The 139,687-nt window shown below is 36.9% G+C and overlaps 4 protein-coding genes across 5 annotated transcripts; 1 reads left to right on the forward strand and 3 right to left on the reverse strand.

The window, feature by feature from the left end:
* Positions 1-30,066: 30,066 nt before the first annotated feature.
* On the reverse strand, positions 30,067-37,838 carry LOC100891744. Of its 2 annotated transcripts, XM_003726594.3 has the most exons (7): positions 37,389-37,832; positions 36,133-36,216; positions 35,614-35,784; positions 34,925-35,086; positions 32,916-32,994; positions 31,536-31,606; positions 30,067-30,603 (listed from the first exon to the last, which is right to left on the reverse strand). In XM_003726594.3, the coding sequence occupies exons 1-7, from the start codon at positions 37,459-37,461 to the stop codon at positions 30,335-30,337; spliced, it is 909 nt and encodes a 302-aa protein (XP_003726642.3). In that variant the 5' UTR covers positions 37,462-37,832; the 3' UTR covers positions 30,067-30,334. The 2 variants fall into 2 exon arrangements, with proteins under 2 accessions (XP_003726642.3, XP_011676458.2); XM_011678156.2 differs by lacking the exon at positions 36,133-36,216 and having other exon boundaries at positions 37,389-37,838.
* An 8,567-nt stretch (positions 37,839-46,405) lies between these two features.
* On the reverse strand, positions 46,406-61,320 carry LOC105444207. Its single transcript, XM_030977618.1, has 6 exons — positions 61,289-61,320; positions 60,857-60,940; positions 58,468-58,625; positions 53,708-53,786; positions 52,513-52,583; positions 46,406-48,397 (listed from the first exon to the last, which is right to left on the reverse strand). Exons 1-6 carry the CDS (start codon positions 61,318-61,320, stop codon positions 48,138-48,140), a joined length of 684 nt encoding a protein of 227 aa, XP_030833478.1. The 3' UTR covers positions 46,406-48,137.
* A 1,926-nt stretch (positions 61,321-63,246) lies between these two features.
* LOC105445786 lies at positions 63,247-81,421 on the reverse strand. The gene is made up of 7 exons (XM_030977482.1): positions 80,542-81,421; positions 71,282-71,365; positions 70,208-70,378; positions 69,511-69,672; positions 66,878-66,956; positions 65,268-65,338; positions 63,247-64,843 (listed from the first exon to the last, which is right to left on the reverse strand). The coding sequence occupies exons 1-7, from the start codon at positions 80,612-80,614 to the stop codon at positions 64,575-64,577; spliced, it is 909 nt and encodes a 302-aa protein (XP_030833342.1). The 5' UTR covers positions 80,615-81,421; the 3' UTR covers positions 63,247-64,574.
* Positions 81,422-110,543: 29,122 nt separating this feature from the next.
* LOC105444212 lies at positions 110,544-121,357 on the forward strand. Its single transcript, XM_030977483.1, has 5 exons — positions 110,544-110,794; positions 115,510-115,671; positions 116,502-116,580; positions 117,847-117,917; positions 118,565-121,357. The coding sequence occupies exons 2-5, from the start codon at positions 115,581-115,583 to the stop codon at positions 118,837-118,839; spliced, it is 516 nt and encodes a 171-aa protein (XP_030833343.1). The 5' UTR covers positions 110,544-110,794; positions 115,510-115,580; the 3' UTR covers positions 118,840-121,357.
* The last annotated feature ends 18,330 nt before the right edge of the window (positions 121,358-139,687 follow it).

A 139,687-nucleotide genomic window follows, 5' to 3' on the forward strand; every position in this document is an offset into this window, starting at 1 on the left:
TGATTTTAGTTCCACAGTTTTTCATACTTTAAAAAAAAAATCATAACTTACTAGAAATCTATTCCTTATCGGTTTTTTAGTTTAATATCCGATTTTACTCAATTTTTTTAAAAACTTTACTTTACTTTACTTTAATACACGGTGGTGAACAGGTATTAGGTCTAAGCCTGTTCATCGATCCACGATTCTTCCATGGTTACTGCTATTTGTGGAGGGAGGAGGCTGTGTAATAACATTATACAGTTATTGACTGGCAGGGGGTGTAATATAACATTATTTGGACCGCTAAAGAGAGTTATATTTCCCAAGTGGTTATATTTTCCCGAAGCGCGCAGCGCTGAGGGAAAATATGGTCACGAGGGGAAATATAACTCCCTTCAGGTCCAAATAATGTTATATACCCCCTGCCAGTCAATTACTGTTATATAAGATAGCCCTTTTTTGTGGGGGGGGGGGGGGGTCCAAAAATTGTTTGCCCGAGAAAAAAATACCCCTTTTTTTCTCGGAAATTACGGAAAAATAATCTGTCGAGATAGTTCAAGAAAGAAAAAAAAAAAAAATTTGGGGGGGGAAAAAAAAACAAAAAAAAATAGAAAAAAAAACAAATTCTTACCCAAAAAGCATTTTTTGGGGAAAAAAAAGAAGAAAATGTGGAAAAAATAATTTCAAGGAAAAAAAAAATTCATGAAAAAAAAATATTGACAAAATTAAAATGACCTTCGGTAATGGTGTAATGTGTGTAATTGGTGACATACAGTCCTCAAGAGGGCGACATGCATTGATTAAAAATATATTCATTTCACCAGCTGGTTAATATAACACCGAAAAGTGACCGGCCAGGAAAATATAACAATTTGGATCCTCACAATTGATATCACGTGACGAGCTCTGGACCAATCACATCTCGGTATCTGTCTAAGCTATCTAATATAAGACAACAGACAACACCTAGACTAGAGTCTAGACCGGCTCATACAGAAGGCTTGCATTCTTTGACCAGTGACTATCAAGTCTATTCTTAAATGAGTTGACCGACCCAGCTGCCACGTTTTCTGGGAGACCGATCCACAGCTCCTTGCTAAAAAAGTATTTTCTTATCGACTATTGATCTAGCCTTGCATATTTCTTTTCCAGTTTTCTAGAGTGACCTCGTTTTGCTCGGTTTCTCTTGTTTTTCTGCATCTAGACTCAAGGCCTATTAAACGTAAAAATTATTTTTGGAGTAGACTCAGTGTCTTAGACTTAGTCTTTAACTTAGTTCTATCTATACGAGTGTAGGCCTATATTAGTATAGATACATCACAGAGCACCCTCTCAAAACCATGCATGATGCAGTCCTGGGGCAGTATTCTGAACATTGTTGTAAGTTTTGTGTTATCTTTTGTTGTATCTTCAAGAGATAACACAGCGCTAATATAGTTGTAAGTTGGTATTCTGAACATTGTTTTATCCCTATGTTATCTCTTGAAGGACCGCCTCTATCTTATCTTTGACCATTGATGACACGCCCATTTTTATGGACCCTACCAATCAAAATCTATTTTAAATAAGCATGATAAGTAGGTCAACCAATAGGAATACTTTATGCCATATCTGAAGATGCGCCTAGCGCATACTAATCTTGGGCGTAATTAGTTATTTGAGCACTTATTACGCGCGTCATCATTATGCGCTGTTGAATGTGGATCATGAAGACAAATCACGCTTTTACTATATTGGTTAAGATGAGAGCATTAAAGTCGTCATATCCTAGCATGTAATATCTTAGAAAGTTCTCATCTGTGATGTTTACGGTCAACACACAATCTTCTTCTAACTCGTCTATTGGCACGAAAGATACAACAACCCCCTACCTGTTGTAAATATTGTTGTAAATACCATGCAAGATAAGATGATTAAGATAAAAGATACAACAACTTTCAGAATACCAATTATCTCGACATATTATCTCCCGTGCGCATATGCAAATGAGGATTTAAATGCCACTTTATTAATAACATGCACATTACAAGCGCACCAAAGTATGAGCGCAGGCGCGGCCAATAAGATGAGAGAAAAGATACAACAAAAGATAACACAAAAGTTACAACAATGTTCAGAATACCAACTTTATCTTATCTTAAAAGATACAACAATATTAGAAATAATACCGCCCCTGGGCCACTTTTCATTTATAATTAAGCCTGCCCTTACTGTAGTGTTAGTGTTAGGCCTTAGCCTAGTCTAGATATTAGTTACCAGATCTAGATAGAGTCTAGTAGTATAGACCTAGGGAATTATACTCTAGCATACTATATGCCTGTAGAGGTCTACTTAACATGCTCTAGGCTAGTAGTAGTCCTACTCCTATCTTAGTTAGGAGGCTAGGCATAGAGTTCTTAGAAAATACAGATTTTCTACGTACCTGGCCTACATCTGCACCACTCTCTGTAGACTGTACTTGACTAAAGTTGGTTGGAACTGAGTTGCCTGCAACTAGTACTAGCTGATTATGATAAGCTGAGTGCAGTGGAAGCCTGTAGATTTCAGCTCTAGATTGCTAGAAGAAGGCCTTGAATAAGTTAGAGTTGCAGTAGTAGCTAATACCAATCGATGAATCTCACAAAAGAACTAGAGCCAGAAACAATGGAAAAGGGTCAGCTGCTTTTGTTTTCAAAACATGAGCCTCTTCAGCGCGTGATGCTTGAGTGATTACGAACGAACCAACTTCAAGATTACTACAGTACACACACGAACACGTACGTACATACACACATACATTAGGTGGCGCGATCGTTGGCTATTCATTCCATGTTTGCATTGTTCTCACCAGCTAGCCAGGGCGGATCGTGAGAAAGTATAGTTGTTAACTGTTGTTGTTGTTTTAAAGAATGTGTGAGTGTCCGAAAAAGGATTAGTGGTATTAAATTAGCCTATGAATGATTAAATAAAACACTTTCGGTACAGTGCTACCAATTGAATTTAAACTAATTAAATGATAATTGATAGGTAAAACATCAATATTAATTTAATATAGGACGATCGATCTACTGCAAAGACTATTAAATATCTCGATCTATAATATAAATATATTATGCATGCATGGGCGGCAGGGCAGGGGGTACAGCTTTGACAAAATATCAACAACATCAAAATATTAAAAATTGTCGTGGTGCATATAACAATAAATCTCAGTTTTCCTCCATCAAAGTATTTATTTTTCTTTTCCTTTTGTCTAATTCTTATAATTCTTCTCTCTCTAATTCATCGTTCTTAAATTTGTCTTCTTTAATTTACAGACACAGTTCTCCTGTCTCCATTCGCATGTACAGTATCTTAATTAGCTAATAGGTCTACATCTTCTTCTTCTTCTTCTGCTGCTGCTTCTTCCTTTTGGCAGTGATACATAATTTGGGAAATACTTCTATACATTGTTAGCCATATAGCTGGACGGCGGCGTGGTTCTTTCTCAATTAATTAAGATCTACTTTTTTTTTTTTTGGTTAAAATATTAACTGTGGTCGACTCGTACTCGTTCACATCCAGAGCTGTTTACTGTAAGAAATTCACAATAAATTAAAGCACGGAGTAGCTATATTAGTAGATCCCTAATTATGGTAGCATAATCTGTCATTGTTTTTATAACTAAATGGGTTCGGGACTTGAGAGCTCGGGCACAAAACAAAATTTGGACACTTGCTGACTGGAACCAATTTAATGGTCCATTCCGAAATTAAATGGGGGACGGAGTCTACTGGCTTATTTTTTTTCTTCCACTGCTGATGGGGTTCTCTAATTCTAAAATTCCATATTATACGCTATGCATGTGATTACAATAGGATATAGGCAGTGGTGGATCCAGGTTGGGGGCATATGGGGGCACGAGCCCCCACCCTGGCAAAAAAAAAAGTATAAAAAAGATGGTACCGGGTAACCACACTTTTACATTTAAAAAATGGGCCCCAACCCCTGGCAAAAAAAAAAAAGAGGAAAATTAAGATGTATACCACAATTTAGAATTCAACCCATTTTTTTTTGCTAAAGGGGGGGGGGGGGGGCGGGTGGATGTTGAATAAATAAAATAGTGCTCAATACCCCCCCCCCCCTCCACAAAATGCATTTAGATTCAGACAGGGGTGGATCCAACTGGCGGCGAGGATGGGGGCCCAATTCGTGAGAAAATGTTTAGCGGCGAAAAAGCAGGAGGGGGGGGGGGGGTGGGGGTAGTGCGCACTACCGGTAAACTGTTTTTGTTTATCAACAGCTAGGTGGGGGACAGTAAGCAATTTTTTAAAAATCAACACCCCCCCCCCTTGAGCGACCCTCTTAATTCTTGTTTTGTGAATAACGACCCTCTTCTACGATTATGAATAGCGGTCCTTACGAATAATGACCCTTTTCTCATTTTATAATTAAAGACACCCTTATGAGTAACAACCCCAATTTCGTATTATTGAATGGCGACCCTCTTCTCATATTATGAATAGCAACACCCTCTTCTTTGGTTATGTTTAGCGGTCCTTTATTATGAACAATTAATAATAAATTCTGACCCTTTTCGCAAATTATGAATAGCAGTCCTTCCAAACAGCGGTCCGGTTCTTATGAATAGTGGCCCTTATGAATAGCGGTCGTTATTGCAAGCAGACCCGTTTTATTTTCCATACTGTCAACAGCACAAATGTCATTGTGCCTCAAAAGAATTAGAAAGGTCCTTAATTTTATTTTGTTACGTGCCCCTCATCACCAATGAATATAAGAGGGGGTCTCAAGGGTGGATCATAAATTTCCAAAGGTGAGGGGAGGGGTCGAGGCATGAAATGAACGTAATTGCGAGCGCAAAGAGCAAAGTTTTTTTGGGGGTGTTGGGTCAGGGGCCTACTTAAGGGCCCAAGAAAATGTTGGACCTTAAGATGCTCTATGGTACATTCTGAGGCATTTCTGAATGCGTAAACTGAACGTTTATATTATTTTTCTTTTTTAGGAAATTTTAGGGGGCACGTGCCCCCCCCCCCCCCCCCCCCCGTGGTTACGCGCCTGGTAATTGTCGACCTTAACTAATGCAAATTATGAAAGAAGGCCTTAAAAAAGGAATACATCTTTTAATGAATGAATATTATTATTCATGTAAACAAAAATGAGGATGAAATAATGATCTGAAAACTTTTACCGGTAGGAATTAAATTACTATAGTGCTAGCTTAAACAGTTTTGATAACCATATGATGACCCAATAATTGATTAACCCCTCATACAACGTTTTTTTGTAATGTTACATTATCTCTACCCCGCAATAATTAATCTCACATCATACTCTGGGTCTACTTATAATAATGAAATTTATTTTCCTTATTCTTTAAAAGGGGTAATTTTCATATTTAGTGTGTTTCAGTTTTAGTCTAGGTAATTAATTTTGAAAGGGCAGCAATCTCTAATATTGTTAAATTTATCATTGCTTCGTCTCAATTAGGTCAAATCTCTCCATCATGAGATTCTTGAAACTTCTTGACCCTTCCTATACCAGTTTCAAAGGTCAAAGTAAAATTTCATGATGTTAGATGAGATCGTATATTTCATGTGCATTATGGTCTCCATCAAAATATAGCACAAAATTTTACACACGTACACACACGTCAAGTACACATATAATACATACGTACGGTGTGTATAAATGCGGTGCATGCACGCACATGTGAATATTGTTTGACAACAAAACGCTTGAATGAACAGTAGGCTAAGTGGTTGTATGCGCATTAGGGGTCTGGTCTATTGTTACTTGTTGTACAGCGCCTTTGTTTATGGGAGGATTAAAGTTCTATTCAGATCAGATCTTTACAAACTTACTGACTTAATCCCTATCATTCAAGTATCATCGTTGTGGACAGAATTGGAATTTAGTCTTCATTTTGTATTACATTAGTTTGGCCGGTAGGGGCGTTTATTATATCACTTCGGACAGCGGCAAATTCAAATTCTTCTGTGAGTACTGAGCTGCATGATGAGCTGAGCTGAGCTGGGAAGATTTACCCAGTGATTCAAGTCATTCCTGTCGAAGTTCAATACTGTAAGTATTAATTTAGACTATGTCAAATCCTGTAGTTAATTTGAGATCATTTAAGGTATAGATCTAGACCTATATATCGTGTAGAGTAGTACTGTATTTTGATGAAAAGGGTTACGAAATTTCAAAATGGCTGCCCGCAGCTCAGGCCGCATGAAGTTATGTATGATGTAATCAAGTGGATATGAATCAGGGCTAACTCGGCCCAGCTGCAAAATCTAACCATAACCCTAACCCTAAACCTGTAAAAAAATGAACATTTTTGCAACTGGGCCGATCTTCTTTGGCCCGAAATAGCCGGACTCCAAGTGATATCATTATAGGGGCGCGGGATTGATTGTAGCCATGCCTAGACTATAGACCCTGTATGAATTGATGTAGGTGGCTATGATCATGATGTATTTGTATTCTAGAGCTGAGTTGATAAATTAGGCACATTTTGAAACATAAATGACATGTAAGGTCAAGGATACATGTTATGAGGTTATCAGGCAAGAAAGCCGTATATAAATTACTTTGTAATGCGAAGGATGATTTGGGTATGATTCAACCACAAAAACTGGCAATAGTGGCATGGTTAATTGAGTTGTATAGAATTCGACTCTGCATGACATTAAAGAGAAGGTTGAGTTCTGGGAAGAGGTGAAAAATAATTTGTGAGCGTTATCATTCTTAATTATGCAACTATAGAAGAACGTCAGATAAGACATGTTCCCTGAAAAGCATGGCTCTTCAAATGCCTTCATATTCTAAATACAGTATGTCATGTAACATCGTAAAAATCTGGGGTAGGATTTTTACGCCACGTGTTTGTGTAGTCCCATATGCATCTTTCTGTGTACAGTGTTTTAACTTTACCAAGACTTGGCCAAATTTCTTATCAATTTGATGATTCCAGAACCTTGCAATATATATACACACAAATTTGTATATGCTACTGTAGATAATCAACCTTTTCTGGTCGATTCCACTTTCACAATGCAATCGCATGACGGCCAGAACTCAACTTCAACTTTAACACTAGTGACAGTCAGTAGGAGGTGTAAATCATGTATGTTCAAGAATATTGATGAAGTCAAGATAAAGCAGATGCACTTGAGATTGTTGATTTATAAGCAATTAAGGTATTTATTATTGTTTGTTTTATTTGTTCATTTACAGATTGAACAACACTTCCTGAAACTTCACATCATTAAACGTCATGGTATCCTAACACAGCATTTAGCAGGAGACGGTTGGTGGGTGAGGGTGTTTGTGCTGCATTAACGTCAACAATCATCATGCAGTCAACTATCTTCTTCCGTTCATACTTTGGTTTGCTTTTGTTTAGTGCTCTGTAGATTGGTATAATGCTTATACAGTCAAACCTGCTTTAGTGACCACCTGTCTGGAAAGACCACATTTTTGTTTCCCTTGAAAATGGTTTCTCATTGAAACATGTATTAAAGGAACCTGTCTACAAAGACCACTTTTTGTGTTTACCTCGGGCAGTCGCTATAGACAGGTTAGACTGTATTATTTAGTGCTCTGTAGATTGGTATAATGTTTATACAGTCAAACCTGCTTTAGTGACCACCTGTCTGGAAAGACCAAATTTTTTATTTCCCTTGGAAATGGTTTCTCATCGAAACATGTATTAAAGGAACCTGTCTACAAAGACCACTTTTTGTGTTTACCTTGGGCGGTTGCTATAGACAGGTTTGGCTGTACCATTTAGTGCTCTGTAGGTTGGTATAACGCTTATACTTTTTAGGGCTCTGTAGGTTGGTATATCGCTTATACCATTTAGTGCTCTCTAGATTGGTATAACACTTATACCATTTAGTGGTCTGTAGATTGGTATAACGCTTATACCATTTAGTGCTCTCTAGATTGGTATAACGCTTATACCATTTAGTGCTCTGTAGTATACAAATATACACTGTCTTGAGAGGTTCTGGTTAAAAATATGCGCAAGAGGTGACTCCAATAGTACTATTTGCTAAGGGGTGCATCAATTTTTTTTTTTTTTTTTTTTTTTATTTAAAAAAAATGTCAATTTTTATCAAAAAATTAAATTAAGATTTGAAAAAAAAATAAAAAATTTAACTCCCAAATAGTACTCTTTCAAAGCAACCTAAAAAAAGATGAAATATTCCTGGTCATGTGACGAGTTCTTAACCAATCAAAAGCCAATACATTTTTGATGCATGACATAAATTGGTATAACGCTTATACTTTTTAGTGCTCTGTAGATTGGTATAACGCTTATACCATTTAGTGCTCTTTATATTGGTATAACGCTTATACCATTTAGTGCTCTCTAGATTGGTATAACGCTTATACCATTTAGTGGTCTGTAGATTGGTATAACGCTTATACCATTTAGTGCTCTGTAGTATACAAATATACACTGTCTAGAGAGGTTCTGGTTAAAATTATGCGCAAGAGGTGACTCCAATAGTACTATTCACTGAGGGGCGCATCAAAAATTTATTTAATTTTTTTTTTTTTTTTTTGAAATCCTTTTTTAATTTCTTCAGAAAGAATTTTAAAGAAATTACAATTTTTATCCAAAAAAATTAAAAATATAAGATTTGAAGAAAAAAAAAAAATCACAAGATTTTTCAACTCCCAAATAATACTTTTTCAAAGCAACCTAAAAATAGATGAAATATTCCTGGTCATGTGACGAGCTCTCAACCAATCAAAAGCCAATAAATTGTGTATGCATGAGATAAATTGGTATAACGCTTATACTCTTTAGTGCTATGTAGATTGGTATAACGCTTATACTTTGTAGTGCTGTGTAGATTGGTATAACGCTTATACCATTTAGTGCTCTGTAGATTGGTATAACGCTTATACCATTTAGTTACCGTTTAGTTCTCTGTAGATTGGTATAACCCTTATACTTTTTAGTGCTCTGTAGATTGGTATAACGCTTATACCATTTAGTGCCCTGTAGGTTGGTATAACGCTTATACCATTTAGTGCCCTGTAGGTTGGTATAACGCTTATACCATTTAGTGCCCTGTAGGTTGGTATAACGCTTATACCATTTAGTGCTCTGTAGATTGGTATAACGCTTATACCATTTAGTGCCCTGTAGATTGGTATAACGCTTATACCATTTGGTTCTAATGTGTATACTATGTATGGTTTAGGTATTTTATCGATTATTGAATATTGTCCAAAGGATTAAATATGACATTTGTAATTATGTTAACTGTCAATTGGTGATTTAAACAATAAAATAAAAATCTAATGTATGTATGGTTTAAGTATTTTATCTATCTTTTTTATTTCTTATTATTTGATAACTATTGAATATTGTCCAAAGGATTAAATATGACATTTGTAATTATGTTAACTGTCAATTGGTGATTTAAACAATAAAATAAAAATAAAATGTACCACATGTGCATAATGAATACAATTTTCTGGTCTGTATTAATTGCTTTGTGTTTTAAGACGAGTAACATGGAAAGGGAGTGAATGCATGGTCATGGAAAGAGAGTGAATGCATGGTCATGGAAAGAGAGTGAATGCATGATCATGAAGAGAGGTTGAGAGAAATATCATTTTGTTCTTGCACAAGATGGGAAATAAAAAGGAACAAAATACAAATACCATAGTGCCTACCAATTTATGACAGAGATTTCTGACTTTATGGTTTATAAAGGGCTCAATAAAACAAGGATTAAGTAGCATTTTCTGTATTTTTTACAGTCCATAAACGAAGAAATAGTCCAGAATGGAATAATATCTTGTTTTGACCACATTGCGAGACGAACGAATATCACTAGCGATATTATTTTCGACAATAATAATATTGTTGTCAGAAGGTACACCAGTTTCGCATATTGGGTACAGTGTCCGGGTACCAGCGAAAGTGTTGTTGATTTTCGATAATCAAGCAATATTTTCTCGGCAGTTGAAGTTCACGGATGACAGAGCATTACGTAAACAATATTGATCAGTCATCCGGGTACTGCGCTGAAGATATTAACTTCACTGATTTTGTTGTACCACTTGGAAGCCTTATATAGATAATAATATTGTGTATTGAAATTTAAGTAAATGAATAGATCTTATCAATCTAAATTAGTCGGTCGAGAGTAGAGAGAGATAACTGTTTCCATATTGCTTGAAAAAGTTTATATCACAATGTAATCTCTTGACCAAAGCTCAACTTTAAAATGTTGAATATTGAAAGCGGTTTGTAATATCGTTACCTGTATCTCAGGATGATAATGGGACAGTCAATCTTATCGTCGTAAGCGTAATAACGGGGGTTGATTCCTCGTTTACCAGCTATAAATACGGGTCATTTTGAGAGGGAAAAAAAGAGAAAAAAAAGTTTAGGAAAGAAGGAAAAATAGAGATTGACAAAAAGCCGCTTTTGCCTTGTTTACACTACACGATACACCACATGAAAGCAAAGTTAAACACTCACACCCTTACAAAATAATGCATGTAAACGAAACGAATTTCATTTGGACCAATAAATTTCAATTGAATTGAATTACATAAGGAGGCATGGGTGTATGTTGGAAAATTAGGGTAACAATTATGCATGGAAATAATTGCACTTTAAATGCCCTAGTAACAATCTAACAATTGCGATGCACCATGTGAGCATTCGCATGTGCGTGTGTGTGTGAGTGTGTGTATATTCACCTTATCCCTGTCATCTGTGTGCAGTAATATTCACTGTAAATGAGCATTTTCTTATCATTTTATGGTTCTGAAACCTCACAACAAATAAGTACGGTTACGTACTACATCGCAAACCTCTTCGAATAACACATATAGATACATAAAGGTTAAAACAAATACGAACAATTTTTGCGGTGGTTTACAGCGGCATTTGTAATCGAGCCTTCATAGAAAATAAGTTCAATACTCACTGATCTCAGCTATCACCTCTGGAACTCTAAAAACGGACAAATCAACTAGTCCACGTGTATCGAATGAAGTCACGTAGTCACTTATTTTGGCAGGGTCTCGGAATGTAGTCTCGCCTCCGAACGACGCCTCACCTTTCTCAACAAAGACTTCTTCCCAGCTACCTAAACAATAAAATGACAGATGTATGCTTGAAATTAGGTCCAAAATGTTAACTAATTATTGTCATCTTTTTAGTAAGAGAGCATTTGAAGAAGTATCCTAGTTGCATGTTTCTGGGGACCTCTCTTCTATGATATTCTTCCAAACTAACATAAAAACCAAAGTATGCAGTTAGGAAGGTCTTTTATTCACCTGTACCTAGAACTAAATCTTAACTTTAACTTTTTACATTCCATATAAATGATTTCTCAGTCCCACGTGGCATTTATCACGCGGTAATTAAACTAAGGGATTCAAGAACATTCACATTTTGTCATTATAAAATATATATATATGTTAAAAGCGTTGTCATGTATCTAATCAAGACTGGAAATGGGGAATTTGGAATAGCTTCTCTGTTCCACAAAGCAATTTGTTATAATTATAATACGCAACATTTATTAGGCGCTTAATACAGGTGCTTCTAAGCGCACATGTTTGATATATTTCTCTTTTTTGCCGATTTGTACGGACAGACACTGTGCCAACCGTCACTTAGGCAAAATAAAGCTTTAATCAATCAACACCTCAGTTCCCTGTACCTTTGGCTGCAAAGTGAAGAGAGTTGAGAAAGCTACTCTTGCCGGAATCCTGGACACCAAAGACACCTAATCGAACCTTAGAAGGTCTTTGGAATCTTTCACCTGCATCTCTGGCAGTCCATTGACTAGGTATGCAGTTTCGAATCTTGCTTTGGAGCCTTTGAATTTCAGCTGGTGTTTTGATGATTTAAAGTTGACATGGAGGTGAAAATTGGAGAAGAAATTGAGCGCCATCAAATAAAAGCAATCAATATAAATTATTCGGGTCAATGCCGCTATTCATAAGGTAGGCTATTCACAAGGACCGCTTTTTACAAGAACCGTTATTTATAATTTGAGAAAAGGGTCACTACTCATAAGAATCATTATTCATAATGATCGCTATTCATTATCAAAGCAGAGGGTCGCTATTCATAATTTACATTGGGGGTCACTACTCATAAGGGTCTTTATTCATAATACTAGAAAAGGGTCGCTATTCATAATTGGAGAAGAGGGTCGCTATTCATGATACAACGAGTCCTAATACAAAATGAGGGTCGCTATTCATAATAGGAACAGAGGGTCGCTAATCATAATACAAGGAGGGGAGCGCTGTTCATAACAGGAGTGGGTGTCGCTATTCATAAAACAGGTAGACGGTCGCTATTCATAATATGAGCAAAGAGATACCAGCTAAATATCCTCCTTGATAGGAGTAGGGGTCGCTATTCATAATACGAAATGAGGGTCACTATTCATAATATGAGGGGAGGGTCTCTTTTCATAATAAGAAATGAGAGTCACTATTCATAATACGAAGTGAGGTTCGCTATTCAAAATACGAAATGAGGGCTGCTATTCATTAAACGAGAAGAGGATCGCTATTCATAATAGGAGTACAGGGTCGCCATTCATTATACGAAATGAGGGTCGCTAATCATAATAGAATTAGAGGGTCGCTATTCATAATACGGTGGGGGTGGGCCTGTCAAGAATACCCCCACGTATCCTCTGCGTGTCGTAAAGGCGACTAAAAGAGGACCATTCAGCATCAGGGGGCTGGTGGTGGTACTGGGTGGCACCAGTAGGACCAATAACAACTTACATATCCCCTAAGACGTTGAATTGGGAAGGCGAGTTTAGGCCGCCTTTAAATAAGCCTAGCTTGCTCTGCATTGGGCAGCAGCGATGCAGTAGGAGTGTTTCGGCGGAAGATCCTTTTTAGGACAACGGTGAACCTCTGATATGGTCTGGCGTGCTGGATAATCCCAGCTACGGCTACATACTGCGGTGAAGAAGGCAACGGAAAACCACTTCACTATTATTCCAAGAACAATCATGATGAACCACAACTCTAAAGCAAAAGACAAAGGCGTGAAGGGGGCTCGTCTACATCAAGGGACAAGCACCTCGCCCGGTAAGGTGTCCCATGGGCGACAGGAGGGCCCCGACCGTCAGCCAGTTACTGTTCGCAATAGAAATACCATCAGAGTTGGAACATGGAATGTGAGAACACTGTATCAGAGCGGAAAGCTGGAAAATGTTAAACAAGAGATGATGAGGCTAAATGTCAACATATTGGGACTAGTGAAACAAGATGGCTGTATAACGGCGAGTTTGTGATAGATGAGTACAGATTGATTTATGCAGGAGGTGAAAAGCATGAAAGAGTTGTGGGGTTACTGCTGGGTCCAGATATCTCAAAGAGTGTGTCGGGACACTGGTGTGTAAGTGATAGGGTGCTCCTAGTGAAATGACAGGGACACTCTTTTAACATCTCAATCCTAGTGGTTTATGCACCAACGGCAGATAGTGCTAACGAAGTTATTGACACCTCTACGATTCCTTAGATAAAGCTAAATCTCAGTGCAAATCGAATGACATTGTCATTGTCCTGGGAGACCTGAACGCTAAAGTCGGTCATGGTACAGAGGGCAAAGCAGTAGGTCCGCATGAAATTGGTGAAAGGAATGAACCGGGGGACAGATGGGTTCAGTGGTGTGAGGGGGAGAACATGGTCATCACTAATACTTGGTTCAAAGAACACCCTAGATGAGTATACACTTGGAAGAGTCTTGGCGACATCGTCAAAAACCAGATAAACTATATTGCCATAAATAGTAGATTTAAAAGAGCAGTGAAACAATAAAAAAACATATCCAGGGGGCTGACTGCGGGAGTGATCATGTGCCGGTAATATGTACACTTCAGTGCAAATTAAAGAAACTCAAGAGACCAAAAGTTGTGAAAATATTGGATTTTAAACAGTTGAGTAAACCGGACATACGTCAAGAATTTACTGTACAAGTAAGTAATAGGTCTGAGTTGCTCATAGATGAAGGAAAGAAAACACGTGGGAGACGATGAGAAATATTCTGGTAGAAACAGCGGAAGAGTATGTGCCGATAAAAGAGAGAAAAAGAATGAACAAATGGATGACAGAGGAGATTCTTTTAATGATGAAAAATAGACAGAAAATCGGAAATAGACAATGCAAGAAATATAGGGACATAGACAAACAAATTTAATAGTCAAAAGTGCAATGAGGCAAAAGAGAGCTGGCTAAACCAATAATGTGCAGAAATTGAAATTAAATTCGATAAGAATATGTTTCATCTTTATTCAGCGTAATAAACAAAGAAATATAAACGTTTGAACCCAGGTCCATGACACAATGTAGTATACAATACACAACTGTGTCACTGGCAGGGTATACAAGACAAGTACAACATAGGAAACATATAAAGCATATATAGAGAATGGTTAACAAAATAATGGAAAGAGAAGTACGAAGTTGAGATTCCTCAACGGTAATAGGCAATCCGATTCTATCTTTGGCGACCTTAAATACCAGTATAAATGGTAAAAATGTAGCCCTGAATGAGTGCATTATGCTTGATTTTGCGACAATTTAATAGTTTCTCTGGCATGTATTTTATTACCATGGAGTATTTAAATACTAAATGGTTTCTTAAATATAAACATTTTTTTATTTGTTCATAGTAAAATTGCATGATATATAGGTTCATAACAGGTATTGCATCGTTGTAAACATCATTCGAGCATTGTCGTATTATAGTTATACATATTTTGAAGAAAAATAAATAAATGAAAGTACATCTTCTTCGTACATGCACTGTTATTCCTCCTTGTAAGATTAACTGTATACAAAATGCAATGACCCTCTTAAATAGGATGTGTTCTTCAACATGTTCAGGGGAGGGGGTGACTATTTAAGCACCTGGGAGTCAGGGACGGACATGTACCCCGTATCAGTCCACTGTGGTTCATTTCTGAGGTTGTAGATTCCATAAGATGTAACTAAGGCTAGTCTGCTCAGCGTCTGACAGACATGCTTAATTTGTTTTGATACCATTATCAGTTTTAACTGAGTATATAAATATAAGAATAGTAATGTTTACCAAAGAATAAATGAAATTTCAGGTAAAAAGTCTGGTTGTTCAAACCCTGGCTGTATCAAAGGAAAAGATGAGTCAATCCTGTTTGAAATGAAGGACAAAATGATTAGATGGATGCAATACATTGGCGAACTTTTTGAAGATAGTAGGGAAGCAATGACGAGTTTTGCAGATGAAGTCAAAAGGGAGAAAATTCTTAAATCTGAAGTCCGTTGGGCAATGTCAAAGATGAAGAAGAACAAAGCAGCTGGACCAGATGGTGTGGTCACTGAAATATTTGAAGCATTGGAGGAATATGGTGTTGATAGATTAACAGAAATTATCAACAAAATATATGATGACGGAACATTTCCAGATGAATTGGGCAGATCCATTTTCATTACTCACCCAAAGAAACCGGGAGCCGTGGATTGTGAACCACATAGGACAATCAGCCTTATTTGCCATATCACTAAGATTATTTTGAGAATTTTGCTTTTGAGAGCAAGAAGTAGAATCACTCCCATCCCATGGTCGGAAGGGAACAATTTGGTTTTGTAAAGGATGCGGGCACATGAAATGCAATATTTGTGGTTAGAACTATAACGGAAAGAGCAGTCGAAATGCAAAAGGATGTGTACATGTGTTTTATTGATTATTCAAAGGCTTTTGATAAAGTAAAACATTCAGAACTTTTTGAAGAGATGAAAAGCTTGATATACATAGGAAAGATCTAAGACTGCTACAAAGTCTATATTGGAATCAGTTTGCATGCATCAGGGTAGAAGGAGAGTGTAGTGAATATATTAACATCAGACGGGGAGTCAGACAGTCTTGTGTTATGTCGCCGGACCTGTTCAATATGTATAATGAAATCATTCTAAGAAAATTGGAAGATGAAAATGGGATACAAGTGGATGGCCATTCAATCACAACTATTATATATGCTGATGACACTGTTTTATTTTCGGAATCAGAGAAAGATATCCAGAGACTCCTGATTGTAGTTGTAAAAGAAAGTGAGAGAATGGGACTAGAGATCAACTATACCAAGACAAAGTGCCTGGTGGTATCCAAGAAGAGCAGTCCAAAATGTAACTTGAAACTGAAAGAACAGACTATTAAACAAGTCTCCTCATTTAACTACCTCGGCAGCATGATTACCGAGGATGCCAGATGTGAGACAGAGATCAAGAGAAGGATAGCTCTCGATAAATCTGCATTTTCAAAGTTAGGCAAAATTCTGACAAATCAAACAATGAGTATGAGGACTAGAATAAGAGTATTGAATTGTTACATCTACCCAGTACTTATGTATGGTAGTGAAACATGGACTTTAGCCTCTGATAAAGTTCCCACACGAGCTGGAGTGCAAAGGAAAATGATACGTGAGATGTTGATTAGGCAGTTGAAGTTCATGGGTCACATTACACGTAAAGAAGGCCTAGAGAATTTTGCTTTGACAGGAAAAATTGTGGGAAGAAGGAGTAGGGGAAGAAGGGGGATACTTTGGATGGACAGTCTGCAGAAATTGTTGGAAGAGAGAGGAGTGAAAGAACTGGGAGTGGTACTAATACAGAAAGCTAGGAGCCGAGGGTGGTGGAACAGCATGATCGCTAAAGTCAAACGATATGGCACTTAGAGAGAGAGAGAGAGAGAGATTCGTAATAAGAAATGAGGCTCGCTATTCATAACATAGAGTTAGGGTCGCTATTCATAATAATAACAATGGGAAATATTGGATGGAGGACATGGCCCTGGATATTTGTCTCTTTTTAAAGTAGTTATATTTTACCTGTAATATTTAATAATATGAAGACATGGTGACGACTAAAAGAATTAAAACATAACACACATATACTCCTATCGTAATTTGTCCTACTATCATATCTATTATCATAGGTATTTAAGGACTGAATTTGCTATTTCAGAAACTATTAATTGTTTATACTTTTATTTTGTTGCACTATATATACTTTAATGCTAAATTTATTACTCATTGCGGATATAGTATCGAAAATAATATCGCTAGTGATATTCGTTTGTCTCGCAATGTGGTCAATAAGGAATCTAAAAGTTCACGACGTTTCGTATGCTACTGCGATACTTCCGTCAGGTGATAAAAACTATTGTAAGCAAGGGTCTTTCATACTTTACGGGAGGACCGGCGGAGCGGTCTATAATTCGATCGATAATTGGAACAATAACGCCCAATGCCTATTGGTCGACGCACACGGTGATCGACCAATCACCAAGGCTGCTGGTTCGGCTGATGCACCAGGCCTATTGGCCGACGCATACGGTACTCAACCAATCAACGGGCCGCTGGCTCGGGCAGTCTGCTGAATGGAATCGACCGTTGTTGGCTGGCAGGACGGCGAGTGTCATGGCGGCGTATCGTCCGCATCCAAAATTCGGGGATATCGATCCCGTTGTCTCTGTTGAAATTATTAGGATTGAGACGGATATTGATAGCTTCTTTTACCCTCCGTGTATACCAATGCCGTTCCTGGGAAAGGCACTGAACCCCGTCCCAGTCTGGTTGATGCTGGTTATCCCAAGCATGTTCGGCTACGGCTGAGTTGTCAGTTCGACGGAGTCTGACGTCCCTCTTATGCTCAGTGATTCTTTCTTTTATCGGACGGGCAGTAGGCCTGGTGCATCAGCCGAACCAGCGCCCGAGCCAGCGGCCCGTTGATTGGTTGAGTACCGTATGCGTCGGCCAATAGGCCTGGTGCATCAGCCGAACCAGCAGCCTTGGTGATTGGTCGATCACCGTGTGCGTCGACCAATAGGCATTGGGCGTTATTGTTCCAATTATCGATCGAATTATAGACCGCTCCGCCGGTCCTCCCGTAAAGTATAAAAGACCCTTGCTTACAATAGTTTTTATCACCTGACGAAGTATCGCAGTAGCATACGAAACGTCGTGAACTTTTAGATTCCTTATTGACCACATTGCGAGACAAACGAATATCACTAGCGATATTATTTTCGATATATATACTTTATCAGACCTCCTTGCCCACCACCACTACCACGACCCTCACTCCCCCAACATAAAAAGACAATAAATGTTTGGTTCATATTCAGATTGCATAACCTCTTTGTACGGTACATGACGCAAAAACTTTCAAGGTCCGAAAGTGTTCAAGCCTCCTATCCCCCAAACAAAACACAATTTTAAAGTGCCCCCCCCCCCTCTCATCTGTCTCTGGGCAGTAACTAGGCTCATGGTCCGGTCCAACCCCGCTATATAATCTGTAGGTCCATAAGTCTTACTAAAAGCTACTTTCTACAAAAATATATTATTGTCGTATAAACAATTATTAGTTTCTGAAATAGCAAACTCAGTCCTTAAATAACTATTTCTACATTGTTATTTCCCGATATGTATGTATATATATATATATATATATATATATATATATATATATGTGTGTTGTTTTTGGTTTGTAACTCTGGAAAAAGACCATGACGAAAAATGAATTCATCAAATTAATAGATTTAAAAAAATAGATAAATAAAATTAAAATGCAGCACTAATGCCCAGATGCATGTGCCCTCTTAATTATTATCATAACCATTTCTTCATAAGCAACTGAAACAATACTTTCATAAAGAACATTTGTCATCTCAACCAGTTGCCGAGATTTTTTCAGCGATTCCACTTCACAGGTTGTATTTATCAATTCTATTTTCATCCTGTGTTCTTTTTCATCCTGTTTTTCTTTTTTAAGGAAACAATCTTGTTCGCCTTTTACGTCTCTGAGCATTCGGGCCGTATGATTGCATTGTTTTGTACACGCTTTCTGTTGTTCTATTCGATATATTAAGTATATAATGGGCAATTTATGGGCATAAACTATGTAATACTAACCTGTGCGGTATAAGTAACCTGCGAATGTATAGAGAAACAGTCCAGAAAGCATGATTATTCCGCAAAGAACAGTCCGATACTCTGAAAACACATACAAATAACAGAATGGGTTTTGTTCATTTATTAGTATATGCTTAATTTAACAAACAGACCATAAGTGGTCATACGAGAAAGGGGTTGGTGGAAAATTGGCTGATCCAAGAAAGACAAAACTTAAACAAATATGTCTTACAGTAGCTTAGCAGAAACTGTTCAAGCAGGAAATATTTATTTGTCTCTTTAATTTAGACCAAATGGTTGATCCAGGGGAGGGCATATGCCCCTTTAAAGCGAAGTAATATTAAATAAAGAGAAGCAAAGTGCCTTCCAAATGTGCAACCACTCCGACCCCCCCCCCCCCCCCATTTTCAGTTGATTTGGCCACAGTTGCTAGAACCTAATTGTTTACTTGTTTGTTCTTTTGCTTGTCGCAGGATTTTGAAGGAAACAGCAAGCACATTAATGTTATAATGTATATATCTTTAGAATATGATTTCTTTATTACACAATTCATTTTTAGTGTTATAGCTTGGCAACGGGAACATAAAGTAAATATGAGCTTAGTTTCTTTTACATTACGGCCAATTAGTGTGAATGTTTTGCTATCAAATGTCTCTTGAGGCCATGAGTCAAAGGGAATCAAAACTTACGAATGTCGATTTAACGTACATGTGTATAACAAAACCTAAAAACACGCACACACACCCTTTAAGAAATATACACAAACATATTATGACGACGATTTTGATGATAATAAATGGGAAACCGAAATTCCCCTTCGCATTTCAAGTATGTAAGGGATAATTTATATTTTCTTTCTATTGCTCGCCTCTTTTCATTGCCTTGCACTGACATAATCCTTTTAGTATTAAACATTAACTCAAATGAAACTCTTGTAATAGTCATTATGTATGCTTCGTATTTATTAAGTTGATATATCAAATGGAATTTCAATATTCAGCTCCTCTTATTCATCTCTAGCTAGGAATATCCATAACTCCTTAGTCTTCACTATGTTGAAAAAATAGTTTTTTGTTTTGTAGATCTTATATAACATTATACACTGTATGTACTTTTAATGCCCTGCATTTTCCAGTAAAATGGCTATTGTATCTTCTCCTTTGTTGTGCAAGTTTGAACAATAAAGTGATGTTTAAAAAAATGATACTACTACTAATACCACTGCAACATCTAGTTATAACAAATAATGATAACAAGAAGAAAAGGAAAAAAAAAAAAAAAAATGAAGAAGAAGAAAAGAAGAAGAAAGTGAAAAAAGAGGAAGAGAAGAAGATGGAGAAGCAGAATGAGCAGAAGAAGAAAATAAAAAAAAGAATGAAAAGAAGAAGGTGTATGAGTAGGAAGTAGTAGATAACTCACCCGTGCCATGATAAATGAAGGTTAGCACGATCGCCCCAATCAACAACTTCAGGATATAAAGTTCTTCCATCTCCCCCTTTATATCTGATGATACTCATATATGGTCAAGAAGACGAGATCATGTAACGTTTCCGTTCCACGTGAGAAGGGCAGAATAGACCGATATACAAGCTCTGTGCAGGTGGATAACCCCCGTCAACAAATGTATAGCGGATTTAACTGGTTCTATCTATCCGAGTAGGGATTCCCCATAGCCCATTGCCGCAACAGTTGTTGCTCTTTGACCTGCAAATAGACCGATTTCTGGTACTTTGCCGTGAGACTACAGTCTAATTGACAACACGTAGCCACGGGTGAGGGGGGGGGGGGCACGGGGGGAGAGGGGTGGCACGTGCCCCCCCCCCCCAAAAAAAAATAAAAATCCAAATCCAAGATCGGTTGAACTTTTTAGACCCCTCCCCAGGACGTCGATCGATTACATGTATGTGCCCCCCCCCAAACATCAAACTCTGGCTACGTGCCTGCTAATTGTTGCGGTCTCATATGTTTTTAACAAATTAAGTTAAAAACAGTTATGATCTTCTTCAAAACATAAAATAACTGGCCTTTGTCAACTACTTTACGCTCTCTCAATAGGCATACATGTCGAATAATCATCCCATACCCACAATACAGTAGCTGTAGACAGTACTATTTGTACAACACAAGTCGACTTCGAGCATGTCAACAACGCTTGGAGATTTCCTGCTGTGTGACATTGACGTCAACCTCAGCAATATTCATTATGATACGAAATGTTCGTAACGAGACTTTTTCGTTCGTGTTAATTTCGGCTATGCCAGCTCATGTACAATTTGTCATGCAGAGCATTCTGGATCAACAGTTTGAATTAAAACGTCTCTAAAGGGTAACTCGAAAGGGCCGTGGGTCTAGCTCTATGCAAGAAATTATAAAACATTTTATACTGCTTTAAAGATACTATGTCCTTTTTGCAGCCAACATCAACTTCTTTAGAAATTTGCAGGAATTATGAATATTTCATGTATGTCCTATCTGTAAAACGTAAACGTTAGCAGTGTCCTAATATTCAAATTATGCAAGGAAACCCGTTTACTTGCTAGACTTCATTGTCAGACACTATTGAGTGACTGACTGGCTTTCGTTTTCTTCTTTGGTAATAACATACATAAAATAAGCTGTAAAGGGTAGTTGAGCATTCGTCTACATCAATAACCCACTTCTAATTGCAATGGCCAAAATTATACTGATTGAATCTTTGCGCAGCACAAAACGTATGACCATTCGGTACAAGGGTCTGAAAATCAGACTATTACTTATTGTATTGCTATCACTTAATTCGATTCGACAACAAATAGTCCTTATTTTCCCACTTAAAGACATTTTCAAGCTCCCTTTTTCTTAGGGAAGTTCCAAATTAGTATTATCTTTCAAATGCCGTTGGAATTTAACCTTTTCATTTTTGTTGGCCTGCAAAGGGAACATATACCTTTAAGGTATGCCGGGGTAAATTTGTTATACAACTGTAGATTGTGAATATACAATTTAACTTTTTTTTTAACGCAATAGAAATGGCCACACCGTAGTACAAATGGTAGACTAGGTGGAGACATCGTGAAATTCGGTATTAAAGCCAAAGTACAATCCGTTACAATAACCTAAATGAAAAGTCACACAAGCATGGATCAACGACTCTACGAATGGGGATTGACGTATACTAGTTTGTAAACTATTCCATAATTTAGGGGGTGCAGCAGCAAAAGCACGCTCCCTGCTACGAGTAGGCCTATAGATTTGGGGACCAGGGGCGTATTGAAAATTTGCACGTGTTATTGACCGTTATGGACGTGATGGAAAAATAGGTTTAAGAAGGTCGTTTAAATATGAGGGAGCATACCCAGGTTTAATTTTGAATACCATCACAAGAATCTTAAACTGAATCCGAGTTAAAAATAGGTAGGCAATGAAGAGATCTGAGAATAGGAGTGATGTGTTCATATTTTCTTGTTTGGGTGATGAGACGGGCTGCCATGTTCTGAATACGTTTAGGTGGAGACATGGTGGAATTCGGTATTAAAGCCAAAGTACAATCCGTTACAATAATCTAAATCAGAAGTCACACAAGCATGGATCAATCGTTATGTAGACTGTCTGTCCAAATATTTTCGAAGTTTACTTATCCTGGAGATGCCGAAGCAGCCGCCCCACAGGTATTCCTGATATCATATTCAGTACATTATCAACAGTGACAACGGGGGTACGTACAACTTTCGAAGATATGATGTCAACGTTAGCAGTATTTAAGCACGGCAGACAACACAACCTCCTTAACTGAGAGGTGTTGTGTAATACCACAGTCTTACATTGAATTAACTTGAATATATTAGAAGAAGACCAGGAAATGGCATCGGAGATGCATTCGTTAAGTTTCTGGATAGAGCCTTCGTGAGGTTTGGATGTCATAATCACATACAGCTGGGTGTCATCGGCGTACATGACATGATGAATGTCTCGATGGGAATAGATGACTGCGCTCAACGGACCAGTATACATGATGAAATCCAATGGTCCTACGACAGACCCTTGAGGAAAACTTCAGGGCAGAGGAAATGGTCTGGAAATAGATTCATTCACAACGATGTGCTGTTTGCGATAATCCAGGTACAAATCAAGCCACTTCAGTGCACCCCCCCCCCCTTTAAAGGTAATATGTCCCATTTGCAGGCCAAAAAAAGGGGGAAAAGGATGAATTCCAACAGCATTTGAAAGATAATACTAATTTAGAACTTCCCTAAAAAGGGTGGGGCTTAAAAATGTCTTCAAGTGGGAAAGTAACGACTATTAGTTGTCAAATCGACTTAGGAGCTATAGAGCCAATAAGTAATATTCTTGATTTTCAGACCATTGTACCGAATGGTCATACGTTTTATGCTGCGCAAAGATTCAATCAGTTTAATTTTGGCCATCACAAGAAGTGGGTTATTGATGTAGACAAATGCTCATGTACCCTTTACAGCTCATGTTATGTATGTTATTACCAAAGAAGAAAAAGAGCCAGTCACTCGCTCAATAGTGTCTGACATTGAAGTCTAGCAAGTAAACGGGTTTCCTTGCATTATTTGAATATTAGGACACTGCTAATGTTAAATTTCACAGATAGGACATACATGACATATTCATAATTCCTGCAAAGTTCTACAGAATTTGAGGTTGGCTGCAAAAGGGATATAGTACCTTTAATAAGGCCATAGCCTCGCGGGAAAAACCAATCGTAGTTGTATGATCAATAGAGTCAAACGCAGCAGCATAATCGAGGAGCACCAGCACAGCCTAATGACCCTTGTCAACTGCTAGAAGAACGTCATTGTAGACTACGGTCAATGCCGTTTCGGTTGAATGGAACTGCTGCTATGTGAATGTACGCATGTTAAACAAATTTGGGATAGATTGGAACACTGAATATATACTGGAACCCGAAAAAGAATAAGTTTTTCACTACAAGATAAATTATTTGGTTTAAGAGGTGCAAATAATTGCAATGACGAACCTTCGTCATTGCCTTGTTTTCGTTCACATTCTGCCCCATTAATATTCTTATCCTGGTTTTCCTTATCGTCCGGAAATCGCTTTCGTTTTGCACATAGTGTTTGTTATTCCTAGTTAGGTGCTTTCCTCATGTCCATTTCTTTTCAAATTTCATAGGCATAGTCTCTAGCATCTCATCAAGGTCACCTACTTTTTCGATTTTCGAAATCACTCATGCATAACCGTCCAGGTGCCATTTTGTCCGTTTCTGGTCCATTTTAAGGCCTTTCTTTCGTCCTTCCTATCTCCACTATCCTTGATCCTACAAACTTCTAACAAACTCCTCTAGATAGTCTAAGAGATGTTCTTTAATCTGCGATGTATAACTTGCCCTTCAAAATGCCATCTTCATACTCAAAATTCAAATCTGAAACCGTCTCCGTCAACAGTCTCTCAAATTCTTGAAAAATTGACCCCTAAAAAATCTAAAACTGCCATAACTTTCTCATATAAATTCCGTTTTGTATTAAAATCTCACAGTATGTTTGGCTTATAATTGCACATAGCCATGCCAAATTTCACGCTCCAATGGCTTTGCACAACATAAATAGCGCCCTCTAAAGTTCTGGGAATTGGCTTTCTCTCTGTGGCCGTATCTCCATAATGGCTTGGCAAACCCGTACCCTTTTTTGGATTTAGATACTTGAAGATATGCCCTTTCCAGCCATATACAAAATTATATACCCTATCACTGACCAAATTTGAGAAAATTGCCCTCCAAATTCGCCACTTTCAAGAAAATTGAGAAATAACTTCAACTTGCTCTAAAATGGCGATCGCTATACCTACATCAATAAAACTTTGCAGACATATGTATCCATATACGTGACAACTGTTTACCAAGTTTGGTAAAATTCAAATATGTCAGCGCAAAGTTATCGCCAAAAATGATGAATTTACTATGGATTACGTAATAGCGCGTTCAATGCGCGCAATACATTGCGCGCAGTTAACAATGGTGTCAAACTGACCGCAATGAAGTGCCCTTTCGGATGATACCAAGTATTATATATGTTTACACAGAAAATTGTGAGTAAATCGCATTTGAAGAAAGATCACTACACGAATTCCGCCGAGTTTCCGCCCGAACCTAACACGTTTCGGCTATGACGTCATTTTTTCAGACTGCTTTTCGCCCCTTAAACGTCCTTTTTTTTCCTTGAAAATTTGCAGTGACATGCCGAGTTCCAATACGCAGGGCACCTCTTGGCCGGATTTTTTGAAATTGGTCAAGGGGGCCATTTAAGACGCCATTTTGTCCTATACATCTATTTTACATCATGTGTTTCGATAGGATTATCATAGAAAAAAAGAGAGTGGTTTACAATAACAACCGTAAAGAGAGAGAGAAAAAACAATTTAACTCCGGCCATAATACAGATCCTGCACGTTTTCCGCCCATTCATTACACGCATTGTCTATGGGGCATATCGGGTTCACGCTTTTGGCCCCCAGAACGAACTTGATTGCAATGTCAAACATGCACCAAATCCCATTGGTTTGTGCACGCAGTGCTTGCGAGCCCTTTCTAGGTTCTTTCCCCTATCCCAATTTCTTTCAAACTTCGTAGGCATAGTACCATCCCATCAAGGTCACTGTTGATGCCTTTCTTTCGCCCTACCTATCTCCAATATCACAGAAGCTACAGACTTCGTGCAAATTGCTCTGGATAGTCCGAGAGAAGCTCTTTAGTTTGACACGTAGAAACACGGCGTCATTGCACGCACATCGTTCTGACACGATTGCATTTCTAGTTATGCATTGAGTTGTTTACTGATTGTGGCGCGACAAAACATTGCCCGACTTTGATAATGTTAGAGTTTCGATTATAAATTATTTCAGAAATGAAAAGTATATTGCAGATTCGAATTGTAGAAATAATAAATTCACAAGAAAATGGTTTCAATTCAGGAATTTGTTTATATAAAAAATAAATAAAGAATTAAAATAAAAAATAAATCGGCCTAAATAATAAAATTAAACAAAATCGGAATTTTTCATTTTCTATTTTTCATTTTTTTTTAAATCATCAGCAGTGGTAACAACAAAATAATTGTATATAGCTCAATAATCAAACGATAATATGTCTCTTTCACATTGTTTTTCTAATTTGTGTTGTTCATGAATATCAGAAATATGTTATTAAAAATATGTATGTTTTCTGTTAACTCGACAGTTCAACAAATATTTGTATCTTGAGTAGTCAATTATATTAATGTTATAAATATAAATTACCTTGAATATATGTTTGTTAATTTGTTGCAAATGAAAATCAATAAAATGTGGAGGGAAAAAGTATGGAAAAACAAAATTATTTTCCTCTATTTCAAAGTTGGGAAAAATGTAGAACATTAACAAAAGATAGTTTGAATGAACATAAAATAAAAACTAATCAATAGGTCATTGCCAATTTGTATACGGAATTATGATTATACATTTTACTCGGCGTTGAAAATGTAGAGACCTAAATGAAGATTCTTGACCAATTGGCTCTCTTTCATGAACGACACAATGTACTACAACAGAAATTGAATCACATTTTCCAGTGATTTGTTCAACATTTGCTCCTGTACAATTTGTAATGCAGAGCATTCTGGATCAAAAGAAAACAATAAAACGTCTCTAAAAGGTGAAACTAAACTGATGTGTGTTAAGTTCAATGCAACAAGTTAACAGTTTCACACCGCTTTGAGGTTATGTTACACCGGTTTATCATAAAATTGTTAATTCTAAAATTAAATTAATAAAACATAATAATAAATGATCAGCATTAGAAAGGCCACACCGAGTTTCGTTTTTCTTTCTTCCACTAATGTACAGAAACATTTAAAAATGCCTCTACGTCTGCCGTTGTAACTTTTCTACACCGGCGGACGTGTTACATGAATATGTAATTATATAATCAAAATAATAATAATAATATTAGCAATAATAATTATAATGATAATAATACAAGTAATACAGATAGTGCTAATGATAAGAATAACAGCAAAAATAATAACAATAATAATAATAATAATAGTAATAATGATAGTAGGTTCTGGTAAAGCGCTCATGTCTCTCAGACTTGACGCTCCTGGCTCTCCACAGCTGTCAACCCGGCTACAGCAGGGCTACTATTATGGCGCCTTAGCATTTCATTTTGGTTAAGATTTGGAGACATAATTCGAAAACTTTACAATGTTTATTTTCGTTTTAATAAAGGGTTATAACCTGAAAAACACAATGTTAAAAAGTTTACATTTTCTTATCACGTATGAAAAATACGCAGTATATCTTACATTTATGCAAGCAGAAAATCCCAAACTTATGTTTCATGAAGTCTCTATTCTTTATATTTTCAAAAGATTAATCAATAACCGATTAAAGATCGAAGTATTGTAAAACCAAAGAGCTATGCATTTTTTTAAACACCGTTATTCAAGAAAATTAAACATGTTATATTTGAATTATATAAGGATACTCTGATGTTATTTCAATTGATTGTGTGTCATTGTTTGATTTATTTAAAAGCATATATTTATCAATAAATTCATTTTACAAAAAGAATAAACAAAATGCCCGAACACTGCCTTTACATACTTTAATCAGATCCATGGGGTAAAGGTGACTAATAAAAATAACGATTGCTGAGAAGTGGATCTCCCAACGAAATGGTAAAACTGCAGTGCTAGAGACCCATAGATTTAGCCGATGTCTATTTTCTTATAACAAAATATCCTTAAAATCAATTAAACATGGTTAAAATCAGCAGAACATTAAGAATAATGCATTATGTTAGTGTTTAGGCAATTTTCTGAAACAAAATATCATCATAATCAAGTATATACTGTTAAAAATCAGCACAACGTGTGATATAATCCATGTTTTTATTACATATGCATCTTAAACAATTTGATGGTTAACGTTTTTAAATGCTTAATCTCCACCAGTGCACAATGTAATGAATATATTATTTATCTATCATCAAGTATCCAATAAAAAGCCGAAATACCTAATTAAAATTACACTGAAAACAGTAAATAACATAACATAACATAATATTTCACACACAAGTAAGGAATTTTCAAATGTATAGATTCACGCATAGGCCTACCAATCCTTACAGACGAATGCATCGAAAAAGATGATACATTGAGCATTCAATAATTAACTTCTTCTTTTTTTCAATTTCAATTTTGCTCCAAACAATTCAATGAAGCAGAAAATACACAAAACAACATCTAAAACAAAAAAGGAAAAACAACTTCAATGGATCTCAAAAAAAAAAGGTTCTAGAGATGTCTTCTCTAATTCAAAACTTTTCCGCTAATGATTGTTTTGTCATTCATTGTTATCTACCTGTTAATAGTCTTATGTGATGTTGCGATCGGACCTTTTTGGATATCCTATGATGAAACAACAAAAGATAACAATGATACAGAAAATCACGTGTCCCCACACTTGTCAAACTGGTCAATGCTCAGTTGTAGATCATCTATAGTAATGTATCCTATTTGTTTTTCTTCTTCTTTTTAATAATATTAGAGTTATTGTTTTGGTACTTTGTTTAATTGAACTCAAGATCGATCCCAAAATCAAAATTTCTTGCACAGATTATTGAGCGCTCTTCATTTTTCTTATAAAGTGGTTCTTAAACCACCGTGTATAATTCTGCTGCAATAACATAATTTAGCTCAACTTCAATTTAGAATTTAATGTGGAAACTAAACAATTAGAAGAATTGGTGTATGCTCATAGGCATTATACATCACTTTATATGAAATGCTTTAATGATATATTTTTAATTTAATAATTCCATTCAACATAATTTGACCTTACCTGTCACACAACAGACACACTGTATACTTTTCAGTCTATGGATCTCATTTCAACAATTGCAATACTATAATTTCCTCTCTCTCTCTCTCTCTCTCTCTCTATATATATATATATATATAAACATTTTTAAACAAAAATGGTTTGTTTATTTAATGATTATTTTTACTTCCAATAATTGGTTCAATATTTATAGTTACTGTTATAGGTTGTTCATCCATCTATTATCATTTACTTATACATGTATATAACTTTAGGTATGAACAATAATGTTAAATTTATCTTTTATCATTTTTATTGTACATTTATATGATCATTCCTGTTTTTATGCACATTTATGTAAACATTGCAGTATTGGTCCCTGGACTACTGCATTGTACATTGTATATGTTGATATTAATAAGCCGAAATTGAATTGAATTGAATTGAATTAAACTTTATCTTCTGAAAATTAGTCGCAATTTACCCTAAATGTGTACGCGATACTGAACTTATGAACTTTCTGCCTTAATATACGGTTTATTGCTCAACGCCATCTCACGGTGAACTTACCAACATAGCTTAACCAAATACCCAATTCCCCCTTCGCAGACAAGGAATTCGATGCAAAAAGCCTTTTCGTAAATACTATCTGCGAATGGGTAGTTAAAGGTCATTTCTGATAAAAGTGTTAAACCCACCGACAGGAATACGTGCTCATGTTATTAAGTAACATTATTCATGTGTGCATGTACATTCTTATGCTTATGATACAAGAGGGCAAACAAAAGCTTTTCATGAAGCACATACATGACTTTGGCATTAATTATTCTTAAATACAAAAAGTGGGACTCCTCCATGAGTAAAAGATCTGTGGATATTTGGGGTCATTTGACCCATGTGCTAACTACGAAATGGTCTAAACGGGGTCATACTGCTACAGCTGACCTGAGTTGGTGCTAGAGGGTATTGTGCGGTATAAACACAAGCCTTGCTTCTTTCTAAGCTTTCGAATCCGTTTGTTTTCTTAATTATTTACTGTACTGATCTTTCTGTTTTATCATACCGTTAATGGGAATAAAATACATGAGAATATCGACTAATCTAGTAAGCACATATTAATCGACTACGAGGTTAAAATTTGTTTTATATCCCACATCGGCAATAAGTTATATTTAAAGTGAATTTTATAAATTAAAAGAAATGATTCTGCAGACAGTTTAGCTTCAGCTAGATTTTACAAAGCACAACATGCATACATGTAATAAAGTCGATGCGCGCTCTTTTGATATTGACATTGACATTTCGCGTAACCTACTTTGCTATGCTTATTCAATGGGCAAGTGGGGCAGCAGCAAAAAATTACTGTACCAAAGTCCTATCGCAGGAAGATAGTACATATCTATCATTAATCACGTGACCTCGTTTAGACCAATCAGATTGCAAGATTATTAGTATGCGGGATATAATAATCAATATATCTGCGTTAATAGACACCGAAATTTGAGTTGCACTACATTTAGGCCACTTTATTTTTCCCCATTGTCCCCCCCCCCCCCCCCTTAGTTGGGTTAATCACTTCTTTACATTATCTCGCATTTGCTTTTCTGAGGTGTTTCATTTTCTTTTCGCCACTGGAAGGTGATGCTGTCATCAGCTCGTTTGATGCATGCCTCTAGTATATTCAGCAGAGCAATGTGTTTCTTAGAATCCATCTCGTGGTTTACATCTGTGTAATTTTCAATTAAGAACACACTGCCCTTTTCCATACCGGCCCTGGTGATGTCTCCAATGATCTCCTCTTGGTTAGATATACATTTGGCAAAAGTCACCACCATAATAGGATATCCACCTGTATAATGATGAATATGATTATGATGTTTACGACGAGTACGATGATGATAATAATACAAATAATAATAATGAGAATAGAAATAGTAACATAAACAACAGCAATGATACTAATATTAATACAAAATAATAGTAATATATATAATGATAATAATGACAATAAGGTATTATCAACTGTATTGCTATCATTCCAATTATTATTCCAATTATTATTTCAATTTTATTTCTATTTTCATTATTATTATTATCATTAATAGCATTAGTATTATCACCAACTTCATCATCATCGTCATCTTTGTTTATACATAGAGGGATAAAAAGGTTTTTCGTTCAATTATGCAAACAGTACATAGTGCACATCAATCTCGAATAACGTCCTTTGGCAAGAAATCAATCTATATTTGCAACACATTTACCAGTTGTAGTAACAGGGTACATGGTAGCTGTCGGTTGTTTGAGTTTAAGCCGGGTTGTAAGCGATTAGAGACGTTATATTGGAATATATAAAATTACATTTCCTGGCGAGCATCCTATTAACTGAAAAAGTGTCACGTAATACTCGACAATTTGTTATAGGTGCACGAACATGCAATATCCCAAATACCCTCAATTATATATTACAAATATTGCGTGCATCGTTGTTCAATAGAACATACATTCACCTCCTACTTGAGAATTCCCCCCGAGCCATTATATTTTTTTTCAACCTCGGCCTGCAGCCTCGGTAAAATACATAATATCTCGGGAATTCCTGAATTTGTCGGTTCATATACTAGTATTTTATTGATTTGAATTGGAACACCGGAGCATGCAATATTTGTATAACGTGAAATGCGCTATATACATGAATTGATTGTTTAATTATTACTATCATTGATATTTTCATTATACGGTTTCGATGATATCAATATTCTTATAATTGATTTCACTTACCAAGCTGATTCCTGACTTGAGGAACCAGTGTCTCTAGAAATTTAGTGCAGTGCCGTGTTCCCGTTGCTGAGCTAATTAAAAGATACAAATAAACAATCAGTCTTTCAAACAAACAAAATTCAGAGTGATAAAACGAGGTACTTATTCGAAATGGGTCCATCTATTGCTCCTCCGCATCATTATTCTACTACAAATACTACTAGATTACGGTGGTCACTACAATTATAGTCAATCACCTTTAACCCTTGAATTCATTATCATAGTTACCATTGTCATTTTTATTACTGTTATTTTCAATATCATATTATTCTGCTATCTGTCTCTTCATCAAATATGAAGAATTATATACAGCTCTGTTATCTATGTTGATAATGATCTAACAACGGAAAAGGAAATGCAAGAAAGGCTGTTCTTGTGGTTTCCCTTCTCTTTCTTAATATATTAAACATATTTTGTTCATTTAAAGCTATAACGCTATTTTCCCCGGTGTATTTCGAGTTAAGAGTTTCTGATGAAAGGTAATACAAAGTTTTGGTATGGGGTCATGAATTTGGTTCAAATGAACATAATGGAAGCAAATGCGATTCAGCAATATTGAGTAATCGTTGTCGCGGTTGAAAACGAGTCTAAAGTTTTGAAATTGTAAATAATAAACTCTTTATGTTGTATAGCTCCCTCTCAAGGTCAAGATATTAATAAAGCTATAAAACAATGTTTCTTGACTAAAATCGACCGATGAGCTCTTCCCGTTTGGAAATTATACATCACAACTACATATTCTGAGATTGTTATGGTCGCAGTTAACATTGTACGGCCGTATAGGCGCTATTTGCAATTTATCAAAATTTACCGGGAGCACCGGTACATTTTTATATTCAATTTTTCTCTAAAGCAGAAGTGTTTTAGTGGCTTATTTTTTTAGTGCTCATAAAACATCCACAGGGGCATCCAAATATATCAAAATGGTAAAGAATCACTATCAACCCAATTTCAAAATTTCCCAAAACTTTGTATTACCTTTAAGAGTCTATAACGAGGTAAGGGCTGCTGATTATATTAAGGGTCGCTGATTGTGAGTGTACATTGCGTTAAGGGCTGCTAATTTTTAATTTTGTCTTTCGACTGAGGAGAGGGGAGTATTTGAGTCTCTAGGGGCTAGTATTCAAAATATTTAATATAGTATTTATTGATCAGTAATAAATGTATTCAAATTTTGTAAAAAGTATAGATTTAATCTATCTAACTCAGTTGGAAGTCCAGAGTAGAAACTAGTAATTTTTCCCCGATTGTTTCCAAACATTTTCTTTAAACAATGTAATCCCTTGACCAAAGCTCAACTTTATAGGATTATATATTCAGAATTGTTTTTACTATCGTTACCTGTATCTCAGGATGAAAATGGGACAGTCAATCTTCTCGCCTTTAGTCCAAGAACGAGTGTTGATTCCTCGTTTACCAGCTACAGATATGGGTCATTTTGCGAGAAAGAAAAAATAGAAACAAGAGTCAACGAAAAAAATGACTGCCTTGTTACTCGTGCATGATAAACTACATTAAAGCAACAAAACAAAACAAACAGAAATAATAGAATACAAGTATTGAAATTCAAATTCAAAAGAATGAAAACAAGATAGAAACATTCACACCAAAACAGCATAAGATGGCTTCAGCATAAGATGGCTTCAGTTTGAATTTGTTAATTTAATACTGTACAATATACACTTCAAATCGAATTAATGTTAATCAATACAAAACTTACTATCGACGATAGTGAGAAAAATTATGATATTAATAATGATAATGATGAAAATAATAATGATAATATTAATAATTATAATATAAATACAAATACTGATAATAATAATAATAATGGATATTAATGAAAAAATTAAAGGAAGCAATTGAAAAAGAAGGATACTGGCACCAGTAAAATGTCATTTGAAGTAATGAATTACTGAAAATATTCTTGATATCAATTTACAAATTTGATATAACACAAAAAAGATACAAACAATATTGAACTCATAACATAGTATATGCACATACTTAAATGAATGTAAGACTAAGCATTATCATTTGACAGAATTTTACTAAGGTTAAACGTGTTTGCGCATTATTGGAGTAAAAAAAAGCTGATACATTTTCAGTGTATTCAGTCTTTCAATAAAATATTTATCAAGTAACAATAACACAATGCGAATTATAGTACATACAAACAGACATAATAATAACGTTTTATTTACCCAGGGTAGCCACTTCAGTTATATAACTGCTCTCCCAGCGGGCCCTGCATAACATTACATGTTACTATTACCCTTCTCCAATCAAATATGCTGAGCGCCTAGCTATAGAAGGCAGAAGGTCCCATTGTTATAAGTCTTTGGTATGACTCGGCCGGGGATCGAACCCACGACCTCCCGTTCATGAGGCGGACGCTCTAACCATTGAGCCATAATGCCCGGTACTGATACTGGGCATGATAATCTTTCAATCGACGTTCCACAGTTTGTTTGACCCAACCACAACTAGTCACAAATTTCCCATAAATTAGACTTCCCCATATTGTCCGGAGTCAGCTCGATTGTTGTCAACCAAGGTGCCTGATAGATATTCTGCTCAAAGAGTAAGTTTAACATAATGTACACCTTACCAGAAAATCATCTTGTCCACTGTGTACAGTCCTACAACTGAAGTTTATCATTCTGTTTTCGATAAATTTCTCAAGTTTCAGCCTCCCCAATTCACCAAGTGAATACGCGCAAGGCTTTTATTGCACGCACCTGCCATTCATTTACATGTTAACACAAATACCGCGAATGTTTTCCGGCGGTTTACAGCGGCCCATCTGAGCGAGCCTTTAAGGTAATACAAAGTTTTGGGAAATTAAAAAAAAAAACGGGAAACGATTCTTTAAAATGTTGATATATTTGGATGCCACTGAGGATGTTTTATAAGCACTAGAAAAGTTAGCTCCTAAAACACTTCTGCTTTTGAGAAAAATTGAATATCAAAATTTACCGTTGCTCCTTATATTGATAAATTTCAAACAGCGCCTATACGGCCATCCAATGGTAGCTGCGACCACGAAAGTATCAGAATAATTATGCAGTTGTGTCGAATAATTTCCAAACGGGAATAGCCAACCGGTCGATTTTAGTCAGCAACATTGTTTTAAAGCTAAATTAATATCTTGACCTTGAAAGGGAACTATGCAACATTAATAGTTTATTATTTACAATTTCATCACTTTAGACTCGATTTCAACCGCGACAACGATCAATTAATATTGTAGGATTGCATATGCTTCCAATATGTTCATTTGAACCAAATTCATGACCTCATACCAAAACTTTGTATTACCTTTAAAAGAAAAAAAGTTTAATACTCACTGATCTCAGCTATCACCTCTGGAACTCTATAAATGGACAAATCAACTAGTCCACGTGTATCGAATGTAGTTACGTAATCAGTTAGTCTGGCAGGGTCTCGGAATATAGTCTCGCCTCCATTCGACGCCTCACCTTTCTCAACGTAGACTTGTTCCCAGCCACCTAAACATTAACATGACAAATGTGTGCATGAAATTTCTTCCCAACATTTTGGGGTAATTCTTGTCATATTTAAATAATAGAGCACTTGAAAAAGAATCCTAACCACATGTTAGTGGGGACCTCTCTTGTACGATATTCTTCCAAACTAACATGAACACCACCACCCACCCCTAAGATAAAGGTATCAAAGTTTTTAATTTACCTTTACCCTTAAATTAATCTTCACTTTAATTCTTTACATGCCATGCAAGTGATCTTTCTGTCCCACGTGCCATTTATCACGCGGTAGTTAAACTAAGAGATCGAGATTGTTTCCATTCGAAATAAAGTTATACATTTGTTAAATGCTTAGGCATGTACCTAGTCAAGAGCGAAAATTAGGAATTTTGCATGGCTTTTCTGTTCCACAAAGCTATCAACTTTTTTATGTTTGATATATTTCTCAGTTTTGCCGATCTCCACCGACCATGCCAATCGGCTCTTAGGCAACGAAAGGGTTGATCAATTAACACTTCAGTTCCATGTACCTTTGAATGCAAAGTGAAGAGAGTTGAGAAAGCTACTCTTGCCGGAATCCTGGACACCAAAGACACCTAGTCGAACCTTTGAAGGTCTTTCGAATCCTTCACCTGTATCTTTGATAGTCCATTGACCAGGTCTGTAGTCTTGAATCTTCTCACGGAGCCGTCGAATTTCAGCTGATGTTTTGATGATTGGAAGTTGACATGGATGTCAAGGTTTGGATAAGAAAATGAGCGCCATGTAATAAGAGAAATAAATATAAATGATTCAACGATATCACTTTGAACTCTCTCTTTCTTTCCCTTTTCCCACTCTCTCTCTCTCTCTCTCTCTCTCCCTCTTTCTTTCTTTAGCTCTATTTGTTCTACATTTGTATTTTTGTATATGTATACATATTTTAATATACGAGCTTCAAAGTTTTACTTAAAATCCGTTTGAATATTTGTGTGCATGCTTTCTGTTGTTCTATTCAATATATAAAGTAGTTATGGCAAAAAATGGGCTTAAAAAGATGTGATACTAACATGTGTGATGTATGTACCACGCGACTCCGAAGGGAGACAGTAGCACGACGAGCAAGATAGTTCCGCTAAGAACAGTTTCATTCTCTGAAAATACATACAAATAACATGAGGGGTTTCATTCATTCATTTGTATACGCTAAACTTTTCAAGGAGGATGAGTATGAGAAGAACAAGAAGAGAAAGAGAAGGAGGAGGAGGAGAAAAGAAGACGAACAAAACAGACCAAAAAATAAACAAAATTGGATATACTAAAAGGGGGTTGGTGGAAAACTGACTGATCCAAGATATCCTTCAACAAATAAACCCTACATTAACTTAGCAGAAAATGTCTCTTTCATTTTTCACCAAATGGTTTATCCAGGGGAGGGCATATGCCCAGGGGCGGATCTAATTGGGCCCGGGATTCGGTGTTTTAACCCCCCCCCCCCCTCCCATTGGGCGGCCAAGTGAAGAAAAAAGGGGGGGGGGAAGAAAAAATAGAAAAAAAGAAGAAGAAAAAAGTAAAACAGTAAAACGGCGCAATTTTTGGAAAATCCTGGTTCCGCCGCTGGGTCAAACCCCCCTCTTGGCAAAAAGCTAGATCCGCTCCTGATGTCCCTTAAAGCTAAATTATATTTAAAAAGAGGGGCAATGTACCTTCGAATTGCGCAACCGCTCCCTAATCCCATTCTGAGGCAAAATGGGCAAAGAGGCTAGAACACTTAAATGTTTTTTCGTTTGTTCTTTCGCTTGTCACAGGATTTTGAAGGAAATAGCAAGCACATTGATAATATTATGGTGTATTTATCTATATAATATGGTGACTCATTATACACTTAATTTTGAGTGGAGTAGCTTGGCGACGGGAATAAAAAAAAAATCCGAGCCTATGTTATCTTACATTTATCAGCATGAATTGTTTTGATATCAAATGTCCCTGGATAGACGTACGTGTATATGAAAACGTAAACACAAACATACACTGTTACACACACACACACCCAACAAACATATAAAAATCATGCTATGACGACGATGATGATACTACTACTACTTCTAATAATACTACTTATTCTAAAAGTAACTATAATAACAACAACAACAACAATAAAAAGAAAAACAAGAAGACAAATAAAAGAGGAAGAAGAAGAAGGAGGAGGAGAAGAAGAAGGAGGAGAAGGAGGAGGAGGGGAAGAAAAAGGAGGAGAAAAAAGAGAAGGAGAAGAAGAAAGAGAAGAAGAAGAAGGTGTATGGGAAAGAAGATGTGGGTTACTCACGCGTTACAATGGAGCCCAGTAAAGAAAGCAAGATCGCCCCAATCAACAACCGTTTCAGGATCATTTCCTCCATCTCTTCCTTTATAGCTGATGATACTCATTGGAAGTCGAGAATTAAAGTTCCAGTAACGTTTTCGTTCCACTTGAGAAGAGCGGGATAGTCCGATAACAAGCTCTGTGTAGGCGAATAACCTCCGTCGACAGATGTTTAGCGTATTACTGGTGCCTATCTGAGTGGGGATTCCCCACAGCTTGTTGACGTAATGGCTGCTGCTCTTTGACCTGCCAATAGACTGGTTTCCGGTACTTTGCCGTGAGACTGGTGTCTAATTGTTGCGGTCTCACATGTTCTAACAAATTTAGCTATGATCAGTTATGATCTTCTTCGTAACAATACATGGCCCTTTTCAACTATTTTGCAACTACATGTGTAATTTTCACCTCTTACCCACAATGCAGTAGATGTAGGCATTTTTTTTTGTACACACGCACGTACACCACTGAGATCTACAGTCAGTGACGCGCGCACACACACACGTGAAGCTCGAGCACGTCTACAAAGCTCGGAGATTCCCCGCTTTGTGACATGTAGTGCGTCAATAATGTTCATTAAGATACTAAATGTTTGTATCGAGACTTTGCGTTAAATAAAAAGAAGCAAGTTGTATCTTGACTACAAGTAAGGAGGGTTAAAGATGCTTATTTTTCAACTTTTGTGTGAATGTACAAAAGGTGATGTGGATTAAAAGACTTGTAACTGGAGATCAGATAATAAAATGGATAAAATACTTCAAATATTTAATGAGACTATTCGGAGAAAATCTTTTTTTTTATTGTAACTATTAACCTGACATGATTGACATACAAATACCAGAATAGTATCATGAATTGCTAAACTTTTTGCTCGATATGAATCAGTTAATTTAAAACGTCACAACTAATAAAGAAAACGATTTTTCAAAATAAATAATATGTTTATTCATAATAATAGAAGAAAAGCATACTTTAATGAAAACCTTTTCCTAAAAAATACTTGCAGGTTGTGTCATATTATAGATTTTTTTCTTCTTTTTACCTCTTCAGAGGGACTTTATTGTTCCATTTCAAAATACATATAGACTATTTACAAAACAAGTAAAATGAAACATATGAATTATATACAAGATCAACATAATTTCTTAAAATGATAATTATAACATTTCTAATACTTTCTTAACTTCTTCATTATCGAGGTATCTTAAATTTTCTTTGTATTTTGAATAACATTTCAATGATTAAATAAAATTATTTATTAACCTCTTTGGATTGGTTGGTACTTCCCCAAAGTTCTGCTTTACGTAGTCTTATTGTTCCATTTCAAAATACATATAGACTATTTACAAAACAAGTAAAATGAAACATATGAATTATATACAAGATCAACATAATTTCTTAAAATGATAATTATAACATTTCTATTACTTTCTTAACTTCTTCATTATCGAGGTATCTTAAATTTTCTTTGTATTTTAAATAACATTTCAATGATTAAATAAAACTATTTATTAACCTCTTTGGATTCACTGTTTCAAATTCGTTATTCGTGAATCAAAACAAAGATTTCTCAATTGATCGGACAAAGCTATAAAAATGCTGGTAATAATGATAATAATAGTGATAACAATAACAAAATGTCCATCTATACATGAACATGAGAGAACGCGATTTTCAAAGTACCCCAACCAAGTGGAAATAGAAGGACCTTTGCATGTTAGCAAAGACCTTGCTATTGCAAAGGAAAATCATCATATGGGAAACAGAAGGAGGAAGGAGAAGGGAAAGGGACAGTATGGAGGATATGAACAAAGAAAGAGAAAGCGTGGAAGGGAAAGTTAAAAGATGAATCGGCAGAGGAGAAGAGAAAAGGGAAATAGAAACATATTGTATGGTATGGAAGACATGATTATATAGTTACAAAAACCAGTACAGACTATAACAAAGGGAGAATTAATGATAGGTTAACTCGCTAAAAAGTCTAATCAGACATGACATTAAACAGATTTTACTTCATGAACAAGCTAAATGACCCAGCGTTATATATACAGTCAAAATTGGTAGGGAGAAAATATTTTAAACGAAGATTATGCTTCATGTCAACCTGTAAAAGGTGTATGAAAAACATAATATAGTTGCAATTTTTGTTATATATCAACATACAGAACGGTCGACACACTAATGCCGTCTTCTGCTTCTGCTTCTTCTTCTTCTTCTTCTTCTTCTTCTTCTCCTCCTTCTTTATCTCCTTCTTCCTCTTTTTCTGTCTTTTGCTTCTTATTGTTATCATAAGTTTCATCATCATTATCATCCGACACCATTAGACTCATTATTTGAATACTTTCTCTCTCTATTTCCTGTTCATTCCCTGGCCCGCCCCTTTTGCCTATCCCCCTCTTCCACCCTCTCCTTTTGTTCTTCCCCTCTACCATCCATTTTCCCTTATTTTATATTGTTCTCGCTCTCTCTTTCTTTCGCTCTCCTTTGTTCATTCTTTCGTTCACCCCGTTTCCCTTTTTTCTACTTTGTTTCTCTTTCTTTCCGTTTTTCTTTCTCTTTCTGTCAGTTCTTCTTTCTCTCTCTCTCTTGTTCTGTCGCTCTCACCATTTTCCCCTTATCTCTTCCTTCCTCACTCTCACTCTCTCTCTCTCTCTCTCTTCCCCTCTCAGAATGATTCTGGGCAGCAAGATTCCAGAATGTCCTCATATTCGTGTATCGAGGTAACCTAATATAATTTTGTTTGTATTCATATTTTCGGCAGCGAGGTGCAAGTATACATATGTTTAATTTGAAAGAAATGTTAGCTAGTATATATTTATTATAGTTATTCTTTTTTACCATCCCACAAATTTCATTCCTTTTGCCTCGCTCGCTTCGCTCTGCCACGTTTTTTCAATATTTTGTTTATAAACAATTGTGTCCGTATGAGTGCACATGGTACTTGACGGGTACTGAGATGGTGCAAATGAATTTTCAGTAATGAATTCAGGGTTAGGATGACGCGAAACTTTGTATTTCTTTAAAGGATGAGAAACGCCGAGCTAAATAATATTTATTCTACCCAATAGAAAGCAACGACACCAACAGCCAAATTACGACGTTACAGAATACAGATATAATATGAACTAAAAAATAAAGTATAGATATAACAATGTTACTTGTTTACAAAACATAAAAGTACTTGATATAGACTTGACTTGTTACACATTAAGTATATATTTGAGTAAAGCACAAATGTAATTTTAAAAACACTGATTAAAACAATACATAACTACCATCATACTTTGACTGATATATCAGGTATTGCATAGCATGTACAGGTGCCGTGGTCGAGTGGTTAAGTCGCCGGACTGTTGATCACAAGGTCAGTGGTTCGAGACCCCCCGGCACTAATGTCCTTTGGCAAGACATTGATCTACATTTGCCACACTCAACCCAGGTGATGTAAATGGGTACCTGGCAGGAATTACTTTTTTTGAAATGCTAGAGCGCCGTAATGGCAGCACAACTAAAGCCGGGGTAATAATCTCCAAGTTTGGAAGCGCTTAGTGATCGTAACTAGCGCTATATAAGAACTGAGTATTATTATTATTATTTATAACAGCAATATATTATTTTTATATTTTATTCAAATCAAATAGAAAATTGAGACCAGGTACAGGTGACGAATAATCTTGAGATTAGTAATTCTATTTTCACCAATATGGATGGTTATCACGCATACCATATTAAACAGATTCTTTAAAAAAGGGCCGCTCTGCGCATAATGATATTGAAATATTGCAAGAAAGAAATTCGAAATTAAGACCAAGCAGTCGTGACAGATGGATGCAGTCCTATAAAAAACGATGTTGTTCTGTGAGAAACACATTTTTGGCCAAGCGATCCTAGTTCGAAACGAAGTCTTAAATCATAGATCACCCTAGCTTTGTACTTACAACAAAACACTTACAGTAAAATACAACGGGCATCATCATCACCATAATCATCCCCATCATCATCACCATCATCATCATCATCACCATCATCATCACCATAATCACCATCATCATCACCATCATCATCACCATCATCATCACCATCACCATCATCATCATCATCACCATCGCCACCACCATCATCACCATCATCATCACCATCACCATCATCACCATCATCATCACCATCACCATCATCATCATCATCGTCATCGTCACCACCTTCTTTGTTGTTATTAGTATTATTAAGGTAGGTCTACATTGCCTGTACTTGAAGACAAATATGGGGCAGTCTATCTCCTCATCCCATGCCGCTTATGAGGATCAATTCCCCTATTGCCAACTGACAACAAATAAAGTTACCCGTATGAAGAGAGTTTATCTCATAAAATTGTTCAGCTATAAAAACTTTAAAATTGCCTTTAAAGAGCCCGTTTCTTACCTTTTACAATGATGTAAAACTTTAATGGCTGAGCTAGCAATAAATTGCAATATTTCCTAAAGTGTCAGTGATGCATTTACATACATGCACACATTTTGTGAAAAACATTACACAGTATAGGATAAACAATATATTTTAGGTACATTTTGAAATATATATATATTTTGGGTAGAATTTATTCTCTAAACATGCATTTTGGTTTTAACTCGAAGGTGTGTGAAATTTGACCAAAATGTTTGAGAGCGTATGTAAAATAGGGATGGGATTTGGGGTTGATAATCGATTGAGCCTAACTTAAGTTCATTCTTGGGGTTTCAGTATTCGAAATTACGCTTCGTAGGAAATTGATAAAAAATGATCTCCATGCTTCAATACAATATTGTTCTCACTTTTGAGAAAGAATCGTTCGTTCGTGTCTCCTTAGATCAAGATTACTGTAATCTTGATCTTCGGAGTAGTTGCTACATACGGCCGTGTCAGACACGTTGCCCCGGGGTGCGAGATAGGACTCTTGTAGCGTGCCCCCATTTAAAACAATTATACAGTTACAGTTAACAATACATTTAATTAATAGTATGAAACTATTAAAATTACTCTCATGTTACGGGAAAAAATATTGCATATACATATATAATGAATCAATTGATTTGGTCGATCCAGTTCGATGGCACGAACACGGCACTACTGGACAGAGATCCTAATAATTACAGTGCTTGGTCTTTTATTGCTCTGTTCGCCAGCAGTTTAAGGATATGGAATCCCGCAGCACATTACTCACAAGAGTTCTAACAAGCCAAGCTTATACAAAGCCTATAATAAGTAATGTCGTACATGTACCACCCACCCGATCGATCAAAAACTCATAAATCATAACTGAGAAAGAATAACATGGACATAAGATGATGGAATTTCTTCCATTATCAAAATAATTTTAAAAATGAAAACTTGTCTAAGACTAAAAATGTTTTCTCTTTCGACAAACTGTATGTAATGAGATTTTATCCACAAAAAGCAATAATAAAAAGTAAGGATTTTGTCTCGATTGTTATTCGAAAATGTAGCCCGTATTACAGTTAAAGAGGAAAATGTTAACATTGGATATATGCAAAGTGTTTATAATAAAATGGCGATTCATTTTAGTATTTTTTTTTATGAATTGGGATTCCTATTCGATATCAACTAATTTTTGAATGCAAAGTTATACAAATGGATGTTTTTTTTTTTGGAGGAGCTCTTACAGCCAACGAAATTAGTTCAAACTCGTCATTGAAACTTTATTACTGTCTCCCCTCGGTGTTGAAGGAATTCAAGACAATTTGAAATGGCATGAAAGTGAAATGACAAGACTACGTCGGTTAGTTGTAATTATATGAAACATGTTTTATGAAGAGTTCGCTTCCAAAACATGCTCTAACAATTTTTTTCTCAAAATGTATTATTTTTCAGTTGAATTCAAATTACTCGTTCCAGTAGCTACATAGATTTAATTTCCTTTAAATAAAAAAGTGAGAGGGAACGTATGTGCTAAACTCACTGTGTAGTATTTAATATTTATTTATTTATTATTTATGAATGCATGTTCACAATATCACAATTTATTGGAGTTAGCTTCACCTGGAAAAGAAAATCATATAACAAATCATTTTCAATTTTACAATCCATTTGAATTGAATAATTCACATGAAAAAGAATATTACAATGTTTTATCAAAGACAAGTTGCAACTATTATACAGTTTACATAATGAACACACAAAGGTGCTGAAGCATAAGCATATAGCATGAATCGTTACAACACTTTTCAATATGTAGATTTATATATATATATATATGTAAGTAATATCTTATATCTGTGTAATGATAATATATACGAGTGCTCTGTGTAGCGGCAAGACTAGTTTGGTAATGACCTTCTACAGAGGCAGGGTTAAGAGTAAACAAACTTGACCTCAAACTTGACCTTTGTGCTCCTAGTTTCGATGAAGGTCAGTAGAAGGTATGTGTCATAAGGGCGAGGTATCGCCCAAAGAATAAAACAAGAGAAAGTAGATTCAGAAGTTGCAGTATATTTAGAAGAAAGCAGTCAAGGAATAGTATTCCTCCCAGTAAATTGTGAAAGTCCCCAGGATTGCAAACAGTTGGTAAGCTAAAATTACATTATTATTAAACTTTATATCTGTGCTGTCATTTATACCATAATACTTGGTTGAATAACTTATTCATATTTCTGTATTTCAAGCTCAAAGTAGAGTGATGGAATTTGGCATTTTGCTCTCCATCAAGCATTATACTGCATATACTGTACATGTATACTTATACACACACATTGACAGTGATAGGCATTAAGTCAGATTCAATCGATGTGCTATATACCAAGAGATATACTCTCTATCTTCCATGTTATTATTATGTGCTTATGTTCAAAGGAACCCTTTATTGGTTTGGTTGATTGATATAACAATATTAACTTTGTATTCACTATCTAAGAGTGAGATATATGGTCATTCACACATATATTTGTTGCCAATCAGTATATAACACATCAGCTATATTGTGTTTGGTTGTTGGATGATCTCTGCGCCCAAGCATGGGATCATTAGTAGGTTATTATAACGTTGTAAGGTTGTATCAGTTTATCATTTACATATTTAGTGTTGTTGTTATGAATTAGTCATGAATCACATATATGATCCATCATTACCGCAAGACTATTAGATATATTCAGATACTTATCCTGATAATTAATACAGCCATTTAAACACTGATTTGATAAGGTACAGTTGTTCATGGAATAACAATTATTCCATTCAATTATGAACAAAATTACATGTCATTGATTTCCTTGTATGTATATACATTCATATTAGTATAGTTGAGACTAATTCTTTGTAGGCATATATTGAAGTAATTAACTAGATAGTCAGTCATGTTTGATTCATGTTATTGTTGACAACGAATATTAACACTGTATTTGTGTTTATTTGTTTGTTTAGCGAACCGCTGGTCGCTAAGACTCTGTTGGCCGTACTTCGGTGTCCGGTTGTTGATCTCTGGTCATGATTAGTACGGAAGAAGTTGAAGAAAGGAATAAACAGACTAGAAGTTAAAGCTACTGTTTCAGGAGTCTTCAATCAGCGTGTTTGAACTTAAGCAATTTGAAAATTTCACTGTAGTCAGATAAGATACTACACTCTGTTAAAGGAGATGGTGACTTTATATTTCGGATATCGTTAGGTAGAGTATTCCATACATCTGGACCCCTATGTCTGATTGATTGACGGGCTAATGCAGTGTGAGGATTAACCACATGTAAATTCGATGACTGCCTTGTTGAATATGAGTAAACCATGTTATTAGGTTCGAACATTGAAGATAATAAAGTAGGTAACAATTTGATATTGAAAAGGAACATAAATATGGCAATTTGGAGGAAGTTAATATAGCCTAATAATATAGAAATTTGTTTAGAATGGTTTGGATAGCTATAGCGAATAGAGTTCTCTGTCACACTTGTGGTGCCTTGGCCGAGACGCCTTTCACAATTTCACAATTCATTGGAGTAAGCTTCACATGGAAAAGGATATAATATAACAAATCATTTTCAATGTTACAATCCATTTGGAAAGACTGCACATGAAAAAGAATATAACAATATTTTATCAAAGACAAGTTGCAACAATTATACAGTAAAGAATGAATACACAAAGGTGCTGAAACATAAGCATATACCTTGAATCGTTACAACACTTTTCAATATGTAGATTTATTGTAAGTAATACATCTGTGAAATGATAATTTAAATAGAGGGAAGCATGGTCACGATAACCAGCTCGAGTACAAATATGCGTAGAGCATTCTTTTGCAGCAGACGAATATTATTAGTCACCCACCTGGATGTTGCCCGAAAAATATTACAATACGAGATATATGGTAAAATTAGACTATTATATAGCATAAGTAATATTATATCAGAAACAAAACAATTTTATTCTATACAGTATGCCACTATTTATGGAGATTGATGTAACGATGTGTTTTACATAGTCGCTCTAGTCAAGTTTTTCATTGATATATACACCAAGGAACTTTGTACGTGTCTTTCTCTCTGTAGACAAAAATACATCAATTTTTAAAAATATTTAGAGCAATTTAGGTTATTTTGAACCTCGAAATGTGATAATGTTGAGGAAACGACCAATTAAAAGCATTTAAGATTTGTTTGTTTAAGAAACAACTACCTGTTGGTAATGTTACAATGTAAGGGGTCACCCCCCCCCCCCCCCTCCAACCTCTCCTCCACATATTATATTACTTTTTTTCTTCAATTTAAACAAAATTGTTAGGGGTCACCCCTCACCGCTTATTTTCATTACAACCAGGACAAACATAATATAATTTAGTGCTAACATGAAACCTTCTATGCTTGTATCAATTATACTAAATCACGCTTGATGATACGTCCCCGATAAACATTTGATTTACTTTTAAGACCTTTCTTGTCAAACATAGAATCGCACACTGCCCGCACCCCACCCCCGAAAAAAAATTGGGGGAAAGAGGTACCCCCCCCCCTCCTTTCTTAACCTGAAAATAAGAATCAGAACAAACTGAAATAACCCCTCTGAAGGGACAAAAGATATAGTCATATTTCACATCAAGCCCCGTGCCATCGTGGGTGTGCCAGCATTTTTGCAATGTTCAAAAACTAGCCAGGACAGAGAAAAGAATGGAAAAACTAAAAGCTGAACAAATGAAGGTGGGTTCAATTTTAAGTAGGATTTTTCTGAACTCAAACATATCATTACATAGATCGTCAAACCCCAAAACTTGTGGGTGTACTACTACTGCTAGTAGTAGTAGAATCATCTGGGGCTGGTACCCATATTGCATAAAACTTAGTATTGATGGGTAACTTTGCCAATAACGGTAACTTTCCTGGAGACCTTCATTTGATTGGCTTTTAACTAATGTTGCCATATTAGTAAATAAATGATATTGATGGCAAAGTTACATTTTTTATACGATAAGCCACAATCCTACTTTTATTAATCCTTGACATGATTCAAACAAAAGATTACTTTTTCCAAATCTTTGAACATCTTTTTGAAGATATTTCAAAGTTAAGATGCTGAATTCAAGATTATTTTTGAATAACTTAGTGCAGTTTGGCAAGGAATGTTGTTAAGGACACAGAAAACAAAACATGCGACGGTAGTGTAAATTGTACAAAAAATAGGCATCAATTCCAAAGACTTTTAATATTTAGCCCACATTATTTTTTGATGGTAGGGCTCCAAATTAGGCATGATAGACTAAAGCGACGAATGTCATACTAATATATTTTCAATTTTCAATGTTCTTCTATCAATATGATACGCGAAACAATCTGAGATGCAGACAAACAAGTCTGTAACAAATAACTTACAATACAATGTGTATATGCAAGGCAATCCAAAGGCTGCGTAATAAAGTTGGATGTGAATTCTTATAGAGTGCGCTGAAGCATGACATCCAATCATCGCTGTCAGCATTTATATTAATTTTCATGAATAGTATGCGTAAATGAATGGTACTACATACATGTAGCACAGTCACGATGAACAAGTAAATTATGTGCATTTTCAAGTCAACTGTATTATTACAGGTAGGTTCTTGGATGTAAACAATTCAGAAATGTATTATAAAGTTCTATCACTGCAGCCATTTCGTTTAGTTCAAGCTTCGTATGTAAACATGATGTATAGTAAAAGAAAACACAAAAACAAAAACCAATGCAAGTATACATAGAATACAGATTTGTCTAGTGCTAAGCGTATTTATGAAGCGATTGGGATAGCCCGGTTATGCATTTGTCGCAACAATGTATGGCTTATTAATAATGGTGGAACGTTAGCTCGGTCAACTAATCAAAGGGAATTCATCTAATCTTTTTCAATATTTTCAAGATGACTCAAGCTGGTATCCAGATAGCCCGACCAAATCAAATTTCAGTCTTTCATTACAAATACAACCATAAGAACACGTTAGGCCTATGCAATTGTGTAATTTGTTTTCTCCCCAAGATGAATATCTGAATTAATTGTTCACAACAGAGTGTGAAAACATGTACCGTGCTAATTTCATGAAATCATGGTACTGAACGATAATTCTATCACACAGCTATGGTACAGAATTGTGGTTAGAACCATGATAACCATGGAATGTGAGCTTTGCAACCATCAAAGTACCATGGTAAATTTAAGGGAGTTCTACGGTTTCCATGATACATTTTTCTATATAAACATGGTACTACTAATAAGCTAATAATAGGGCCATTTACGTGTTTCCTTTTCTGCTAGCCATCGGAAGCTGATGTTGTCATCAGCTCGTTTGATGCATGCCTCTAGTATCTTTAGCAGAGCAATGTGTTTCTTAGAATCCATCCCGTGGTTTACATTTGTGTAGTTCTCTATGAAGAACACACTGCGCTTCTCTATACCGGCCCCGGTGATGTCTCCAAGGATCTCTTCGCGGTTAGAGATACTGTCGGCGAAAGTCACCACCATAATAGGATATCCACCTGTATAATGATGAAAACGATTATGATGATGACGAGGACGACGACGTCGACGATGTTTATAATATTAACAATAGTGATAATGAAAATGCAAATAATAACAAAAACATCAACAATGATACAAATATTAATAAAAACAATAGTAATATACACAATGATTATACTGATAATTATGTCATAAAGACGTTAAATTGTAATATGTATACAATGATATTTCCTAACGAGCATCCTATTGGCTTGATAGGTGTCACGTGACACTCAAATATTCGTTATGTGTCAGTGGCGTACCTGGGGTACTCCGTCAGGGGGGGCAAGCGACCGAAACAAACAAAAAAGGCGATGCTAATTTTCACTTCTGGCGAGCGAGCGAGCAAAAAAAATTCTTTAAGTAACGTTTGGTATATAAACTGGTATTGTTGCAAGTTGGGGGTGGGAACATTCACTTGTTAGCGACGTTAATTTCATTTTTTTTGCAAACTAGTGTAGCGAGCAAGAAAAAAAATCACTTCTTTTTTAATAATTGCCACTTAAACTTGGTTCAATTGTCCCATGCAGGGCGCGGGAACAATATTGTGTTTAGGGTGATTTTATACCCATTTTAGCTAGCGAGCGAAAATACATCTTTTTCTCAATGAATTGCTATATAAAATTTGTTTCATTGTTGCAGGTAGGGGTGGGCACAATCGTGTTTAAGGCAATGTCAATCCCATTTTGGCGGGCAGGCAACCCCCTACATTTCTCTTTTTAATGATATTGTAGCAGGTTAGTGGTGGGCACATAATTCCACGAGCTAGCGAGCGTAGCGAGCGAAAAAAAATCACTTTTCTTTTATAGGGAAAATATGGTACATAAAACTTGGGTTCATTGTTCCATGTCAGGGACGTGATTATTAAAAGCGGTGTTAATTCTATTTTGGCGAGCGAGCGTAGCGAGCGAGCAAAAAAAAATCACTTCTTTTTATAGGGAAAATATGGTATATAAACTTTGCTTTAATTGTTCCATGTCAGGGACGTGATCATTAAAAGCGGTGTTATTTCTATTTTGGCGAGCGAGCGTAGCGAGCGAGCAAAATTTTTGTAATGATAATTGGTTCATAAATTTCAGATGTGTTTGTTGCAGGGCAGGGCTTACACAATTATGTCTACGGTGATGTTAATTCCGTTTTGGCGAGCACGAGCACACCAAAACTTCTTTGAATAACGTTTCGTACATAATTATTAACTGGTTGTTGCAGGTTGGGGCGGGCACGTTAGCGGTGTCAATTCCATTTTGGCGAGCGAGCATAGCGAGCAAGCAAAAAAAATAAATTCTCTTTTAATAGAAATTAATAAATAAACTTGTTTTTATTGGTGCAGGTCAGGATGGACGCAATCGCGTCTAACGCGATTCAATTCCTTTTTGGCGAGAGGGCGAAAAAACTCTTCCATTTTTAATGATATTGTTGCAGGTCAAGGGTGGGCACAATTGTTTCCAAAGCAATGTCTATTCATTTTATTCGCGAGCGAGTGTAGCGAGCGAGAAAAATGAATTAGTCTCTTTTAGTAACATTTGGTACATATATTGTGTGTTATTGTTGCCATGGTTGCAGGTCGGGGCCCGTCGGGGCAGGCACAATTGTATTCTAGGCAATACTAATCCTTTTCTTTTTTCAGGGGGACGAGGAAGTGAAAACATTTAATACAAAATAGGCTAGCAAGCAGTTCGCGCCAGCGAAGAGTTTCAAATTTGTTATATCACTTATATTTTCCTATTTTCATTTGTTTTAATTTTTCAGGGCCGTATGCGGAATATTTTTCTGATGGGGGAAGGGGGAAAGATGCGTTAAAAGTTTTCGAAGAATCTCAAAAGCAAAAGGAGTGAAGGGAGTTCGAGCGACCGAACTGGTCATGAGGGTACTTTTGCATTTTCAAAAGTAGAATTGAAGGATTTGGTATAGGCCTACACTACATTTTCAGGAAAAAAACTGTACGATTTCAAAATATCTGGGGTCAACTGCCCCCCCCCCCCCCCGGTGCTTACGGCCATGTTCTTTATTTTTTTCCCCATTTTTATTCCTTTCCTTTTCTTTTCCCTTTTTCTTCCTTTTCTCTTCTTCTTCCTTTTTTCTTTCCTTTTTTTCCTTTTTTCTCTTTCTTTCCTTTTTTCTTTCCTTTTCCTTTTTTCTTTTTCTTTCCTTTCCCTTTCTTTTCTTTTCTTTCCCCTTTTTCTTTTTTCCCCCTGGAGCCCGTCAGGGGGGGCACTCTGCCCCCCTGCCCCCCCCATAGGTACGCCAGTGTTATGTGTGCACGAACGTGCAATATCGCAAATACCCTCAATTATATATTACAAAGATTTCGTGCATCGTTGTTCAATATAACATAGGGTAGGTGTAGGGAATTGGAGACCACCAAGCTAGAACCCATCACTGTCTGTCCGTGTTGGCTCCAATAGTGCTCTAGCGCCATTTGTGGCCTTTAACAACACTACTGCATATATCCAATTCATTTCGAAGACTACAATGCGTTCTTTCTTCGAGAAAATTGGCAAAATTGACCAAGATAACCAATTTTGATCTTAAAATTTTGCTCTGATATAAAAAACACAATTTTCACTGAATGTTGTGGTGTATCCAAATATTTAGGGGTGGCTCTTAAAGTTCGTTCTAAAAGGAAGTTTATGTAGTGTGCCAACCATCACAGAAACCTTATGGCCATTGTGTGTTGTGAATGGGTGTTGCAATGCACATTATGGATGGTGTCTGATCAGAAATGAGTATAGGCAATGGGGGACACCAGGTCCAAGATGGGGCCTACTTTCACCCAGTTGTTCATTTCATGTTGAAAGGCACTATCATGAAACATATTTGATTGTTCTGTTACCATTCTAATTTTAATGCATTTCATTTAAAGAAGTTGTTTCTATGCTGTGAGTTGGATCAATGTAAAAGTCACATTGCTAGAACATTATTCTGAAAGTATTTAAACATAATTTAAAGCACATTTATTACTTTAAACAAAAACCTACAGCTATATTTTGGGTCACATTGTTTTAAAATCGTTTAAAAATTACAGTAAGTTCATTGACTGAATGTATTTATTTCAAAAAGTGTTTGAACCAACTATAACAATCCCATTTTCATTCAAATTGTATTTAAAATGTTTTGATTTGTTTCTGTCCCTTATTATCTACACATGTATGTAATGAGAGACCTTTGGTGATGACTTCTTTAATCATTATTATCTTAATAATCAGTTACATCATGACCACAATTTTGGTACCACTAGAGAAGAAGTTACTAAAGATAATACAAAACGTTTGGTATGTGTCACATTTTTCATGTTTATGTAAATTATGCAAATGTGCTTCAGGGTCTCCAATTCCCTACACCTACCCTATATTCACCTCCTAATTCAGAATCCTCCTCGAGCCATTATATTTATTTCAACCTCGGCCTACAGCATCGGTGAAATATATCATCACTCAGGAATTCCTGAATTTGTCGTTTCATTCTAGTATTTGAATTTGAAAGCCGGATATGTAATATTTGTATAATGTGAAATATGCTGGTTGTTATTATATATTATTATAAACCTCTCTTTAGAAATCTAGCCATCTGATGGGTCGAAGTCTGATTTGAGCCATTCCCGTAAAGAAACGAACAATGCCAGTAATGGTCAATAGTTCATGAGTGAGATTCACGCAAAATTCCAGGTACCGGGAAACTACTTAGATTTTGCTGCGATCCCATTGGTTTACGTGTAAAAATTGGTATTGTGCGAGCGCGGATGCCATACAGTGCTTTTTGTCTGCGATTCCCAAATTATTGTAACGTTCAGTCATCTTTCCATCAAAGATTAACAGACAGTGTCTCAGATTTTTCGTGATGTTTTAACCGATCTTTGCTTAAGAAAAGGATAAGGTAAGAATTCCTGGTAAATTTGTGTGTCAATTCGGTATATAAAAGACATATCGACTACTTTAATATTCGAGGCCTTGATGTTGGCTCTCGGGGACGACCCAGGCGCGCCGAGGGGTCACGGCAGGATGTGCACACGGCAGTCGACACCTCTATTCTCTTACTGTTATTATCATTATGCGGTTTCCATGATATAACTATTTTTATAATTGATTTCACTTACAAAGGTGTTTCCTGACTTCAGGAACAAGTGACTCTAGAAATTCAGTGCAGTGTTTTGTTCCCGTAGCTCGGCTAATTAATAGACACAAACAAACAAACAGTCAGTCAGTAAAAAATAAAAAATAAATCAGAGAGAAAAAATGAGGTATCTAACTATTGAAATAGGTTTATCTTTTGACCCTCTTCACCATGATCCTACTACAAATACTACTAGATTACTGCGGCCACTACACTTATTATGAATCACCTTTAAACCTTAAAATCATTATCATCAAAACCATTGTAATTTTCATTACTGCATTATTCGATATCATGTTATTCTACAAAAAGGGATTTCATCAAAAATGAATAAATATAATTTAATAGGGTGATAATGATACATTACTTTATGAAATAAACTTTTGAAATGAGAGAAGTAGAATGTTGATGATGAATACAACTACCTAAACAGTGTAATGCAAGAAAGTTAGTTCTTGTTGTTCCCCCTCTTTTCTTAATATATAAAACAAATTTGTTCGTTTAAAGCTACTATGCCACCCCCCTCCCCCTGTTTATATCGAGTTAAGGATTGCTGATAGGGATGCTGGGTATGAGTCTACATCGAGTTAAAGGGTTTGGGTAACTTTGTCACCGCTTCTGAAACTAAATCCTGGATTTAGCTCATGCTACAATGATTATTATAAACCTTAAGTTCAGTCAGAAACCCCTTGACTTTTACAAGCCGATCGCCTGTCTGATTATCAAGATATTTATGATTGGAAATCGAAATTAAAAAATACGTTTTCCTAATACTACAGTCTATTGAGGAAAATGAGTAAACCGGTCACTCAAAGATTTTTTACTTTTTTTGATGCACTTCATGATCATTTTAAAGCCCAATTTTTTTTTAGGGCTTCAATATTACACCAGACACAGACACTGATAACACGTAGGGCCAAGCATCTCATATTTAACATAGTTAAATGATGCCTTTACGGGTTGCTGACTATGGGTCTACATCTTTAACATCGCATTGATCAGTAATCTATTTATCCAAATCTGTAAAATGTACAGTTTCATTTTTTATTAGACAAGAGTAGAAAGAACTAACCTTTTCCAATTGCTTTCAAACAGTTTCTGTAACAAATTTACTCGCTTGACTAAAGCTCACCTTTAAGGGGTGTTGAGAACGTTTTTTTTTTTTTTACTATCGTTACCTGTATTTCAGAATAAGAATGGGACAGTCAATCTTCTCTCCAGGAGCATGAGAACGGGTGTTGAGTCCTCGTTTACCAGCTATAGAAATGGGTCATTTAAAACGAGAACACAAGAAGAGAAACAAGAGTTTAAGAAAAAGAAAAAGAATTGCCTTGTTACATGTGACACGACCAACCGCGCAAATGCAACAAAACACAACTTACATAAATAATGAAATAAACAATTAAAAGAATTATTTAAACAAAAGATAGAACATTCTCACCCGTTCAAAATAAGATGGCACTGGTGGGCGTTTCATGAAACTATTAGTCGGTGGTTTTCATCGAATAATATCATGTTCACCGACAATTCTTTTGTCACCGACTATTTTCCAGGCCTGTGATTGGTCAAATTTAGTCAGCGCTGCCTAAATTGTCGGTGAACATGATATTAGTCGGTGAAAACCACCGACTAATTGTTTCATGAAACGCCCCCCTTGGAGTATGTGGGAAAAATAATGACATAACAAATTGCTCTTTGAATGTCCTAGTAATAGCCCTAGACGTTTGGTACAATGCGCGCACGCGTGTAAAAAAAAAAAAATATATGCAAGCTTGCGCAAGCTCGCAAACTTATCTATATATTTTCCTGCAGCTTTTTCCTAAGTTAATTTTACCTCTGTTATGCAAAATATACACTGTCTTAAAGAGGGTCTGGTTAAAACTATGCGCAAGAGGTGTCTCCAAGTGCCAAATGGTACTTTTGGAGTCACCGAGTTTTAACCAGTACCTAGAATAGAAGGCATGGTATATTTGTTTTATAATCCTGCATCGAAAAATAATTGATAAAAAATGAATATTTATATAAATTTTGGGGGAAGAAATAGAATTTAGAATATAATTTTTTTTCTTCATTTTTTATCAAAAAAGATTTAAAATATCTTGTTTTCATTTAATCAAGATTTGAAGGAAAAAAATCGATTACAAAAAAATTAACACTTTTTTTCCAGCTCACAAATAGTACTCCCAAATAGTACTTCCATTCCCAAAAAATACTCTCATATAGTACTTTTTCAGAGCAACCTTAAAATGGTCGAAATATTTATGGTCACGTGACGAGCTCTCAACCAATCAAAAACCAATAATTTTGATTGCATGATGTATTTCCTATTAAAGCATGTTGACAGCCTTTTTCAAAGGTATAATGTATAACAATAATACAGAGTTTAATCTATAGTGTAGGTGTAGGGAATTGGAGACCGTAGGGAAGTGGAGACCACCAAGTTTGAACTCATCCCTGTCTGTCCGTGTTGGCTTCAATATTGCTATAGAGCCATCTGTGGCCTTTAACTCATAGCCTGTCATAAGCTGCATGCACGCTTTTGTTAAAGTGCTTTGTGCACGCGAGCAAGCTAGTGTTCCTCTGCTTCTTGCATGTTTGCACGCATTCGTAAAAGCAGTAATTGTTCATGCCCATTGGACTGTGCCTAGTGTTTTGCACGCCCTATTGGTAGTACCATCGCGTTAATCCGATTATCTCGTTATAAAGTTGGCACTGGGGGGATTTGTGGCTTGGCACAATGGGGGATTAGCCCTGTGGCAGGATAAGAGTTAACAACACTACTGCATATATCCAATTCATTTCGAAGACTACAATGCGTTCTTTCTCCGAGAAAATTGGCAAAATTGACCAAGGTAAGCAATTTTGATCGTAAAATTTTAATAATAAAAAAACACAATTTTCACTGAATGTTGTGGTGTATGCAGATAGCTAGAGGGGGATCTTAAAAAAGTAGTTTCAAATGAAGTTTATGAAGTGTGCCAACTATCACAGAAAAGTTATGGCCATTGTGTGTTGTGAATGGGTGTTGTAATGCACATTATGAATGGTGTCTGATCAGAAATGTGTGCAGGCAATGGGGGACAACAGGTCCAAGATGGGGGTCGTTTGTTGTAAAGTGTCGAGTATGCCGAGGACAGTCAATGACCCGATGCTGGTTGGTTAATTGTCCATGTAAAGAAATATTTTGGGCAACATTTGATTTATTTATTTCTGTTCGATTTTCTTTTTCTTTTCCATTTTTACAAATATATAACAAACAAAACATTGCAAATTTTACACATTTCAAAAGAATATCAGGTCGAAAAAAGTAACTAATCGAAAACATCAAACAGGAGGGTTGACAAAGTAAGCAAAGCTTGATAGCATAACTATCCTCAATGGAAACATAATAATACGAATATGGTGGAACAAATTTTGGTAAAAGGGGAAAGAGAGAGAGAGAGAGAGAGAAAGAAAAAAAAAAGAGGGGGTGTACATCAAGATTCACAGATATATGTGGTACAATGTAGTTGGATTTCAATTTGATATATGAAGATAAAAAAGAAGATGCACATTTGAAAATTGGGTGGCCAACTTGGGATATATCATATAATGAGAAGACGCGGTTTCTGGACAATATGAATAGAAATGTGAGATCAGCGAGCTGGTTTATATAGACTGTAAACCTTTGTTTGTATACAAAACAGGTTTTAAGAGTGTCCCAAGTAGGCCACATTGTTTTAAAATAGTTTTAAAATCACAGTAAGTTCATTGGCTGCATGTATCACTTTCAAAAAGTGTTTTATTACCTACACATGTAGGTAATGAGAGACCTTTGGTGATGACGTCATTAATCATTGTTATCTTATTACTCAGTTACATCATGACCGCAATTTTGTTACCAAATAAAAAGAAGAAGTTACTGAAGAGAATACAAAACTTTCAGCTTGTGTAACATTTTTCACGTTTATTATGCAAGTGTACCTAAGGGTCTCCAATTCACTACCCCTACCCTATTTTATTATTATTATTATTATTGGTGTATTATATGACCATACAATGTTCATTTATTTTAGACTTCATTGGCGAAAAATTAAAATGTTATGAAATAATTATAGACCAATTAAATTGTGCTTTTGTCCTGTATGTTGACAGTGAACAAAATTGGTCATAGATGGGGTCCATAGCATCTGACATATACTAAATACACTATATTATGCAAATAAGATTATGCAAATAATCGAACAACAGTTTAAAGATAAACTTGAATTCTTTAAAAAAAAAAAAAGGAATTCTCACAGAATCAAACGAAATGTTCACGGAATGTTCAAGATTAAAAATAAATGTCATTTGCCGAACAATTTTGGTAGCAAATGTATACTGGCTGAGTAATGAGCATAGAAAGATAAGGAAATCAAGGTAAGTAGGCCGGACACCTCTTGTGTAGTCCCATATACATCTTACTGTGTACAGTGTTTGTTACTTTACCAAGACTGGGCCAAATTTATTATTTTTTGATGACTCCAGAACCTTGCAGTACTCACCAATACTTACATGCTACATGATCATTTTTTACTGATCCTTTCCACACCCTTTCCCTCATAATGCAATCGCATGACCAGAACTCAACTGTATCTTTAATACAATATTTAAAAAGCTATAGCAGTTTGTATTAAAAATACTGTAATGTAACAAACTGAACAATAGTCAATAAGTGTCACTCATCTGATTTATGTGTTATGTTCATGTTGTGTACAAAGTTGGCCTGCAAGCTAACAAGACCATATCCTCTTGCCTGTATAATTTTGCGGCAAGCTTGCAAGAGCTTTAGAATGTGCATCTGCAAACTTGCAGGGCATATCCTTTTTGCCTGCAAGATTGCAAGAGCCTTAGTTTGTGCCCCTGCAAGTTTTACAAGCTTGCTGCTAGCTTGCAGGGCATACACTGTCAGCCTGCAAGACTGCCAGGGCTTTAGATTGCGCTCTTGTAAGCTTGCAGGGCATATCTTCATTGCCTGCAAGTTTACAAGGGCTTTAGTTTACACCACCGTAAGCTTGCAGAGCATACACTGTTGGTATGCATGATTGTTGTGAGATTGCGTACAACAATAAATTTGCAATGCAAGCTTATCAAGATTGCCGCAAGTTTGTAACAAGCTTGCTGCAGCCTTAGGATTCTATAAGGGTAATCAAGTTAGGGCCTGGGCTCCGGCAGGGCTATGGTACTCATCTGCGTCTTTTACATCAAACTGCCTAATCACATCATAATTCAAATTTGATCATCATCATGAATGTTATTCATAAAATCATCGATTGAATTTAAAGCTGGATTTAAAGTTACACCATAAAATAATTTCTGAATTTCTGAATAATAATTTTGTTCATACTCTTATCATCCAAACTGATGAAATATTGTTCTTTAGTGGCCAAATAATACGAATTACGTGTATCTGAAATGTCATTATTCTACCCCTTTTCGTTAAAAAATACAATTTAATTCCAGCTCATCTCATAATGATTTGACAAAAAAAACTGGTCTTGCTAGGAGGCGTCTTTCTTTGCGCCTGTAAAATGAAAATAAAAATAGTATGGTATGGTCTACGTCTTGGCCAAATCTGGTGCTTTTAGAACTACCTGAACCACGATATCCCTTTCATCCCCAAATATAAACTCCCGTGCGCGAATTCAGGTGTCGTTTTGTGATTTTTTCCCAGTTGCAGCGCATTTCGATCCGACTTCGAATTTTTGAGATCGAGATATTCCGGAATTCTTCGACGATAAATTTTCTAGATGCACCAATTTGTATTAAAAACAATTTCAGTTCCTTGGTTAAAGTTCAACCAATTAAATTTGTGTAGAATAGTAGAAATTATGGTTCGAATATTCTTCTTTTGTGTTGGGGCGGCGGCTTACAGTGGTCCATCTGAAACAGCATTAAAAGAAAAACGTGTAATACTTACTGATTTCAGCTATGACATCTTCAACTTTTTTTTCGGATAAATCGATTAGTCCACGTGTATCGTATGTAGTTACGTCATTACTTAGTCTGGCGGGGTCTCGAAACATAGTCTCGCCTCCGGCTGACGCATTTCCTTTCTCAATGTAGATTTCTTCCCAGCTACCTAAACATTAAAACGACAAACTGAATAAATGATATTGGATCCCAACATTTATTTTCATATTGTAAATATGAGAGCATTTGAAGAAGAATCCTATATTCACATGTTCAAAGTATTTGTTTCACCTTTACCCTTAACGTAATCTTCACTTGAAAGTTACTATGTCCTATTTGCAGCCAACAGCAAATTCTGTAGAACTTTGCAGGAAGTATGAATATGTCATGTATGTCTTATTTGTGAAATTTAAACATTTGCATTGTCCTAGTATTCAAATTATGCAAGGAAACTCGTATAACCTCCAAGACCTCATTGTCAGACAGAGTGACTGACTGATATTTGACAGATACATGAGTATTTGTCAACATCAATTACCCACAAATTGTAAGGCCACACTTAAACTGATCGAATCTTTATGGAGCACAAAACGTACGACCGTTAGGTAGAAGGGTCTTAAAATCTGACCATTGATTGGGTAATTGCAATCACTTACGTCGATTCGACAACTAATGGTCGTTATTATTCCACTAAAAATCATTTTAAAACCATTTCCTTTTTTGGGGGAAGTTATAAATTATATAGTATTGTCTTTCAAATGACGTTGGAATTAAAACCTTTATTTTGTTGGCCTGCAAATGGGACATACATGTAGTACCTTTAACTATTTACATGCCATGAAAATTATCTCTTTGTCCCTCGAGGCATTTATCACGTAGTAGTCAAACTAAGGGGTTCGAGAGCATTCAAACGTCTCTATTGTAAAATATATAAATACATGTGTTGAAGACTTTGTCATGTACCTAGTCGAAAACGAATAGTTTTGAATTTTGAATAGCTTCTCTGTTCCACAAGCAATCCATTTTTTTATGTTTTGCCGATCTGTGCGGACCGTGCCAAACGTTACTTAGACAAAGGAAAGGGTTAATCAATTACCACTTCACTACCATGTACCTTTGAATGCAAAGTGAAGAGAGTTGAGAAAGCTACTCTTTCCGGAATCCTGAACACCGAAGACACCTAATCGAACCCTAGAAGGTCTTTGGAATCCATCACCTGCATCTCGGGTAGTCCATTGATTAGGTTTGTAGTCTCGGATCTTCTCACGAAGCCGTCGAATTCGACCTGACGTTTTGATGATTGAAAGTTGACACGGATGTCACAGTTTGGATAAGAAATTGAGCACGACGTATAATAGCAATGAATATAAATTATTCAATCATATCACTTTGAGCTTTCTCTTTCTTTCCACTTTCCCACTGACTCTCTCTCTCTCTCTCTCTCCCTCTCTCCATGTCTCCCCTCTCTCTCTCTCTCTCTCTTTCTTTCTTTCTACTTTGGTATTTCTTGATATATATCAAGAAATCAAAGTATATATATCTTAATAAACGAGCTTGAAAGATTCTCTTAAAACCCTTCTAAAACCTCAAGTGTCCCTAGCTTACACGTACATGTTTCTGGATATGCGTTGAAATCAAATGATATGAATCAGTTTGTTCGTCTTTCAATATATTTGATGCCGCTGTTATTTTGTATGCATTCCAGTAATTTAACATAAATCTTGAAATGCCTAAACACAATATTTTATTATCATTCTTTATTTGACCAAACGTAAAATGCACATATACAACATAATTGCAAGAGGCAAATACATACTAAAAAAATAAAAGGACAAAAGAAGTGAGAGCAGCAAATTGATGATTCTGCATAAAAGAGGACGCAAAGGAAAAATTATAGGTTTCTTCGCCCCCCTCTCTATCTCTCTCTCTCTTTCTTTCTTTCTGTTTCCCTCTCTATCCCCTCCCCCTCCTTCTAAATATGTACTACCCGCGGTGTTCACCCATCACTTCTATCTTCTCTATGATTGGTTGATTGATTGATTGATTTATTCATTTCATATAACAATTGTTCGCACAATAAAGAATATAGTTGACAAAGTAAGATCAAAATTATGAAATGAAACAGGAACCTACTGGAAAGCATAGCTTGTTTTTGTAGGTTCCCAGGAATAAATATAATATGAACATTATTATCATAAATCATTTTAAAGTGTCTTAATAATCACAGTAAAATAGATATAATATAAAACATATTTTCGTAAACCATGTTAAAGTATCTAAATTCTCTTTATCTATTCAGCACATAATGTTTTTGTACATGCTTTCGTTAGTTCTATTCAATATAAAGAGTATGTACAGTAATGGCCAAGAATTGGCATGAAAGATGTGATACTTACCTTGGTGAATTTTGGACCACACCAGTCGAAGGAGGAACAGTATCACGGCAAAAATGATTATTCCCCAAAACAAAGTTACCCATCCTGAAAACACATACAAATAACAAGAGGGTTTTTGTTCATTTATTCGTATATCCTAAACCTTTTAGGAAGACAAGTATGAAGAGCAGAAGAAGAACAAGAAAAGGAAGAGGAGGATGAGATGGAAAAGAAGACGAAGAGAACAGACAGACAAACAAAAAGCTTAGATGGATAACAAACGGGGGGTAGGTGGGAAATTGGCTGATCCGAGAAAGACAAAACTATAACAAATATGCACTACATAACTTAGCAAAAAATGTACATTTGACTCTTTCATTAAAGTGGTTGATCCACGGGAGGGCATATGTCCCTTTAAAGATAAATTATAATAGATAAAGCTGAGCAATGTACCCCCCAATTGCACCCTTCCAGGCCGCAACCATTGTGACAAAGCTTGGCAACGGGAATATAAATAAATATGAGCCTATTTTCTTTTACTGTTATTAGTCTGAATTATTTTGCTATCAAAGGGCTGTTAAGGCCATGGGTCAAATCGAATTAAAACTTACGAATGTTGATTTAAACGTACATGTACATACCGATCTAAACACGCACGCACACACCCCAAACAAACATATGCAAACATACTATGATGATAATTTGATGATGTTGGTTATTATAATACGTCAACTATTACTGCTACTACTAACTATACAAATAGTGATAATAACACGAAGAAGAAGAACAAAAAAGAAAAAATGAAGAGGAAGAAGACTGAGGAGAAAAAGATGGAGAAGAAGAAGAAAAAGAAAAGAAGAAGGAGGAAGAGAATACGAAGAAGATGGAGAAGAAGAAGAAGAGGAAGAAGGAGGAGGAATAGAAGACGAAAACGATGGAGAAGAGGAAAGAAAAAATGTGGAGGACAAGAAGGTGTATGAGCGGGAAAAGTAGATTACTTACCCATTAAATAGGAGCCTAGCATGATTAGCCCGATCGCCCAATCCAGCCAATTCCAGATAAATTCTTCTATCTTTTCCTTCATATCTGATGACGCTTATGAAGTTTCAGGAGAACACGTTCCTGTAACGTTAAGCTCCACTTGAGAAAAGCAGAATAGACCTATCTATAAGCTATGTGTTGGTGAGTAACCCCCGTCAACAAATGAATATCGTACTTATCTGGTTCTAGCTATCCGATTGGGGATTCCCCGTAGCCCATTGCCCAATGGCTGCTGCTCTTCGACCTGCCAAGGGACTGATTTCCGGTACTTTGACGTGAGACGAGTGTCTTATTGTTGCATTCCAACATATTTTAACAAATTTAGTTTGATCAGTTATGATCTTCTTCGAAACATAAAATACCTTGCCCATTTCAAATATTTGCACTTTCTAGATAGGCCTATATGTGGAATAATCATTCCATATCCACAATGCAGCAGCTGTATGCCTACTTTTTTACACACACACACACACACACGCAAGTCATTCAAGTATGTCTAGAGATCCAGGTTGGGGATTCCCCGCTTTGTGGCAATCAATGCTTCTACCTCAGCAATATGCATTAAGATACGAAATGCTCGTATCGAGACTTTGAGTTTGTAATTCATTTTTTTTTAAATCTATGCCAGCTTTAATGACCTTATTTTCAAACGAGGATTTTAATATAAATCTCGATTTCGAAGAATATATGCCAACCCTGTTAATAATTTAGTTTAAAGAGATAATAATGGTAGGCAGGGGCGGCGATTTTTTTTTCTTCTCATGACCGCGGGGGGGGGGGGGTGGCGAAATGCGAGAGACGAGGGAGCATAGTGTAAAGTGTGCTTACTCGATACCAACGGAATACAGATTTTCTTCAATATTTGCTTGTATATTTTGAAGGATGTTATGCGAGGGAGCGTAGCAAGCGAGCGAGAAGATTGTTGCAATTTTATTAGTCTAAACGCTGCACTCTTGGGCCCTCCAGAGCCAAAAAAAGTGTGTTGCATTATTTAGCCAGTATTTGGTAGACATTTTTGGGGACACTTTTTTTAATTTTAAGGGGGGGCGATCTCCCCTTAACAAATTGAGAGGGGCGTGTCCCCCGTCCCCCCCCCCCCCCGGGATCGCCGCTCCTAATGGTAGTATGTGCAGTTGGTCATAATTTATGCACCTTCTGCTCATGTACAATTTGTAATGCAGAGCATTCTGGATCAAAAGATTAAATCAAAACGTCTCTAAAAGGTGCAACTAAACGGCTGTGGGTTTAGGTCAATGTAACAAACTTAACAATTTCACACCGCTTTAAAGTCTGCCGGTGTAAATTTGTTACACCAGTAGATTATACAATTGTGACTCTAAAATGACACTAAAAGAACACAATCAAAACGGTCAGGTTTAGAAAGATCACGCTGAGGTTATTTGTAGTCTACCTCTTTTATACACAGGAACAAAGTAACATGCATTTGTGTATTATACACTATTTTGTGTATGAAAACTGATGAATTTACTGAAAATGCAATGAGTATACTATAAAATATCGACAGATAGCACTAATTAGAAACATAAATAGTACCTTTTATAATTATCATTATTAAAATCACCTCCTATTGTAGTCCTTCTTGATTTGGCAAGAACTATTTATATTTTCCACTCTTTTATAGTTGAAAACATGAATAACTGATGAAAGAGTTTGAATGAACATGACAAAATTAATGCAGGGCATTCTGGATCACAAGATTAAATCAAAACGTTTCTAAAAGGTGAAAATAAACTGCTGTGGGTTTAGTTCAATGTAACAAACTTAACAATTCCACACCTTTAAGGTATACTACTAGGGTAAATGTGTTACACCGGTAGATTTTAAAATTGTGACTCTAAAATGAAACTAACAGAAAACATTAAAAATGATCAGCTTTAGAAAGACCACATCGAGGGGTTTTCTTTTTCTTCGTCTGTTATACACATCAACGCTTAATAAGGATTTAAGCAAACTGGACTATAACAAACATTTTAACATACATTTGTGTATTATACACTCTTCTGTGTTGACAGATAACACTGATTAGAACGATTAATAGTACATGTTATATTATTATTATATACCCCTCCTAGAGTAATTCAAAATTCTCTACACGTCTAAATGAATTATAGTTCCCTTTTTAATTTGGCAACAATCATTTATACTTTCTATTCTTTCAAAGTTTGAAAAATGTAGAAAAATTAACAAGTTTGAATAAACATGGCATTAAAGAATCAAGAGGACATTGCAAATGTATATACGAAATGATAATTATAAATTTCACTCTATGTTGTCAATTGAGAGATCTAAATGATTATTTTTAATTAAATGCTCTTATTCATGAACGACGGAATGTACTCCAACAAAACTGGAATAAAATTTCCCAGTGATTTATGCACCTTCTCAGTGCATGCGTACAATTTAAGATGCAAAGCGTTCCAGATCAAGAGATGAAATTAAAACGTCTCTAAAAGGTAAAACTATATGAAGTACCATGGGTTTAGTTCTATGCAACAACTTCAAAATTGCACACCGCTACTACGTCTTCCGGTGTTACATAGATAACAATTATCCTAACACAAGTCTTGCTTATTTCCAAGCTTTTGCCTCCTTTTGTTTTCCTAATTATTTACTCTACCGATATTTCTGTTTTATCTTCCCGTTCCCCCCCCCCCCCCTAGTTCTGTTGATCCCTTCTTTACATTATCTCGCAAATGCTTTCCAGAGGTGTTTCATTTTCTGTTCGCCATCGGAAGGTGATATTGTCATCAGCTCGTTTGATGCATGCCTCAAGTATCTTCAGCAGAGCAATGTGTGTCTTAGAATCCATTTCGTGGTTTACATCTGTGTAGTTCTCTATGAAGAACACACTGCGCTTCTCCATACCGGCCCTGTTGATGTCTCCAAGGATCTCGTCGCGGTTAGAGATACCGTTGGCAAACGTCACCACCATGATAGGATATCCACCTGTATCATTAAGAAAATAATTTTGATGATGACGACGACGGCGACGACGATGATAATAACAATCACAATAATATTAATGACAAAAGAATGATAACAAAATGATTAATCTATTAATAATAACAATAGTAATAAACAAAATGATGATAATGATAATTATTTTGTCATTTCATAGGTATTATCAACTTTATTGCTGTCGTTCCAAATAACATTTCAATAGAATTGTGAATTTTTTTATTACCATTTTTATTATTATTATCGTCGTAATTTAAATTTGAACGCTGGAGCATGCAAAATTTGTATCCTGTGAAATGCGCTATATACAGGAATTAGTTGTTATAATAATTATTATTGATATTATTATTATACGGTTACCATGATATAAATATTCTTATAATTGATTTCACTTATAATTGATTTCACTTACCAAGCTGTTTCCTGACTTCGGGAACAAGTGACCCAAGAAAATCAGTGCAGTGTCGTGTTCCCGTAGCTGAGCTAATTAATATATACAAACAAACAATTATTCAGTCTTTCTAACAAACAAAATTCAGTGAGATAAAATGAGGTATTTAATTATCCAAATAGGTTTATCTTTTGCTCCTCCTCACCATGATCCTACTACAATACTACTAGATTAGGGCGGCCACTACAATTATAATTAATCCCCTTTAAACCTTGACATCATTATCATCATAACCATTGTCATTTTTATTACTGTAATTTTCAATATCGTATTATTCTACAATCAGTCATTCCATCAAACATGAATAATTATATACAGCTATATTTTATGTTGATAATGATCCTTTTTTTTTAAATGCAATAAACCTTTAAAATCAGAGAAGGAGAATGATGATGATAAATACATCAACCTGATCAATGGAAATCAAGAAAGTTTGCTTTTATGGTTTCCCTTCTCTTTGTTGGTATCTAAAACATATTTTTGTTCGTTTAAAGTTATAATGCCATTTTCCCCAGTCTACATTGAGTTAAGGATTGCTGATTATTAGTTTAAATCGAGTTAAGGGCTGATGATTATGGGTCTACATCGTGTTAAGGGTTGCTGATTATGAGTTTAAATCGAGTTAAGGGTTGCTGGTTATGGGTTTACATCGAGTTAAGGGTTGCTGATCATGAGTCTACATCGAGTTAAGGGTGGCTGATTATGAGTTTAAATCGAGTTAAGGGTTGCTGATTATGAGTTTAAATCGAGTTAAGGGTTGATGATTATGGGTCTACATCGAGTTTAATAAGGTTTGCTGATTATGAGTTTAAATCGAGTTAAGGGTTGCAGATTATGAGTCTACATCGAGTTAAGGGTTGTTGATTATGAGTCTACATCGAGTTAAGGGCTGCTGATTATTGGTCTACATCGAGTTAAAGCTTATCTGCCATAGTTTACAGGAGGTAATAGACCGCACTGCAAGGTCACTGGACAGGTGATTATCTCATCAACTCAGCTCTCAGTTAGCATAAGAAAAAGAGGATCATGAGGGACCAATGGTCAACGATTAGGCATTGTTTGTTATATAGAGGGAGCAAGTAGCAGCCAGGAGTGCAGTGGGCCTTTAAGGGTTGCTGATTATGAGTCTACTTCGAGTTAAGGATTGCTGATTATGAGTCTACATCGAGTTAAGGGTTGCTGATTATGAGTCTACATCGAGTTAAGGGTTGCTGATTATGAGTCTATAACGAGTTAAGGGCTGCTTATTATATTAAGGGTCGCTGATTATGAGTGTATATTGCGTTAAGGGCTGCTCATTTTTAATTTTGTCTTTCAGGGAGAGGGGAGTATTTGAGTCTCTAGGGGCTACTATTTAAAATATTTAATATACTATTTATCGATCAGTAATATATGTACTCAAATTAGTAAACAGTACAGATCTAATCTATTCAAGTTAGTTGGAAGTCAAGAGTAGAAACAGGTAACTTTTCCCCGATTGTTTTCAAAAACAATCTTTAAATAATGTAATCGCTTGACCAAAGCTCAACTTTATATGATTATATATTCAGAATTGTTTTTACTATCGTTACCTGTATCTCAGGATGAAAATGGGACAGTCAACCTTCTCGCCTTTAGTCCAAGAACGAGTGTTGATTCCTCGTTTACCAGCTATAGATATGGGTAATTTTGCGAGAAAGAAAAAAATAGAAACAAGAGTCAAAGAAAGAAAAAATGACTGCCTTGTTACTCGTGCATGATAAACTACATTAAAGCAACAAAACAAACAAAAATAATAAAATACAAGTATTGAAATTCAAATTCAAAAGAATGAAAACAAGATAGAAACATTCACACCAAGACAGCATAAGATGGCTTCAGTTTGAATTTGTTAATTTAATACTGTACAATATACACTTCAAATCGAATTAATGTTAATCGATACAAATATTACTATCGATGATAGTTAGAAAAATTATGATATTAATAATGATAATATTAATAATTATAATGATGAAAATAACAATGATAATATTAATAATTATAATATAAATACAAATACTGATAATAATAATAATGGATATTAATGAAAAAATTAAAGGAAGCAATTGAAAAAGAAGGATACTGGCACCAGTAAAATGTCATTTGAAGTAATGAATTACTGAAAATATTCTTGATATCAATTTACAAATTTGATATAAGACACACACAAAAAAGATACAAACAATATTGAACTCATCACATAGTATATGCACATACCTAAATGAATGTAAGACTAAGCATTATCATTTGACATCATTTTACTAAGGTTAAACGTGTTTGCGCATTTGGAGTTAAAATAGCTGATACATTTTCAGTGTATTCGGTTTTTTAATAAAATATTTATCGAGTAACAATAACACAATGCGATTATAGTACATACAAGCAGACCAATACTGGGCATGAGAATCTTTCAATCGACGTTCCACAGTTTGTTTGACCCAATTAGATTGAAAAGGTTTTATTGATTGCACTTCGCAGCCAGATGGCTGAATTATGAACAATTTACATTGGTAATAAATTATAATACATACAAATGTGGTTTGACATTTTCACAAAGTATAATATACAGTATATAACAAAATTCATAACAAAGTTTATAACCAATATGACTAAGGCAATAACAGGCAAATTAAGTCACGCTTAAAATATATTTTGTGAGGTGACACAAGAGTGGGTCAAAGGATGAGCAAGCAGGCCCTTTGCTCTTCAATACACGCTCTCATTTCTATACACGCTCCTATTCTCACTCCTGTACACTGGACACTGGACACTCTCATAAACTCTCACAAACACTCACATTTACACTCTTATACACACTCCCATTCACACTCCCATACACTAGTTAACGGTCTGCTCGCTCAACCTTGAACTTCTCTTGTGTCAAAGAGTGTCGGGTATTTCAAAAAAAATAACAACAACAAAACAAGTAAGCTCCTTCCCGACCTTCGTACATTGGGGTAAAATAAGCAAATGAATTAAAAACTTGAACACCATCTGATCTGAATTGTCATGTCATGATTGCTACAAAACCTTATCACTATTCAATGTACATTTTAAAAAGATGTTACAAGTAATTATGGAAGCGTAAGATTTAAAATTTAAAATGCGGAATGTAAAATGTAAAAATGTAAAAATGTAAGTCTAATGAAACAAGATGTCGTTGTCATTGAAACACATCATCAAAACATACCAAACTTGTCTCAAACTTGTCCAAAAGATGCTATGTGTGTTCACAAGACGATTGAAACAAATAAGTCACCAATTGGTGAGCTAAGTCCAATAATATCATTTACTAGTAGAGAGCTCAAACAAACGTGCTGCTGCCTGTTAGGCGCTGCAGTGTGATACAAATTTCCCATAAATTAGACATCCCCATATTGTCCAGAGTCAGCTTGATTTGATAGATATTCTGCTCAAAGAGTAAGTTTAAGATAATATACACCTTCCCAGAAAATTATCTTGTCCACTGTGTACAGTCCTACACCTGAAGTTTATCATTCTGCTTTCGATATATTTCTCAAGGTACAGCCTCCCCAATTCACCAAGTAAATACGCGCAAGGATTTTATTGCACGCACCTGCTATTCATTTACACGTTAATAAAAATACAGCGGATGTTTTCCGGCGGTTTATAGCGGCCCATCTGAGCGAGACTTTAAGGTAATACAAAGTTTTTGGAAATTTTGAAAAAGGTCGGATAGCGATGCTTTAAAATTTTGATATATTTGGATGCCCATGAGGATGTCTTATAAGCACTAGAAAAGTTAGCCCCTAAAACACACAAATTGGATATCAAAATTCACCGGTGCTCCTTGTAAATGTTGATAAATTCAAAACAGCGCCTATACGGTCATCCAATGGTAGCTGCGACCACGAAAGTCTCAGAATAAGCAGTTGTGATAAATAATTTCCAAACGGGAATAGCCAACCGGTCGATTTCAGTCAGCAACATAGTTTTAAAGCTAAATTAATATGTTGACCTTGAAAGGGAACTTTACAACATTAATAGTTTATTATTTACAATTTTATCACTTTAGACTCGATTTCAACCGCGACTACGATCACTAATTATTTTTGGATCGCATATCCAATATCCAATATCCAATATATTCATTTGAACCAAATTCATGACCTCATACCAAAACTTTGTATTACCTTTAAAAGAAAAAAGGTTCAATACTCACTGATCTCAGCTATCACCCCTGGAACTCTATACATGGACAAATCAACTAGTCCACGTGTATCGAATGTAGTTACGTATTCAGTTAGTCTTGCAGGGTCTCGGAATATAGTCTCGCCTCCATCCGACGCCTCACCTTTCTCAACGTAGACTTGTTCCCAGCCACCTAAACATTAACATGACAAATGTGTGCATGAAATTTCTTCCCAACATTTTAGGTAATTCTTGTCATATTTAAATAATAGAGCACTTGAAAAAGTATCCTAACCACATGCTGGTGGGGACCTCTCTTCTACGATATTCTTCCAAACTAACATGAACAGCACCTCCCACCCCTAAAAAAAGGTATCAAAGTTTTTAATTTACATTTACCCTTAAATTAATCTTCACTTTAATTCCTTTACATGCCATGAAAATGATCTTTCTGTCCCACGTGGCATTTATTACGCGGTTGTTAAACTAAGAGATTCGAGAAGATTTAAATGTATCCATTCGAAATAAAGTTATACATTTGTTAAATGCTTAGTCATGTACCTAGTCAAGAGCGAAAATTAGGAATTTTGCATGGCTTTTCTGTTCCACAAAGCTATCAACTTTTTTATGTTTGATATATTTCTCAGTAGTGCCGATCTCCACCGACCGTGCCAATCGTCTCTTAGGCAACGAAAGGGTTAATCAATTAACACTTCAGTTCCCTGTACCTTTGAATGCAAAGTGAAGAGAGTTGAGAAAGCTACTCTTGCCGGAATCCTGGACACCAAAGACACCTAGTCGAACCTTTGAAGGTCTTTGGAATCCTTCACCTGCATCTTTGGCAGTCCATTGACCAGGTCTGTAGTCTCGAATCTTCTCACGGAGCCGTCGGATTTCAGCTGATATTTTTTTATTGGAAGTTGACATGTTGGATGTCAAAGTTTGGATAAGAAAATGAGCGCCATGTAATAAGAGCAATGAATATACATGATTCAATCACATCACTTTGAGCTCCCTTTTCCTTGCCCTTTTCCCACTCACTCTCTCTCTCTTTCTTTCTCTCGATCTCTTTGTTCTACATTGTTTTTTTCTTGAAATATATATTTTAATAAATCGTTTAATCCTCAGAGTATGATTAATTATAGTAACTAACACGAACAGAATACTAGCATGAAAGGTTATCTTAAAATCCTTCCAAACCTCAAGTGCCCCGAGCCCACACTCTCATGTTGCTGGTACCTGGCAGGAATTAATTCCTTGAAATGCTGGAGCGCTGTATAAACGGCTGCTAGGCTAAAGCCAGCGTAATAATAAATGTGCCTCGGAATAGAATTATCTAGACAGATGGCGCTGTAGAAATTCCTATTATTATTATTAATATTATTATTATGCGTTGAAGGCAAATGATATGAATCAATTTCATTTATCAAAATAAAAGTGAAATGCAGCACTGTTGCCTGGAGAAATGTGCACCAGAATTATTATTGTTTGTATTTCTGTTAAAACAACTAAAACAAAACTATAGTAGAGAACATTTGTCATTTGAACCAATTCACCGAGTATTTAAACTAACCTACTGATTCCACCTCACAGGTTTGTTGTATGTTTTTTTAATTCTATGTTCATCCTTTTTTTTTTTTTTTTTGTCTTCCCATTTTTTAGTAAAGGCTCTTTTCCACCATTTTATTGCTCTGAGTATTCGGGCCGTAGGATTGAATGTTTTTGTACATGCTTGCTGTTGTTCTATTTGATATATAAAGTATGTAATGGCAAACAATGGGCTTGAACGATGTGCTACTAACCTGTGTGATTTATGTACCACGCGACTCCGAAGGGAGACAGTAGCACGACAAGTAGGATTGTTCCTCTGAAAACAGTTTCATTCTCTGAAAACACAAACAAATAAAAGAAGGGGGTTTTGTTCATTTATTCGTAGAAGCTAAAAAAAAATAGGTGGACGAGTATGACAACAAAGAGGAGAAGCAGAGGAAAAAGAGGTGTAGGTGGAGGAGGGCGACGAAAACAATACGAAAAACAAACAGACAAACAGACAAAAAGAATCCAAAAGTGGATATACGAGAGAGGAGTTTGTGAAAATATTACTGATCCACGAAATACATCCTTAAACAAATAATCCCTACATTAACTTTAAGCATAAAATGTTAGAGGAGGAAGTTTATATTTGTCTTTTTCATTTCGAACAATCGGTTGATCTAGGGCAGGCCTTCTCTACTAGTTTGTTAGAAGTGTCAAAACGTAATGTAATTAAAGTTGAAGTGCCAACCTGTATGTTTCATGACTGTGCTGCGAGGGAGCGTAGCGCAGGCGCGGATCCAGGATTTCTTAGGGGGGGGGGGCCAAATTTGAAATTATGCGAGCCAAATATTGGTACGTAATGGTGAGACCAGCAGTGACGTAATGCAGGGGGATGTAGGGAGGGGCGAGTTTCCCCCTCCCTCCTCTGCAAAGCGCGGAAGCTATATATGACGTTTAATTAGAGTATTAGAGAAAGAAGGCAATTCGTTTTAACCGTTCTCCACTCTTAATCCTTCTCTTAATTCAGCCCCCCCCCCCCTCCGCGCAGTGCGGAAGCTTTGACGTTTCATTAAACTATTATTGAAAGAAGGCGATTCGTTATAGCGTTCTCGAAAATTATCCTCGTTTGAATGCAATTTTTCCCTCTCGCGCGAAGCGCGGAAACTTTTACGTTTCATTAAATCATTGACGAAAGAAAACGATTCGTTGTACCGTTCTCGACTCTTAATCCTTGTCTTAATTCAGCCCCCCCTCCCGCCCCCCCCCCCCCGTCTCGCACGAAGCGCGGAAGCTTTTACGTTTAATTAAATCATTAGAGATAGAGACGATTCGTCGTACCGTTCTCTATACTCTTAATTCTTGTCTGAATTTCAAAGATGTTTTTTGTCTGCTCCTTTTTCTCCCTACGTCCTCTTCCTTTCCTCTCCTCTCTATTTTTTGTCTATCCCCCTCCCCCCCCCCCCCCCCCCTGGCTACGCGCCTGCGGTCAGATAAACAAATTTTGATACCTTGTCCGACCCGAGAAGCTCGGGGGTTTTAGGCATTTGATTACGGTCAGATGAACATATTTTTATACCTTATTTGTGACACTGGCAGGACACTAATTGGCGTGAGGTCCAGTGGGCGAAGCCCCCGGAAAACAGGGGTTTTAGGCATTACATTTCCGTCAGATTAGCATCCAGGGGAGTCTAGGGCCCTAGGCGGGATGCAAGGGACGGAACCCCGGAAGCTCAGGGGTTTTTAGGCGTTTTATTTCGGTCAGATGAGCAGCTAGTTAACTATTCTTTCTTTCTTGCTCTCTTTATTTCTATTTCTCTTTACTATACATGTTCAACAAAAAGTGGAGGGGGGGGGGGGAGCTCGAGGCTTGCGATTCCAGCCGATCCCCTGGCCCTAACTTTTCTCAAGAATCATATTTCTTGCCTGGCTGTAAATTTAGGAATTTGTCATTTTCCAACGAACGCATACAAAAGTATAATTTACTAAAAACTGAGGAAAAATCTCGGAAAGAATTCAGCATTATTTGTAAGCCACCGTTATGGAATTAGAAATAAACCACGTTTGAATTTGAATTCTTTCCCTTTCTCTCCTCCTTAAGGTTTGCCGAGGGGGGGGGGGGGGGGGTGGGGGGGGTGGGCAAGGGCCTTTCGGCCCCCACCCCGATTCACACGTTGTTGGCGGGATTAACCGGAACTGATCTCCCGTTCTTTTCACCCTTTTGTTTTCTTCTTCCTCTTTTTTGTTCCCTTTTAGCTCTTCTCTTTCCCTTTTCCTTCTTTCTCTCTTTGTTATAGCGGGGGCGGGGGGAGGTAAGGGCCTTTTGCCCCTCCTCGATCCACCGGCGGGAAAATTGCAAATGATATCCCTTTTCTTTTCTTTTCTTCTTTTTCCTTCCCTTTATCTCCTCTTACCCTTTCCCTTTCCTTCCTTCTCTCTTATTTTTTTTATTGGAGGGGGGGGGGGTGCAACAGCCTGGGAGGCAAGGCCTTTTTGCGCCCCCCCCCCCCCGATCTCCTTCTTCACCCGTTTCTTTTCTTCTTCCTCTTCTTTCTTCTGGCGCTACATCTCTTACAAAAACAAAATGCAAAAATATCCAAAAAGAGAGGACTGCAATGGGGAACTTTGATTTAAGCTACGCGACCATTATTCTCTCATTTCCTTTCACATTGTATCTCATAACCATGAGAATTGCCAAGCTATTGTATACGTTATTTCGTTACACGAACACACACACACACACACGCACACGCACACACACACACACACACACACACACACACACACACACACACACACAAGATCATAACCTGCACGAGTCTACAAGGTGTGAGAAAACTCTGATTCAGGAAAGAATGCAAGGGTGAAAGTAAAAGCGAAAAAAGTGGACACTCTCACATGGCTTCCATGGATGCCGTCTTTGTTCTCTTTTTGCCTTCTTCTTACTCCTAGACCGTTCGCGCATATTTTTTTTTACAAAACTGTTTAGCCATATATAGTACATGTACATATAGTACATGGGTAACCCGACACATGCTCCGCCGACGATTGCTCCGCCGACATTTACTCCGCAAAACGCGACAATTGCTCCGCGACATTTGCTCCGCGACATTTGCTCCGACGTCAAATGCTCCGCCGACAGTTGCTCCGCCGACAGTTGCTCCGCCGACAATTGCTCCGCCGACAGATGCTCCGCCGACAATTGCTCCGCCGACAATTGCTCCGCCGACAATTGCTCCGCCGTCAATTGCTCCGCAAAACGCGACAATTGCTCCGCCGACATTTGCTCCGCCGAAATTTGCTCCGCCTGAAGCGACACTTGCTCCGCCGACATTTGCTCCGCCGACAATTGCTCCGCCGACAATTGCTCCGCCTGAATTAAGCGACAATTGCTCCGCCGACATTTGCTCCGCCGACATTTGCTCCGCCGACAATTGCTCCGCCGACAATTGCTCCGCCGACAATTGCTCCGCCTGAAGTGACAATTGCTCCGCCGACATTTGCTCCGACGACATTTGCTCCGCCAAAAAGTGTCCCATAAACTACAAATGCTACTAGTACGACAAATGCTTCGCCGACAATATTTTCTTTACACCTATTTTTTTCGTTTCTTTTTTTTTTCTTCATTTTCTGAATGCATTTCTTGAAATAATGTAGATGAAATGAAATGAATGAATGTTGATGAAGTGGGAGGAAAAAAGGAGTTACCTAAAAGTCATTTCGAATATACTGAAATAACTTTCCATCTATATCACTGTACGTCCCATATAATGTATACTAAACACTCATTACATGTCGTGGGAAGTTTTTAAAAAAAAGTAGAGCAGCAAGCCACATTCCCCAATACGCGCATACCTCCTAGTTAATTTCAAGTAGCTCATCAATATGTAAGACCTGAAATTACCTCGATCAATGCATCTTACTAGGTAAAGCATTATACAGTGTACTAGCTAGGTCATCATGGAAGTTTAGAAAATAAGGGCACTTATATACGTAAGGAAGAGAACCCATTCAGACGGGAAAATGAGATGGCAGCCTTTCTGCTTATTCACATTTATACAAATCATTTTGTTGCAGTTTGATGTTAGTTCTTCATGATAAGCCAATTGCTCTTCTTCCGGTGGCTTCGTGAGTCCCTTAAATTATTCAGTGAAAACAAAGTACTCGAATGAAACGGAGTGTTTTACACACTAACATATATATATATATATATATTAAAGCTACATACACTTAACTAAAGGAAAGAAACCTTTAGAAAATGGACTGGATATTATTGAAAATATTATTCTAAACAAGAATGTACTACATGATTGTATTACTTTACGTTTCAATTTCACGAGAGAAATAGAACTCGAGAGGGGAGCAGAGAAGAAGTGATGGAAATGAAAGAAGACTAATAGCATGAGAGGAAAGAAAAGAGCAAAGAAGACAAGAAAACGGTGTAAACAGGAAAAGGAGGAGCATGGGAGAGAGAGAAAGAGAGAGAGAGAGAGATAGCCTTGAGCTTTGGATCAGCTAATGAGTAATACATGAAACAGATTTTGAGCGGAGTAATTATCTTTCGCCGGAGAACTTGCGTAAGGAGCTATAACTTTATTTTTTATTTTTTTAAATCAAACATTATGGGGAATAGCAAAAAACGGTTGTCTTCTTTGCTCTTTTCTTTCTTCTCATGTTATTAGTCTTCTTTCATTGAGGTAATTTCAGGTCTTACATATTGATGAGCTGTTTGAAATTAACTAGGAGGTATGCGCGTATTGGGGAATGTGGCTTGCTGCTCTACTTAAAAAAAAAAAATACTTCCCATGACATGTAATGAGTGTTTAGTGTACATTATGTGGGACGTACAGTGATAGATGGAAAGTTATTTCAGTATATTCGAAATTACTTTTAGGCAACTGCTTTTTCCTCCCACATCATCAACATTCATTCATTTCATTTCATTTACATAATTTCATGAAATGCATTTAGAAAATGAAGAAAAAAGAAAAGAAACAAAAACAACCCGTGAAAAAAAAATATTGTCGGCGAAGCATTTGTCGTAGTACTAGTAGCATTTGTATTTAATGGGACACTTTTTGGGCGGAGCAAATGTCGTCGGAGCAAATGTCACCGGAGCAAGTGTCGCTTTCATGCGGAGCAAATGTCGTCGGAGCAATTGTCGGCGGAGCAAATGTCACCGGAGCAATTGTCGCTTCAGGCGGAGCAATTGTCGGCGGAGCAATTGTCGGCGGAGCAATTGTCGACGGAGCAATTGTCGGCGGAGCAAATGTCGTCGGAGCAATTGTCGGCGGAGCAAATGTCGGCGGAGCAAGTGTCGCTTCAGGCGGAGCAAATGTCGGCGGAGCAATTGTCGCTTCAGGCGGAGCAATTGTCGGCGGAGCAATTGTCGCGTTTTTGCGGAGTAAATGTCGGCGGAGCAATCGTCGGCGGAGCATGTGTCATGGAACCAGTACATGTGCACGTATACCCAGGGAAGAGAAGGTAATAGAAAAAAGAAAACAAAAAATACATAAGGAGAGTGCAGAGGATATGGAGAAAAAAAGACAAAGAAATACATAAGAAAAAAATAACGGAAGGGCTTTTAAGCACGAAATTACGCATCTAGGGACCCGCCTTAGGCCCCTTGGTTGAGTCCAGAGGGCAGAGCCCCCGAAAGCTCAAGGACTTTAGGCATTTAATTACGGCCAGATGAGCAATCAGGGGCCCGCTTTAGGGCCCTTGGTGGGTTCCAGGGGGTAGAGCCCCCGGGAGCTCATGGAAAAATACTGCCATTTTAGCAATACTTGTAAATCACTGGTATCAAATTAAAAATAACCCATGTTTAAATTGTAAGGGGGGGTTACTGCCCCCCCCCCCCCCCATCAGTACGCCAGTGAAAGAGGCGGAGGTGACGGAAGGGACTACCCCCATAAAGCTGTATGATAAGTCATATATGTAAACCCCTCACAAGTTTTTGAAGTTTTGTTGTGTTACAAAATTACATTCTTTAGCAAAACTACAGCATCAAAACAAGCAATATACTTTTTGCACGCTTCACTTTTACTTTGCCGATATCTAGTGTGCAGTCCGAAGGGTTGTAAATATTTACTAGGTAAATTTTAGTTTGACTGAGCAGGAAGGGACTTCTTAAAAGAGCAAGCTGAATATTCATTTTTGGAAGACTGATCTATTTCTATAACTTTTAATCTTGTTAACATACAGTGTAATTTGTACATACGTGATACCAACAGAATACATGTTTTCTTCAATATTTACTTGTATATTTTTAGGATATTATGCGAAGGAGCGTAGCGACCGAGCGAGAAGATTTTAGCATTTCTATTAGTCTAAACGCGTTACTCTTGGGCCCACCAGAGCCTTAAAGCGCGTTGCAGTCTTTAGTCAGTATTTGCTATACATTTTGTTGGTGTGCACTTTTTCATATTATCCATGGGGGACGATCCCCCTCAGATTATTGAAGGAAGACGTGTACCCCGTCCTTCCACCTATTTTGTGTTTTGCTCAAAAACTATCCACAAAAAAGGACTATGTATGCCCCTTTTGTGAAGCGACCTATTAATATTAATGTTCACATATCAGTCCCTTTTTGGATTGCCCTCCTCCCGTCCCCGTCCCCCCCCCCCCCCAAGAAAAAATATTATAACATTGTTACATGTGTGCACAATATATATTGATGTGTCAACCTTACGAAAGTGGTATTTTCATAATGATCATTGACCTCCTTTAAATTTATATTTATATGGAAGACTTAAGAAGACAACTGTTTACAGTCCAACTAAGGGTGTAGAGCATGCTGTGTAGACCAAAATGTGCAATGTTGTTCAATTTCTGAATTCTTTGTTTAAAAAACTTGCTTGCTGTCAATAGTGTATACATTTTTTATACGTTTCAAATGTCTAGTCCGGTTAAAAATAGCACGTAATGATTTCATTATTTGACACGTACTTCACATTGATTTATCTTATCGATAAGCGAAACGATTTGCTTTAGTATCATATAACAAATATAACAGTAATGACAAGTATGGTTTTCCTGAAAATTGCATTATACAATGTATATTCATCGTTATGGAAAATGTTGTATAATATACAACAATGGGCATTAACATTTTCCAGACCATTGATTTAATTACGTTTAATATTGAAGCTGTTGCCCTTTGTATATACATGAACTTGAAATAATAAGTAGCCTTGAAAGTATCGCAATAAATCATGTGTGAGTGAGCTTGAACTTTAATGGTGTAGGTTTGTTTGAAACTGTATAGCCTTTACTCTGTTTTTAATGAGATATATCTTCAATCAAATCAAATCAAACTGAGTGATGTTATCGTAGAACTAAACAATATCAATCTTCTGTTCTCCTAAATAAGCCTGGGAAACTTGAAAATTGCATTACAATGTGAATTCATTGTCAGTGAAATTGTAATACAATACACAACAATGGGCAAATAATTGTTTCCAGACCAATGATTTAAGTAAGAAGAACTTACATTTTATATTGAAACTGTTGCCGTTGTATATACATCAGGCGCGGATCCAGGATTTCTTAGGGGGGGGGGGGGTGGCAAAATTTGAAATTATGCGAGCCAAATATTGGTTCGTAATGGTGACCAGCAGTGACGTAATTGGGTGTGGGTAGGTGCAGGGAGGGGCGAGTTTCCCCCTCCCTCCTCCGCGAAACACGAAAGATTTGACATTTCAATAAATTATTAGAGAAAGAAGACGATTTGTTGTACCGTTCCCCAAAAATAGTCCTCGTCTGAATTGAGTTTTCCCCCTCCCGCGCTAAGCGGAAGCTTACGTTTATTTAAATCCTTAGAGAAAGAAGACGATTTGTTGTGTCGTTATCCCTTTTTTTTCTTTTCTTCTTCCTCTTTTTTCCTTTCTTGTATCTCCTCTTTTCCTTTTTTTCTTTCCCTTTCCTTCCTTCTCTTTTATTTTTTGATTGGGGGGGGGGGGCAACAGCCTGGGAGGCAAGTCCTTTTGCCGCCCCCCCCCCGATCTACTTCTTCCCTCTTTTCTTTTCTTCTTCCTCTTCTTTTTTCCCTTTCTCTCCTCTTTCCCTTTCCCTTTTTTCCTTCTCTCTCTCTCTCCTTTTTTTTTTTGCGGGGGGGGGGGGGGAGGCCCGCTTGGCCCCCCCCTGGATCCGCGCCTGGCGTAGCGACCGAACCGACAACGGCTGGGTTTCAGGGGCCCACCATAGGTGATGGATTTTAGGGCTTTTTAAAGGCCCAGATGTGGCATTTTTAACACCTTTTTATTCCAAAATATATCAATCATAATTTCTTATTGATGTGAAAAAGTAAGTACAATGCCTGGGTACAATTACACTGGAAGTGAATGTGTATGTAGTTATTGTGGTGCAATAAACACGAGAAATGCCAACATTAACATGGTTATTGCGACATCACTTTCGCCGACCAGTTTTTTCCACATAAAATGTCGCAATGCAGTATTGTTTTGCTCGATGTATCCCAGAAACCCGCGCGCGGACCAATCTAAAAATAGATACACGATGTTTCCTCAGATCGACAATGATAAACATTGTAATGTAGATAAACATCTGCACAACATCATACATCCCAAACTTCAAGCAGATAGCCCTGAGTAAATAGTAAAAGACGTTAAATTCCCCTTTCTTCCTTTTTGTTAAGCAGACATTTTGGGCTTAACTTCGACTGGATTTTCTTGATTTTGCTGGGTTTTTGATTTTAAAATAAAAATTGTCATAATTGTTTTGTTTTATTTCTTCTTCTTTTCCCCTTTTTTCCGGGCAACAGCCGCGCGCCACCCCGAGTGACCGCAAGCACCACGAGTGGCGCGCCCACTCGTGGTGCTTGCGGTCACTCGGGGTGGCGCCAGTTGAGAAGGCCTGATCTAGGGTAAGGTATATGCCCCTTTAAAGCTAAATTATATTAATTAAAGAGGAGCAATGTACCTAACAATTGTACACTCACTCCTCCCCACCCCCCCCCCCCCCCCCCACATTGTCAGGCAAAATGCTAAAGTGGCTAGAAACCCTCTGTTAAGCTGTTTGTTCGTTTACTTGTCACATAATTTTGAAGGAAATAGCAAGCACGTCACAAATTTGATAATCTACATATGTATAGAATACGGTTTCTTTATTACACCCTTTTTTGTGAGTAGCATGGCAACGGGAATATAAAAAAATTTGAGTCTATATTCTGTAACATTTATTAGCATGAATCATTTTGCTATCAAATGGCTCTTGAGGCCGTGAGTCAAATTTAATTTAAACTTACAAAATGGTATAAAAAAACCTAAACACGCACACATACCTAACAAACATATAAAAACAAATGTTGACGATATTGGTGATGATGATGATGATGATGATGATACTCATAATACTACTGCTACTACTAATTATAAAAATAGTGATAATAACAAGAAGAAGAAGAGGAAAAAGAAGAAGAAGAAGAATGAGAAGAAGAGGTAGAAGAAGGAGGAGGATAAGAAGGAGAAGAAGAAGAAGGTGTATGAAAAGGAAGAAGTGGGTTACTCACGCGTTACAATAGCGCCCAGCAAGGAAAGCACGATCGCCCCAATCAACAACCTTTTTACGATAATTTCTTCCATCTCTTCCTTTTTAGCTGATGGTACTCATTAAAAGTCAAGAATTCAAGTTCCGGTAACGTTTTCGTTCCACTTGAGAAGAGCAGAATAGACCGATAAACAAGCTCTGTGTACAGGCGAATAACCTCCGTCGACAAATGTATTGCGTACCACTGGTGCATATCCGAGTGGGGATTCCCCACTGCTTGTTGACGTAATTATGGCTGCTGCTCTTTGAACTACCAATATACTGATTTCCGGTACTTTGCCGTGAGACTAATGTCTTATTGTTGCGGTCTCACATGTGTTTGATACATTCAGTTATGATCAGTTTTGATCTTCTTCGAAACATAAAATCCTGGCCCTTTCAACTATGTTGCCCTCTCTAAATAGGCCTACATGTGGAATAATCATCTCATACCCACAATGCAGTAGCAGAAGGAAGTACTTTCTACACGACACAAGTCATGTTCGAGCGTGTCTACAGAGCTCGGAGATTCCCCGCTTTGTGACAATTAATGCGTCACCTAAGGAATATGTATTACATCTTGGTATGGAGACTGCGTTGGTAATTCATTTAGCTATGCCAGCCTAGTTACCTTTTTTTAAAACGAGAGGTTAGGTTAGTTTAAAGGGATATGGAACTTGGAAGACAACGCAGTTTCCATGTGCATGCAGTTGATCATTATGACTCTAAAATATCCACATATCTTATACACGATGGATACGTCCAACTTGGGCATTTTAGAATAATCACTGCTGAAGTGTATAGATGGCCCTGCATAACACCTGTTGTTAATTGTGAAGGTTACCTCTAGCATGAACCCACACTAGTGACTTAGTGACTGATATCCAGGCGCGGATCCAGGATTTCTTAGGGGGGAGGCCCAAATTTGAAATTATGCGAGAAAGAAGACGATTCGTTGTACCGTTCTCGAAAATAATTCTCGTCTGAATTTAGTTTTTCCCCTCCCGCGCGAAATTGTTACGATTTATTAAATTATTAGAGAAAGAAGACGATTCGTTGTACAGTTCTCGACTCTTAATCCTCGTCTGAATTCAGGTTCCCCCCTCCCGCGCGATTAATTAAATTATTATATAAAGAAGACGATTTGTTGTACTGTTCTCGACTCTTAATCCTTGTCTAAATTCAGTCCCCCCCCCCCCTCCCCTTCCTGCGCGAAGCGCGGAAGCTTTGACGTTTCATTAAACTATTAAAGAAAGAAGACTATTCGTTGTACCGTTCTCGACTCTTAATCCTCGTCTGATTTCAGTTCCTCCCCCCCTTCCCGCGCGAGGCGCGGAAGCTTTAACGTTTCATTAAATCATTAGAGAAAGAAAACGATTCGTTGTACAGTTCTCGACTCTTAGTCCTTGTATAAATTCAGTTCCTCCCTCTCCCCCTACTGCGCGAAGCGCGGAAGCTTTGACGTTTTATTAAACTATTAAAGAAAGAAGACGATTCGTTGTACCGTTCTCGACTCTTAATCCTCGTCTGAATTTAGTTTCCCCCCCCCCCTTCCCGCGCTAAATTCAGTTCCTCCCCCTCTCCCTCCTGCGCGAAGCGCGGAAGCTTTGACGTTTTACTAAACTATTAAAGAAAGAAGACGATTCGTTGTACCGTTCTCGACTCTTAATCCTCGTCTGAATTCAGTCCCCCCCCCCCCTCCTGCGCGAAGCGCGGAAGCTTCTACGTTTCATTAAATCATTAGAGAAAGAAGACGATTCGTTGTACAGTTCTCGACTCTTAATCCTCGTCTGAATGCAGGTCCCCCCCCCCTTCCCGCGCGAGGCGCGGAAGCTTTAACGTTTCATTAAACTATTAAAGAAAGAAGACAATTCGTTGTACCGTTCTCGACTCTTAATCCTCGTCTGAATTCAGTCCCCCCCCCCCTTCCCGCGCTAAATTCAGTTCCTCCCCCCCCCCCTCCTGCGCGAAGCGCGGAAGCTTCTACGTTTCATTAAATCATTAGAGAAAGAAGACGATTCGTTGTACAGTTCTCGACTCTTAATCCTCGTCTGAATTCAGGTCCCCCCTTCCGTGCGAAGCGCGGAAGCTTTTAATCTTCATTTAATCATTAGAGAAGAAGATGATTGGTTAAACCTTTCTCGTAAATAACCCTCATTGGAATTTAGTTCCCCCTCCATCCCGCACGAAGCGCAGAAGCGTTTACGTGTCATTAAATCATTAGAGGAAGAAAACGATTCGTTGTACAGTTCTCGACTCTTAATCCTTGTCAAAAATCAGTCCCCCCCCCCCCCTCCCCCTCCTGCGCGAAGCGCGGAAGCTTCTACGTTTCATTAAATCATCAGAGAAAGAAGACGATTCGTTGTACAGTTCTCGACTCTTAATCCTCGTCTGAATTCAGGTTCCCCCCCCCCCCCTTCCGCGCGAAGCGCGGAAGCTTTTAATCTTCATTTAATCATTAGAGAAGAAGACGATTCGTTAAACCTTTCTCGTAAATAACCCTCATCGGAATTTAGTTCCATCCCGCACGAAGCGCAGAAGCGTTTACGTTTTATTAAATCATTAAAGATTCGTATTACCGTTCTCACCTCTGAATCCTCGTATGAATTCAGTCCCCCCCCCCTCCCCTCCTGCGCGAGGCTTTGACGTTTTATTATTAGAGAAAGAAAACGACGCGTTGAACCGTTCTCTATACTCTTAATCCTTGTCTGAATTTCAAAGATGTTCTTTGTCTGCTCCTTTTTCTTCCTACGTCCTCCTCCGATTAGGGGGGGGGACCCTCCCCCCCCCCTCCCCCTGGCTACGCGCCTGCGGTCAGATAAACACATCTTTGTTTGTTTTTGTTTGATTGATTTTATTTCTGCGTTCAAAAATATACAAATTCAAAGTCAAAGTACAAAATTTCGAACAATAACAAATACAATGAATACAATGTTTACAAAAGTAATTAAATGAAAAATCATGTACAATTATATCATTCGATAAACATGTACGAAGCATACAATAACATAAAAAATATGAAATATTTTCAATAAATTAGAGAGGTAATTTGGAACGCAGGAGACCACCATCGTGAGCGGTTAGGCTTGAGATGGATGGCGGCCTCGTAAAAAGAATTGGCGACATAACTCTTCGAAAAACTGAGTGATCAAGAGGGTGCGGTGCAAGTGCAGGTGCAGTGAGCAGTTGCATGATAAAGAATAAAATAAGTCACGGTTTTGTTATACTAATTTAAAGAGAAGGGAGCATATGATTGTATTATTTGTCGTTTAAGTGTAGCTTTTAAGGAGTAGATGGTTGAACAAGACTTTATGTTGTCGGGTAAATCATTCCAAATGTCCGGGCCAGAATGTCTAACAGATTTGTGTGTTATTGATAATTTGGGGTTTGTAAGATGGAAGTTTCCAGATATGCGAGTAGAGTATGAATGAACGGAATTATTAAACCTAAACATGTTATCAAAGGATGGTGGAAGCAGATTATTAATGTACTTTAATAAACATAACAACTGCTACTTGAGTAGTGTTCAGATCGAAAATTTTTAGTGTTTTAAGTTTATAGAATAAAGGATCAGTGTGAGCTAAGAAATGTGAACCTGTACAAATACGTATGGCTTTCTTTTGCAGTTTGAAAATAGAATTAATTTTTGTCGAACCACAATTTGCCAATACACTATTACAATATGTTATATACTGGAGAACTAGCGAATTATATAGTAGGAATAAGGTTGCATGGGGTAGAAGAAACTTTAACTTGGAGATTATTCCAATACTTTTGGAAATGCACATTGTAACTTGGTGTAAATGATCATTCCGAGTCAAGGTTTCATCTATAAGAAAACCCAAAAACTTGGAATTAGTTTTCTTCTTTAGTAGCATACCATCGATTTTAATATATATACGTGTTTCTGTATTATGAGAATGATGTTTAAAATACATGAAATTAGTCTTTGTTGTATTAAGTGAAAGTTTATTGGATTTAAACCAATCTGATACTTTGTTAATTTCATAATTCAAAGTATTGTTTAACGAATTAAGGTCTTTATGGGAATAAAAGATATTTGTATCATCGGCAAATAAGATAAAAGAAAGAAGGGGAGATGTATTGATAATATTATTTACATAAAGAAGAAATAGCAGTGGCCTAAGATGGTAAGAGGACACTTTTTTTTCTTTTTTTTTGGGGGGGGGGTCTCAAATTTGACATTTTGCTCAGTTGGGGGGGGGGGTAAGGTCACCTTTTTTAGGACGACCGTGGGCATAATTCTTTTTTTTTTAAAGGTTTTTTTTAGGGGGGGGTTTACATACATAAAATTACCAAAGGGGGGGGGGTAACCCCCCCCCCTCCCCCCTGGGTACGCGCCTGAATGTGATATTATCCGTAGGTGGGGGATTCGTTTTTTTTTTTTTTCCCATTACCTCTTTGATAATTTTCCAAATTGCAGTTGTGTTTGAATTGGCCTTTTTTAATTTATTACAAAAATGCAATCTACGGGATGTACGGATAAGTTTTGTTAATTTGTTTCGATAAATTTTATATGTGTTAAGGTTAGTGTCAGTTGGATTGTGTAAATGTAATTTGTAGAGGCGATTGCGTGTTTGTATTGATTTCATTAAACGTTTCGTTATCCAAGGATTCCTGGGTTTATTACGCTTATTTACTCATTTTGCCTAAAGGAATATTCTTTTCATAATAATATTGCAATTTGTTACTAAAATGTTTATATGCAGTATTGACATCATTAACACTATATACCTCGGCCATCCCTCAAAAAAATAAATCCTGTTTCAGCAATTCTATATTACGTTTGGATTCTTTGCGATATATAAGCTCATCAAATGATTTACGGCCAAATAGTTTGCATTCACAAGTTAAAAATATGGGTAGGTGATCAGACACTTCAGAACACAATATTCCACCGATGGTTTTGTTGTTATGTACGTTTGAAAAAATATTGTCAATCTGAGTTGATGAATGTGGATTTATTCTGGTGGGTGTATTAATAATCGAAAAAAGCCGTATGAATGCATCAACTGCATACAATTGGTTGAGTTACTGTTATCAGATGAGGGTGAGAAGTTGATGTTAAAGTCACCAAGGATAAAATTGTGTTTATTTTCATCCCCTATTTTATGAAGATAAAAATCCAGTTCGTCACAGAATAAATCACAATTAGAATCAGGGGGTCTATAAATCAAACCTATGATGACATTTTTGGCATTTGAGTTATTAATTTCGATAAATAAAGATTCTGCTTGAGTTAGTTTAATATCTGAACGGATTTTGAAGTTTACGTTTTGTGAAATATAAAACGCAACACCGCCACCTCTTCTTCCTTTGCGGTCCGCCCTAATCAACTTATAATTAGGCAAATTGAACATATCTGGAGAATTCTGATGTAACCATGTCTCACTTATTCCAATGACGGAAAATGCAAATTATTTAAAGAGTGTAAAATGTTTTGAACGTATTCGAAATTTTTGTTCAGACTTCTGGAGTTTATATGTTAAAGTGAAATATTGTCTGGTTTGTAAGAAAATGAATTTTTGAATTCTTGGGGTGTGTAGTATTTGCTCTCGTTTATATCGTCGACAAGAATATCGGGAGTGTGCGCGTGCGAATTCATTTAACGATACGTATTATGTAAAGTACCGAAAATTTGGAGGATGAACAACTGCATGTGTGATGCTGGTGCGTTTGTGTGTGTACGAAGTGCAAGTGTGCGGGTAACTTCAAAATATAATACAAATGAAAATACAATAAGACCCATCTTGGTCACAGTTACAATAATAATCATTTTCAAATATTACATGTATCACCTTTAATAGAACCTACTTTCGATTTTTCTAATGTATAACGTATGCCTACTTGTAAGTTTTGATTATAATTATATGTAATAATTTCTATATATGTCTTTATTTCTATTGTCTTCTACATTTGTAAAGCGCATTGGTATTACCTTCGGTAATTAAATGCGCTATATAAGAGCTAACTATTATTATTATTATTATTAATTGCTTAGGAGCAACAGAGCGGAGCCCTACCGCCCGAGTAAAGGGTGTATTTTTGACACGCAAAATAGAGGGGCTGGGAAGAAACAAAATGCTTGATAACAATAATGACAAATCGGAGTACGATTATTAAATGGAAAAGAGGGATTTGACATTCCCGCTCATCAAAACTAGTTCAGTCTATAACAATGGATTCTGTGATTGACACAGGAGTTTTGCAAAACAAAGAGATTTGTTGTGCGGAGGAGAAAAATGTATGCATGTTATGGCCCGGTCCCACTGGCCGATGGACACAAAACGTATGCATAAAGGACACAGCGGACGATCAAAATTTCGCGGGTGGCTCCATCCGTTTTCATCCGCACCAGAAATGGACAAAATTTGCGAAAATTTGCGAAAACAGAACGGAAAATAACGGACGTGGGTAGTATGTAGCGGGGATGTTAAACGGATGTTCATCGGAAGCCTAACGGATGAAAGCGGATGAAAGTGGATGGCAGCTTTGAATACTTTATATACGAGATGCATACGCTTACATCCTTTCTATTTCCGTGCTACTAACGTTATTCAGACGTTCCGTGTACCTTATCTTTCCTCCCTCTTTCCGTTTTCCGCTGCAGCGGCTGTGAGTTGCGAGGATGCCCAGAGGATGCGGAGAGGATACAGCGGACGTTTAACGGATGATAACGGACATATAACGTTTGTTGCTCGTATTTGTCGCGGATTTACAACGTATACGGCGGAAGTTCATCCGTTCTAAAAGTTTTGTGCAGCTCAAAACTTTATGCGCGGATGAAATCACAGTGGACGGATGCTCGATGGATAGAGCGTATGAAACACGTATGCAATGAGCAGGCGCGTACGCAGGGGGGGGGGGGGGGGGGGGGGGGGGGGGGGGGGGGGGGGGGGGGGGGGGGTGGGGGGGTTTGGGGGTTAACCCCCCCCCCCCCTTTGGTTATTTTATGTATGTAACCCCCCCTAAAACAAACCTAAACCCTCCCCCTTTTGATTTAAAAAAAAAAAAAAAATTATGCCCACGGCCGATTAAAAAAGGTTACCTTACCCCCCCCCCCCCCCCAACTGAGCAAAATGTCAAATTTCCAAATTTCGAGAAAATTTCGAGAAAAAAAAAGTGTCCTCTTACCCCCCCCCCCCCCCCCCCCCCCCCCGCCTATTCAGCGGCTGGCTGAGTCGTTGCGAAATTTTCGGACCGATTTATAAATGTTAACCCCCCCCCCCCCCTTGAAAAAATCCTGCGTACGCGCACGGATGGCAAGATTTTTTTTACGTTTTACATCCTCTTTGGATCCGTAAGTGCAGTGGGACCGGGCCTTTAAAGCAGATTCTGAGATGATGCTTAATAGCAATAACGTCATTTCGGAGTACAATAATATTAAAGCGTATCTGCCATAGTTTACAGGAGGGATTAGACTGCCCTGCAAGGTCACTGGACAGGTGGTTATCTCATCAACTCAGCTTTCAGTTAACATAAGAAAAAGAGGATCATGGGGGACCAATGGTCACCGATTAGGCATGGTTTGTTATATAGAGGGCGCAAGTAGCTACAAGTAGGGCAGTGAGCCTTTAAATGGCAAAGAGGGTTTTGACATTCCCGCTCAAAAAAAAAAAAAAAAAAGTTCAGTCAATTACAGTATAACAGATAGACTCAAATTTTTGGAATGCTATACAGATAATAATTATTGATAATGAGTGAGGAGTTCGGTTTTAATAATCCCAGTAATCAAGATCAAAGGTTAATAAAAACTTGTCTCCAGCTTCCAGCCCAGTGGAGGGTAAGCTATATACATTCCTGCATGATACAAAATGGAGCTGCATGACACCCGAATGTATACAATCGTGACAATTTAGCATTAGTGAAAAAGTACAATTCCTTCAAGATTCAAATGTTTTACGTATTTGGGCGATCGAAATTTCCATTATTATTGGTCACAAAACAATAAAACACACCAAAACATAAATGCAGATTCGAAATGAAAGTAAGGCTGCTCAAACAATGTACCCATCGCTCTATGCGTCGAGTATGTTTGTGATAGAGCGCCACAGCGGGCCGATGTGAAGATCGGTCAACCGTGGCGCGGAGAAGCCACGCCCTGTTCCTATACGTCAGACAGGCGTAAAGGGCCTATCTCACTGAGCAGCGAATGCTTGCAAACGTTGCGAATTTGGATTCGCCAACTTTTCTGACGAATGTTGGCGAAAATCGGCGACATTAAGTGACGTTCAGCGACAATTAGCAACATTTGAGCGAATGTCTCCGAAAGTGTTTGCGAAAGGCAGTTGGCGACTATTAGCGACTGTAAACAAATGTTAGCGACAACTTTTGCGAAGATTAGCAACTATTTGCCAATCCTTTGCCACTATTTTTGAACGTTTGAGACCTTTTGCTAACTACTGGTACTCAATGGGTCGATTTTATAAAGGAACCATATGGTAACGTGGTCGCTAGCTTTGGCGAAACACAGAGAACTGACGAAAACAAAGAGCAAAACCGTTTAACAACCGTTTGCAAAGGCTTACAACTGTTTTGCAAACGCTAACGATTGTTTTGCAAACGCCTGCAATTGTTTGCGGAAAAATAAATTCGCAAAGAAATTTTGAACATGTTGAAAATTTCTTTGCGACAAGAAAAACTGTTTACAACAAAGAAAACTGTTTGCGATCTTTCTTGCAACCTTTTACAACATTTTACAAACTCTGGCGAAACCCCAAATTCGCTACGTTCGCAAGCATTCGCCGTTAAGGTTATAAGCACACGAAATTTCGAATGTATTTTTGATTGACACAGGTGATTAGAAAGATACATGCATGCTAAGGCAGGCTCATATGTACATACTTGATAACTGTTATGACAATTCGGAGTACAATAATATTAAATGGCAAAGAGGGTTTTGACATTTCCGCTCATCATAAAAAAGAAAAAGTTTCGTCAATTACAATATAACAGATAGACTCAAAACAATTGAATGCTATACAGATAATAATGAATGATAAAGAGTGAGGACTTCGGTCTTGATAATCCCAGTCGTCAAGATCAAAGGATAACGAATACTTGTCTCAAGCCCATTTGAGGGTAAAGAATACATTCCTGCATGATACAAAGTTCTACTGCATGTCCCCTGGAAGGAATGCAATCATGACAATTTAGGATTAGTGACAACCGTACAATTATTTCAAGATTCAAATGCTTTACCCATTTGGACAATCGAATTTTCCATCATGATAATTGTCACATACAAAAACCAGAAAATAAAAATAAAAAAACAAATAAATAAAGTTTTGAGAAGAAAGTTAGGCTGGTCAAACAATGGACCCATCGCACCCATGCGTCGAGTATTTCTGAGATAGAGCACCACTGCGGACCAATATGAAGATCGGTTAGCCGTGGCGCGGAGAAGCCACGCCCAAACGTTAGACACAATGTGAACGACGAGCCCATGTATTTGTTACAGTTTAATAAGCCCATCATATACGAATCGCGTGACTAACACGGGTGTTTTGCAAATCAAAGAGATTCGTTGTGCAGTTGAGAAATATTCATGCATGCTAAAGCAGACTATGACATAATATTTGATAGCATGACAATTCGGAGTACAATTATTAAGTGGCAAAGAGGGTTTTGATATGAATTCCCGGTCATCAAAACAATTTCAGTCAACTACAATAAAACAGATGGACCCAAAACAATTGAATGTTATACAGATAATAATTATTGACCAAGAGTTAGGAGTTCGTTCTTGACAAACCCAGTAATCAAGATCAAAGGTTGATAAAAAAACTTGTCTCCAGCCCCCAGCCCAGTGGAGGGTATGCAATAAATTCCTGTATGATAAAAAAAAAATGTTACTGTATGACTCCTGAAAGGTATACAATCATGACAATTTAGTATTCGTGACAACGTACAATTCTTCCAGGGTTCGACTGCTTTACGTATTTGGACAATCGAATTTGCCAGTATTATTGGTCACAAAAAAGTAAAACACGCACACAAAAAACATTTATCTTTTTTTTTTTTTTTTTTTTTTTTTAAATGCAGATTTGAAATGAAGGTAAGGCTGCTCAATTAATGAACCCGTCGCTCTATGCGTCAATTATCTTTGTGATAGGGCGCCACAGCGGACCGATGTGAGGATTGGTCAGCCGTGGCGCGGAAAAGCCGCGCCCTGTTCCAACGTAACACGCACTTGAACGACGAGCCCAAATATTTGATACAGGTTGATAAGCGTTTCATACAAATATAGGCTTTGTGATTGATACAGGTGACCCTGCAAAACAAATATTTTCTTTAAACCTTTCTGTCGGCATGCAAATAGTTTAACCATAATTGGGTGACATTAATGGTCTAGTATGCAATGATTCCCATGGCCGGTTACCCGTTTAGATACATGTATTTAAGTCCAAGGGTTTATATATTGTTTTAGCGACTATATTCAAGGTTAATGTTGCTGAAAATGGAACAATCTAACGTGGAAATATGCTATAAAAGAAAGGGGTTAACACGAATCAAAATCCTGTTACAAAAAGCTTCCGTAATTCAAAGCAAGATGTACTTTGACACAAATACTTGCCCATAACCCAACGGGGGTGGGGGTGGGGAGGGGTTGGAAAATATGTAACTTCTAACCTGCGACTTAAGTGACGTCCAAGGGTCCATGGTTAGATGGTAGCTTTATCGGCCATGTACTACTCTACGGTCTATAGGGTGGTCTATACCCCGTGAGAAAAAAGGTAGGCGGGGCCAAAAATATACAGAGCTACATGTACATTCTTGGTTATAAATATATCCTGCGATGGACTGCGAATAGAATGATGTTTATAATCAGGTTTTACTTTTGGAAATTGCAGTAATAATATAATGTAATACCTCCAACATTTGGTAAAGAGTTTGGAGTTGGCAAATGCTTGGGTTTAAACTTTCCATTCATCAAGTACAGCGATGGAAAATACATGCCTCCAACCTAACGGGTGTACTTTTCGTTGATCTCTAGGGTTTTAACAGCATTTTTTTCCCTTTCTTTCTTTTTCCCCTTTTTTTCTTCACACGTTACATGAAATGGCTTCCTGTAAATATATCGACCAAGTTCATGGTTTTTGTAACAAAAAATATGAAAAAAAGGAAGCACTTTAGTTTTATCTTAGAGCATAAGCAAAAATCAGAGTCCTGAATACAAAATTGCTTCAGAAATTCAAAATTCAAAACAAAGATTTACTTTTCATGTATTATTGTTATTTCTAAGCAAGGCATTTCAAACTCAATGCAAGCAATGTACAGTGATATTAAAGTGACATAGAATATAATTATAAGTATGATTTCATAAACTTCTCGTTTACTTTACTCACTTATATCACTTTTCGTTTTTCGGACCACAAATTAAAAGATGAATAATCGTTTGTGTCACCTGAAATGATGATGGATTTGTTCGTTCTTGGTGAGGTTTCCATGTAATTGTTCCCTTTTCCTTCCACTGGAGGACGATCTTGACTCCTTGTAGTTTAATTCTGGTAGAAAAGTTTTTTTCCTTGCGTAACTTCTAAGCCACCTCAGCAAGGTGGCCACGTCGGGCTTTCAAGGTGGGAGGGAGGTCGGTTCTCACAGTCATCCGGGGAGTGGGAGGCGGGTTGGCTACGGCTGCTTGTGTGGTTTTTATGGGTCGCTTCTGTTGCCTGGTATAACGTTGATTTTGCTCACTCTCTGTAGGGATTCCATGTGGTAGTACTTTTTCTTCCATTGGAGGACGATTTTAGCACCTTGCAACTTTCTTCTCGTAGATTGGTTTTTCTCCTTTCGCAACTTGTAACCATTTTCAGCAAGATGGCCGCGATGAGCCTTCAGGGTGGGAGGGAGGTCCGTCCTTACCGTTATGCGAGGGGGAGGCGGTGGTGCATGTCGCATTTCCGCTGCGTTTCCTAGTTGCTGCGACGTTTCCTTCGGGCGTCTTTGGTTCTCAAAAAAAAAGGAAAAATGAGATCTCTGTCTGGCATCTTGACGAATTAAAGTGACTCTCACACTCTGCCGTGTAGGCCTACCGTGTGCCACCGTGCGCGAAAATGTCTGGGGACGGTGGAGAACGGCGAGGGCACACGGTGGTTCGTTATCAAAGCGGGCAACACGTTAATAGGGCGTTGGCGCTTATTTACACCCGGTGGGACCCGGCGAAAGTTTTGGGCATGTTCAAAACTTTGGCCGCCTGGCACCGGCCGCAAGTAAGCGGCAAGAGGACGGTGTTAAACGGTATGAGGACGGTATGAATACGTTATGAAAACGGTCACACTGTATGAACACGTTCACACCACGCTCATAACCCGTTACAGAACGGTGATGAACGGGCAAAAACAAATCCACCGTCTGCAACGGGTTGTAAGCGGGTTGTGAACGTGTCATGAACGTGTTGATACCGTGCCACTGTCTTCATAACGTATTCATACCGTCCTCATTACAGTGTTCATACCGGACTGCCAACGGGTGTTTCCAAAGCGGTACCGCCTGATTCTGACGGCGCCGCCTCCCTAACGCATGGGTAACATCCTGTTAACGCCTCGACGTTCCCATAACGTTCTATAACGGGTCCATAACGTGTCCTTACCTTCACAGTAGCGTCATATGAACGTGCCATTACCAACAAATTTACTTTTGTCACCGTGTGCCACCGTTTGTCACTAATTATTGGGTATATATAGAGGGGTTTCGTCAGATGAGCTTTACTTTTTCTTGTCATGACGTCAGCAGTCCGGGGACTCGCTCACAGGACGCTCCGAGCGGTGAGGGGACGCTAAGTGACTGGTAGGTGGCTGCTACAAACCCGGTGCACACGTTCGAGACCCGGTATGGGCCTGGTATGGAAACGGCCAGAAGATGGCAACGAAACGGTGAAAAGATTAATTTTATGATTTTTTTTTTGCGGCCGGGGACAAGTTCGCTCAAACCCCAACGTTCTGGACTCTGTTGTTTTTTAACAGCCCGGCAGGTGGACGGTAGGCCTACACGGCAGAGTGTGAGAGCTCCATTAGCGATTATCGGAGCGGGTCGGGAACGGGCTGGGGCACCGGCGTCTGGGGTCCTAGGTTGGTTGCGATAGGGTAATCTGTGGGCGTTGATCATTTGAATCTGTTTGGCGGTTTCCCCATCTATTCCAAGATGGATGAAAACTTTACAAAGCGTGCGATAGATATCCTCGTTTGGTTCGCTTTCAACCCCGTAGAATAGTAGATTTGGCTTTCTGTTGTAGATTTCCATCAGAAGCAGTTTTTCTTTTAGATTAGATATCTCCTCTTGATTTGATTTCCCCCAAGCCCCCCCCCCCCCCCCCTCTATCAGTACGCCAGTATCTCCTCTTTTTCTTTTTTCTTTCCCTTTCCTTCCTGCTCTCTTTTTTTTTTTTTGATTGGGGGGGGGGGGGGGGGGGGTTAACAGCCTGGCCCTTTCGGCCCTCCGATCTCCTTCTTCCCCCTTTTCTTTTCTTCTTCCTCTTCTTTCTTTCCCTTTTTCTCCTTTTTCCCTTTCCCTTCTTTTCCTTTCTTCTCTTTTTTTGCGGGGGGGGGGGGGCAAGGCCTGCTCGCCCCCCCCCCCCTGGATCCGCACCTGCTGATATCTGTTGACCGCATGGTGTGAAACTCCCCAAAAGAATACATGCCTCATATGAATTTGTGACCCCCGATTTCGTTCACCTAATATGAAGCTTTTAATCGGCCGGGTCAAATATGCGCACATACAGAACCGACTACGCGTACAATGTCCGCGCAGCTGTGCGGCTAAATCTGATTGGCTCTGATTGGATCACTCTAGGTTCGCGACCGTTCTATTTAGAGCACGGGTGATTGAATAAAAAAGTATTGAGTATAATACTTAGTAATGGAGGTCTTAGATGATGAATCAGTAATATGGCCAATATACACACATACACACAGTTCAATTCGATTATTTTTTTCCGTATGCAATGCATGAAAGAGTAAGCGCAATAATGATCCACGTTAAAAAAAAACTTGATTTCCCCGGAGCAAGAATGATACAACCCGTGGATACGCTGGATACCTACATACTTCAGCATAACTTCTTGGTACGGAAAGAGTTATGGTTTTTATCACCACCCTTTTTAACAGTTCTGTACATGCCATTTTGCCCACAATTTATTACAATTTTCCGTAAATGTTTAATTGTAAAAAGGTGTGACTTTCATGGGATAATACTCAAAAGAAATGCATTAAAATTACCAACATTTCCGGCTATGGTTGGGCCAGGCTATTAAGAGGCAGCACACGTATATCATAGGGGAAAAGCGATCGAATTCGGAAAGTTCCCAAAATCAGACGGAGGTACCGATTGGGTTTTATCTTTTGACGGTTTTTTTTCATCCAATGAGAATCATTTATATATCAAAATGTTCAGAATGAACTGAATTACATGAATCGTTTTCCGTTGGTAAAAAAATAGCCCTCTCCCGGCATGAAACCGCCATATATAGCCAGTAGCGTTCAGTCAAAAAGTTCGATACCACAGAAATCTTGACCAAATTGATGAAAAATGATTAATAATTGACGGTGCGATGGAACAACAAAATATCGTGATTTTTACATCACCATAAAGAAGAAAAATCAAATTTTCTAATGCTTTTTCCATTGGTGAACTAGGCCGACCGGATCAAAAGATGTAGTTAAAAAGGGGGGATTTCGGCACATATTTAAAGCTTTTCACGTCGGTGCGCGGTGTGTTTGAAGAGGTTGACGCTTAAGTGTATGGGTAAAATCCATATGATGTATATCTAAATAAACAAAATTGAAATTACAGAAACAGATCAGTCAAAGTTCGAGAAAACAAAATCGATAGAGGGTAAATTTCTGAAGTGGCAATTCTTCAAATTTAAATTGGAGGCTATCTACCATACGAGCAACACACTCTTTTTTGTTGGGGGAGGGGTTCATGTTTCACTTCAAAGTTCATGAATTTCAATTTTTCTTGAATAGGTGGAAGGAAAGGATAAATTTCATATAGGACTTGTGAAAGACAATTTTCAGTTATATAGTAGTAATTGTATAACAGATCCACATGATGATAATACGTCTCTATGCGCTTCCAATTGAATTTGGATGTCATTATCCCGTCTTTATCTTCAGCAACCATAGGTCTTATGAGTGCATGCAAGGAGTTTGAAGGAGAAAAAGAAAGAGCTAAACATGCCTCTGAACTTCTGGGACACTGAAAAGAGAATGTGGGCAGGCTCTTAAAAACATATAAGAGAAGTTGTGGTCTAGTGGATATACCACCGGACTGTAGATCACATGGTTTGCGGTTCGAGTCCCAGCGCAGCACTAATGTCCTTAATTGGCAAGACACTAATCTTCATGTGCCACTCTCCACCCAGGTGTTAAATGTTTACCCGATAAAGGATGCGAACGTTAATGTATTTGGATTGGCATGTGTGCGCTTGTAGAATGGCTCCTGACCGGAATACTCCACAGTGAGCAGAATATGTTTGCTGTCATGTTCGGATTATCAATTTAATACAATGATCAGGGTAATACTAATTACAATTCAAAGCACCAAAAATGTGAATATCATAATATATCTTTGACTTCCATTTTGGTTAAAGCTATCGGTGTTCGGGGGGATGGTTTGGGAGCAGCAGTTGTGAATGCTCTGTCACCAAGTGTGTGTAGCATCTTTGGAGACCAGAATGGTTCAGCGTGACTCCTTGAGAGGAGCTAAGGGAGTTCCGGGATATGCTAGTCATACGTTCAGATAGGTGAGGAAGAGCCAGCCTATAGATGCACTTAAAGGCAAGAAGAAGCATTTGTAATGAATCCGGGACCTAATGGGTAGTCAGTTCAAATGACGAACAATAGATTTAATGAGAATGAAAATGGTACACGTCTATTAACATTTATTGTTTGTTTTATAGGTATACATCTCCAGGAAGTTCAGCGAGAGAGCTCCGGAACTTAATTCAGTGACGTTAGTCTGCACAGTCATTCGATTTGTTATTTCACAACACTGAGCGGGGATATTCGTGAAGAAAAGCACACGTCTTATGCTAGACTCTTTTGTCTCTATAACCGAATCAAATGACCCTCTTTGAAGACAATACTAATTCCTAATCGTAGACTGTAGAAAAGATCGCAGCTCCGTACATCACGTCATGGCGATAATAAATGTAAGGAACATTATCATCGGAATCGTATGTGGAGTAATAATTTGGGGTTTTATTGCCAACGGTGAGTATTATTATGTATTTATCCGCATCATGTTTAGTTAAATATATAATTGAGATATTTGCGCTTAACAGAACTGGACTAATTCATATCATACTCTATTTTTGCAGGCCTTCATCTCTGCCCCACCCCCCCCCCCCCTCTCTCTCTCTCTCACCTCGATCCCTCTTTCCTCTATGTTGGTTTGTGCCCCCCCCCCTCCCTCCACGCACCCTCCCTCCATTGGCTCGATTCCCCTCTGGCTCTCATTCTCTCCCCTCCCTCACTCCTTCCTCCCTTACTCCCTCGTAGTTTTTGTCTCGCCCCATGCACAATATCTCCATAAACTTGATTCGATCCCTTATCCTCACCCACCTCTCTCTCTCTCCTTCTCCTCCCCCTCCACCTCCTCCCCCTCCTCCTCTCTCATTATTTCGTCCCCCTTCTCTCTTTTCTTTCTCACCAGTGGATTGGATCCCCCCATATGTCTCTTTTTCTCCGCTTGCTTTACTACCCCCACCCCCCCCCCCCCCCTTCCCCCCCCCCCCCCCCCCACCCCGAAAAAAGGGCTGGAAATAGTTAACGAACAAGGCCGGTGATTTTTGTCTCAATAAGGGTAGACAATGTATCCACATGTCACAACATACAAAAGTGAAACTAATGTCTCTTGGCAAAGTGCAAGTTTTGTGCGTCACTTTTCCCAGCTTCAAAGACGGAAATGTTAATGTGGAGGCCGAGGACGTCGGCGCATATTTCAATGAATCATCATATTATCTAAGTCAAACCAGAAAAAACATGGGCGTACATGCACATTGTTATCACGAGGGCTGACAAACATTGCTGTAATATTAACTCTTCAGCTTACACAATTTCTGAGCTCGAGCAAAGCAAGCAGAGCAAATATAAAAAATATTTTTGTTAAGATACTACGGCTGGATATGAGGGAGACTATTCTGGTATATTGCTACCAAAATATGAGAATATAGTGACATGGTTGCACCCCCCCGTACGCCCATGCTTTCAAATACATTCAAATTCTTGGCCTTTTGGGTAAATTTAAGTTCATGTTCTATATGTGGTTATTTGTGTGTCTATAAGGTATATGATGGACAAGCAACTGATCAAAATGGAAAACAGGGGTGAATTTCATTTCGACGTCGTACGTACGCAATATTGACTTTGTGTTTGTAAATGAGGTGCTAATTTTCATAGCTTATAGATCTGACGTACCGGTAGATCTAATGTTGGCTGTCTTCTTTTCAAGATCATTGTGCAGCTGTGTGATGTGAAGTCTGGAAGACTCCCTGGAAGAGTAACATTGCAACGCTACTCTTCGAAGCAGAGAGTCTGCACAGGGATTTTGTTCCAATCTTGCCCACATATAACATAGCCAGGGGGTTAGAATCTAACAAAGCTTCTGGAAAATTATTTTAGCGTTCCCATTTATTTCATCTCCATGAAATAAGAACATTTCAATCCCGTTCAATTTCCTTAAATTATCTCAAAGGTAATACAAAATTTTGGGAAAATTTTGAAAATTGGGTGGATAGTTATTCTGTACAATTGTGATATATTTGGATGCCCCTTTTGATGTATTATAAGCACTAGAAAATTTATCCCCTAAAACACTTCCTTTTTTGGAGAAAAATTGAATATACAAATTTTAACTACGCTCCCGGTAAATTTTGATAAATTTCAAATAGCGCCTACGGCCGTACGATGGTAGCTGCGACAGAATATGTAGTTATGATGTGTAATTTCCAAACGGGATTACCTTGTAGGTCGACTTTAGTCAAGAAACATTATTTTATAGCTTAATTCATATCTTGACCTTGAGAGGGAGCTATACAACATAAAGAGTTTATTATTTACAATTTCATAACTTTAGACTCGATTTCAACCGCGACAACAATCACTAAATATTGTAGGATCGCATATGCTTTCATTATGTTCATTTGAACTAAATTAATGACCCCAAACCAAAACTTTGTTTTACCTTTAAAGCCCATCTGTACTAGTTTACAGGAGGGATTACACCACCCTGCAAAGTCACTTGACAGGTGGTTGTCTCATCAAATCAGTTCTCACTCAACACAAGAAAAAGAGGATCATGGGGGACCAATGGTCACCGATTAGGCATTGTTTGCTATATAGAGGGCGCAAGTAGCTATAAGTAGTGCAGTGGGCCTTTAAATAACCCTGAGTTTATAATTATGATTGCAGCATGAGCTAAATCGAGTACTTTGTTTTGGATCCGAACCAAAGTTACAAATTACCTTCAAATGAAATCTGTTGTAAGAGTTGCTAAGTGATTATCGAGCATAATGCGTGCAGTTCTGTACCAATTTCCCAATTGTCGAAAGAAGTGCGAATAACTTTGATCAAAAGTACTGAGTCTCTATGTAAGTATATACATCAATACAAATGTGATTACAATGCTAAACACACGCTTTATTTGTTCGTATGTGAATATAATGCAGTTTGTGCATCCTATAAATAGAAGTGGGTTTTCCCACAAAGAGCTCGCGTCGCGTATAGCACCTTTGAACTTATTGTCGGTATTCATCATGTTTATCTATATAGAGGGCGACTGATCAGTTTTTTCAGTTGTGGATATATTGAGGCTATGAGAACATTGATATCAAATACAAATATATAGGTCACACTGCACGGAAATATGATTCATTAAAAATAATAATGCTAGACGGTAATCATAAGAGTTATGTTTAATGATACTGCATTTTTGGAAAACTGTCCAAAGATTTGTCTATTCATTGTAAAGTGAATGGGTTGTTTCTGACAAGCAATACTGACCAAAATAAGTCTAAAACATAACTGCAATCATATATACCGGGGCGGCTGAGCGTCTTTCAAAGTGGAGGGGGGGGGTAGATTAACTAAAAGGGGCACTTTCTTGGGGGATTCTTTGAGGCGATTTTTTTTTGTTTATCTTGATTCTGCATACAGAAAATATGTCAAGCAATTCCTACCTTTGCAAGGAAATAAAGGGGATCCTAGCGCTACTCTGATGACATGGACCCCTATAAAATACATACTTGTGTAATCATCCCATGAGACAATGGATAAAGGTACCAACATAATTCCACGTGGTCGTAAACCATTGCAAATAAATATGATCTATATATTAATATATACCTACATACCAGTTTATATGCATTCTTTCACACGTGTATCATGAATAGTACCGAACTGTTCGTCTCACCCTTGTCTGAATGGAGCAACTTGCATGGAATCTAGCTCGAGATCTGGGTTTACTTGCCTCTGCCCTGCACCGTATACAGGGATAGACTGCGGAACCAGAGGTAGGATTTTTACTAATGCGACCAGATAATTGTTGCATGTTGTATTAGTTGTAGCTGGGCTGTTCCGCATTGGCCATGGTCGAATGACGAATTACAGATTTCGACCGTGCCCACACGAATAAAAAAAAGCTATGAGCAACAGATAATTCACGACGAAGAAATTCACACCATTTTCATTAATTACATTATTTTGTCGGAAATTTCGAAAAATGTTGAGATTTAAATACAAGTTATGAAAAATCCTCGGATGAATTTCGTTACTGTCATTGCTAAGATGATTAAGTTTTACATGGGAAATATTATGTTGTAAATTATTGCATACATCAGCTATTCCCCCCCCCCCCCGACCCATCCACCCCCATTTCGCTGAATTACGATGGATAATCATTTCGTTCACACGTGTTTCCTTAACAGTACTTAGGTGTTCTTCTAGTCCTTGTCTGAATGGAGCAACTTGCATGGAATCTAGCTCGGGATCTGGGTATACTTGCCTCTGCCCTGCACCGTATACAGGACGAGACTGCGGAACCAGAGGTAAAGCTGATTCTGATATTGTGCATTAGTTGTAGCTGGGCAATTACACATGGAGAAAGTCATCTGAAGATCCGTGCTGTACGAGTTCATTAAACCTAATTCAAATCAACATGTGACTTGATTGTTAAATGTATATATAGCAGGTTTCAATAACTTCATCAGCTTGAATGTAAGAAATTTAGGAATGCATTTGTTCGGGTTTTAACACAAAATATGCCGAAGTCTGTGAGTGATTCTGACACTGATGATATTTTTATGTTTAAGCTGTACATGATCAACAAATTTTAGTATAAAAATCACAAGATAGTACAACTTTTAAACACCTAACTCTGTAATGGTTTCATCAACCAGTGAAAATTATTATCTCTGTTATGAAGAAAAGCACACGTCTTTACTTTGTGCTAGACTCTTTTCTCTCTATAACCGAATCAAATGATCCTCTTTGAAGACGATACTAATTCCTAATCGTAGACTGTAGAAAAGATCGCAGCTCCGTATATCACGTCATGGCGATAATAAATGTAAGGAACATTATCATCGGAATCTCTTGAGTAATAATTTGGGGTTTTATTGCCAATGGTGAGTATTATTATGTATCCGCATCATTATGATTGAGATATTTGCGCTTTACAGAATTGAATGTATCAAATGAAATGCATTGCATATGGTTTTTGCAGAAGAAAAGTCACACACATACATACACGCGCGCACAAACGTTCGTTGATATTTTATATTTGATATTTGATATGTTCGGCATGATTCAATCTGTTAAAGATGTTATTTGGATCTGCAAAGACCGAATTAATACCAAAATCCCAATTGTTTTATTCAAACATCACATAAGCAACTTTGACGCAAGTCGATTTTTGCACTCTCGCAAACAATACTTCCTGTTCATCCAAGCGTGAACATATACCACACAAAAATGATACCAATGATTTGGGATAAAACACTCTTTTCATAAGATGTATAATAATTACTGTTCATAGGTGATTTTTAAAATAATTAGCAATTTTCTAGGTGTAAACTTTTGTTTGACTCACACTGTAGATCTGAAGTAACGGTATATCTAATGTTGTTGGTCTACTTTTCATGATCATTGTGTAGCTGTGTGATGTGTAGTCTGGAAGACTCTCTGGGAGAGTAACATTACAACGCTACTCATCGCCCACATACTCATAGCCAGGGGGTTAGAATCTAACAAAGCCTCTGGAAAATTATTTTGTCGTTACCGTTTCTTTCATCTCCATGAAATAAGAACATTTCAATCGCGTTTAATTTCCTTAAATTATCTTAAAGGTAAAATACGAATTTTTGGGAAATTTTGAAAATTGGGTGGATTGTGATTCTTTACAATTTTGATATATATAGATGCCCATTTTGATGTATTATAAGCGCTAGAAAATTTAGCCCCTTAATCACTTCTTTTTTTGATAAAAATTGAATATTCAAATTTAGCTGCGCTCCCGATAAATATGGATAAATTTCAAATAGCGCCTATGGCCTACAATGGTAGCTGCGACCATAGCAATCTCAGAATATGTAGTTGTGGTATTAGCTAGTCTGTCGACTTTAGTCAAGAAACATTTTTTTATAGCTAATTCATATCTTAACCTAGAGAGGGAGCTATACAACATAAAGAGTTTTTTATTTACAATTTCATAACTTTAGACTCGATTTCAACCGCGACAACGATTACTAAATGTTGTAGGATCGCATATGCTTTTAATATGTTCATTTGAACCAAATTAATGACCCCAAACCAGAACTTTGTATTTCCTTTAAATAACCGTGAGTTTATAATTATGATTGCAGCATGAGCTAAATCGAACACTTTGTTATGGATCCGAGGCAAAGTTACAAATTACCTTCAAATGAAATATGTTGTAAGAGTTGCACTAAGTGATTATCGAGCATTATGCGTGCAGTTCTGTACCAATTTCCCAATTGTCGAAAGAAGTGCGAATAACTTTGATCAAAAGTACTGAGTCTATATTCAAGTGTACACATTAATACAAATGTGATTACAATGCTAAACACACACTTTATTTGTTCGTATGTGAATATAATGCAGTTTGTGCATCCTATAAATAGAAGTGGGCTTTCCCACTAGGCGTTGTGGCGTGCGCCTGTAATCCAGCTAACAGTGGAAGTTACAAACTGATTCAGCCGAGGACGCAGGTTCGAAACTGATTCACGTCTTTCGGATGGTGACGTTTAAAGGTCGGTCCCCAGACGTAAATAATCATATCTGATTGATACACGTCTGTAAAAACCAAATACACACACACACACACACACAAAGAGCTCGCGCCGCATATAGGCACCTTTGAACTTATTGTCGGTATTCATCATTTCTATCTATAGAGGGCGACTAATTAGTTTTCAGTTGTGGATATATTGAGGCTATGAGAAAAATTATATCAAATAAAATATATAGGTCAAACTGCACGGGAAATATGATTCATTTAAAATAATAATGCTAGATGGTAATCATTAGAGTTGTTTAATGATACTGCATTTTTGGAAAACTGTCAAAAGGTAATTCGATTCATTGTAAAGTGAATGGGTTGTTTCTGACAAGCAATACTGACAAAATAAGTCTAAAACATAACTGCAATCATATATACAGGGGCGGCGGAGCGTCTTTCAAAGTGGGGGGGGGGGGGATAGATTAACCAAAAAAGGGCACTTTCTTGGGGGGGGGGGTCTTTGAGGCAATTTTTTTTTAAATCTTGATGCTGCATTACAGAAAATATGTCAAGCAATTCCTACCTTTGCAAGGAAATAAAGGGGGATTCTAGCGCTACTCTGATGATATGGACCCCTATAAAATACACATGTGTGTAATTGTCCCATGAGACAATGGATAGAGACGCCAACATAATTCCACGTGGTCTTAAACCATTGCACATAAATATGATTTATATATTAATATATGCCTACATACCAGTTTTTTACGCATTCTTTCACACGTGTATCATGAATAGTACCGAGCTGTTCGTCTAACCCTTGTCTGAATGGAGCAACTTGCATGGAATCTAGATCGGGATCTGGGTATACTTGCCTCTGCCCTGCACCTTATACAGGGATAGACTGCGGAACTAGAGGTAAAATTTGTACTATGTTGCATGTTGTATTAGTTGTAGCTAGGCTGTTCCATATTGGACGAGGTCGAATGACAAATTACAGATTTCGACTTTACCCACACGAATTAAAAAAAGCTATGAGCAACAGATAATTCACGACGAAGGAATTTGAACCAGTTTCATTAATTACATTATTTTGTAGGAAATTTCGAAGAATTTTGAGAGTTAAATAAAAATTATGAATAATCCTCTGATGAATTTCATTACTGTCATTGCTAAGATGATTGAGTCTTACATGGGCAATATTATGTTGTAAATTATCGCATACATCAGCTATTCACCCCCATTTCGCTGAATTACGATGGATAAACAGTTGGAAGTACAAGATATACACAAGTTGCAATTAGCCAGTTTTATGTTCTCATACTTGCACGGTCTGCTGCCAATGTTTTTAAATGATTGTTTACCCGTAAATTGTTCTTTTGTACCATACTCTACTAAACAGTCCAACCACATTCGAATTCCAAAATATAAGTATGAATTTTCCCGTACCACAATCAAAATTAGTGGTCCTAAATTGTGGAATAGCCTTGGGTCGGATATAAAGAACCGCCCTTCCTTATCTAGTTTTAAAAGAATATATAAATTTAATCTTATTCAGTCATACACCCTCTGAGTCTGCAAAGTGGTACGTTTGCCTTGTTTTTTTTTCTCTCTTCCTGTTGTACCGCTTAATTTATATTTAATTATTTATATAGTTTGGGGACAAGCCTTTGATAGGCCTTTGGCCTTTGTTTGTCCCCCCACATTTTGATTCTTCTGTTCTGTTGTGTTTTCTGTTTGAATTGACTTTGTATTGTAAATGTTTGTTATTGTGATTTTTTTCAGAATGTGAAAATAAAATAAATTGAAAAATTGAATTGAATAATCATTTCGTTCACACGTGTATCATGAATAGTACCAAGCTGTTCGTCTAATCCTTGTCTGAATGGGGCAACTTGCATGGAATCTAGCTCGGGACCTAGGTATTCTTGCATCTGCCCTGCACCGTATACAGGGATAGACTGCGGAACTAGAGGTAAAATTTGTACTAATGTGACTAGTCATTTGTTGCATGATGTATTAGTCGTACCTGGGCTGTTCCATACTGGACATAGTCGCATGACAAATTACAGATTTCGACTATACCCGCACGAATTAAAAAAGCGTCGAGCAAAAGAAAATTCATGACGGAAAGATTGTTTACAAGTTTCATTTAGTACATTTGTCGGAAAATTTCGAAGGATTTTGAGATTCAAATACAAATTATGAAAAATCCTCTGATGACATTCGTTACTAACACTGTTAAGATAATTGAGTCTTAGATGGGCAATGTTATCTGGTAAATATAAAACATACATCAGCTATCTCTTCTAAACTACGACGGATAATCATTTCTTTCACACGTGTTTCCTTAACAGTACTGAGCTGTTCGTCTAATCCTTGTCTGAATAGAGCAATTTGCATTGAATCTAGCTTGGGACCTGGGTATTTCTGCCACTGTTCTGAACGGTATACAGGAACAGCCTGCGAAACCAGAGGTAAGGCTGACTCTGATATTGTGCATTAGTTATAGCTGGGATTTCAACATGGAGAAAATCCCCATTTTTGCCTTTCTGTACGAATTCATTTAACCGATGTCATTGTCAGCATGTGTCATGGTTGTTGAAAGTAGAAAACTAGGTTTCAATTACTTTGTCAGCTTCAGGAGTGCATTTTCAGGTTGTAACAAAAAATATGCCGAAGTTTCTGAGTGATTCTGTCACTGATGATTTTTTTTATGTTTAAAGATAAAGTTGAGTTCTGGTCATGCGATTGCATTGTGAAAGAAAAGGTGTGGAATGGATCAGAAAAAGTTGATCATTTAGCATGTTAGTATTGGTGTGTACTGCAAGGTTCTGGAGTCATACAAATCATAATCAATTTGGCCCAGTCTTGGTAAAGTAACAATCACTGTACACAGAAAGATGTATATGGGACTACACAAATGTTGTCGGGGTTACTTACCTTGATATCCTTATCTTTCTATGCTCATTACTCAGCCTGTATACATTTTCTACCAAAATTATTTGGCAAATGACATTTATTTGTAATCTTGAACATTCAGCGTAAGTTTCATTTGATTCTGTGAGAATTCTTTTTCTTTTACCAGAACTGAATTTTATCCTTAAGCTATACATGAGCAACAAATGGTAGTGTGAAATTCACAAGATAATACAATTCTTAAACACCTAACTATGTAATGGATTAATCAACCAGTGGAATTATCATCTCTGCCATGAATGAAAACCAATCCTCTTTGAGGAATTACGCAGAAGATGTTAACTCCAGAAGGGTGTTGTGACTAAAAAGAAGAGTTGTAAAGCGTTGATGTTGTAGCAACGGACTATTCATGACGAAGGGATTTCGGATAAATCCATTAGTTACATTTTGTCGGAAAATTTCGAAGAATTTTCAGATTGCAATAAAATTTAGACAAATCCTCTGAAGAATTTCGTTACTAACAATGTTAAGATAATTGGGTGTTACATGGGCAATATTATCTTGTAAACATAAAACATACATTAGCAATTTTTTCTAAACTACGACAGATAATCATTTTTTTCACACGTGTTTCCCCTAACAGTACTTAGCTGTTCCTCTAGTCCTTGTCTGAATGGAGCAACTTGCATAGAATCTAACTCAGGACCTTGGTATGTCTGCCGATGTCCTGCATCGTATACAGGAAGAGACTGCAGGACCAGAGGTAAAGCTGATTCTGATAGTGTGCATTAGTTGTAGCTGGGCAGTTACACATGGAGAAAATCAACTTAAGATCCGTGATGTACGAGTTCATTAAACCTAAGTCAAATCAACATGTGTCTTGATTGTTGAAAGTATACTAAACTGGTTTCAATAACTTCATCAGCTTAAATATAAGAAATTCAGGAATACATTTGTTCGGGTTGTAACATAAAATATGCCGAAGTTTGTGAGTGATTCTGACACTAATGATATTTTTATGTTTAAGCTGTACATGATCAACAAATTTTAGTATAAAAATCACAAGATAATACAACTTTTAAAGACCTGACTCTGTAGTGGTTTCATCAACCAGTGAAAATTATTATCTCTGTTATGGAGGAAAACCAATTCTCTGAATGTTATGATAATTTTGATTGAGTTGACGCAAAACATTTTAACTTCGGAAATGGTGCAGTGACTAAAAAAAAAGGGGGGGGGTAAAAACTTTGATCTCGTAGACTAACACTGGTGTCCTCCTCCCCCCCCCCCCCCCCCGCCCAACCCGATGACTGAGCCCACGCTACGTCACTGTGTGTAGGGAAGGGGTAGTTGAACACAAACAAAACGTTACAATCCTAAGAAAATATATGGTAATGCGTTCTCTGATATATTTATTAAACTAATTTGTATCTTAGTAAGCTTTATTTCACCATTTACCTCTTGGGTATCCAATATCCAATATCCATGACCCAGGCACGCCTCAGGGTCATTGTAGGATGGGTGCGCGTTCCCTTAAGCCTACAAAACAGCCAGGCCTCTCAGAGCAGTCGATATCTCTATAATAATGGTGAGATTTTCTCCCTGATTTAACTGAGCAAACCCCGCAGGTGGCCCTTTTACGCATGGTCTCATCTGCAAGTACGTACGCGCGAGCGATACACTTAAGATACATACATATTCATGATTTGGACATGCCGTCACAACATGGACATTCTTGACTTCCTTCTAGATTTGCCCAATTAGAAGCTACCACCAATATATATGTAAGCGATGTATATTTTTCGCCGTAAGATGAAGGTATGCCGACCGTTACAGATTTGGAACTGTTTAAAACGATATGGCCGACAGTTTTTGACATTTCTTAATCCCAATCATAAATATTTTGATAATCAAACACGCGATTGACTTGTAAAAGTCATGGGATTCCCGACTGATCTAAAGGTTTATGATTATGATTGCAGCATGAGCTAAAATCAAGGATTTTGTTTCGAATCTGAGGCAAAGTTATACATTTCCAGAAGCAAATGTAAATAAAGGATAGGAATCTTATCAAGAAATAATGAATGAAAGGGTTTTACAAAAATGGAAAGGCGAATAGAAGAGGATGGAGATGAATAGAAAGCAAGAGAGATATGACACAAAAAGATAAGTGGGTAAAGAGAAATAGCTAACAAGTACTTTCCCAATCCCAATCTTATAAGACTCTTTATCTCCTTTCTTTTACTGACAGTCGTCAAATACTTTTTGGTACCCCCTTTATTAGCTAAAGTCTAAACCCCAGTTATTTCTCTCGCCAACCTTTTTAATCTTTCTCGGCCACTTTGAATCTATCACGCTCGTGAGTTTTCAACATTTCTCGCTACTTTGCGATATCCAGGTTCTCTACTGATCTAATCCTTTCCATCAAAATGAATTGTTGCCATTTCCCTGTTCACGCTGAATTAAGAAAAGGAATCATATTCAATGTCCAAAAACTATATTGCCCCCTTGTTGTAGGGCTTTCACTGAAAATACGAACGATAAATTTCGAATTAGTTTTTTTTATAAATCCTTTCAGATGAAGAGAAAAGTATCTTACCAATCTTACTCGTGCTCATTGTAATCGCAATCTGTGGACTGTGTAGGCTCGTCAACAAAGCAGAAACGACTGAAAAGAGTAAGGACAAAGTCATATTGTACTCATTTCTTTTCTTTCTTTCTTTGGAAGGAGATGGGCTAGCAGAATCACGCAAGAACAAGAATGTCTTTATGCTGAACATAAACTGCCATAGATTAGAAGCTATTCGTATCGTTGCAATTTTTAAATCTTTTATTGGTTTCCTTATACGATGTATTAGAACACTTATACTATAATGCGTGTGCACGAGGTATCAAAAGTGTGAGTTGATGTTTGTCCCCAAATTCCTTTTTCTCGCTTCTTTCTTATTAAATGGCCGTAGAACCTGTTTTTACACGTACATCGAAGTTCCTGGAAACACATGAATTATTATACCAGTTGTAGTTTGGGTTTCGTGAAAAACACAGCACTACTTAGGCGTTGTTGACCATGATTAATAAGATTTTCCGAGGCTTTCGATACTAGTAGTCATCATTTACTTTTATACAAACCCAGTTATTATGAAATCAGAGGAATAGCCTTGGAGTGGTTCAGGAACTACCACTACCTTCACAATAGGCAGCAGAATGTTTATTTTGCCAATGCCCTGTCTATTAAATACGAAAGATGTAAGTTGTGCTGTTCCATATAAGGTTCTATTTCGGGTCCGCTTCTTTTTCTGGTTTATATCAACGACTTCTGTAAGTCTTCGGAGGTTTTATCTTTTATTCTTTATTCTTTATGCAGACGACACAAATCTTTTCTTGTCAATATTTATCATTATCTTACTAGGTCTGCCGGGCTTTTTCATCTACCAAAACAAAAACTTTGCTCTCAAATAAATCATTTGTATTTTCAGGCTAAAAACTTTGAAACTTTCTTTCAGATCCAATTTAAATAAAAAGAAATTAATACAGCAATTCATGTCTCCCACGGGTTAAACGTCCAGGATATGGGAAGACCTACTTTTGTACAAACCCAGTTATTATGAAATCAGAGGAAAAGCCTTGGAGCGGTTCGGGAACTACCACTACCTTCACAATAGGCAGCATGATGTTTCTATTGCCAATATGAAATATATCAGTTGTGTTGTTCCGTAAGATTCTATTTTGGGTCCACTTTTTTTCTGGTTTATATCAACGATTTCTGGAAGTCTTCGGAGGTTTTATCTTTTATTCTTTATGCAGACGACTCAAATATTTTCTTGACAATATTCATCATTATCCTACTAGGTCTGCCGGGCTTTTTAATCTACTAAAACAAGAACTAAATCATTTGTATTTTAAGGTTTAAAACTTTGGAACTCTCTTTCAGATCCAGTTTAAGTAGAGATTCGTTGTTGTTGTTTTAGTCTTAAGGGCGTGTGTCATTCAATTATAAATATAAACCAAGGTATTATAGTCTTAGTAGAGGGTTTAAACCGAAAATTAATACAACAATACATGTCTTCTACGAAGACCTCCCACGTCTCCCCTGTTTAACCCTCTCTCTCTCTATCCCTCTCTCGCTCCTTCTAATGTGTGTATTGTGTAGCTTTGTTTTATTTTGTCTTCCCTGCCATGCCTTGTTTTGTCATTCTGTTTTTCCGTATATTTTGATTATTTAGACACTTTAAAAGGGAATATGACAATATTTCATATTGTATTTTCTTTTTTTACTGTGATTATTAAGACACTGATTTATGAAAATAATGTTTGTATGATATATATACAGTGCGTCCCAGATAAAAAGAATTATCGATATTTTATCATAACTTTAGCACAATTATAATTGATAAATTACACATATTTGGAAAGCTTAGATCCTCCTCTTTCATTTGATGCAACTCATAATAATGCATATTTCACGCATGAGTGATTAAAATCAATTTGAAGAGAGGAAAACAAAAAGTCCTTTGGCGGACGATATCTGAATTTCTAACAGAAAATCACATTTCTAGACTGTTGAGTTTCTGCCCTTTCATATGACACCTCAATAAGGAAAAATGAGTTAGGAATTACAAAGTTCTGTTTGTTTAAAGTAGTGCTTGCATTTCCATAATTTGATTAAACGAATTCGTTTTCACTGGCTGCCTGCCGTATCAACAAACGAAATTAACAAAAGACTTAACTCCGTTTTGTTGACAATCACCCGTGCATTTTTTCAAAGCTGAAATGCCCATTTTTTTTCTTCTGTATGCTAAACGGAGTTCCTTCAAGAAAGCGAGCGCAACCGCTACTAAAGAGATGTGGTTTGGATGATGATCTCACCAGGCAACTTCATCTCGAAACTCAAATTCGCCAACTACGAGGGAAAATCATAAACTATCGGCCAGGAGAATGGACCTTAAGAGGTGTGAGTGATGAATTCAAGAGGCCACCTAAGATCAGACTGGGTGTCTTCGGTGTCACGTGTTCAGGCAAAAGTACATTGCTCAACTCACTCCACTTCAGCTTAACAGGTGCGAAAACAAAATAATGTAATAATTTGTAAAGAAATTTCTGCTTGCGCCCAGTAAGAAAATGTAAATACTCACATGAAGTTTGGGAGTAGCTAGCCTATTGTCATAATGGTGGACTGAAAGATATCAATAAGTCATAAATATGAAAGCTGAGGTATTGCTTTCTAGTTTTTCATACATGTGCCATGGACCAGTGATGGCTAGGTGGTACACTCTAAGAAAACAGGGTGCAACATAAGAGTTTGCACCCTTTACATAAAAATGAACCCTATTGAAGGAAAAAGGGTTAAAAAAGGGTGCAATATAAGATTTTGCACCCTTCCCACCAAAATGAACCCTATCGACCAAAAAATTGTGCAAAATAAAAGTTTGCATATTGCAGGCATTTTCATGATTACTTTCCACGTGTTCACATAAAAATACATTTATCATGATTTGTTAAGCAAATTATGACAAAGCACATCAATTTTGTGATTTGTATTTTCTTTCGGCAATCATTAACCAATATATTATTTTGTCTGATCATGTTACAATTACATTAACGTCTTAGCAATATATATATTGATAATATGATTACTAACCAAGAAACATCATGCATGGTTAATATGTATTCGTGTACGAGCAAATTTTAGGAGTATTCCTCGATGATGGGTGCAGGATTGCACCTTTGAAAAAATGCAGGATTGAACCCCTAAAGGTGCTGCTATTGCATCGGTTTGCACCCCTACTGGAGCAGGATTCAACCATTAAGGGTACTAACATGTCTCCTAAAAGGTGCATTCTGGCACCCTCTTAAAGGGTGCAGGATTCAACCCATAAAGGTGCTGCTAGTGTTGCACCGGTTTTCACCCCTAAAGGTGCAGGATTTAACCATTTAGGGTACTAACATGTCCCATAAAAGGTTCATTCTGGCACCCTTTTAAAGGGTGCAGGATTTAACCCCTAAAGGTGCTGCTAGTGTTGCATCGGTTTGCACCCCTAAAGGTGCATACTCGCACCATTTTTTCTTGGTGTGTAGAGTCGCCGCCAGACAAGGGTAGATGGCTGGTTCAAATCCCGCCGGTTCCAAGACTTGTTCTTACTTGTTTTTATATACAAGATCGAGCACGCAATCTTGATATTTTCCTGGGTGCGACCCGAGATTGCTTCTCAAAGTGAAATTACTCACAGGAAGCCTAATATTATAGTAATAATGACTACTTTGAGAGACATAGTTGTTTTTATACGCTCGAGGGGAGGTAAAATCGTGCTATTGCCCGAGGCGTGCCGAGGGTAATACCACGACGTAACCTTTTCATTGCTGAAAAACACTTAAAAACTCTCGTCGAATTAGAAAAATCTTCATGCTTAATGATGTAGACATTGTTAGAATTGAGGAAATGACGCTGAAGTCCGAATCTAATTGTTAACATAGACTTCTTCATGTATAAACCCAATAAACAAAATCACGTGAAAATCACGTCAATGTCAAGGTATCGACTTGAGGAGAGTTACGTTCTTCAAACACCGGACATTTACGTAAATGTGTTAATACGTTTATTGCATTAGGTAACTTGAAACACACGTACACTAAATCACGCAATTGTCACTGCAATATCACCATTATAATAACGTGATTATCCCTACCTTGGAGACCATGGTTTGTAAACCTAATACTCCCGTGTTTGTTTGGTTATGAAATTACATCTTCATACACGAAATTATCGCGTCACAGAAACACGTGAAGCGTTAGTGATAGTTTTAGTCAAATTATCTGCGTGAAATTCACGTGAATTTTACGAGGCTGACTTGAGATGAATCATGTTCTTCATTCACGTGAAATTTACGTCGAAGAGGAAGTATGTTACTGTAACCCGCGTTCAACCCAATAATTACGCAAATGTTACAAATGTTATGAACCAAAATAATGACGTTCTCATCCCGTTTCTGAACATCGTGTCTTGGATCTTCCATAATTACGTCCAGGCGCGCCGGAAGCAGTTTGGGATTAGAGGGGGTTGGGTGGGGGGGGGGGGGTGCAAACATCCCAGAAGAGAAAGCTAGTTGCAACTGGTCCAGTTGATGATCCATTTAATGCCAACTGGTAACCCTGGAAATTGAAATGGGCTAAATGATCCAGTTGATCCAGGCCAGTTATAATTCAACTGGTCTAGCTGAGCCATTAGAACCATTTGGTAAAACTTCCAACCAGTTGAACAGCAACAATACTTCAATACTGGTACGTCTGTATTTCCAATGTAAGGGCATTGGTAATAAGTAGACTTACATAGTTGAATTAATCGAGAAAAAAATCGTATACTTGTACTTTATTAGGTGATACGTACGTAGACGTATCACCTTTTGATTTCGTCAAGATTTTTATTATTTATTTATTTATTTATTTATTTATTATTATTCTTCCTCGAATTTGTTCGCAGGATATCTCAAGACTGAATAAAGCCATTATCATGAAACTTGCTATGATGATAGATCTTAGTCTAACTTAGAACTGCATGACTTTTTAGAGAGTCAAAATTATCGTGACGTCATCCAGGCGCCATTTTGTGAAAATCAACTAATGATCATATCTTCATGACGGAAAAGTATTTCTCATTCATAATTATCACGATTAAGATAAATATCCGTCCGGTCAAGTTGAGGTCAATAAAAGTGCGCAAATGCGCGCGTGCGCGTTCGTCCGCGCGTTTACGCGCGCGCAAAAATTTAAAATGCTCTAAATCATCCCAAATTTTTTTTGCATACGTTTCAGGCCATATGGAGCATTTGATAAAAAAATTACGCACACGCGCATGCGCGCGCGTTTTCGCGCGTACTGGCATTTTGCAACATAGAATCGCCGATTTTTTTTCTGTCATCATATTCGGTACATTTTTCCAAGCATTTTGATAATTTGTTCACCTTTTATTTACGCAACGAGCGTCCGTCAAAGTTGACAGCACGCGCGGATTTACGTTATCTTTATCCACAATACATGGGCAAAAACATGCCTACATAAAATTCATTGTAACTCTTTAGAATAGATAGAAACTCCTAATATTTTTTCATATTTGGATAGATTATGAGTCGGAGATATGATTTCATGTCTCATTTTATCCTCAATTAACTCATGACGTCATCATAATGGCCTCCAAACTCAAAAATTCAATTTGCATATTATGACGTCAGCATATTTTTGGAAAATTGATTGTATCTCTGTAAATGTGGATCAATTTTCTTTTTAATTTTGATATGTTCTAGCTGAGACAATTTTCTACAAATGTAATATTCACAATTTTTATTTTTGACAAAAGTATCAGGGTGTATTTTTGCGATTGAAGGAGGCATGTCAATTTTTCGCATTTTGCGTGTATTCTCTATGGGACATGACTTTTTCTCAAAACTGGATCCTACACTCCTGTCTTTCGCGAGCAAAATCTCCGTTGTGTTAGCTTTGTTTTCGCTGAGCTTTGGATATGTTGTAGCTGAGACAATGAGCTATCAAAAGTGTGCCTTTTATTTTTCGATTAGATGCCAGGATCAAGCTCATATTTCACTTGCAAAGTAGGATTTCTGAATTCCATTTCCCGTTTACGTGTAATCGCTATGGGAGATGTTTTGGTATATCGGTAACGCACTTGACTTCCAACCTCGAGATCCCTGGTTCGAGTCCGGGTGTCTCCAACACTTTTTTTTCCTCACTTTTTTTTCCTTTTGACCTTCACTGTACCATCTCCTTTGATTATTTAAACACGTAGATTCGCAAATAATGTCATAAATAACCCTTTTTACTTTATTATTACCCTATTTTCACTTAATCCATTACTTTTTGCGTGTAATCCCTATGGGAGATGACTTTTTCTAAAATCTGGAGTCTACATTCCTGTCTTTTGCGAGCAATATCGCCGTTATTTCGGCTTGGATTTTGTTGATTTTTTAGTATGTTGTAGCTGAGACTATATGCTATCTAAATCAACCCTCATTTTTTCAATAAGCTGTCATGATCGCGCTCATGATCATGATCATGATCATCATGATCATCATTATCATAATGATGATAATCATTTATCAATTACATTTTCATTTCTTTGAATAAGATAAAAATCGTCAAAAGGTGTTCTTCATGATGTAAATTAGAGTCAAATGTGTATCTGGTTACTGCACAGGGTCGAAGGTCATATATTGTTTCAATCTATCTTCCCTAGATCCATGATGATCAAGGAGACACAATTTAATCTTGACATATGAATAGATCATAATGGGAGAAGCATATGAATGGGAGAAGCAGTTTACAAAATAATATATCGTGTAATGCATTATTCGTTATGTAGACCATTATCATACGTATCACCTAATTCGTCTGTGACGAATTAAAGTCTAGTTGAAATTATTTTAGTTCAGAAATTCAGTAATTAAGAAATATGCTGTAAATTCAGATAAATTTAATTAAATTAGGCTCCATCGATTACCAGCCCCAAATCCCATCCCTATTTCATATACACTGTCAAACAGTTCGGACAAATTTCACAAACCTTTGAGTTCAAACGAAAATGCATTTTTAGAGGATGAAGTTCTACCCCAAATAGGGTAAAATATACCTACACATTATCCTGTGTAATGTTTTTTCACAAGAAGTTTGTTAATGCATTACTGGCACTTAAAGAAATATTGCAATTTATTGCTAGCTCAGCCTTTTCAGTTTTACTTTGCTCATTGCGCTCTTTATAATCATCGGCAAGGTACCTGGAAGCAAGTCTATGCCGAGGGTCAAAACTTCGGGGTAGGAGGGGAGACTGTGTTCAGAGGCTTCATGAAATTGACTGATCACGTGACCACCGTTGACACTCGAGGCATCTTTGATTTCAGTGCTCGCAGACTATCTGACGTCATGGCCGAGATTAGTAAGTATATAACAAGCGGAATACTAAGCTCTTGTATGGTGAGTGCATTTTCCACCAATAATAGGTACACAGACCTTCGCAAAGAAGGCATACAATCTTTATTCATCCATGATAGGGCTCATTTATTTTGGAAATGCACATTTAACAAAGTAATTTTCTCAGCTACAGAGATAAATTCCCCTATTCTTTGAATAATAAAAAATACTTTGGAGCAATGTTCAGATTCCATTCAACTGGTGCCAAGTTGTTTTTAACCTTTATTTGGAAGATGAAAAGTATTTTAGTCGGTTTATTTTTAAATTACCAATGTGTTTAAGTATCCAATCCATCGCACATTTAATCCTTAAAAAGTACACTCAGGGAATCACGACAGAACAAATCACTCTTAACGAAATAATGGCAAACAGGCCAGCTCAGCATGACTCAAAACACATTCTATCCCCAAAATAAAGTGACGGTCACAAAGGTTCGTACGAACGATTATTTCGTACGAATCTCCCTGTTTTTCCATTGTTTTCCCGAATTTACATTGTCTGAAAATCGTTCGTACGGCGTTCGTAGCAGTTCGGAATGGCATTTGTGACCGAGGCTTAAAAGAAACTGTCGACAATGAAATGCAGTTTGCTATCATGGAAATATTTCATTTAGATTAGACCTGGCCACTATATATTCCGATTCATTGTACACTCCATGATTACATAATCATTGTAATTGGAACATCAGTGTAGAGAGTAAGAAACGGGCTCTTTAAAGGCAGTTAAAAGGTATATAGATAAATCATTGTATGAGATAAACTCTCTTCAAACGGGTAACTTTATTTGTGTTGACAGGTGGCACTAGGGGAATTGCTCCGAATAGGCGGCATAGGACTGAGAAGATAGACTGTCCCATCTTTGTCTTCAAGTACAGGTATTGTAGACCTACCTTAATAATACTAATAACAACAATGAAGATTGTGATGATGATGATGATGATGGTGATGATGATGATGATGATGGTGATGATGATGATGGTGATGATGATGACCTACAAACCGCACCTCGAAGCCCTACGTGCGAAAATCCCAGCACGGAACAACTTGTTGCGCCGGTTGGCTGGTACATCATTGGGTGCATCAACATCCACCCTTTCGCACAGGAGCACTAGCACTGGTTTTCAGTGCTGCTGAATATGCTGCACAAGCGTGGTAGCGTGGTGCAAGAGTACCCACACCAGAAAGCTGGACTGTGCACTAAGTGACACCATGCGTGGTGCAAGAGTACCCACACCAGAAAGCTGGACTGTGCACTAAGTGACACCATGCGGCTCATCAGTGGATGTCTCCGCCCTACAACCACAGATCTCCTTCCAGTCCTTGCAGGAATCGCACCACCAAGGCTACTCCGAGTGCATCCGACAGACAAGCTGACAAACAAATCCCTTGCTGGTGAAGATCACCCTCTACACAAAATAACGACAGAATCCCATAATCTAGGTCGTCAACGCCCTCGATCGCGTCGACCCTTCTCTCAATATGCAGCCGCCCTCAGCAAATCAGACTGCAGCCTAATCCAAGAATTGTAAAAGAGCTGGGAAGACCCACGGCAGTTTACTCCTCCCCCTCCACCCTCCCCCCCCCCCCTCCCCCCTACCCCCCCCCCCCCCCGGTGTAAGAACACTTTTTTGTTGGGGGCGGGGTCCTGAAAATTGGAAACATTTGGCCGGCCGATATTTCATCCGGTCGGGGGGGGGGGTGGTTAGGTCGCATTTTTTTAAAGCAACCCTTTAGCATATTTTCTTTTTTTAATTTTTTTTTTTTTTAAACAATTTATTAGGAGGGTTCGTCAAAATTACACACATGAAACAAATTTGAGGGGGGTTCGATCCCCACCCCCCCCCCCCCCTGCGTACGTGCCTGACTTGATATATGATACTACTAACTCATACGTAATAAGAAGAATGATGATGGTGATGGTGTTGACCCCGTTGTCTATGATGTAAGTGATTTGTTGTAAGTACAAAGCTAAGAAGATCTGTGATGTAAGACTTCGTTTCAAACTAGGGGCGCGTAGCAATGATGTGTTTCCCAAAAGACAATATCGTTCCGGTTTTTGCTCATGCGCTCTGGTTGCTTCCGTGCTTTTGCATGATGATGTTATTCTCTCCTTCGTGTTTCTTATTCTTTCATGTATCCAGCGTTGTCACTGGAACATTGCCTTGCATGGAATTCCTAAGCATCCTCATAGACGCAACTAAGAAAAGATTTGGTAAGTATCATTACGAATATCTCCATTATGATTTACATGAATGTTAAATGATATCGCATTTAGAATCGAAACAATTTAATAACAATGAATAAGTTACAGACCAAAATTCGCCCAACCACCGCCCAAGTAGATAAAATTGGGAGAAAAAAAGGGTCATTTTTCAATTGAATAGTTGGCATCGGCCTTGAAAACTGCACCTGGCTTCAGCAACAAGGAATGGTGCTAGAACTTTTTTGGTGATGGGGTGAGGAGGAGGGGGGGGGGCTAGGAGGCTTAATGGTTCTTACATACATTTTCACCATATGCCTCGATATTTTCTAGGGGTAGGGAACTCCCCCCCCCCCTCCCTCCTATCCCCCAGCTCTCATCTAGAATCGCTACTCATTTCAGTTTTCAAAGATGACGTTTTTCTTCTTTTTTATACGACCAACAGCTTTCAAAGAATCAAGCCAAGGCAATTCCATTGGCCTTCTACACCACTCTATTAGATTTACAAAAACAACGAAGTATAACGTAATTTCTATTGGAATTATAATAAGGTATTTAAGTTGTTCCTTTGGGAATTATAATAAGGTATTCCAGTTGTCCCTTGAATTTACTTTTGGATTGTTGCTGCGATCATGTTCCTTTTCTTTTTAATTCTACAGGCGCGTATCCAATCATGGTTTTAACCTTCGGAGACAGCGTAGCCGATAAAGATAAGATCCTACATGAAATCATCCTCGCAGGTATGCCTAGAAGCAGTGTCTTCTTCATTGAGAACTACACGAAGGATAACCATGAGATGATCAAAGAGAGACACGTGGCACTGCTGAAGATACTAGAAGCCTGCATCTTACGAGCTGATGACAATATCACATTCCGATGGAAGAGAAAACAGGAATTAACTGTGTGCGAAAAATTGAAGAACGTATTTAGTTAGATATAACATATGGCTTAAGGTAGATTAATTTCCAATAAAATTGTAATGATTCGTACTAATTTTGAAAAAAGTGAAAACACGTAAAGATATTGTTAAGCTGCAAATAATAGGAAAAAGGGAAGTAAATTCCCACTTCATGGTTTATCTCCATTAATCCATGTAAAATGTGTAATTAAATCTTATATCTAAATATATAAAGGAAACATATTTTTTAAAGAAGATGGAGTTTGTATTTGCCAATTTTTGCTCCATTCATATTTGTTTGATTTGTCTCTGTGTTCTGTAATAAATGGTATTTTGATTGTAGACAATTATACTGATACCATAAATTATATAAACAATATACGGTATAGAATGTAATAATCATGAGGAAAAGAAATAATGATGCATGTTCGGAGGCAGAAAGGCGTTAATTCATATTCTTTATAACACAGGGTTATGGTCCCTCTGCCTCTGAACACAGGGTTTATTCTAAGTTTCCCTTTCTTTTCTCAGCTTCATAAAATCAGGAATATGCTACTTCGGTAGTCCTACCGCTGTTACAGAAAACTGTGGGTTACAAAATCTGTTTTAAAAAAATTATATGAATCATGTACATTATTTATAAACAACATAAATATTACTTACGTATTTAACGCTTCAAAATACCAAGGCATGTATTTTTCATGTTGGTCCCATTTGGTATCTGATCTTGAATGTGTTACTAAAGTATGTTACCAAATGCATACTGGAGCCGGGTGATTTTATCTGCAATATCAAGAGAATTCAGTTGTCAAAGCCCAGTTGCTTTAAGACAATATTGGATTCTGGTCATGCGAATGCAATGTGAAGGAAACATTTAAGAAGGGTACACAAAAGAAGTTTTGTATTTTTAGGTTCTGAAATCATCAAAATGAGAAGAAGTTGATCAAATATTTCTGGAAAAAAAATCACAAACACAGAATAAAAAAGTACAGTGAAATGGTTATATATAGAACTACACCCATGTGTCATGACAGTTTGGTCTAAATTTCAAATATCTTTCTTGCAATATTTCAATATAAGAATGCACAGAGCGGTCTTTTTAAGCGAAATTGCTTTATAACATGCGCGATACCCATCCACACTGACAGAAAATAGAATTACTTATCTCGAGATTATGCGTCACCTGTACCTGGTCTCAGTTTTCTATTTGATTTGAATAACATATAAAAATGATATATTGCTGTTATGCAGTATCTCATATATCATTTAAAGTATGATGGTAGTTGTTTTGTTTTGAAAAAAACATTTGTGCTTTACTCAAATATATACTTAATGTGTAACTAGTCAAGTCTATATCAAATATATATTTTTAAGCAACTAACTTTGTTATATATGCTTTATTTTTTAGTTCATATTATATCAGTATTAATTCTATACTATGTATTACGTAACGTCGTAATTTGGATGTTTTTATCCTTGCTCTCTATTGGGTAAAATAAATATGATTTAGCTCAGCATTGTTCATCCTTTAAAGAAATAAAAAGTTTTGCGTCATCCTAACCCCGAATTCAGTACTGAAGATTCATTTTACATCATCTTGGTACTCGTCAAGTATCATGTACACTCATACGGACACACTTGTTTATGTATTTTTTTAATTGAAAAAACGCGGCCGAGCGAGGCGAGCGAGCATAAAAGAATGACATTTGTAGTTTGGTCAACAATGTTATTTTACTAGAACAGAGTTTGTTTTGTTATTAAAAATATGTATGCTTGCACCTCTCTGCCGAAAATATTAATACAAAAAAAATTATATACGATCACCTCGATACATGAAAATGAGGACATTCGGGAATCTTGCTTCCAAGAATCATTCTGATCTAAGTCGTCCCAGCGACTGAAGCAAACGAGCATCATACACAATGTTATTTTTATATAAAAAAGTATAAAAAGATATATTTGGGCATCTTGCTGCTAGAAAAGTGAAAATATTCGGGCATCTCGCTGTCAAATAGATATTCTAGCACCTTAATGCCTAAATATGGAGGTAGTCATGCACTTCACTGCCTGTAATCATCTTTTTTTGAATTTCTACATGTGAACGCAGCGAACGAGGACAATACATTTAGTGTCTTAACAATGTTATATCCTCATTAAATAAATAGCGGTTTCTAGTATTTTTTTTTACACGAAATTGAAGTTTATTTCAACATTCTCTCGCGCCATTCCTAGTTTTCAAGTGTCGAGTAGGTTGAACAACGCTGATTTACCTATTGACTGCTAGGGCGATACCATGGCACCCAGAAACACACCATCAGGCGTGTTAAAAGAGTTTAAATTATATAATTTTCAATCTGACCTTATTTTCATGTAACTTTATTAGTATCATATATACATAATCATATGAGGGAGGATTCTATGCTTTCAGATGTGATGGAACATAAATAACAACTTTTTATTCATATTCTCTCAATTGTTATTTCTGCTCATCTATTTGTCGTTTATGTCTACTGTTAAAGTTGTGCTCTAGAATTACTGTGCACATTTGTTCTCATTGAATAATAACAACTGTAAAGCGCTTAGGCACATTGTCGTATCGATGTATTGAGCGCTATATGAACGGAGAATATTATTATTATTATTATTATTATTTACACTTTAATGAATATCAAAGAAAATTGTAAGGTCATGTCATAAGGAAAAATATCATGCTCACTAAGCAGGGGAATCACGGGCACAAGAGAGAGAGAGCGAGGGGAGAAGAGAACAGGGGAAAGGGTGAGAGTGTGAGAGAACAAGAGAGAGAGAAAGAGGAACAGAAAGAAAGAGAAAGAAAATAGAAAAAAGGGACAGGGGTAAACGAAGGAAAGAACAAAAGATAGAGAAAAAAAGAGAGAGAGAACAAAATATAAAGTATTAAGGGGAAAGGTATAAGAGAGGGAAAGAACAAAAGGAGAGGGTGGAGGGGATAGGCAAAAGGGTGAGAAAGGGCATGAACAGGAAAAAGAGAGAGAAAAGTATTTAAATAATAAGTTAAATGATGATGATGATGATGATGATGATAACAACAAAAAGAAAACGAAAAAGAGGAAGAAGAAGAAAAAGAAGCAGAAGATGGCTTTAGTGTGTCGATCGTTCTGTACGCTGGAGTGTATTAACTTCGAGATAATCGCGTTTAAAGGTTTTGGCCTCTCTAATAATCAAAAATTTGTGGTCGTTTTTTTGTTTTTGAAGAAAAAAAAATGTGTTAAGTTATTAGGTTTTACATGATATGTGTTAAATGTGTTATAAAATATTCAGAATTTTACATGCTATGTGCAAAAAACAGGTTAGGGCTTTTTTGGCATAAGGCTTGAATGTAGCGTATTTATGCCAGAAGGGCCCTAACCTACTCGGCATTATGCCAAAAGGGCCTTAACCTGCCGTTATCGTACGTGCGCATAGTTAGCGCCCTTCTGGTATAAGGAAATTTTCTTGTTTCGCAACACCTTTGGTTTGCCAGAAAGCCCCTCCTACGGCTACTGGATCACGAAAACTGATAAAACTGATTAATTAAAATGTTTGAAAAAGTATTTTTGATATCTGAATATTTGTATGCAGCTTTCGGTAAAGTTATTTTTTAGAAACCGTACATTTAGGACACCTTTTTCGTTGTTTATTTTCATAACAGTCCCATACGTTGACATCTGCGTTTTTTGACGAGTTGGTCGCATTTCATGCATCCACACCTCATTTAAATCTCACTCAGATTTCATGATATAAATTCATGACATATACTTTCAGTGATTAAAAGTACATTGTGTCTATTGTAGACTAATCATGTTTTGATGGTGTTTCTACTGATATTTATTGAATTAAATGGAAATTACGAAATAATCTGTCATTGATAAAATATTTTCCGTTTAGGTTAAGGCCCTTTTGGCGTAAGGAAAAAGATGAGATACGCGTTAAGGCCCTTTTGAAATTCATAATTATCTTCATAAATAAATCGAATTTCAACAAGTGAAGCACATCATTTTAAAGAGAATGATGAAATCTACAAGGTGATGTTAATAACTCAATAACCCCCAAAATTGGGTTAAGGCCCTTTTGGCATAAGGCCGACGGTATGTAGTATTGAGGTTTTACTTTTTTTTTTAAATACACGTCTTACAGGTTAGTGGCAGCATAATCTTCATTTTAATTATTTTCTCTTTATCAATTTTGACTCATATAACGCTGGGTCATCTAGCTTGTTCATACAGTTAAATATGTTTAAAGTCATGTTTGGTTTAACTTTGAAGCGAGTCACCCTATCATTAATGGTCTATGTATAGGTAACAGTCTGTACTTGTTTTTAACTGTATAATCATTGTCTTCCATGCATCATTAGATGTTTCTCTTTCCATTTCTCTTCCTCTTCCTCTGCCTCTTCAAATTTCCCTGCCATCCCTTCTCTTTCTTTCTCTATCTTTTTCATAGCTGTTCCTTTCCCTTTGCCTTTGCCTTTGTCTCCTTCTGTTTCTCATATAATAATGTTTCTTTCTACCAGCAGGGCGTTTGCTATAAACATGCGAAGGTCCTTCAACTTGCAGACTTGTACTTATTTATAGCCGTCACAAGTCAATAAGCCTCACTATTTTGGGGACTTTGTGCCCATTTAATGTAGTCATTAATTGCTTTTACAGTTCATGGTATCATAAAATAATTTTGCTTTCGTGGTAAATTATATTTTAAAGACTTGTTCGTGTGTATAATTTTGTCAATATGCTTATGAAGATATGTATCATACAATGTTATGTTTGCTTTATAGTGGAATAAACTGAACTAAAGTGAACTGAACTATATAATTTCAAGTCATAATACTGTTAAGTCAATATGTATTGGGAAATGCACAGATCAATTTACATTGGGCGACATTATAATTGATTGTAAAACGGTTGGAGGAAGAAGAAATGAAATTATAAAATCACGTATTGAAACATGAATGCCTATTATTAGTAGTCAACTGTATGGCATGATAGTTTATACACAGTTCCTCTCTGTACATTTAGGTATCCAGGGGAACAATAGTAGCTCACCCAGGAAGCCTACCCACCCGCCCCCCCCCCCCCCGACCCTCGATGATTAGTTTTCTTACCTACCTCAGCTGTTCCAGCCATTCAAGGCTATGTTCAAGATATATAGGAAAATAAAACAAATTAAAGCCATGTAAAAGAAATAATTGGATGAAATGAAGCTGTATGTGTCTTTAAAAAAAAAACCATTTAGAATATTCAAATACTTCATTGGATGTGTGTGGGTGTGCTAGTGTTTTGTGTAATTCTTCTTTCCCTCTTTTTTACAGACTTGTTTCAATCAGATACGTTACAAATTACAAATATCTTATCTCAAATCAAGGCAAAATATACAATACTTTTCTATTCTCACCTATTACCACCACTGTTGCCATCATACTGTTGATATATTATGGTGTTGATGATAATAATGATGGTAAATAATATAAGTAGGAGTCGTAGTAGTGGTGGGGGTGTTAATTGTGGTAGTGATATCAGTAGTAGTAGTAGAGGTATCATTAATAGTAGTAGTAGAAGTAGAAGTAATAGTAGTAGCAGCAGGGCTAGCGCTAGTAGCGAATGTTTACTTAAAGGTACTATGTCCCATTTGCAGGCAAAATAAATGAAAAGGTGTAAATTGATGTAGACAAATGTTCATGTATCCTTTACAGCTCATTGTATGTATTTTATTACCAAAGAAGGAAAAAGCCAGTCAGTCACTCAATAGTGTGTGACAGTGAAGTGTAGCAAGTAAACGGGTTTTCTTGCATAATTTGAATATTAGGACACTGCTAATGTTTGAATTTTACAGACAGGACATACATGACATATTCAGAATTCGATGTTGGCTGCAAAAGGGACAACGTATCTTTGATGTTCCTCGCTTTTATTTAATTTTCCCAATATTTCTTTAAAGAAAATCGAAAAGCTTCACAATGATTTGGACTTTAGATCATAAATCAATTTATTGCAGACATTAATTGCATTTCTGATGTGTACAAATATTTAACACAATTGTTCCGTGGCATGACAAACACTTCAAACCATGTTTTCAATCACATAGTAGAGTCCGTTTTAACAGGTGATACTATAAAACGAAAATCAGACAATATTCATGGTGATAGGGGGGGGGTTAGAGATTATGGTATATTTAATATCCTGTGATGTTTCCTGGTAAACAGAGTGTCTATCGAACTAATGCAAACAACTTCCCATGGCTGTAGAAGTTTGTAAAGGGAATGTTTACCCTGATAATAAGTTGGATTTGATATAGGCAGAAAATGGAAAAAAAACAGACTTCATGAATGTCGATCTTAGTGACTTTGTTAAGGAATAAATCTTATTCATAAAAAGGCTCTGTATCATTTGCAATTTATTTCGATATCTATGTCTTTGGTGCAGGGAGAAAAAATGTAAATATATATTTATATCGGTTGCTCTCACTTCTCTTTTAAAAAGACCCAAACATGTGTTATATAGGTATGTTTTTTTGTTCTTTTAAGCATGAAACGCTGTCAAGGGCCCTATACAAAACAATTCTTCAGACATGCTTTCACGGTAAATTAATACATATGTAGTATTAAACGTAAAACTTTACTATTCTACTTAAAACCGATGTAACATATTTCCTATAGTCCTATATTCATAGTAACAAATGTATAGATGGATCACCACATGACCACCAGCTTTACGTTTTGTCAGATGGATTAAGTAATGTAGTATTACAACATTAAAAATCTTGGTTAACATGCATTCACTACCTTTCTACCTATACCATACAATCTTGTTATAATATTGAAGAAATCTTGAATTGAATTTGTATTCGTTAACAAGAATAAGACATTGCATCTCGCAAAAAACCGCATTACTTTTTTATTAGCCATTTGCTCAAAGTAAATTAGATTATTGTGATGTTGTTTTGAATAATATGAAGAAACAAAACATTCAAAAACTACAAATTTTACAAAATACATGTAGATTACTAAATACAGTAATAAGAGTAGAAAGTAAAAACTCAACTAGACTTATGTATGAAAATTTGTGTTTGGATACCCTAGTTGAGAGACGTATCAAACATTTTCTATATATAGTGTATAAAATTGCAGACCAGGTGTCAGACAAATGTGAAGCTTTCTGTTGTATTCTTCCGTTGAAGGTTTGTTAGACATGTTACGTGCATTCGTCACAGCTAAAATGGCCATTTGTTTGTCTATGAATGCACACAATTGCAGTTCCTTCACAAACGCAAGCGCAAACCATATTTCCTGAAGACACTACAACTAAGCCACGCCAACTACAAGAGGAATGCAATATAGGTGATGACTTCACGACGCCACCTAAAATCAGACCTGGCGTCTACGGTGTCCAGCATTTAGGTAAGTGTATATTGCTCAACTCATTCCACTTCAGCTTAACACGCGCAATCATAAAATTGTATGCCAGTTGTATTCTTCCGTTTGAGGTTTGTTAAACATATTACGTGCATTTTTTCAAAGCTGAAATGTCCATTTGTTTTTTTCTGCATGCCCAAAGGATTCCGTTCACAAAAGCAAGCGGAACCGCGACGCCGAGTACAAGGACCGCTACTAAAGAGATGTGGTTTGGATGATGACTTCACCAGACAACTTCACCTCGAAACTCAAATTCGCCAAATACGGGGGAAAATCATCAACTATCGGCCAGGCGAATGGACCTTAAGAGATGTGGGTGTTAACTTCAAGAGGCCACCTAAGATCAGACTTGGTGTCTTCGATGTCACTTTTTCAGGCAAAAGTACATTGCTCAACTCACTCCACTTCAGCTTAACAGGTGCAAAAACAAAATAGATGTAATAATTTGTAAAGAAATTTCTGCTAGCGCCCGGTAAGAAAATGTAAATACTCACAGGAAGAATAGGAGTAGCTAGCCTATTGTCCTAATGATGGACTGATGGATATTGATAAGTCAGAATCATTAATGTACCATGGACCAGTGATGGCTAGGTAGTAGAATTACAAATTACAAATGTCCTATCTTAAATCAAGGCATAATAGGTAATATACAATACTTTCTATTCTCACTGAGTACTACCACCGTTACCATCATACTAATGATAGATGATGGTGATGATGATAATGATGATGGTAGATAGGATAAGTAGTAGTAGTAGTAGTAGTGGTGGTGGGTTTGTTGTGGTTGTGATAGTGGTATCAGTAGTAGTAGTAGTAGTAGTAGTAGTAGTAGTAGTAGTAGTAGTAGTAGTAGTAGAAGTAGTAGTAGCGGGACCAGTTGTATCAATAGTAAAGTCGTCGTTGTATGAGTCGTCATCCTCGTCATTGTATTAATACTATCAACATCATTGATAGTTTGCAATGAATTCAGATGCCCTTTTTTACTAACCACGTACCTCTTACAGTCGACGGAACATTCACTTAATGTTCTTCCCATTTGCTTTATTTTCCTCGCATTTGTGTAGAATAAAATAACAAAGCTTAACAATTACTTGGACTTTAGATCCAAATCATTTGTATGCAGGAGTTTATTGTATCTTGATGTGTACAATGTTTAACACATGACGATCACTTCAAACCATGTTTTCAATCATGTAGCAGAATCCATTTCACCAGGAGAAAAAAATGAAACTCAGACAATAGTCGTGGATAACAGTGAATATGGGTGCTAGATTTGATGGTACATTCAATAATCTTTGGCTCTTTTCGGGTGCACAGAGTGTTTATCGAATTAATGCTCAGCCTTACCCATGGCTTTATAATTTTTAAAGGGAAGGTTTACCCTTATAATAAATTTATGTTGATATAGAGTCTAGATAGAAAAATAGAGAAAAAGACATTTTCATCTCAATCTTAGTGATTATTACGAAGGAATAAATCTTTATCATAAAAAGTGCTCTGTATAATGTTAATTTTCTTTAAAGATCTATATCTTGGGTTTATATACATATATGTATATATATTATATATATGTATATCTCTTCTTTCTTTTTTTTTGAGAGAGAGAGAGAAAAAAAAAACTTGTTTCAGTGAAGGGTAATACAAAGATGGGGAGGACCACGATTGTTAGCAGTCGACATGTAAAAGAAATAAATGATAAAACAAATTCAAATATTTCAGCACAGCCACTTAACACCCCCGCCCCCCCCCCCACCTCTGAATCGAATCAAGAAATAAAGTAAAAATATCGCCACCTTCTAAAATATTGTCAAAGTCATTTCTAGATAGGTAGTGATGGAGGGAGTCAAAATTGGAAATGCTTTAAGTAGGTATATCAGATGCGTGTTGATATTCTATTATAGCCGTTATAAGACATCATTCTGATATAAAAGATAAATGTATCGCTTTTTCTTATATGACACACTGTCAGCTACTATATACATCTCCTTTAAACATTGTTAATTATATATAATGTTCTCATAACTAATTGACACCATGAACCGTAATACTCTTTTAATCTACTTAAACAATAACATTGACGTATCCCCTTGAAATATTAACAAAATATGTACAAACGTATGTATATACGGATAACAACAGAATTATTAATACTCCATAAATTCGTTGTGTTTTATGTTATGTTGTAACTCAAGAGTGAAATGACGAGTGGGTGAATAAGGGCTTTTGTTGAATACCTTTTGATGTAAACTTTGATATGTCATATTATCATGAAATATTAGTTGGGAAAATCCATTTTTCACATACTTCAAAAGGTACGAAACTTGCTAAGGGTATGACTAATTTAGTTGTTAATTGTAGATAGGGCATGAGTAGGCCTACGGCATGAAATAGGTAAACCACCTTCATTAACGTTAAGGCATTGCTCTAATAAAAAGATCCATACATGTGTCAAATAGGTATGCCTTTTTTCTGTTTCAGCATGATACGCTGTCAAACGCCCGTCAAAACTCCTTCAAATATGTTTTCATGGTAAATTGATAACATAACCTTAAAATTGTACTACTCTACTTAAAAGCACTTTAACCAATTTTCTTTATTTACAAAATAACGAATGTAAAGATAGATAAACGCTTGACAAGCAGCTTTACGTCCTATCAGATGGACTCAGTAATGTAGGATTACACACTTTAAAAGAAAATCAATATCTTGGTTACTACACGTTCACTACCCTTCTACCAACTCTACAATCTTAAAACAGTTGAAGACATCTTGAATATAATAGAACAATTGAATCATTGAATAGTACAGCTGGCATCACATAACAAATATAGACAAATTATAAACATAGGCTGGATACAATATTTAATGTCCAAAATGATGAAGAAAAGTAGAATCTAGTTATTATTAGTAGTACAAAGTATTACTGCAAATGGTAAGTAAGATTAACTTTGTTATGAGTATGATTAAGTTATACTTTATTCAACTAAGTCAATATCTAAGTACCCTTTAAGAGAATATAATCACATTAAAAAAATCAAATACTAATGCATTAATTGTAACGAGAAATGGGAAGTTTTTATAAACCACATTTGAATAAACTTTCAACTATTTTACTGTGACATTAAAGTACTCATGAACCTATCTACCGCTTTAAAGGTAATATGTTCCATTTGCAGGCCCAACAAATGAAGAGCTTACATTCCAACGGCATTTAAAAGACTTAGAACTTCACTCAAAAAGAGAGGACTTGAAAGTTGAAATGAAAAAGTCATTAGAATCAGATGTGACAAACCCATTATAAGTCATCAGAATCAGATGTTCCCAACCCATTATCAGTCATCAGAATCAGATGTTTCCAACCCATTATAAGACATCAGAATCAGATGTTCCCAACCAATTATAAGTCATCAGAATCAGATGCTTCCAACCCATTTTAAGTCATCAGAATCAGATGTTCCCAACCCATTATCAGTCATCAGAATAAGATGCTTCCAACCCATTATCAGTCATCAGAATCAAATGTTCCCAACCCATTATAAGTCATCAGAATCAGATGCTTCCAACCCATTATAAGTCATCATAATCAGATGTTCCCAACCCATTATCAGTCATTAGAATCAGATGTTCCCAACCCATTATAAATCATCAGAATCAGATGTTTCCAACCCATTATAAGTCATCAGAATCAGATGTTCCCAACCCATTATCAGTCATCAGAATCAGATGTTTCCAACCCATTATCAGTCGTCAGAATCAGATGTTCCAAACCCACTATAAGTCATCAGAATCAGATGTTTCCAACCCATTATCAGTCATCAGAATCAGATGCTTACAACCAATTATTAGTCATCAGAATCAGATGTTCTCAACCCATTATAAGTCATCAGAATCAGATGTGTCAAAACCATTATAAGTTAACAGAATCAGATGTTCCAATTTCACTATAAGTCAAGAAAATCAGATGTTCCAATCTCACTATAAGTCATCAAAATCAGATGTTCCCAACCCATTATAAGTCATCAGAATCAGATGTGTCAAACCCATTATAAGTCAACAGAATCAGATGTTCCAATTTCACTATAAGTCAACAGAATCAGACGTTCCAATCTCACTATAAGTCATCAGAATCAGATGTTTTCAACCCATTATAAGTCATCAGAATTAGATGAGTAAAACCCATTATCAGTCATCAGAATCAGATGTTCCCAACACATCATAAATCATCAAAATCAGATGCTTCCAACCCATTATACGTCATCAGAATCGGATGTTCCCAACCCATTATAAGTCATCAAAATCAGATTCTTCCAACCCATTATAAGTCATCGGAATCAGATGTTTCCAACCCATTTTAGGTCATCAGAATCAGATGTTCCCAACCCATTATCAGTCATCAGAATCAGATGTTTCCAACCCATTATCAGTCATCAGAATCAGATGTTCCCAACCCATCATAAACCATCAAAATCAGATGCTTCCAATCCATTATACGTCATCAGAATCGGATGTTCCCAACCCATTATAAGTCATCAAAATCAGATTCTTCCAACCCATTATAAGTCATCGGAATCAGATGTTTCCAACCCACTTTAGGTCATCAGATTCAGATGTTCCCAACCCATTATAAGTCATCAGAATCAGATGTGTCAAAACCATTATAAGTTAACAGAATCAGATGTTCCAATTTCACTATAAGTCAACAGAATCAGATGTTCCAATCTCACTATAAGTCATCAAAATCAGATGTTCCCAACCCATTATAAGTCATCAAAGAAAGATGTTCCCAACCCATTATAAGTCATCAGAATCAGATGTTTCCAACCCATTATCAGTCATCAGAATCAGATGTTCCCAACCCATTATAAGTCATCAGAATCAGATTCTTCCAACCCATTATAAGTCATCAGAATCAGATGTTTCCAACCCATTTTAAGTCATCAAAATCAGATGCTTACAACCCATTATCAGTCATCAGAATCAGATGTTCCCAACCCATTATAAGTCATCAGAATCAGATGTGTCAAAACCATTATAAGTTAACAGAATCAGATGTTCCAATTTCACTATAAGTCAACAGAATCAGATGTTCCAATCACACTATAAGTCATCAAAATCAGATGTTCCAATCTCACTGTAAGTCATCAAAATCAGATGTTCCCAACCCATTATCAGTCATCAGAATCAGATGTGTCAAACCCATTATAAGTCAACCGAATCAGATGTTCCAATTTCACTATAAGTCAACAGAATCAGATGTTCCAATCTCACTATAAGTCAACAGAATCAGATGTTCCAATCTCACTATAAGTCATCATAATCAGATGTTCCCAATCCATTATCAGTCATTAGAATCAGATGTTTCCAACCCATTATAAGTCATCAGAATCAGATGCTTCCAACCCATTATAAGTCATCAGAATCAGATGTTTCCAACCCATTTTAAGTCATCAAAATCAGATGCTTACAACCCATTATCAGTCATCAGAATCAGATTTTCCCAACCCATTATAAGTCATCAGAATCAGATGTGTCAAAACCATTATAAGTCAACAGAATCAGATGTTCCAATTTCACTATAAGTCAACAGAATCAGATGTTCCAATCTCACTTTATGTCATCAAAATCAGATGTTCCCAACCCATTATAAGTCATCAGAATCAGATGTGTCAAACCCATTATAAGTCAACAGAATCAGATGTTCCAATTTCACGATAGGTCAACAGAATCAGATGTTCCAATCTCACTATAAGTCATCAGAATTAGATGAGTCAAACCCATTATAAGTCAACAGAATCAGATGTTCCTAACACATCATAAGTCATCAAAATCAGATGTTCCCAACACATTATACGTCATCAGAATCAGATGTTCCCAACCCAGTATTAGTCATCAAAATCAGATTCTTCCAACCCATTATAAGTCATCGGAATCAGATGTTTCCAACCCATTTTAAGTCATCAGAATCTGATGCTTACAACCCATTATCAGTTATCAGAATCAGATGTTCCTAACCAATTTTAAGTCATCAGAATCATATGTGTCAAACCCATTATAAGTCACCAGAATCAGATGTTCCAATTTCACTATAAGTCAACAGAATCAGATGTTCCAATCTCACTATAAGTCAACAGAATCAGATGTTCCCAACCATCAGTCATCGGAATCAGATGTTCCCAACCAATTATCAGTCATCATAATCAGATGTTCCCAACCCATTATCAGTCATCAGAATCAGATGTTCCCAACCCATTATAACTCATCAGAATCAGAATGAAAAGAATGTTCGGGATGCTTTTTTAATATATTATAAAAACGTGGAAAATAACAATAAAACCATCAGATTAGAATTGGACCTTTTCACCGTTCCCTTTTTATTTTCTCCCCCCCCCCCCTATTCTTCTCCTTCTCCTCTTTATTCTTATTCTGTAATCGTATAGAAGAGCAATAACGGGTTAATTCTCCTGTGCTTATTTGGATCTTATCTTGAGTAGAAACCTGGACCACAACGATGGCTTTTTCCTGCGGTCCCTCTCTTTGCGCTTCTGATATGTGATGTTATCATCAGCTCGCAAGATGCAGGCCTCTAGTATCTTCAACAGGGCAAGGTGTTTCTCTTTGTTCATCTCGTGGTTTTCTGCGGTGTAGTTCTCAATGAAAAACACACTCCTCTTATCCATGCCTGTACATACGATATCCTTAAAGATCAATTTTATGTCGTCTATACTGTCCGCGAATGTAACCACCATGATAGGATAGGCACCTATTCCAATACAAACAAAGTCGAGCAAGAACAAAAAAGGGTCAAATTCACTGATACCAGAAGAAAGAGATTCTTTTCACATGTAAAAATAATATTAAGAATGGCAAATTTCGTACAGGGTTTTGGTTTTCTTCGTTTGTAAAGCAAGATATGATTTCAAGTGCGTCCTTTATCAACAAAAGTGCATTTAAAAAAAAATCTTATATAATTTAATTTTTTTGTTTAACAAGTCATTGAAACGCCTGAAAAATAAAAGGAAAATGTGTTTGGAATGTTTTTTATTCATTTTTATTCAATTATTTTTGTTGGTAATTATGCTGGCAAATACTAGTGGCCTGACAGTTTTGCAAGCCTGGACCTCATGATTATCAGTCTGAGGTGATATAAACAAATACCATTACATTCCGAGATAATGATACTACATTAATTACCATGTGATGCCTTCATCTCCGAACAGAACGAGTCGAGAAATCCACGACATTCATCAACTCCTATCCAAGGGCTGAACAAAAAGGTATGAAGGGAAGATTCAGACTATATGTATGAGCTTTTGTGACCGAAACTTGGAATTGTAAGTTCATCTTTTCCTCTCAAGAACGGAGAAAGGTGTACTTATCGATAAATCCTATGATTCTTCATGGAAATTTGATGATAATAGCAATAATTATGACAATTTTAAAGCGCCTAATCAACTTAAAATCGAATGATATTGGCATTATACCCCAAAAATAGAACATACACAAATAAAAGAGATCAACTTATCACCCAATGTTAATTAATGGTAAAATACATAAAATTCAAGGGGCATGGTTATGAATACATGAAAGGTTTAAATTAATACAAAAGCAGGAAAGGTCCTGTATTAGAGGTATTTTAATATGATAATCTAATTGTCATCTAATTAAGCAGCATTGGGAGCAGATCTTGGCTCGGACAAACATATTGATGCATCAAAGTTTGAATGTGCGGTCGAGTTTATTTTGTTACACACCATTAAAAGCCCGCCATCCGCTAAGAAATGCTTTTCAGCAAGGCTTTTTGATGCAGTAAAATACATAACATATTAATAGAAAATAACAATGACAGCATATGAAAAAGGTAATTTTCGCTATCGCCAATTCCTCCAAATGCCGGGATTTGCGCCTCTTGGATGTAATTTCGAGCCGCTTCCGGGACTTACATACTTCCGGTGCTGCATACGTTGAATGCAATATAAGTATCCGAAAGCTTTTTCAAGATTCCTCTCTTGTCGGCTGCCACTGACTTCGTCAAACTTTTTACAAGTCCATGATATATCAAGGATATCTCCTAAGGTTTTTTCGTCTATTTTGGTGCGACCATCAAAACAGCAGATTCACAGTATCGCACCATATTTCAACTGACAGTTCAGTTTGTACAAAAATATAAAATTACTCACGGAATAATATTTAAAAATGCCAAAGACGTGTAAGTTATTAAATGTGAACGGTTCCACCATCCAACTATTGCAATGCATATATACCTAGCTTGGTGACTAGCTGCTGCCTCGCAGCCCCGTGCCGCGCCGGCCGAGATCACAGCCGCACAAAAATGGGAGTATAAAATTAACATCTCAGCATTTTAGGTGTATTGACGATAGCGAGAATTGTAATTACGGTAATGTAATTGCGATGTAAACGGTAATGAACTTATTTCTCTAACAAGACATATATTATACAATATTTATAGGCCGGTTTGACATACTTGTTTTTAAAGACAATGATCGGACACTCTATCTCCTCGCCTTTCTGCTTAGAACGGGCATCCATTCCCCGTCTACCCGCTGATGAAAATAAAGTGAAAAAAATCATCTGCAAGTACTGCATCACATATGTGGTTTCATGAAGCATCCGAATTTGTTCCACACCTAAAGTCCTTTGTGGTCATTTTAAGATAAAGTAATCTTCATTTGCTAATGCTCCAAGGTTGGTCTTCCACATGGGGAAAACAAAGCTCACAAAGTATTCATCCCATCTCAACCGTCTTCTTATTTTTGTTGTCTTCTTCTTTTATCTATTCTTCGTCTTTTTACTCCTTCTTCTTTCTCTTCTTCTTCTTTTTCTTCTTTTTCTTTTTCTTATTGTTCTTATTTTCCTTCTTCCACTTCTCCTTCTAGTATATCTTCAAGGTGTTCTGCAGCCTTTAACGAAGATTGAGGCAAATGAATGAGGTTTAGTGGGATAACCGAAATGTAATACAGAATAACGACTGGATTGTTATTTTGTAGGATCTTGCAACCTTTTGAAATTTAGTGCATGATTTTGCCCCATGATAAATACACTTACAGATCTCGGCCATCACATCGTGTACTCTAGAAATAGAGAAATCGGGCAGACCACGTGTATCAACGGTTGTGATGTAATCGGTAACCTTCGCGGGATCACGATACGTAGTCTCGCCGCCTTGAGTATAGTCCGTTGCCTCAACAAAGATGTGTTCCCATTTGTCTGAGAGTTTTAATGATCATATTGATGATGATAATAATAATAACAAAAATAGTTATCATTTTTTGTAATGATAATAACAATAATTATATTGATAGTAATAATACAATATTAATATAAATAATAACATTTATGATAATAATGATAATAATAATAGTAATAATAATATAAATGATATTCAATTATACAAATAATTATGATAAATTTGATGATATATTTATTTCATTTTAATGACAAATGCAATGCAATGCAGTTTAGGTCTATGTTGGCCGTTGCTTATGATTTTTTGAGCCATTTGTATCATACATTTTGCAGGTTTCTATGTTTTCACAACAAATGTGTAATATACCTTAAAACGGCCATAAATCATGATATGTACATCTTTAAAATGTGATTGTGGGGTCTTTACTTCGGTTCGGGGTCGAAGAATATTTGTATACTACTTACAATAGGTTATGGCCAATAGAAAAACTCGGAAATCCGAGATGGCGTGCAATATGGCACCTATTCTCCCCACTATGCACAGTAAAGCTATGATTAGCAGGATTAAAATATGTTTTATAGGTCAGGTTGTTCACAGGGATGCTTTAGATTATCATAAAGTTTTAGAATAGCCTTATACTCATAACAATACAAAATATGGCAGTCGTTTTATAATCCAACATTTAAAATGGCCGCTGGAAGCTAAAATTAGCCATTAATTGTGATATATCTAACTTTCTAAGAGCTGTAATTTTTATGTCTATACCTAGGTTTCGGGGATCGAAAATCTATTCAGACTGCTGAAAATGTAGTATGGCCACCAGAAAGCGTTAGAGATCCACGAATTTGTCCAAAATAACCGATAAAAACCTTATATCATAAAGAAATAACATTGTTGCTACTGTGCTTTCCAATTAAGCTGCTGGCACTGGCATGAATGCAAAGCACATGTGTCATTGCGAAAGATCGACGTGCTAACCTTAGATGAAAAGTGATTTACATTTTCCGCCACTTTGGTGTTTGAGATGGCCTGCAGAATTTGAAAAAAGTATTGAAAAATTAGCCGCAGTATGTCATTAATGTCTTTCCCCTATTTGGAAGAAGATAATAATGAATCTAATAAAACCAATTAAGTTGTCTTGTAGCAGACAAAAATCATACAGATCCAAGATGGCGTCGAAAATGACGGCAAAGTCCTTAAAATCCTGAAAGAGATTTACTAATAAATAACCAAATGTCTTTCGTCAGTCTTTAAAATGTGAGTTTATACATATAAACATGAAATTTATAACTTTGGTGTCCTCATTTTTCAAGATGGAACCCAAGATTTTTGCCATTATGCCGTTCAAGATGGCCTCCTTGACTGGAAGAAGAAGTTTTGGGTTGTAGTAGCTTATGTTTGAGTCACTGTTCGATTTACCCGTCTTGGATCTCATTCTTTGTTAAAAACGTACTCGTTATGTTACAATGAATGAACAGATTTCCATAGAAAAAGCATAACCTGACCAGTGGAATATCCAGCATGTAATAGGGCTGGTTCACCAATCCCACCTATACAGAGACGAGATAGGTAAAGCTATTAAATAAATAAAACACTTTAGAAGTACCGGTCTCCTGTGTGCCTCAGATTAAAGGATATTGGATTGAGAATTTAAAATCATTCTTGAAAAGCATGCGAAGATTCCCCTCCCCTCCTCGTGTGAATATCTGCTGGTAAACACAGTCCTTAAATTATGATTGTATAAGCCATTATGGATAGGGTACGCTATCCATAAATGGCCGCATCACTACTTCTACACAGTATATATGATATACATGTAGTGAGCACAATCAAACAGGGGGTACTATAGGGAAAAAATAGTAAACTAAAGTCATGTACACCTAATACTGGACAAGTATATGTTATTGATGCTACCGATCCCGATAGATAAAAATGAAGCACATATTTAAATTTGCCACCTTATGGTACTCTAAGAATATTATTATCGTGCTTTCGGTTCGCGACGGAAGCAATAGGTGACGGGAGAATTCACTCAACCGAGATAGCCTGGACTATGCTCCCGTCTTCATTTGTAACCTGTTTCGGTACCTGGGACGGAGACGTCGCTGGCTAGTGACGTAGTGCATCGTGTGCAGGCACTTCATGCGTAGCGATGAAAAAAAAGCCCCAAAAGTGGGCCTGAACGGCCAAACCATTAGTTTATCGTATAAAGATTGAGGTATAGAATAAGCTATCAACAGCGGCGGAGCGACTTCCAGGGGGGGGGAACAGCAACAAAAAAGGGCATCTACAAAACGAAAATCTCAAAGCGAAAATATACAATATTTTAGACATTGGTATATGCCCCTAAATTGGGGTTTCACTGTCAGGTATGATTTCAATATTTGTTTCTGTTCATACACCATACGAGGTATTGATTGAGCATTACTCTTTGCAGTTGGGTGTGACGATCAAGACATTCATCAGCGAGCGATGAAAAAAAATAAGATTTTTGAGGTCGCAGTGCGAAATTTACATCTTACAAAGAGGGGGAAATCCTGATGGGGTAAGAAGCACATTCTCTTAACGGAAGACTAACAAGACCTTTGATAAGTAACATAATTGTATCATATATAGAAATGCGAGCGAGCTGTGGTGGATATTGCTCTCAGTCGCTTCAAATTAGGGGCGCGTTTAATGATGAGAGGAAAAGGGGACACTTGTCGAAAGGGATCAGACACTTATTAGGAAAGAAAACAATTTCTGCTGGCCATTACCTATTGTAAATGGTATGAATGGATTTTTCAACCCTCGAAACCTAGGTATAGATACACACAATTACAGCTCAAAGTTGGATTTATCACGATTTATGGCTAATTTCGGTTTCCGGCGGCCATTTTGGATTACAAAAAAGCTGTCATTTTTTTGTATCGTTATTTAATTTAGGCTTGTCTCTACCTTAACAATGATCTAAAGATTACCAGCGAATATCCTGACCTCTCAAACATGTTTTTATTTTTTGCTAATTATAGCTTTACTTTAAAGATACTATGTCCCTTTTGCAGCCAACATCAAATTCTATAGAACCTTGCAGGAATTACGAATACGTCATGAATGTACTATCTGTGAAATTAAAACGTCAACAGTCTCCTAATATTCAAATTATTCAAGGAAACCTGTTTACTTGCTAGACTTCACTGTCAGACACTAATGAGTGACTGACTGGCTTTTTCTTCTTCTTTGGTAAAAAAAAAATACATAAAATGAGCTGTAAAGGGTACATGAGCATTTGTCTACATCAATAACCCACTTCTTGTAATGGCCAAAATTAAACTAATTGAATCTTTGCGCAGCACAAAACGCACGACCATTCGGTACAATGGTCTGAAATCAGACTATTAGCACTTATTAGTCTTGTTCAGATGGGCAAAAGTTACCCCGGGGGCGCATATTTTTTTTTTACACAACTGTTTAGTCATTTTCGCGCAAAAATTCCAAGAAGTGCTCTGGTAAAAGAGTCTAAGTCGACAGCGCACTTACACTGTATGTGCAAGCACGTACACCCAGGGAAGGGAAGATGGTCGAAGATGATAGTAAGGGAAAAACAAGGATAGTGGAGAGGATATGGATAAAGGGGAAAAAAGGAAATACATAGGGAAAGAGAAGAGGATAAGTCAAAGGAAGAACATAGAAATACATAATTGAAGAGCTAAGAGGATCATAGATCTAGACTATGGAAAAACAGGGAAATACATAAAGAAGGAGAAACTTAATCTTTCAGATTAAAACAAAGAAATAAATGACGAAGGAGAAGAGGATACATTGAAGGAGAAACAAAGAAATACATAAAACAAAAGAGAAAAGGTTAGATGAAGGCGAACAAAAGAAATGCATAACAAAGGAGAACTGGAGGGTAGATTGAAGGAAAAACAAAGAAATACATAACGAAGGAGAAAAAGGATAGATTGAAGAATAACAAAAAATACATGACAAAAGAAAAGAGGATAGATTGAAGGAGAACACAGAAATACATAATGAAAGAGAAGAGAGGATAGATTTAACCCGAAACAAATAACGAGTAAAACTATGTAGACCCTACACATGTACAGCTCCAGCAATCCAACAAAACTGCGAAGGGTAATGCTAGACTCCTTCTCTAGTCGTTTGCACAGTACATTTGACTGAAGTGGCTAAACAGTTGTGTAAAAAATAATATGCGCACCCCGGGGTAAGTGTAGGGGTAAGCGCAAGTCGAGGTAAATATGGTGGCGTAT

The sequence above is a fragment of the Strongylocentrotus purpuratus genome, unplaced genomic scaffold (assembly GCF_000002235.5).
Source record: "Strongylocentrotus purpuratus isolate Spur 01 unplaced genomic scaffold, Spur_5.0 spur5_scaffold_1, whole genome shotgun sequence".
Classification (NCBI taxonomy): domain Eukaryota; kingdom Metazoa; phylum Echinodermata; class Echinoidea; order Camarodonta; family Strongylocentrotidae; genus Strongylocentrotus; species Strongylocentrotus purpuratus.

What these genes read in the sequence shown, in the direction of transcription:
- LOC100891744 (XM_003726594.3), bottom strand. Translation starts at nt 37,461, where the DNA reads ATGGAGGAAATGATCCTGAAACGGTTGTTGATTGGGGCGATCTTGCTT. An exon ending in ACTGGGCTCCATTGTAACGC is followed by an intron (nt 36,217 to 37,388) that starts GTGAGTAACCCA and finishes ATGTATTTTCAG; the next exon opens with AGAATGAAACTGTTCTTAGC. An exon ending in TCAAGTCAGGAATCAGCTTG is followed by an intron (nt 30,604 to 31,535) that starts GTAAGTGAAATC and finishes ATCATTATACAG; the next exon opens with GTGGATATCCTATTATGGTG.
- LOC105444207 (XM_030977618.1), bottom strand. Translation starts at nt 61,320, where the DNA reads ATGGTTGCGGCCTGGAAGGGTGCAATTGGGGG. An exon ending in TGGAAGGGTGCAATTGGGGG is followed by an intron (nt 60,941 to 61,288) that starts GTACATTGCTCA and finishes ATGTGTTTTCAG; the next exon opens with GATGGGTAACTTTGTTTTGG. An exon ending in TGAAGTCAGGAAACACCTTT is followed by an intron (nt 48,398 to 52,512) that starts GTAAGTGAAATC and finishes ATCATTATACAG; the next exon opens with GTGGATATCCTATTATGGTG.
- LOC105445786 (XM_030977482.1), bottom strand. Translation starts at nt 80,614, where the DNA reads ATGGAAGAAATTATCGTAAAAAGGTTGTTGATTGGGGCGATCGTGCTT. An exon ending in AGGGGTGATAGCTGAGATCA is followed by an intron (nt 66,957 to 69,510) that starts GTGAGTATTGAA and finishes CCATATCTATAG; the next exon opens with CTGGTAAACGAGGAATCAAC. An exon ending in CGAAGTCAGGAAACAGCTTG is followed by an intron (nt 64,844 to 65,267) that starts GTAAGTGAAATC and finishes TTAATGATACAG; the next exon opens with GTGGATATCCTATCATGGTG.
- LOC105444212 (XM_030977483.1), top strand. Translation starts at nt 115,581, where the DNA reads ATGAAATTGACTGATCACGTGACCACCGTTGACACTCGAGGCATCTTT. An exon ending in ATCTTTGTCTTCAAGTACAG is followed by an intron (nt 116,581 to 117,846) that starts GTATTGTAGACC and finishes TCATGTATCCAG; the next exon opens with CGTTGTCACTGGAACATTGC. An exon ending in CGCAACTAAGAAAAGATTTG is followed by an intron (nt 117,918 to 118,564) that starts GTAAGTATCATT and finishes TTAATTCTACAG; the next exon opens with GCGCGTATCCAATCATGGTT.